The sequence below is a fragment of the Fringilla coelebs genome (assembly GCF_963513975.1).
Source record: "Fringilla coelebs genome assembly, chromosome: 6".
Taxonomy (NCBI): Eukaryota; Metazoa; Chordata; class Aves; order Passeriformes; family Fringillidae; genus Fringilla; species Fringilla coelebs.
Genome location: NC_140034.1, coordinates 43,469,523 through 43,613,701, shown reverse-complemented (window position 1 = coordinate 43,613,701; position 144,179 = coordinate 43,469,523). Strand labels below are relative to the sequence as shown.

At 41.7% G+C, this 144,179-nt stretch overlaps 1 protein-coding gene across 1 annotated transcript; it reads left to right on the top strand.

Annotated features, from left to right (window-relative positions):
• Positions 1–30,356: 30,356 nt before the first annotated feature.
• Positions 30,357–135,141, top strand: LDLRAD3 (low density lipoprotein receptor class A domain containing 3; the record flags this gene model as incomplete). The annotated part of the gene is made up of 6 exons (XM_084207887.1): positions 30,357–30,390; positions 64,689–64,835; positions 84,044–84,169; positions 86,591–86,725; positions 132,952–133,297; positions 134,880–135,141. 6 exons carry the CDS (start codon positions 30,357–30,359, stop codon positions 135,139–135,141), a joined length of 1,050 nt encoding a protein of 349 aa, XP_084064013.1.
• Positions 135,142–144,179: the final 9,038 nt, after the last annotated feature.

Sequence of the window (144,179 nt, the reverse complement as noted above, 5' to 3'; positions counted from 1 at the left end):
TTACATTTCAGCTGGGAGGCTTTTTAAGCAGCAAAGTATTTGCAGATGATATACCCAAACCAGTGAAGTCCTGAGCTCTCCTGTGAGGTCTGTGGTGCATGGGTGGGTCTGCAGCACCTGTGGTGCAGTCGTGCACATGGGGCTGACTGCAAAACACAGGGGCATGTTGTGGTGCTGGCACTTCTCTTTTCTACCTAATGCTTCTCTTAGACCTTTCCTGGGGCATTGAGCTTCCTCTACTGCTTCAGAGGGGCTGGCCTGCTCACCTGTGAGACAAATGCTGCAAGCAGCAAACCAGGGGCATTTCAGTGCAGCTGCTGAGGTTTTGTCCTCTCTTTTGGATGAGACCATGCATTTCTGAAGGTATCAAGATGTTATATTCAGAGCTCCCGCACTTATTCTTTGTGACTGTAGTCCAAAAACTGGCTTGAGGGCTGGTTTTCTTTCTCTGCTTTCTCCTTAAGAAGCTGCCTACAATTCTCTTCCACTGACCCACTGAGAAAGATACCTGGTTTCAGGGAGGGAGTCCAGGTAGATAAGGCGATGTGTTTTGGCTCCAGGACAGGAATTCAGGGTCTTAGCAGCTGGTTAAGTGCCTAAACCAGGCTGAAACATCTGCTGAAGCAGGAGGGAACAGGCTTGGGATCCTGCCTGGGAACACATGTATGCCCATCCCCTGCTGTTCCCAGAGTTGCCAAGTATTTAATCCTCTGTGGGCTGGGACTTGAAAAGGTTATGTTTGACCTCCTCTGAATGGGAAATGCTCTGGACAGAGTAACACGGAAACAAAATCAAGTTCAAAGAAAGACAGGAATGTTGGGATTAGGCTGTGTGGATTTATAAGGATGTATCCCACCCTGCTATTTGGTCATTACTATGTTGCTAAGTGTGGTGAAAAACACCTGGCTATGGTCACCTTTTCCTTCTTCAGCACTGGGGCATCTCCCAGCAGTGTGTTGAGAGGCACTACAGCATATAGGAAAAGAGATCTCGGACTTTTCATCTTGGATCCATCAGGGTTTAAATGCAAATACTGATGTTTAAAACTTGAAATTCCCTTATATTTTGGAAAAGTTCATATTTGAATATTGTGCTTCAAGCCCCTTATGGTGCTGCAGTGGTCTGAGGTTAAACCAGCAAAACAAAAACAAAAACCCAACAAGCCAGCTTTAAAAGAGCAGCAGCACTGAGCAGACCTGTATCTCTGTAGCATACATGAAGGGACCGTGAGGAGTCATGGCATCTCCTTGCTGCTCTCTGTTCAGCAGCACTGGGGAGGGTAAATAGCCTCAGTGTGCAGATGCCCCAACTCAGCCATTGAGAGAGAGCCTCCCCTCAGAATATCATCTCCCACCACAAAGCCCATTGTTAACTAATACCAGCTGAGATGTTTCCATAGGGAAGTAAATAAATAAGGGCCTTCCTCCCTTCCCCAGCTTGTTGCAGGGAAACCACCCACGACGTGTTTGAGGGGAAAGAAAAGAAACAAGCTCCCTGATGTGCAAATCCAAAGAAACTGAAAATGATTGATTCCTCCCTGTTGAGGTATATTGCAAATAAGAGCTTTGTCTCCCAGCTTTACAAAAGAGAGTGTCTTTAGAGCAGGTCCACTTCCTTGTGCCAGAGGGGTTTCAGCAAAGAACAAGGGGGAGAAAGCAAAGCAGCCTAGTTGGGGGTTAGGGAGGAGCAGCCCGTGCTCTTCTGTGGCAGAGGGTGAGGCAGGGGATGCTGATGTGGTTCAGGCAGAGCTGAGGAGCTGCCAGAGCTGCCTGCTCACACACCCAGGGAGTGCCATGGCCAGGAGGGCAAGGATGAACACCCAGGGCTGCCTGCAGCTCTGTCTGCTGTGTGCAGTCTTGCCCTGGTGCTAATGTGAATTTATAGTCTGAACTGGCTCCAAAGCCCTGTTTAATATTAACAGCCAGGTCCTCTGGGGCACCACTGTGTGTGGCCCTGGAGAGACATGCCAGCAGATGGTTCCTATCCCTGAGAGCCATGCAGCAAAGAGGCAAAACATCCCAGAGGAGGCACAAAAATCCTGTGTATTTCTAGTCCTGTGTATGTCTAAGTGGGGAAACTGAGGCAGAAAGCAACAGCCACTGAAAAAATGTGATAAATAAATGCTCTGCCTCCACTGGCAAGGAGATAGAGAGTGCAGCCATATGCAGGGGCAGGCTGTGGGGAAGCAGCAGAATTACCCCATACCCTTAGAACCATAGAATAGTTACAGTTGGGGAAGACCTCCAAGATCATCTGGTCCAACTGTTAACCCAGCACTGCCATGTTCACCAGTAAACTGTGTCCCCATGTGCCACATCCATACATTTTTTGAGCACTTCTGAGTATGGTGAGTCAACCACTTCCCTGGACAGCCTGTTTCAATGCCTGATCACCCTTTACAGTGAAGAAACTTTTCCTAATATCCAATCTAAACCTGCCTTGGTGCAATTTGAGGCCACTTGCTCTTGTGCTATCTCTTGTTACCTGGGAGAAGAGGCCAGCTCTTGCCTGTGTACACCCTCCTTTCAGATCATTGAAGAGAGTGATAAGGTCTCCCCTGAACCTCCTTTTCTCCAGGCTAAACAACCCCACTTCCCTCAGCTGCTCCTCACAAGACTTGTGCTTCAGACCCTTCACCAGCTCCACTGCCCTTCTCTGGACACATTCCAGCACCTCAATGTCTTTCCTGTAGTGAGGGGCCCAGGACTGAACACAGGACCTGAGGTGTGTCCTCATCAGTGGGAAGTAAAGGGGACCATCACTGCTGTTACCGTTTGGTTTTTCATCTCATTGTTTTTTCCAGTAAATTGCTCTTATCTCAGCCTGTGATCTCTTCCTGGTGCCATCCATCTGAGGGCAGTAGGGAGGAGCAGCTCATGGTTTTCTTTTTAATGGGAGCACTAAATTGGGTGCGTCACTCCTAAACCATGACACAGGAGCTTTATTCTACTCCCTATTTCAGTTTTCCAGCTCATAGGATGGGTACTCCAGGGTTCTAAGCTCCCTGCAGGTGCCTGGGGCCATTCTTGATGCTCACTTCTGGGTCTGGCTAGTTTTCCTGCATCAGCCTGGACATGCAGCATCTGGGAAGTGCCGGTGTTTAATCCTCAGGCCTCAATCCTAGACATGGCCTCGGTGGTTTCCCTGAGTCCAACCATGACCTCTTTGCTGGTGACACTGGAGATGCTGGGTCACCACTGCATGCAGGCAGGTGGTGAGGGAGATGAGGAACACCTCATGCTGGAGCTTTGAGAACCTACCCTGGGTAAGCCACAGAGGACATTGTTCCTCACATTGCTCTCCACCACTTTGTTCCTTCCTCATCAGTTTTTCTGGAAAGACCCTGAAAAATGGACAAGGCAGAAAGTGTTACTTACCCTCTCCAAAAAAAACCACCCACAGTCCTATGGACCCCTCTAGGGCTGAAGTAACAACTGACATATGAGGTCTGCTGATGCACTCCGATGGATCTTTGTTGGAAGGTAGGAAAAGTAGCAAAGCCCCTCCCAGGAAGAAGAATCAGCTGCCTGCTTGCCTGAAAGCAGGGAAGCGAAGTGATGGATGCTGCTGTTCCTCCTGAGGGATGTACAGCCACAAAGAGGTGGCAAAAGCACTGGGAGAGCAGGGAGGTGAAAGTGGCAGGGTCAGAACTAGTAGGGTGGCTATACTGACACTCTCAGGGTGCTGCTCTGGTGGACACCAGCTCCCTCTGCTGCAGTGGGACTTCCATTTCTGAAGTTGCAGTCACTAGTCACCAATCTTGATGGCATCTCATCTCTTACACCAATTTCCTGCCCTAGCTGCTGATCCAGGTTATAATCACTTTGTTTTTTCCCAGGGCCAGGCAAGAAGTAGCCTGGAAATTAGATGAGAGCTGAGGTGAAATGAAGAAGTATGATCCCCCAAGGAAAAGCATTTCTCAGTTAATGATGTGTGAACCCAAATAGCAGGGAAGGGCTGAAGAGCAGCAAGCCACCATATTAATTAAACCTCTGCATACTCTGAACATATTGAGGGCCACAGCCATCCTGGTCAGTAGCCACAATGTGGAGCAAAGGCTCAAGCCTGGCACAGTGAGATAGTCAGAGGCATCAGAGTCACATGTCTTGTGCCCATTTCTTGTGTTCCTGTGCTCCTGTTAATGTCTTTTCCACTTTAAAAAGAGATGAGATAGGAGAAAAGATGTCATACAGTCTCTTTTCAGGTGGGAATTGCAATGCCACTCTGGTTAGTTGTAGGTAGTGTTACTGGGCTGAGGGAGGAAATTCCAAAGCCACAAGTCCCAGTGGCAGGCAGCTGAGTGTGTGGGAAGAGGTATGCTGGCAAGCAACTCCTGCCCACTGTCTGTCGGGTTCAGGGTGTCTTTTGTGGCTTTTCTATCAGGGGCCTGGCAGCCACACTTCTCACATGCTGGGGCCTAAAAGAAAAATGTGACACTCATTTTATGGTGAGGAGTAGCCTCTTGATCATGCACTGCACTCAAATATTGTACATATGCACAATACATATGCATACAAAGGTTGTGCCCTGTCTCCTAACAGCAGTAACTGGTCTCTTAGTCTTTTTTGAAATAAAGTAAATCATTATATTAATTTCCTCTTTTCTTTTTTTTTTTTTTTTTGATACCCTTGTCAGCAGTAAAGTATATTAAATACATTGTAAGCAAAAGCCCTCATGCTACCCGAGAAAATATATTCATTTAAGGAGACACCATGCCAGCAGGTTTTCAGCATGTGTCCTTATTGCGTACTGGTTCTTTGTAGGCATACAGATAGCTCATGACCACTGGCAAATCACTTGAGCTCCATGGAAAATCTTTTTTCATATAAACCACATTTTCAGACAGGCAGGATGAATTTACTATCCTTCTTGAAATGTGGAGGGCTCTGGGAGTTGAGCCTGGGGCATTGCTGGAGCAGCAGCAGGATCCCAACACCACATTCAACCTGGGACTCCCCACTCCGAACTCCTGTCCAGGCCAGGGCATCCTGGGGCCACCCTGGAAACCTGCCAATGCCTTCAGTATAAAGACACATCCTGGGGTTTTAATGGCCTGTGTTAGTGTAAAACCCTATCAACCACCACCACCAGAGGGACCAGCCTTGGGGAGGGCAGGGTCTAGGGAGCAGGGTGTATCCAGTACCCTTGGAAGCTCTGTTCCATCATGCTCCAACCCATAAAACCCAAAGCTCCTCAAACTGCTAACAAGCTCTGGCAATGCCGTGGCTCTACCCAGAGTTGGAGTAGAGCAACGTCCCTGATGAATGGGATTTCAAGTGCATGGCCTGAGCTTTCATCCACTGAGGTACCTCCCTGCTCCCACCTCCCACACAGCCTTTGCACTGCTCCCATGTCTTCCACAACCTTTCTGGGATGTCAGGTTCTGCCTGTGGACTTCTGCCTGTGGTGCTGCTCACAGCTTAAAGAGATTATGTCATTCTGAAAGACCAGGGTGAGCAACAGGCAATTATGAGGACCCCAAAGGCAAAACCATGTCTCTGCTGGCTGGCAGTGAAACAGGGGTGAAAGAAGGGTCCTGCCAAGTTAAACCATGCTTCCTGGAGGCCCAAGAGCTGTGTGGTACATCCTGTCACATGGACAGCTGTCAGCTTTCAAGAGGGCAGGAGAGGTCATTGGCAACCCTAAAGAACATAGGCCCTTCCCATGCCTCTCTGTTCTGGATCTTGTGGGAATATCAGCAGAGGGAGAAATAATACATCAGTCAACTGACAGCTTCCACCAAAAAAAAAAAAACCAAAAATAGATTTTCCAGTAAAAAGTGTATTTCTGTGGCTTCTTTCCCATCTGCAGAGCAGACAAGACAAATATGACCTAGTTTTCACAGGTGCTGGGTACCCAAGAATCCCACTAGCTTTAGCAGGTGGTGCAAATGCTTGGGTCCTCTGGAAGAAAGAAACCAGGTCATAAATCTCCCTGCCTCTACCAGTGTCATCTTCAAACTTTTTAATTAAAAAACTCTGCCTTCTATTGTTTCTGGGATCTGGAAATTAATTGTCATTAATACAGTTTAAGGTTCTTTTGCTCAGATCCTTTTGTCCTTCAGGTGAGTGGTGTGATCAGAAATCTGGAACACACTATATCCCTACTGCCTTAAGGGAAAAAATTAGTATGTTTTTGAAATTCATTTCGCAAGAGTTGCGAGCCTCGTGAGCTCTGTGCTGCTGCAGCTCCCCTTTGGTGGCAAGTAATATTTAAGGTGAGCTGGCTGTGTGACTGTATCAGGTCCACATAACTACTGCTGCTAAAAGAAGTTCTGTGAATAAATGTGGAGAGGGGAGAGGGCAAGTGAAATGAGATATATTTTCACTTTGTGAATCTAGATGGAAATTTTCACATCCATAGTCATATTTCTTTTTCTCTCTTTTTCCTCTTTTTCTTTCCCTGTATGTCTGTGTGCAATCTTCTGCACTTTGTGCATTGCTTTGCTCCTTCATCTTTGCCTGTCAACACCTCCCAGACAGAGGCTTTTCTCCTGACTCTCCCCACAGCTAAGTAACCATGAGTAACCATGGCCATGCCTGGTGCACTGTTCCCTGAGCCGTGTGTGGTCTCTTTGGTATGTAGCCCTTACAGCCTCCTGCATTTGCTCAAAAGCAGCTGGTGAGCAAAGAGCACAACAGCACACACTGGGCTGCCAGGGCTGTACCTCCGTTTCTTGCCTGCTCTTCTGTGCATCATGGGAGGATTTCTCATTTGCATGTTCTCTACTTCCAGGCGTGCCACGTGTGCACAGAGACACGCGCTCAAATGAAAGACAGTCATCTTTAATGCCTTTTCTGCATCTTGATCTGAAATTCAGAGAACAAAAATCTCAAGAGTAAATGCTCCCTTGGTGTGTATTGCAGCTTGTCCATATACAGCTTTTCTTCACCAGCTTTTCCTTGTCACTTTGTTCTGCCATCCTATATCAGTACTGCATTGCTCTGTGCCCTTGCAGAAGGGCACCACATTAAGGATGGAGTTATTACTCATTAATAACTAATATCTTTGACTTTGGTAACATCTGCAACATGGCAGTTGACTTTGATATGGAGAAGAGAAAAAGATAATTTCCCCATAACCTTTGTCGCCTTCTTCACTCTCTGGAAAACAGAAAAAAAACTGTCAAGGTTTCTTCTTCTTAGTCAAGGTCTGAACACACAAATGTTGAATGGCCCAGATTAGCAGAGGGTACATTATCATTTTCAGCACCTTGCAGGATCATGTCCACACATCACACTAAAATGTATGGACTCTTGTAACAATCACTCACTTCTTCTACTCCCTCTGTTGAAGTGCAGCCCTACCTGTGCTCACATGGTGAGCATGGCTCAGACCATGGACGTCTCTGTCCACAGGCATGGGGGACAAGGGCAAAAGTGGAACTGATGTTACACAACTCTGTTAGTTTTTGTCTGACATCAAGGATGTTGAAGAAAAATGCCTAATTTGAGCAAGAGCTTGAGGTGTCATCTATTCATGTAAATTTTCTAAAACACTTACAAGAAAGCCATTATCTTACTCCATAGTTTATAGGTAACAGTACATAACTCCCAAGAGAGAATACTGGCAATTTTGAAAACTACACATTAGTAAGTTTACATGGGAAGTATATAAGGGAGGATTAAAAAATATGTTTATCTGTAGTTGCAGGAAGCTGGCCTTCGTGGTCCATTAAGTCCCTTCCTTACACTCCTAGTAATCTTCAAGAAACTTACCTTGTAGACAGTAAGTGTCCCAGCAGCTTGTGAAGGATGGAGAAGCAGAATATTATAGTTGCCCATCTCTGTAGCCAGTGGGTGGGTGGCTCTTCCAGGGCCTTGGCTGTAAGGCTCTGGTTGTGTTTTCTTTTTAGACTTTACAGCAAATGAAATAACCATACACACACAAATCATAAAAAGCAGTCTTCTAAAGCAGACTACTTTTTTCCCCCTTCATAACTAAAGTGACTGAAAATGAACAAAATGCAATCCTTAGTTAGGGATACAGCTCAAATCAAATCAAATCAACCAAGTTGTGAATTGGCAGCATTATGAAATGAAGTCAACAGCTGATCAAATCATCAAATAAGCACATACAAGATTGGACAAATGAAGCCATACAACATAGGGTACATTTTATGAAACAATAAGCACTGCTCCTCCTTACTTCAGTCACTTGTCACTTGCCCACCCATACTTTCTTTCTCTTTGCCTTCCTTAAAATCTTTGTGTTTCTTTCCTCGGAAGTAGCTGAAGAAGGTAACTTTGTTCATTTTAAGTCAGCAAGCATCAGCTGTTGATGATGGATATATTTGGTGTGACGCCAGCGGAAGAAGTACTTAGAGTTTGAAAACTAGGAGTGGTTGGAGTTGCTTCTTGTTATTATATGCAATATGATAATTTTATTAGATAAACTTATTTCACAAGATGGAGGGGTAGAGTTGTTTGGAGAAGGAGAAGAAACCAATGAAAACTCTCTGTCTCTGCTTCCTGAGAGCTTAGAGAAGGTCCTGACCACAACTGGCGGACACAACTTCTGCCTTGGCCTAGCTGCAAGCCCTGAACTGCTCTGGCACACCCAGGGCTGTGTGGGCTGTCCTAGGTGGTGAAGGAGAGATAGCACAAGTCAAGCTGATACCCACAAAAAAGCCAGGAAAAGAGGGCTGAAGCCCTGAAAACATAATTGGCATACATGCTGCAGTTTGACTTGAGGTGTTTGGTGTGGGGATATAATGAGACATCTCATAGTTATTAAGCTAATGAAAGTAGCAATGTTTCTAAAAGCAAAGATAAATTATCTGAATACAACATTCATACAATACATCTTCAGCTAAATTCTTACTGGCCTAACCACATCTTGCTACGATACTACTACTGTCCCACTGAAAATGATATTAGTGATCAACACATAATGTTTCTTTTTCTCATTCGGATGATCAGAACTGCCCTCTGTGTGTGAGAGAACTCGAGCTCAAGGATTTAAGATTTCTCAGGAAATTCAGAAACATGGCATATTAGATGCTGTATATCCACTGTTGTACTGCTATGTAGGCTCTTGCTGTCACAATGAAGAACAGTCTTGCCTTGCCTGAAGAACAGAGGCCCCTCAGCAGTCCTAGTGCCACAGAGGTTTCTTACTCCTCCCAATTTGCATGTCCTATTTGTTCAACGTGACATATTTATTGCTAGCTTCAGTCTTGTATGGTTGACCTATGTTACAGACTGTGCAGTGCAAAGCAGGAGAGAAAACTTAATGAAGGCAAGTCAGATGGCACAAGATATTCCTCCAGGCTTTTTCTGGGCTGAGAGAGAGACATTCAGTGTGATTTTGTTTCCTGTGCAGATAGGCTAAGCCCCCACCTGCCAGTATTGCTTGCTGAAGAGATGGGCTGACAGCACTTTACCAAAAGAGGCTGCTGTTATTTACACTAGGAGAGGATTACCCAGATTCTGAGACTTTGTTGGCTACAAGTGTTTCATGCAGTGGATAAAGGAATGAAATTCAGATGAGAAGATAACTCATGGAAACTTTGTGGGAAAGTAGCATGGCTACATTGAGTTAAACCAGGATTGGCATAGATCGTGGCTCTTGCTCTTACTTCACAACGCTGTCAGTGAGCTCAGGGCTCTGGATTGCTTGTGGTGACCATATGTTGATATGCAGAGAGCATTTCACCACTGTGTTTGCTGTTAATTAGCCGTAGGGATGCTTCAGTGATGCAGAGAAGCCAGGACTAAGTGGCAGCAGTCTTCAGCCTGTAGGCAGTCCCAAGGCAATTGCCACCTACTTCAAGGTTGCTCCCTCCCAGGCTGCTAATGCTGTTTACCGAGGTGACCCTGGCGGTTCTCTCCTGTGTCCAAGGAGTTCAAGTTCCTAGTTGCATGAATTAGAATTTTCCTTTCAAGAAAATTCTTTTTTCTGTTGTATGATTCAAAGGATTTGATTCCTTTCCAACAGATACAAGATTCCTCAACATGTAAATAGACAGTTACTTGGTATACCAAAGAGGTGGAGCTTTGGGGCAGAAAGGGAAACATCTTCCCAATAAAGTCTGCAGCAGCAATATAATGGAGGAGATTTTCCTGTTTTATACCTCACTTGGGAAACAGTTGCTCTCATGGCAAATAGTCGCTGTAAAATTCGACTCTGACTGTGAGGAAGACCCACTGTGGTGGCTTCCCTGTGTAGGCACTGCTGCTGTCCCTGGAGGGGGAAGAAAAGAGTTGGAGCATCGACCTGCCAGTGGTTTACTTGAGCAAAATCACCTTTCTGATTTTCCTGCAGCCTCCCTGGCAGCTTTCTTGGACCCTTGAGTGCTACCCAGGTATCAACAGGTAAGGCCCTGACGTGATGTTAGCAGCACTGCCACCAGATGAATGTCCATGAGGACATTCACCAAAAAGAGGATTTTTTTCTGTTCTGTAGAAAATCAACTAGAAGATATCTCAGAAGAAAATTCAGCTTCCATGAAACACTTGGGACTAACTATTCCCGTTTTGGAGTCTGCTAGGATCTGATCAGGGTTCTTACACTGATGAAAAGTGGCTCAGGAAAAAGCAGAACACCTTTCATCTCTGTCAGCCCAGCACAAACTGTTCTTTGTTTCTCCCCCTCTGCTCTTTTCCTGCTGCACAGGTGTCCTGTTCTTGAGCTGCAAAGGAAAAACTGGTTTTGTTTTCTTCTTGCTTTAATTGTGCTTTCCCAGTGTTTGTGTATAGCTGAAGGGCAACATGCACCTGCTTGTACAAACTTCAAATACACCCATTTGCTCTCATTTTTTAAGCAAGAGATTCAAGGGATGTCAAATGTGGGCATCTGTTTCTCAAAGGAAATAGTGGTGTCAGCTTGTCGTAATTCACTCCTGCTCCTGCATCCTGTGTAGTGAAGCAGCAACCCACGCACAGCTGGAATCCTTGCCAACAAAAGAGCAACAGCAGGTAGGTGAAATCCACACAGTGCCTCATTTGGGTCTTTGAGCTTGGACTCTTAACAAGATTCTGGTGTTCTGTGACCTTTTGCTAGGTTGCCAGACAGAGGTGAATTTTTCTTTTGTAGGAAAACAAACAAAAAAATCACCTGACTTCAATGGATTAGCTGTCAAAATGCTTTCCATGTGTATGGTATTCTGTTTGTTATTTGCTTTTGTCTTCTGTTCCCAAGGGGTTAATTAAGACATGTATCCTTCCTGGGCTATATTTTTACTGTAGAGAGACTGAAAACACAGATTTGTTTTTATCTGTGACAATGTAGTCATATGTCCTGAATTGCCTCTGGCAGAGCCAGAAGCAGCTTAGGAGAGCAGCCGATATATCTTCCTCCTGATGCAAAGTTCCTCCTTGAAGGGCAGTCCTTGTGTTTTAATCAATATGATATATAGGAACTTTGATTACTTCCCTTGCTACTGCCTGTTTCTCTGTTATTCACAAATCCTAGAGTTATCTGGAAACCCTGAAGATTTTGACTGTGTTTATAATTTTGGCACTCCAATGAAGTCTGATTCTAGTTGCAATTAATGCGTATTAAGATTCATACATTCAGATTTATTTAACCATTTTGCTTTAAAATACTGGAAAGGCAGTACTGCTCTGCCACAACATGTCTGCTGGTAAATGAAGCATTATATCCTTTGAGTTTTATCTCACACCATGAAGTTCAATATTTCCTCATTCCATAGAAACCTATATGTTATGTTGCAGCTTATAGAGATGCTGGTGAGCATCTAAATATCCCTGCCTCAAGGCCCTGGATAGCACAAGGGCTTGTGCAATCTGTTGTATGCACTTAGAGCCTTTCTCTTAAAAGAAACAAAACTAAGAACAGCAAAAACAAGAAGCAGGGATAAAAAAGAGAAATAAAAAATTCTCCAGAAGGACTGGTGGGTCACAAAGAGGTAGAAGAGGATAAACCTAGAGCTGCAGTCCAGAAGACCAGAAAACACAGTGGGTTTTGGCTCTAGTGCTGTATGTAGGGCAAACTGTTTGACCTCTGCTCCAGCAAGGAAAGAAGGATTTGCCTCAAGGCTAATTTGGCTGCCCTCATTTGCAACACAAGTACTGATTTTGTGGCAGCAAACCCAAACTATGAGGACCCTTCAGGTGATGCCAAATGGAAGACTGTAGAAGAAACCAGTGCCGTACCCACTGCCAGCCAGCTCCAGCTCTGGAGATCATCTGGTGGGATGCTGTGAGTCTCAAGCTGTTACAGCCCTACTTGCCAATGGCCTCTTCCTTGCTGGGTCAAGAGATATTTTTAATGCCAAGAGAAGGGGCTGTATCATGACTACACATGGGAATGTTTCTTTAAAAAGAGCAAAGGCAGGCTGCCACCAAAGGGAGCCCAGTCCATACTGAAATCTTGAAAAGAGCCAGAGTAAGACAATGTCAGTGTAAGGATTTCTGCAGTTCTATATCCAATCTATAAAGACCATAGGCTCTACTTCCTGTCTCAGTCAGCAACATGGAAGATAAGGGTGTTATATCTCCCTTGAAAAGATTAATGTCAAGCATGAGGATTAGTTCTCTACAGCGCAAGAGATTAAGTTTGGATTTTGCAAGATTTCCCATTATCAGCTTTCTCCCCAGACAGTCTCCACAGGCCTGTACCACCCTCCCTGGACGACGCTGGAATTTTGGGGAGTGTCTCTCATTCAGCTGTATTTCCTTTTGCTCCAACTCCACATTAAAGAAACTGTTTCACTGAAACTGTCCTTCACTGTGCTGATTTACCAGGCCTCTCCCCCATCCCCTCAAGGACAAAACCTGTGTCCTGAATTAGAAAGGGGAAAGGAGCAAGTTTTCCCCTGCCAGGCGCAGGGCTAAGGCCACAAGTCCTGTTGTCAATCCACCTGGGCCAGTCAGAGGTGGTACCTCCTCGTCTGGCTATAGCCACCACTGTTCATCAGCTCACCTGGCAAACTGGCTTGTGTGAGCACTCCTGGTCCTGTTCCAGGCAAAACCAACCAGAATAACTCACAGCAGCCTCTTATATTTTTTAAATTAATCTAGATAATTTTGCCTGAAATGGATTAAGGGGTGCTTTCACTGGGAAGTCAGGGCAGAAATCAATTTTTCACGCTCTCTGAACCAGGTGAAGGAAAGGCTTCTCCTGTATTCAGATATGTGCACTACCAAGAGCCAGGAGCAAGACACAGGTGTATGCCAGATGGAGACCCAAGGGGATGTGACAGCAAAGGATGTGCTGACAGCCTTGAAATGCAAAGTGCCTATGGCCTGACTTCACCCAGGAGCGTATGCTCCAGCAGCTGCAGGTAAGCCTGGCTTCAGGAGGTTCCTCGATTCTTCTGTTGTTAAGATGATTTCCAGCAGTGCTTTTTGCCTCACTGGTTAAACAGCCCTCACTTAAGGCAAGGCTGGGTGCAAACCTGCCTCTTGCTGGCCAGGGTGCAAACACCATGGTGCTGTTATCTCCTGTCATTTCGGCATCATTCTTAGCTTGGCTCTGTTCTTTGTTCTGGGTCTGTGTGCCACTGGCTGAGTAAAGTGCATAGAGGAATACTTCTTCCTGTTTGTGTTAAATACTTTAACTTCTTGAGGCAATGACCCTGAATAGGAGGAGCTCTACCTGTTGGCAAAACAGTACTTGAAGGAAAATCAGGGTTTTGTTTGTGAATCTTTGAGTTGCTTTGATTGCACAGGAAGGCTTCATATCATAATAGGATCAAATACGCTTTACAGACAGTAAAACCAGAGTCACAGAAGAGAAACAGATGTCTAACTTTTCACAGGAACACATGCCAAGGCAGAGAACATGAATCTCAGTGTAGAAAAGGTCAGACTCCTAAAATAATAAACCAATTTAATTATCTTTTCATTAATTATGTATTTCTGTGCAAACTTGGGAACAGTTTTACTCTCCCTTAAATTAACATCTTGGCAAAGGGAAAGTACTTCATGGTGTGAGGTGGGTGGCCAGCTCTGATTCAGTGCCTCTCTATTTTATCTGCCTAAGTAACAGCAAGGGAAGAGCACAGCAGCTGTTCTGACTGCCATCAGGAGGCACCACCATTCCAGGACCCTCCTGCCCACGCTTGCCCTCCTCAGCAAAATCCTCTGATTTATCCTCTAAAAACTGAAGGAAGAGGAAGGAGGAGACTTTGTATCTTTATTAATCACACTGGTTTTAAAAACAGTGGATTTTAAATCTTTGAATTTATTACATTATTATTTCCCCTAGCAACTCTACATCAGGGGCCCAGCATTTAGGCTGATGCCAGGCAGCCAGGGATATTAGCATGACTGACCTGTGTCTCCTTTCAAATTACGTCACTGTCTTTGCATACTTAGTCTGCAGGACCCCACGGATCTGTAACATGACCTGGAGCTGCACTGACACCATACAGTTTATGCTCTGTCCCCACTGAGCTGATGATGTAGCAATGAAATCTGACAGCTAAGAAAAATGCATCCCAAATTGAATAATCAAGGAGGTGTCAAAGGAAAGGTTCTGTTTTATTATGACCTATAAAACAGTAAGAAACAGCCCTGTGCATTTTTCTCAGTTTTTAATAGATTGCTTAATGGGTTGTGCTGAGGTAAATACATGTGTGTATAATGATAGCTTCAAAGTTATTGTGTCCATACAAACGGTCCTTCACAATACAAAAAAAAAGGAGTAATAGATTATGTATGAAAATGCAAATACTTCTATATCTTTCTTGTCAGTTTTTATTTTGCACTTGTGGAAGCCTCATTTAATCTCTAGCAATAACTAATTTCCCCTGGGTACTCAGCCTTGTCCTTCCTGCCTCTAATACCAGATTGGCAGCCCAGTCACAAACAGTTAAAAGCAGTATCATGGGGTGAATATAATCATGGCCAGTAACTGGGCAACTGCCCACTTAATCTGATTACTGGCCTGTGACTCACTGTAGCCCGTTAACCTTGTTTTGACCATCTTCCTGACACTTGTGGCACCAATGAAGTGTGACATGATTAAATGAGACTGATCAGTTTTGCTCACCATGACAATACCTGTCAGCTGCTGAACCAAGGATTTACAAAGCAGCAAAAGCTTTGAAGTCCCATGATTTAGCTGTTATGATTGCTCTTCTCTGGCTGGTGGGACGGCTGTCCTCTCCAAGCACATGCAGTTCAGTGAGGACGTGGCAACTTTTCCATGGTGGCTCCCTGTAGATCTGTGCAGGGCCCAGCTCATCTCCCAGAAGCATGTCTGCAGAGCAGGGGTGGGTTTGGTACATACCTGATGTAACAGGCAGATGAGGAACTTAGCAATTGAGAGAAAAGTGGGATAGTGCAATGGGAGAGAGACAAAAAGCAAACACAGCTCTAGGAATATATTTAGCATTCAAACTATGTTTTAACATGGTTTTGGGGTAGTTTTTGGCCAAATAGTTTAAAACTGAAAATATTAGTAATGTAATAATCCAAGTACCCTGTATTAGGTTGTTTTCTAATGGCTTGAGCTGCATTTAGGGGGTAGTCTTTCTGCTCCAAGAGGATCAATTCCCTTATGTGAAGCCTTGCATATTTTAAGGGCAAAATGATTTTTACAGTCATCCTGGTTGTCTGCATAATGTTTTGTACTGTCTCCCCTGGCACTGGAGGACAGTGTTTTTGCTGAAGAGCATACTGGGTTGCCTGCTGTTGGTGCTGTTGATGCAGTGTTCTGAGCAGCTACAGATGCTACATGTCCAGTAAGTTAATGTGCTGATGTGCCCTTCATATAGCAAAAAACCCAAAAATCTCAGCTAACCTTGCAAGCTCTCTTGTTTACTGGAAAAGCTAATAGGGAAAAAGGAAGGAGATACAAAGAGGAGCATTAAGTTGAAAAGGAAATAATTACCATGGATGAAATATGAAGTCAAGAAAAGTATTTTCCTTCCTGTCATGGCCATTTATTTTTGCTAATCCTTGTGCATGCAGGCACAGGACATCATGAGAGATGACTGAACTCACATGGGAGAGCTCGATGCTGGCAGGCCAGGGGAAATGCTATCTGGGAAGACAGTAACTCACTTTTCAACCTTGGTAATTTTGTGAAAGATTTCGGGGCCAAACACTCACAAGTTCTGGATTACCTAGCAGAAAATTATATGACTGTCAGCCATCTGAATGGTTTTGAGTGAAGATGAACAAGGCATGTAAGCTGAGTCAGAGACTACTGTTAACTTATCACTTGTCTGACCTTAACTGCTCTCTAATTACAGTGTCTAGGTCCCGGGTGCTTTAGATAATGCCTATAATAATATAATGCCTGTTAGAGGAGGACTGGCAGTGCTTTGTATGCAGACACATCAGGTGGAGAAGGGGACTAAGGGCATTAAGTCCTCTGAGACAGAGTGCAGGCAAGTCTGGTGCCTGCTGCCAGCTTCTCCTCCCTGCCCACTACCTGGGATGACACTGCTGTGGGGCCCAACAGGACTTGGGGAGCCACCCCAGCCCTGTTTCCCCTCCTTGCAACCTTCCCCTCTCCCAGCGAATGCTGCCTCAGGAGATAAAGCCTCAGATGGCCCAGGCATGGACAGGGGCACTTTACTGCTCCCATGACACGTTGTTAGTGGGCTGTGGTGGTGCAGGGAGCAGGCAGCAGGCCACGAGGCTGTTTTGCTTGGCAGCAGGCACCCCACATTATGGCTCTCTTAATGTATAAGCACAGTACGGCATCCAGCTGATGTGTGCCAGGCTGCTGTGCACTGCCAACCACAGCATGGATGGGGTGGCCTGGGAGACAGGGATGGAGCCTCTAATCTGTGAAATCCAGTCCCATCTGATGGTCCCTTGGTGGGGCATGAATCCCTGGCAAGCTAACACCAGGCACCAGTCTAAGCTTCTCTCCTGGAAATGCTGTAGGGGAAGAAGCCCTGACAGGTATTTAGCCCAGGCTAGAAAAACCAGAGCCTGGGGGCTTCCCAGAGTTTGTGCCCCATGGTCTCTTTCTTTCCTTAGGGAAGGACGGGTCTCTGCCGCGCTGGTAAGCTTTGGCTGCCCGAAACCACAAGCTGAACACTGCCTGAGTGCAGCAGGACAGCAGCTGCCTGCCTTCCCAAAGACAGGGAGATTGTCTCATCACCAAAGGAAAGTAGCCAGGTGCTGCACCACACTTGCAAGAATGTTTTAGCAGCTTTGTACAGAGGTCACAGTCATGGGTGGTGTCTTCCTTGTGCTGAGCACAGGGGCAGCACCCTGGGAAATTGTCATCCAAAATGGTAAAGAGCAGCAGAGAAACAACCACAACGAAATGTTGCTGTGTCCCAGAAGGGAACATAGATGGAATAGGATATCCTCTTGATCAGCTCATACAACTCACACTGGAAATGGATAACAGCACCCCAGAACTCCACCAAGGCAAAGACTTTCTGGGCTAGTTTTACAGTGTGAAATTATTTTTCCATTCCTCATATAAGTCTCTATTCTCTCTTCTGAATGCAGATTAAATTCAAAGATTTATTGTATATTTTTAATATCCCGCCTTTTTTTCCCCCAGGCGCTTGCTCTTGCATTTCTCAGTGATTCCCTACAGTGACACTCATGAAGACACACTGTTAAATAGGAATCAGAGATGCCATGAAGAATTCCCCAACATCACTGCCAAAAGGGACCTGGAGGAGGTAAGAGTTAAGGGCAAGAAGTTGGTTTTAATCCTACATGCTGCGAGAAAGAATATTTTAAATGTCATTTTGCAATCTTTTGAGAGTATCTCTTTCCTGAAAGGATTTCTTGGAAGCTCTTAAGTGCCTTTGGTAAGTCTTTGCATTGCATTTAGGCCATACATCTCTGACATGGATGATCTGGGAAACTCTATCTCCTGCTTCAGAACAATAGGGCAGACTCTAAACATTAGTTTAACTATTTATCTTCTGTTGGGACAGGATTGATGCAAAATCTGTAATAATATGCCAGACAGAAGTTGTCTTGACCTGAGATGTTAGACTGCTTGATGTTAATAGCCGTTTCTTAGCACTGCTGTTGCCTGGTTTCCTGTTTACTTACCATTTGCTTTAAAGTATCTTAACAGACCTGATGTGGTATCAATTCATTAACTCCTTCTTCCTCTGCACAGAACAGAAAAAAATTGTGTCCTCCTGACAGTGATGAAGACAGGAAATTTGCCATGAGAGGCTTATGCTAATACTATGATCTGTCTCAGTCTTGAAGAAATACAACTTGTATTTCTCTTTTAGAGTCTCAAACTCTCCTTGCCATAGGATTCTCCTGATTAATTTTTCTTTACTTATCTATTTTCTGTGCTTTACAATCTTCACAAACTGTATATAACAAAAACTTATACTCAAATCTTTTTCCAAGCTGAAGCTTTCTTTTTTTTCTTCCATGCAGAAATAAGAGTATGGAAAGCTGTCTTTTAAATGATGCCTCTCAGATTGTTTCAGGTCAGCTTAATCTGACTTGCTAAATTTCAGTGTGAGTCACAAGTCAGCCATTAGAAAGGTCAAACTTGGAAATAACTGATTGGTTCAAAAATAAAGTTTTGAAAAGAGGGTTAATAAAGACAAATCCCACTTTCATGCTATCCCAAATTCCCCTAGCATGCTATTTGATGCAGCTAGTTCAGACACCAGCATTTCAAACAGTTCTGCTCAGGCCTGACTTCTGCTAAAATCTGCAAGCTCAGGGAAGCAATCCCTGTGTGTATCACTAAATTTTTACAAGCTAACCCAAAGGAATGCCTATACAGTGCTGTAGTCAATCCTGAATGGCTTCTAACAATACATGGAATAAACACTTAGCTGCTAGCAAATAAATCCATCAGCCCTCTTGCCATCTAAGTGCAGGACAATCCTATGCTAAGGATTTGTGCAACATCTCATGCAAAACTGTAAGTGTAACACAAAGAGTAATGAAGCCATTTCATGGGCATTACCACCAGCTTCTAAAAAATGAACCTATTGACTTTGGGTCATTTTGTTTTCAGATCCAGATTTGGACTGGTTTTATATGAAATTTCAAACCAGTGAAAGCTTTATTTTGTTTTCAGTTTAAGTCTGATGCACACCTATGAGACACTTGGGTCAGCAGATTCAGATTTACCTGAGTCCAAGCAAGAAGGTTCTCAGATATCTAAGTATATGCTGCTGAGTGGGGAAACCCAAACCTTCTCCCCAACAGTTTCTTTCCTTTCTGCACATTCCCTGTTGTTATGCAGCCACATGTGGAGAAACAGGGATCACTCCTGGATTCTGCTACATCCTCTCCTACAGCTCCTGTTGGACTGGTACCTTTCTTCCAGCTTTTGTGCTGAGGTTTGATGGTAAGCCTACAAGACAGAAACAGTTTCCCTGATAGTGATTCTGTGGTGTTTCCAGGGGACTCTTTCCATGAAGTCTGTCCATTGTCCCATGAAGTCAGCAGGAAAGTCCTTTACTGGATATCTTGCCATCCCCCTGTGTAACATGAGCTTTATGTTAACACATGTGGATGCGTGGCTTTGCATAGTGCTTTGTTAATTCTGGCTGGAGTATGAGGAAAGATGTTGTTTCCAGCCTCTCCTCATCAGTGAGGCTGGAAACAATATTTCATAAACATAACTATCCTTTACTGTAACACAAACCTGCTCTTTCTGCTGGACAGAGAAAAAGAGAAGAGGCTTTTTTGCTGGAGGAGTCCTGCTGGCCAGTGCCAGTGGGAATTGTTGACTGGAGAGTTTTAGGTGAGACTGGAGTCACTAGGGCTTGAATTCCTGTCCGGGCTCACTGTTATTTGTCTCTGCCCAGACAAGGGTGAGATGGGCTCGCTTCCCGGGCTCCAAAAGATAAGGCTGGACTCTCAGGTTTGGTCTTCAAGGTTGTTTATTATTTCTTATCTACAAAAATTTTCTTTCTGCTCAGCCGGGGTCCGACCAGCAAGGCAGCCAAAGGCACTCTGACAGCCCACAGGGCGGTCGTATCTTTTTATAACAAAGACTACATAAACTATATTTATCTTTTGTCTCCAATACTTATCATTTTTATTACCAAGTGTACCTTTACTATGAACCTATCAAAAATACCTACGTCACACAGAAAATGGAAGACAAGAAGAAGGAGGAAGAACCATGTGGCAGGTCTCAACTCCCTCCATCTTGTTTTTCCAACCCCCCTGTACCAAAATCTTAAAAACTGTACTTTGACCTATAAATGTTCTATTTCTATATCCTTTAAACACCAGTGATTCTTATATCCCCACATATAGGTGGTACATCTCTTGCAGGGTCAAAGTTGAGCCACCAGGTACTTTTAGCAACATCTCAAGGCTCCCGAGCTCTCCAAGGGTTCTCTCGGTAGCTCTGGCCCTCAGGAGAGGTGCGCCGAGTTCTCACAAATTCCCATTCTGGTTTGTGGCAAAGTCATTCATTTCATTCTTGGCCCTGCTGATGTTGCAAGTAGCTCCTGGAGCTGAGAAGTCTTTTGTGATTCTGGCAGGTGAAGCAAATACCAATGGATGCATAAGAGAGGTCACTTTGGATTTCCATACAGACAGGTTTTATTTTTTTTTTCTTTCTTTAATGAGATTTTAGGAGAGGGTGAGGGAAGGTGAGTGATAGAACATTATGATGTAGCTTGTAATTGCTATACAGCTTTCTAACCTACCTGTATTAATAAGAGTGTGATGGAGGAGAGGCAAGGGGCTGACTGCTCGCTGTAGAGTTGTGGGGAAGGGCAGGGATGCATGCAGGGGTAGAAAAGGGCCCTTCTGACATTGCATGCATAATCTAATCTGGGCCATAATAATTTCCTACTGGCTCAGCATCAGTCACATTGTTAGCCTGATGCTGAAATTAGATCTTGTCTGTCACTGACATTTGTTTTCCTATCTGCACCATCTCTGTACTGCAGTACTTCCTGGCTCAATTCATGTGGGACCAACAATCCCAGTTATGTCGATCCAGACGTAGCAGAAAGCTTTTACTGAGCACTCCCTGCAGACAAGGCAAACCATCAAAGTGAGTGTTTCAATATGCCATTGCTCTCTTGTGTAAAATAAGAGCAACTCCCCATTACAACTTGGGGTCTTAGTCCCATCCAACACTCTGCACTGGTTGCAAACAAACAATCAATAATAAAATATCATAGAATCATACCCCTTATTGCCCTGGGTTTGGCTGGGATAGAGTTAATTTTCTTCAGAGTAGCTGGCATGGGGCTATGTTTGGATTTGTGGTGGAAACAGTGCTGACAACACAGGGATGTTTTCCTTGCTGATGAGCAGTGTTTACAGGGAGCCCAGGCCTTTTCTGCTCCTCATGCATCCCAGCAGTGAGGAGTCTGGGGAGGGCACGAGAAGCCTTGAGGGGACACATCCGGAACAGCTGACCCCAGCTGACCACAGGGATGTTCCAGACCACAGGACCTCACGCTCAGCATATAAAGCTGGAGAAGCAGAAGGAAGAGAGTACATTCACAGTGATGGTGTTTGTCTTCCCAAGTCACTATTCTGTGTGACAGAGCCCTGCTTTCCTGGGGATAGCTGAACAGCCGCCCATGGAAAGTGGTGAATGAATTCCTTGTTTTGCTTTGCTTGTGTGCATGGCTTTTGCTTTACATACAGAACTTTATCTCAACACAGAAATTTTCTCACTTTTACCCTTCTGATTGTCTCCCCCACCCACCAAGGGAGAGTGAGTGAGTGGCTGCGTGGGGCTGAGCTGCTGGCTGAGGTTAAACCACAACACATGTCTAAATCCATACCATACCTGTGTCTATGCTGTGTGCAGTCAAGCTGAGATGACTGAGCTGGTGGGACACAGTCACTCAGTTGCTGCTTCTCTTCCTCTAAAGGCTCCTCTCTAGGAAATAGAGATGCAGTGTTTCTGGCCCCTGCATCAGACCTTAGGTCATAAAAGTTTGTGCTGTGATCTTATACATTGAACACAATTTAGTCATTACATTTCTCAGTTAGGAAGCATCCAAGTGTTCAGAAGCAGTGGCAAGGAAATGGAAGATGCACTTTTCTCAGATCAGGGCTGCTAGGACCACTACCCTGAGAATGCTGCAGATACTGAACTTTTCCTTTTTCCCAAAAAGGGAATGGACACAAAATTATATTTCATTATATTTCATTAAGGGGTTCTTGCAATAACCAGTGAGTTTTTCATCCTTCAGAAAATTAGAGAAACCTGGACAATTTCCTGTGTGGGTCATAAATTTCTGCTGAGCCTCCCAGGGTGCAAACTTCTTTCTGTACTCACTATTGATGATTGTACCTCAGAGGTGGAAGAAGGAATCTGAGCCCCAGTTTAAGCACCCTCTCTTGCCCCAGGAGGGCTGCAGTTCACAGGGTGTTTGCTCTGCATCTGTATAAGCTCCAGACATTTCCAGTGCAGTTGTTTCCACTGGAGCCAGACATTGTGGGCATTTTTCACATTTAATTGAGAGAACTAGGCATTTCTGGGGATTTAGCTCATCCTAAAGCAGACATTTAAAAAGCCAGATGAACCCTAGAACTGCTTAAGAGGACTTTATTCATGAAGAGCTTGAGGAACAGTAGCCATTGAATATTGGACAAAATCCAAATTTCAGATTGTCATTTAAAAATCAAACCTTTTAGCCACACATTTTAATGTAAAAACCCCATTCAATTTACCCTTGTTAGCAAACACAGAATTACTTAATTCACAGTATTTCAAATACCAGCCATGTTCTCAGTAGGAACTGCAAACACCATGTAGGTTATCTTCTTCTGACATCTTGTTGCCTTGTACTTCAGGAGAGCTTCGGAGAGATAAGATGCGTTCCTTCCTTTACTTCTTACCTTATCACAAAGTAATTTTGTGGTCAAGACCATTTTAAAGGACTGATTTAGAACCTCAGGGTTCAATTCCAAAAGAATTAATTTAAGATCTGGCACTCAGAAAATTCAGTTTTAGCTTAGGGGTTATTTTCCTATGAAGTTTTTAGAATCCTGGCTACTCCACTGCCTCCCACCTTGTGTTTTTAATTACTTGCTTGCTTCTGGTTACTTTCCCTCTGCCCTGTATACAAAGGCAGTAGTGTGAGATAGCACCAAATATTTAGTGAAAATATTTAGAAAAAGATTCCCGCGTATACACTTAAAAGGCAGCTTTCACCATGTGATTCTTTTATGACCTGGACCAAAAGACAGGCACTCTACTTCTAAAATAGACATTAAACCAAAGGTAGGACTTAACCTTTCAGACCTTCGGGTGACACAGACACCATGGGAGGTGTACCATTTTACATTAGCAGGGGATTTACATGCATAATGTAGTTTTAGATAATTTTGCTGCAAATTTTCATTACCTAGACAAATAAATTTGATTTTTATTATTTATTTGTTCAATTCTCTTTAAGGGACAGCTGGAGCTAAACTGCTAGGAGATATGCATTGATCTATTCATTTATTGATTAGCTACTTTACTTCCAAATAATCCCCCCTGTTTATTTGTCTTCATCTACTTTAGATTCTGGAAGCAGCCTGGAAAGTTCACACACTGCCCATTCCCTCAATGAAAAGTATTGATATGCTGATTGTCCAAGAGGTGACTGGAAGACCTGGTAGCAGCATAATCATCTTGCTGTTCTACATGCTCTTTATGAATACTTCCTTCAAAATCATTGGCTGAAAATACTGACATATTAGGTGATGACTGAAACTCACATTTGGAATTAAACTCGCCCATTTTCCCCTCAAATGCAATAGATTTTTAATGAGTCCCTCCAGAAAACACAAGTACTCAGAAGATAAAGTAAAATAAAACTGTGACCTGAATGGGGGAGAGGTGGGAGGTGAGGAGCTTGTAAACAACTTGGTCTGGCTTTGTAGCTAGAGAACTGTAACTACAGAACTTCCTAACTGATCTCCATATTTATAAATAGGTGTCTTGATTTGACTGCAGACACCAGCCAAATCCCACACAGTCACTCACTCCCTTCCCTCCAGTGGGATGGGGGAAAGAATCAGAAGAGTAAACGTGGGAAAACTCATGCGTTGAGATAAAGACAGTTCAATAGAGAAAGCAAAAGCCACACACATGAGCAAAGCAAAACAAGGTTTTTATTCATCCCTTCCCAAGAGCAGGCAGGAGTTCAGCCATCCCCAGGAGAGCAGGGCCCCCTCACATGTAATGGTGACTTGAGAAGACAAATGCCATCACTCTGAATGTCCCCCTTCCATTGTCCCCAGCTTTTTATGCTTAGCATGATGTCATATGGTCTGGGCTACCCTGTGTCAGCTGGGGTCAGCTATTCCAGCTGAGCAACCTTAGCCTACTTGCTGGTGGGGCAATGTACTAAGCAGAAAAGGCCTTGACACCGTGCAAGCACTGCTCAGAAATAATAAAAACATCTCTCTATTATTAATGTTTTCAGTGCAAATCCAAGACATAGACCCATGCTAGCACTGTGAAGAAAATCACCTACACTTCATCCATAACCAGCACAACAGGTAAAATAGAAAGGGTGCAATAGTTTGGAAACTGTTTTTATTTTGCAATTGATTCTGCTAGTGTAGCCCCCCTGACACTCCACAGAATAGGATTAAAAGATAAAACAGGTATCAGAACTTTCCACTAGCATTTCTGATTTTGAATACCATCCTTTGTATCAGACTAGTTGGAACTGGGAATTTACTTGGCCCAAGCAAGCAATGTGGAATAGACAGACTGGTGCTGACAAGTATGGGTGTGTTTGTGGGGGGTGGCTGGAAGAAAGAAAACTGCTCAGAAAATGACCCAGCTGAAATTTAACATAGCTCAGAGTAAAATAAGAATGAGGAGAAACAGCCGTGTGCCACCTGAGTGATAAAAATTAGGAGTGGTATCCTGCACCTTTTTGTGATATCTGGGAACGCTGAGACATCACCCAGTAATACTCCCAAGTTGCCATCACGGTAGGCAGAGTTGTGAGCTAAGCCCCTTGCCCTGCTGTCAGGAAATGCTGTTACTGCCAAGGCATTCCAGCCTCCTACAACGGTGGTGTGGGATAGCTCAAGAACAAAAGCGTTGCACTGTCAGTCCTACACTGCCCAGGTTATGGACAAATTGACCTCACAAGACTTTTCATCTCTGGTTTCTGAGTCCTAAACAGGGAGTATTGTTAGAGCTGCAGCTCAGGCCAAACAGGAGCTGCACAGCAGAGGGCCCTTTGCAGACTGGGTAAAGAAAGAAATGAAAATGAATGGGTCAAAACTTTGGGACCTCCCTCTTTCACAGCACTAGAGCACAAAAGCCAGTGGCTATTGAGAGCTACAAGTCTCTAAGTTGCTGAGCCCAGAACCTGGCAGGAGAGAGGAAGATGGTTCCACACTTAAGATATAGTTGATATAGATGTTCACACTAGCAGAACATCACAGATTTGGTCCATCATAACATACTCTTTCTGGAGGCTCATTAAAACCTTTTGTGTACACAAACTATGGAGTAGCTCACATCTCTAGAGACCAGTCCTAGAATTAACCATTTGCATGCCTGAGGAAGTGGTGAGGAGTGTTCTCCTGAGAGCACAGAGGCAGGCCAAGGAAATTGGGTGGATCCCTGAATCCAAGCTTGGTACTGCTGGAGCTAAAGGCAAGATGCATGAATTTGCCCAGGTGCTTCCTGTCACTGCAGGCTCTGGAGCCCATGGTACGCAGGGGGCAGGAGAGGCGTCTCACTCTTTGAGCTCCATCCTAGTTCAATTTGCTTTCTTTGAGAAGGCTGCCAATGTATTTGCACATGTCTGAGAACTGTCTCTCACTTTTGGTTTGATCCTTACGTTTTAAACTGGCACAGTGATGAGGACCACACCAATGCAAACAGTTACTAGCCCTTCACATGTCAAGATGAGAGAAGCAAATGAGTAATTTCAGGGAATCTGAATCCTGGTATGACTCCACCTTTAAAAACTGATCTCCAACCCTGTTTTGCAGAGAGAATATTGCTTCAACAGCCAAGAGAACTAGAGATCAGAACATTACAAAGCCATAATGAAGATGAATTCTCATGGATAGATGGATATAGGCTGATATGCTAATATAGCTGTTTAACTTGATAGATGTTAATGCTGATGACAAGTTCATAAATATATTTGGAACTTCATTTATCATTTTGCAGCAGTGTGTTAAAATTTTGATTATTATTATATTGAATCCTTCAAAAAGCTGTTGCTAGTCACAGGTCCAAACTCCCAGGCTTGCTAAGTGGCAGTTCTGTCACATACAAAATATTGCAATACATTATAACAAATTTTTATCCTTAATTACAACAGTCCTGACTTTTCATCACTATCAATCCTGTCACTGAGCATGACACATATAAACTACTAGCATTAATTTTGTTCAGAGTTCTATTTACAGATTGAAGTCAGCAAATTTAGATTGTACCTAGAGAGATTATTGCATTTTGCTCTTTTGCCTCAAACCAACGTCAGCTCCCTAAGAAATTAACTTCTACCTTATAAGAATGATTGTGAAAATAAATATGGGTTGTATACTGAGCTGATTAGAAACAAGAAATGAAAAATTTGAGCTTCAGCTTACAACATGCTGAGAATTGGTACTTCCCAGAGAGGTCAGGTTCTCTTGGGGAAGAAGATCCTTGGGGAAGAGGATCCTCTGCAATGTACTTAGGAAAGATCATTTGTCCCTCTAATAAGAGTTGGCAGGTGTACCAATGTGAGTTGTTGCAGACACTCCATGACATGCAAAACCTAAAAAAGAACAATTTTATACTCAGGCTTGCTGCTGCCACATCTGGAACACTGGGTCCAGTCTGGGCTCTTCAGTACAAGAAGGCCATGGAGCTCCTTGAGCAGGTCCAGTGGAGGGCTACAAGGATGTTCTGGGGACTGGAGCATCTCTCTTACAAGCGTTGGAGGAGGGAACTGGGCCTGTTCAGCCTGGAGAAGGCTGAGAGGATATTTCATCATCTGTACTGATGTATCTCAAGGGGGTTGCCAAGAGAATGGAGCCAGGCTCTCCTTGCTGGCTCCAAGCATTGGGATGAGAGACAACAGGCAGAATCAAATGCACTGCAAGTACCACCCGAATATATGGAAGAATTTTACTGTGTGGGTGTCTGAGTACTGGAACAGATTTCCCAGAGAAGCTCTGGAGTCTCTCTCATGAAAGACACTCAAAAGCTGTCTGGACACAACCCCAAGTGATGTGTTCTAGGGAAATCCTACTTGAGCAGAGAATTTGGACCATATGGTCCCACCAGCAGTCCTTTTGAACCTTACCCATTTTGTGATTCTGTAATTCTGTGATCTTGTAGGAATACCAATGAGTCTTCTGTGATAAGCTTGTTTGAAGAAAATTTCCCTTTCTAGCCTTTAACCACAGTGCACACAGCTAAAAGATGAGGCTTTCTAATAATGGATCCTATGACAGCTTGTTATTACTTCATCATTTACTATGAAGCTAATCTCCTTTTTAGAGTATATTCCTTGTTTTTCCTGATTATAGGCTGGTATCCTGCATTACTGGTGGCCACTCAGAATCTAGCCATATTCTGAGCAACCTGAAATTATTTATTTATTCTTTATCTTTGTGGTGTAGATGGCTGGTAGTTTCATCAAAAGTCAAAGCATGGGTTGACAAGAGTGAGTTGTTTGAGGGCACACAAAGTCTGGAGCAGAGCTGGGATCGCATCTTGCTTTGAGGGACAAACCCAGAAATCTCCCCTGGTGAGAGAGGAGAAGGCAGTTCATGTAGGGATAAAGAGAATCAGAGTGTGTATTGTTGACCTGAGGCCTGTGTTCTATTCACTTACACATACTCAGACTGTTTGTTTGTTGGCTAATCTAGCTGGAAGTTCACACATATCCCCTCAGAAGTGATAGTGCATCTACATGTAAGACAGCTAGAAACAGGATTTAATTAGAATATAAGATAGGCTGTGGTGATCAAACACAGGGCTCAGCTAGATCTGGCCAGGCCCTTTCATCCCCTTTTTCCTTTATTTTCCCACATTTTTGCCTCCTCAACCAACCTCATAGATTTCCTTCTCCCTTCCTGTGTCCTTTGCCCTAAACATTGCACAGTAAATCTTGCAGGTCCTCAAAATGCTGTTCCCATTGCATCCCTTCCTGAGTCCTATACCATAGGCAATAGTCCCCTTTAGTTTGCAAGGCATCTGGGAGACAGTTTCTTGGCAGACTTCACACCAGCTACCAAGGTTTAATCAGTTTTCTCTGATGTTCTTGGGAGCAGCCAGTGTTGTCCGGTCCATTTTCCCTGACAAAGTTACTGAGGCTTCTCTGCCTGTCTTTGTTATCCCTGCATCTCTGTGTTAACAGGGAGTACACTTTTAGTCACACAGCCCAACATCCGAAAGGTAATGAGGAATCACACTGGACCTTTTATTATGTACTGGCTGAGAAACTGAGGTCTACAAAATGCTTTTACAGATGAAGAGCTTCCCACTTAATCTCTCAGCAAACTGGAAGATCCTGCTTTTGGGAACTGTTAAGGAGGCTCCCATCCCCCTTGCTTTGCCTCTGAACCCCAGTTGCTGCATGTAGTCAGGGTGAGTTGGCAGGAGCCCACCAGGTGGTGAGATGGTCACACTGGGGTGTCACACTCGGACCCCAGGAAGGAAGAGCAGCAGCTGGAGATCTTTGTCCTGGCAGGCAGAGGAAATTCCCAGAGCCACATCCTTCAGGAGTCAGAAACCACTCCTCCTTCTCAGACCCCCTTCTGGAACTAGTTCCCAAGCTGACTTCTATGTGGGAATTAGCTACCAGTGGTTAAAATACCACTGAAAAACTAACAGAAGCTACATCTAAGTATTCAAATAAAAGCCTTATTTTAAATAAAAAATTAAATTAATCTTTCCAAATGCTGTGAAACCTTTATCAGTAAATCTACACAAGCTACTCTGGGTATGTTAAACACGAATTGTAAGAATGCTGCTTGAAACGTTTTTATTGCGCAGATCAGCTGAGCATGGTTTTAGAAATCATTTGGCAGCTTCTTAGTGCTATAAACTGGCTTTAATTCTTAGCTAAAATGCCTTCTGCACTAAGCCTTCCTCTTCAGTTCTTAAATACATGCTGCAAGCTTTTTAGAGAGTTAAACTTTATTCTATACACATGCAGATCTACTTATGTACTTGACACTCACACAGGGGAATACTTTACAACCAAAAGGTAACACTTAATGAACCACTCATGATTTTTGCATGAAAGCAGAATGGCACACAGTAATGCGGGTTTCTTCCTGGTCATCATTTACTGAAAAAGGTTCTTCCTTAAAACAAGGTCCACTCCTGCTCCCACTGAAACCAAGTAGGGCCAGGATTGGGCCCCTCAATTGAAAATGCAATATAAATTTCCCCAATTCTGTATCTCAGGGCTTTACTAGGATAGTAAACCCCACGGGCTGGCTCTGATTTCCCTTTGTACTTGGCACTTCCCTCTGTACTGGGCACTGGTGAGGCCAAACTTTGAGTACTGTGTGCAGTTCTGGGCCTCTCAGTTCAGGAAGGACATTGAGGTGCTGGAGTATGTCCAGAGAAGGGCAACAGAGGTGGGCAAGGGTCTGGAGCACAAGTCCTGTGAGGAGTGGCTGAGGGAGCTGGGATTGTTTAGCCTGGAGAAAAAGAGCCTCAGGGGTGACCTTAGTGCTCTCTACAACTGCCTGAAAGGAGGCTGAAGCCAGGTGGGGGTTGGCCTCTTCTCCCAGTCAGCCAGTTACAGGATGAGAGGACATAGTCTTAAACTGAGCCGGGGGAGGTTTAGGTTGGATAGTAGGAGGAATTTCTTCACAGAAAGAGTGATTAGATATTGAAATGAACTGCTCAGGGAAGTGCTGGAGTCACTGTCCCTGGAAGTGTTTAAGAAAAGACTGTACATGACACTCAGTGCCAAGGTCTAGTTGACAAGGTGGTGTTTGGTCGTAAGTTGGACTTGATGATTTCAGAAGTCTTTTCCAATGTGATTCTAAATGACTGGCTCTGGAAATACCTCGTCTTCTAGTTAGGGAATAAATTTCAGAGAAGCATGCATCAGAAGATATAAGGGGAGGCTTTTTGAAAGCAATATACCCCTTGGTCGTTGCAGAAGGTGTTGAGCGAGCACGTATGTCCCTGCATGTCCGCAGGGCTGCAGCTCTGTCCCAAACTCTTCCAGGCGTTCCTAAAGGGTTCCTGTCCGCCGCTGCACGGCAAGCGGAGAGTTTATTGTAAGACACGCTAATGCCACCGCAACCCGGCCGTCAAAACCGGCCGGAGGTGTCTGATGGCTAGCAGAGGAGGGGGAGACGAGGCGGCCCTTCAGCCGTGCGGGCCGGGGCGGCGGCAGCCGCGGGTGGGCACGACCGCCCAGCGGGGCGGGGCGGCGGCAGCGGCACCACCCCCGGGCCCTCCCCCGGGCCGGCCCCCGCACCGCCGCTCCCCGCCGCAGGCTCCGTCGGGCCGGACTGGCGGAGCAGCCCCGAAGTTTGCGGGGCGGCCGGCGCGGGGCCATGTGGCTGCTGTGGTTGCTGCTGGGCTCGGCGGGTGAGTGCGGGCGGGGGCGGTGCCCCGGGGCGCAGCCCGGGAGCGAGGGGGCGGCTCCGCTCGGCGGGGGAGGGCGCCGGGGCCTCCTCGCCACCCCCGCCTCCCTGGGCGGCTCGTGGCGGGCCGGGGGGCGCCGCCGGCCGCCCCTCCCCGGGCTGCTCTCGCCGCGCTCTCCTCCCCTCCCCGTGCGGGCCGGGCCGGGATGCCCGCGGCGGGGGTGCGGCGTGTGCGTTTCGGCCCCTCCGCCCCTCGGGGCGTGCTCGGGGTGGTCCCGGCCCCGGCGGGGGTGAGCGGGGCTGGCGTGCGGCGAGGCGCGTGGAGCGGGCAGCGGGGCCGGGCCGGCTTTGGGGTCGGGTGCCCTTGGGCCGAACCGGGCGTCGAAGTCGCCGCCGGGCCGAAGGGCTCCGCTGGCACATCCCGGGGTGGGCCCCCTTCTCCTTTGTGAGGCCGCCTCGGGGCGAGGGAGGCCGTGGCGGGTGCGGGCGACCCTGCGGCGGTGGGCCCGCGGCGGGATATGGCCAAGTGAAGCGCTCGGGTCCTGCCTGGCTTTACTTGTTGTGCGGAAAGGGGATTTCATACTTATTGCTCATATTCGTCTATATAAAAACTCTTTCTCCCAGCCACGGTCGGCATATGCCTGTCAAAATTGGCGAGTTGATGATGTTTTGTGCAGCTTTGCTGCAGGTGTGAATTATTTCTGCAACATGATCTTAGCGGGCACTTTTCCAGCCAGTGTAAGTAGCCTGGCTGCGTGCTGCTGTGTCTGTTTCCGAATCACGCCTTGGCGATGAAGTGATGACACACAGTGTGTAAAACTCAGATTATCAAGCTCAAATTATTTTCTTTTCTTGTCTTTTAAGAGTATTTGTTGTCATAAAGAACTTGTAAGTTTCGCAGCTTCTGTGGGAAAAGTTCGAGTTTGGTGTAGATGGGTAGGAAGGAGGAGAAGAGTTACAAGACTTGCACTGTTTTGAAATTAGACAACTGCAAACTTTAACTGTGACATTCGTAAGTCTTTGCAGGTTTAGGTGTCTTTGCAAAACTATTTCCGCCGTTCCATTTTTGGGAGGCTTCAGATGAAGCTCAGGTTTGTTTACTTGGATTATGTTGCCTTCTTCCTTATTAATTTCCATTCTACTTCTGCCAAAATTTCATCTAATTATTCACAGCCAGTTATATGTTTCCATGTGTTGAATATATTTGCTTGTAATACCACCCTTAGATTAACACAGAGGGATCCCATCTACAAGATACTGATCTTTACATTTGAAGGTTTCCCAGCCACCCACACCCCATATTCCTGCTCCACCTTGGCTTGGGGGCAGTGACAAAGACCTGTTTCTTGTGTGGAAGTTGGTACTTCAACTTTTTGACTACTGGCTGTGGTTCTTGCACAACATTCTTGCAGTTACTTAACCAGAGACTCTGGCTTACTTTGGGGCAGATTCAAAGAAATTTCTGAAACTTCTTTTTTCATGTGTTCTGTTTTTCTTTTGAATAATAAAGTAGGGGGTCTTCAGGGATTTGTTTTTTAGATGTTGCTTCCTCTGTATATTTTGGCACCCCTGCAAGCTGCCCACAGGGAGCATAAGTTTGTCTCTGCCTGGCCTTCACTCTGTTTTGAATTTTACTTCTGGTAACTCCTGCTATAAAATATAAATACTTCTTTTCCTATTGAATCTTTTTTGGGTACAGATGGGAAACCTTGAAACCCTAGGGATGAATTTCAGTTAACAGAAGATAAACAGTGTATAGTGTCCCTGTCTAAACAGTTGTTCTGCTAGCGTGCAGAAGTAACTGTTGGCTTGCATTGGCAGTAAATCTTTGCAAGGCAAAGTTGATCTTTTATTTTTGTCTTTATTCATAATATTGTACTTGTGTCAAATAGTACTTTTCATCCTGAAAGAGCCTATCTTCATGGGAAGGGTTTTACTTTGTTATGATACTCGAGTTTGAACTTACACCAGGCTTGTTAATTTCAGTTGGTGACTAGCTGGTAATTGATCAGAAAGAGACTATGGATCTGAAGTTTCAGCCTCTGTTCCCTGCACAGGAGCTTCCTGGCTACCTTCCTTTCCTCTTCTAGTCCCCATCTCGTTTCAAGTCTCCTCATGCTCTTGGGCAGCTCACGTACCATGCACCCAGTTTCTTTCATCTCTCGTGCTCTTGCCAGTATAAGCAGGTCAGGCTCAGCTCCGATCCCCTCCTGCTGCCCTGTACATGTCATAGTGTGACCCAGTTTCCAGCACTTTACTTTGGCTCAATGTCAGTCCAGGAGTTCCTGGATGTAGGTTAGGTCCTGCAAGGATTCCTGTTTCCAGCTCAGACTGTAACAACATTATCGGGTTAAGTTAATATAGAAGAAGGTCTGTTAGTTAGAAAACAGACATCTATGTTTATCTTCTACTGCTTGTATGGAGTAATGGAAGCTGATCTATGCACAGTTACAGTGAGTTTTGGAAAGGATTGTTTCAGAAAATGCAAGTACGCTACAGCTGAAAAACCAATAAAATGTAAACAATCCCTAACAGAAAAATGAATTTTATAATCCTGACTGCCACTGTACTGTATATTCAAGCCTTTTTTTTTTAATTTAAAGAAAGCTAAATCCTACTGAACATGTTTTGAACATAGATTTATGTATTTTTTTTCTTCAACCTGTATATCATCCATTAAGAAGAGAAGTGGCAGGAATCACAAACATTCAGGTAAATTAACTGCTTTTACAAAGTGAGCTAAAAAGGGACACTTTTTTTCTGACAGTTATAGACCTTTCTGTTTTACAGTGTTAATCTTTGACTGGAGAATCAAAATGCAATGCACAGCTGGGATTTCTAAGTATCATCCCCAGGTGTCACAGTTCAATATAAGGGCCTTTCTCATAAATTAGTCAAATATATAATGTAGATATTATGCCTCTTAAAATATACTCAGCTTGCTCTGTATTAAGGGGAGGCTTCTGTGTCTAATTCCCTCCAGTATTTTGGTTTAAGATTGTTAGAATCAGGACCCATTGCACAGACGGCATAAACATGAAGGGCCACACATGTGCTTTTGTTACATTTTCCCACTTCACCTCAAAATCTTGCAAAAAACCACAACATCCCTAAAATCAAGCAGGGGTAGGAGCTATTTGAAGATTCATGTTACCACTTTAGGCTGCATTGTGTAATATCTGCTAACTTAAAACTTCCACGTGGTGTTAAGGAAATAGCCATTATTTCCTTACATGGGTCTTCATTTGTACTGACATTCAGAAGTATTGCTAATAGTACAATTTTTTTGCTGAAAACCTTAGTACTACATGGCAGGAGTAATCAGCAGTGCTGAGTAGTGGTCTCTGCTGTTAGATAAGCAGAGAGAAAAAAGCCACTCTCTACTTGAATACTCAGGTCTGTATTGTATATTCAGTAGGTCTGTTCTGTGTTTTTCAGGCAGTCTTCTTAAAAACTCTTAAACTGAGTCTAGTGCTTCATAACCAGCACTTGGTACATAAGCCAGCTGTGAGCATGGGTAGCACATCAGTGTGGGAGAGATGGAGAAAGATTCCTGTAGTTGGTAAGTCAAGAAACTTCCAGCTTGGGACAGTAATAAACAACAAGCACTGGATATTTGCTGAGGATGTGAGTCTGCCAGTGGTCATAATGAGAGCAGCCAGGGGTACTCACTCCAATGCAAAGCTCCCCAGCCATGCTGAGGAGAATGTGGGATTTGTCACAGGAGTCTGTGCCCACACACAAGTTGTCTTGAATCAGTTTCTGGTTATTCGACATTTGATGATTGAGGCTGTTGTCAGACTTTACTCTTGCAAGTACATATTTTGTGCAGTGACTGAAATAAGCAGAGGATGATTTGGGGGAGGTGTGTCCTTGGCTAGATTTAAACAGATTTCTCTTACTCATGGAATGTGGGGAGTTGCAGAGCCCAGGAGCTTCCAGCCATCCCATCTTGCCTGGCATAATTGCTGCAAAGGGTCTGTAGTTGCCAAGTTGAGAGGGAGGGAGCATGACTGCAATGTTGCAGTCACATGTTGTGATAGGAAGTGGAGATTGTTATAAAGAAAATAGGTAGTAAAAATGCACCTTTTGTACAAATGTGAAATAAATTGCTACAAGCATGCAGTCTGTAGTGCCTGATACACTGAGACCAGCAAGCTCTATACCTCTTTAGAGAAAAAAAGTTTCCTATAATATTTTTATTGTGACAATAGGAACCTGCATCCTGCTTTCATTCTTATGCTGATTATCTACTGGGTGAGGAATAAAATGGCTCCCTTTGCTGTAAATCTGGTAGACTGTTACAGGGATATGTTGATTTGTTAGGTAGCACTGATGAATTGAGCTGAGATTCAAGCATCTCTGTGTATCAGGGCAATGTGGGATGGCCTAATTAAAAATTAATTTGTCACCCGGAGAAAGAGTTTGTTTTGGGTTTTGTGTTATTTATGTTTTTTAAATTTTAATTTATTTTTCCAAACTGGAATATTTTACCAGAGTAGTGTCTGTCCTATGTCGTGTTCTGTGGTTACTCTCTCTGTCCGTGTGAGCAGAAATGCAATAATGGAGTAGGCCTGAAAAAATCTGTAGTATGAGATCTGCTGTGATGGTAGCAGTGCTCTCCATTTCAGTGTCTTGTCTGTTGTAGAAGGTGATGAGTTTTATGAATTGCTGGAAAGCCTGATAGGCTGTTCAGTTGTCCTGCTTGCTGCAAATTGGAGCTGTGGATATTCTACCTTTGGTACAAGGCACTCTGTGATAATTATTTCAACTGGCATTTTCAGGGTCTGAAAGGATTTGAAAACAGCTTCATTATCAGCTGGCAGGTTTCAAAGATGAGGAAGGAGAAATATCTTGGGTCTCAGTAGCTGGATTTTGGCATTTTTGTCTTTTCAAGTATTAAAACAACTCTTCTGTCCTGGCAGGACCTCATAATGGGCTTATATCGAAGATGCGGAATAGAATATTTCAAGTGAAAACAGTCTTAATTATATATTTTAAGGTAGCTCTCAAGTGAAACATAGAATGACAGATTGTCCTTTGCTTGAAGTATAAATAGATCATGGCTGGAGGTAATTGTATAGTTGGCCATTAGGATAATCAGTTTATCATACGTTTACTGATTGCTATAGAATTTTTGAGGAGGAGCTCATATGTATTAAGAAACAAAAAAAAAAAACCAACAAAATTGAAAATTAAACAAATAGCTTAAGAAAAACAAGCAAACAAAACACCATGGCAGAAAGCATTTGTCTAAATTAGTTACCTCTGATAGTGAAACTTTGGATTTACATGATCAATGGGGTTTTGCATTTGCAAGGACTGTGTGTGTGTCCAGATTATTTGACATGTAGAATCTTGTAAGCTGCAGTAACTTGATCAGATGTTTAGTTTCTTTTATGCAGCCTCTTGTGCTAGTGAAACTGTCAGACTAAAGGACATTTTAGGCCAACCTCACCTTGCATGCAGTGTTGTCTATCAGGACAGAAAAATCCTTTTAGCAGAGAAGATGGTGTAATAGTAGCTGGCTTGGTGTGTGGGTGTGTTTTAACTTGCACATGGGAAGTGCTGAGGCAGTGAAATTTCTAAATGGAACCATTGGTCTCTCCATGTTCTTGTTCTCAGTTGCTTATACAGATCCCCACCTACCCACTTCTTGGTTGCAAAGGAACTTGTGGAATCATATACTTATTTTAGTTGCAGCTTATAGAAATGTATACTCTTTGGAAGTTGGAGAGAAATAATAGGTAGCTCCTGTTGGTGTGAGAAATGTGTTGAAGGATTGGGGAATCATAAGGGTAGATAATCAAAAGACTCCAGATGAACAAAATGAAAATGGAAGCAATTTGGGGGGGTGGGGTGGCCGCTGATAATTTTTTCCTCTGTGTTTCTTAAGCCTTCTTCCAGCCATGGGCTGGACAGCTGTGAACTTGTCACAATTAAAACATTTCTGCTCTTTGTCAATGTGTAAATGGTTGAATAAGTTGCTGTGTCACATGTCAGAGTCAACAGGGAGCTGAGGTAATGAATGGAAGGTGATGTTGCTGTGAAACTGCTAAAATCTGGGATCATTTAGGATTGGGAGATAATGAACTCTGAGGTCCTGATACTATGTCTTCTTAGCCAAAAGATTTCTATTTTAAAATGGCTTTTGTGTCTCTCAAGGAGCCTGTGAGACTTAACGTATTAAAGACTGGGAAGTGTATAAGTTGAATATGGTTGAAGCATGCTGTTGTGTTATGAAATAGCTTGTTTCAATAGGGGCAAAAATACAATTTTTCAGGTTTTAGTGCTATTTTTATTCTTTAGTAGGGAGTCTGATTAGTTTTTTCCTTTTAAATTAAAGGAAAAATCCCTAAGTGCCACACCTTGCTCTGGGTCTCTGGTGTTGTGTTGCTATCTTTCATCTGCTTAGACAGATTCCAGATGGCTCCTACGGAATGTGATTGGGAAGATTCCTGGTTCAGGATTCTCTTATTGAAAATTTTAGATAGAAACCAGTTACATCCCATGAGGTATCCTGTGTTGGTCTATTTTGAAACTGTTGGGTTTGTTGGATGAAAACTTTGATTTTAGGTAACATTTTCCTGTGAGGCTTTATCTCTGTTTTTATAAAATGTAATGATGTTACTGCATCAAGTAGGTTGTGGTTCCATTAAAAATTAAGATGTGAATTCTGGCTATTAAGTATTTGTGTTCAGATTCCATCATTCCTTGGAGTAATTTTTCTTGCTTTATGTATTTTGGATGAATTTATCACTTCAATTGTTAATGAGTCAAATGATGCTTATAGCTCCAGACAGAACACCATTGCCAGCCATGTGTATCTGTGTCAACTGAAGACTTGTATTAATCTGGGCAAAGCTGTTCACCATCTTAATGCTGCAGGATCTACTCCAGGTTGTGTTACTGATCAGCGGTATGACTTTGGGCAAGATTTAATTCTGTCCTCACTGTATTCCCTCCCCTTTTATTTGTTAATTTTTTTTTTTCTTACCATCATTCTCTGATGCTGTTACTGCTACCCTAGTTTTAGTCAAGAGCTATGTGCCACAAATGCCAGGCATATGTTTTTGCAGTTCAAAATAGTGGGTTTTGCGTTTGAGATGTTCTGCCTTGTCTGGTATGGATTTGATGTGAGGTAAGTAGATTTTTTTTGATATGATAATTTTTAGTCAAGTATTCCTGGTTTTTTCTTTATTTTTTTGTTGTTAGCATAAAGGCATTAAGATTCCTCAAACATAGGAGTGTTAGGTGTACAAAGATGTGAAGCATGATAGAGACACACAAACTGATGTACTTATGAAAATCCATGTATTTGTCAAGTTGCACTTTCTCTCCCTTTTGTAAGGCAGGGCAGGAGTTGACAACTTGAAGTACTGTAGCTTGTCTGGGGTGCTCTGCACAGGTAACCCATGGTTCAGGACCGTGTCAAACCGGCTAACAGTGACTGCTTGACAGGGAATGCAGTCATTGCTCACACATGGCTACAGAAGGGAATACTTGACCTTGCACTTCTGAGTTTTGAGGCTGCTAATTCAGGCTCAGGGCTGGTATTCTGCTGCTGTCTCTCAATGCAAGAAGACATTACGTTAAGGGCTGTTAAATGTTTCTGCTTCTCTTTGTATAAGCTTAGCTAAAATTCTACGGCCTGAGATAGCCATTATTTCTCGGATTGTGAATCCTTTTCTTGTCAGATTCAAACTCCTTTCTTTTTCTTTCTTTGCCTGCATCCTTGTTCTCTTGTTGGGAAGCTGCATGCTGATGACCTAGTCTTTACATGCTTCTTTTCATAGATGATTTGTGCCACTTCCTTCCTCCTCTCAGTATCTTTTTCTCTTTTTTTCCTTCATGCCTCATGACCTCACCAAATTGTACCCATTGATGCATAGAGCTAGCTGTGGATTTCCTCATCATGCCTCTGTACTTAAAAAGAAAGATGCTGTTATGCATGCTTACTATATCTATGCCAAACTTGCAGTTAGGAATTGTCATTTTTCCGTTGCCTCTATCTATTGCAGGTGTTCTGCTTCACTCTACCACCAGTGTTGGGCTTGCTTTTCTTCTCCCTGTCCTCCCTATCCATTGCTTAGCTATGCTGTGTGCTAAGGCTCAGCTTTAGGCTCTGTAGGACTTTGCTGCTGAGTTTGGGAGGTGGAGTTTAGTAAGAGCAGACTACTTGGGACTTGGTCTTATTCAGTTTCTGGTACAATTTAAAAGTTAATTGTGCATCTTAAGCAAATGAGCCGTTTCTCAGGGATCATTTTTGAAGGACAGGTAATATTTACTTGATGCAATGCAAGGCATTATTATGAATTGCTAAAAATCATTAGTGAAGGCATTGTTAAATATGTGCAGTCATAGACTAGTTAGAGAGTTAAATATGTAGAGTTGCTTCACCTGCTGAAGCACATCAGTTCTTCATAAACACATAAATTGATAGAGTCAGCAGGTGTGACCTTCAAAGGAAACACACTGCAATCAATGAGTTTCAATGGCCAAATAAGTCCTAACCTGTTAGCCAGCCTCCTGCCAATGGCACAAGTTGCTCTTGTGGCTGGGTCCAAAACTAAGAAGTCTTAAAAGATGGGTGGAACTGCACACTCCTAAACTGAATATATGGTTATATGGAACCTGATGTGCTTGGTTTTTGTCCTGAGGAGAATGGCTGTCCACCAAAAGAGTTTGAGGCTCTGATGGTGATCTTGGATGGGTGATCTTGAAGATGCCAAACTAAATCTTCCATGATCTGATCAACAGTAAGAAGTATGTCTTCTGAAGGCCTTGGCATCATGTAAAATCTGAACATCTTTGCTTGCTTGTGTAACTGGAAAGGCACAGTACAGGTGCTGAGATCAAGATCTACTCAGTCTGGTAGGAAGCAGCATGCACTTGGGAAATCCTGGAGTCTGGAAGAACTTACTACTCAATCACTTTTAAAAGACCAAGTCCTTAAACTAAGTAGGCATAATTCAGAATTGGCTAAGGAAGAACCAGCAGTGTTTGTGGTGATTGCTGTCTTTCAAACTCAAAAAAGGCTTCTTTTTCCTTTCAGCAAGTTTTTGAAAGGTAAAAAGAAGGTGGAGAGGGGGGAAAACAATCCATATGGCTGAAGTTCAGTACCTGGTTGTGAGTGAAATGAAAGCATAAATGGAATTACAGGTAGAATTGTGAAAAAAACCGACCCAAAACATTGTGAACTTTTAAATGAAGAGATCATTCATTTTACTATGTAACCAGGGTTCTAGATGTTAAACTTGACATTAATTGAATTGAGTCCTGTTGGAATTCTGATTTATCTTCTCTAAGAAGTGTTTGGTAGGCCTGTCTTAAAAGTGAGATTGCATACTCATTTTAGGCATTTTCAGTCTTGTGAATATACTGGCTTTGAATATCAGGAAGTGTAAAGGGAAAAGTGAATCCCTGTGATATTTTTCAGCTTAAAAATTCTTAATCCAGCCACAAGCATTTTCCTTTTGCAGTCAGATGGAGGACTTCCCTCTGTTATCTGCAAGCAGTATTTAAATTTCAGGAACCTATTCTTTTTATCTCCTCTGAAAATGGAGCTACCATGTGCAGTATACAAATCAAGAATCTGCTTCTGTCCAAAGATCAAAGTGGTCTGTCTAGAACATTAACAGAGTACTTGGAAGATAAAAAGGATGTTGAGAACTTAGTAGAGTTCCTGAGTATTTCTAAACAATACAAGTTGGCAGTACCAGTAGTACCCCAAAAATCTTCCATGAGGAATGTGGCTTCTAAGTTGCAAGTTTGAAGTAGAGTGTTGTCAGATTTTTCCCCTATAGGGATTACTGTCAGCATCATGTTTTTTGAAATGTTTTTCATTGCAACCTTTCTTTTCAAAAAGAGTTCCAGAACAGTAGTGACCTTATTTTGTACTTGAATTATACGTCCATTAAGGTTAAGAGCACAACAGCCATTTTTCTTCAAGTTTTCATAAAATGAGAGACAAAATATTTTGCAGTGTAATTTCCTATTTGCACTGCAATTTCAAGTGATTGAAATGCCTGCCCTTTTCAACAACTAAGGTATTAGACATTTCATGGAATAATCCTGATTCAGAGGTCCTGCATGTAGGCTTTTTTGAGGCAGCATGTAAGAGTGTCTGTCTCTTAGTTACATCAACAGAGTCCACCCAAAAGTGGTGGGTACTTGGTGACATTGGTTTGCACAGCTGTACCTTTTTATCAGTCTCATGTTTTCCAATATAGTACAGAGAGAGTTTGCCATTCTTATGCGAAATTGTGCATGTTAGTTACTCAGGAAGGGCCCAGTGTCTCTTCCTGCTGTGGCTTTGGTAATGTTCAGGCTTTCAAAGTTAAAGGCTCTTTACTTATTAATGGTTTCTACATGAGATAGACTTCAGTGTCTAATCAGATTGAATATCCTTAAAATTTCTAATGGGATCCTTGAAAATCTGCCAATGGACTATATAGGTTTTCTGATGAATTGTTTTAATTGAGCTCTGCCTTGCTATTTGGTTAACAGTCTTCAGGGTAGCCTCAGGCTGCTTACTTTCCAATTTCCTTGTGTTTTCTGTAGATAAATGTCCACCTCATTGGAGCTTAATGGCCTATTAGCTGAGTCAAATAAAATCTGGAAACACAAGAAACAGTGATGATCATTGGCAGGATATTCATGTCCTCACTGAGGTTGAATCCACAGTAGCTGACCTGCTGACTGCCATTGCTCCTTGTGAGTAGTCTCATGGGGAAACTGTTCAGCCATGGTTTAGCTAATTTTTCCCTGCAGTGTTGGTACTTTGTTTTCTCATCAGTAGTAGGAAGGCAGATTTCTATTGTGAGCAAACTTTCCAGTTGAAGAAGCAATCAGTGTAACTTCTTTGGGCCTGTATTGAAGAGACCTCTGTAAGGCCCATTAGATTCTGTTAAAATTAAGCCCACATAAAACTGTAGACTCACCAAGGTTGGAAAAGCCTTCCAAGACTGACTCCAGCCTTTGACTGAGCACTACCATGTCAACTAAACTGTAGCACTAAGTGTTGTGTCCAGTCGCTTCTTCAATACTTCCAGGGGTGGTGGCTCCACCATCTCCCTGGGCATCCCATTGCAGTGCTCACCCTTTCAGTGAAAAATTCTTCCGAATGTCCAACCTGAACCTGCCCTGATGCAGCTTGAGGCTGTGTCCTCTTGTCCTGTTGCTGGTTGCCTGCGAGAAGAGGCCAAACCCCACCTGGCTACAACCTCTTTTCAGGCATTTGTAGAGAGTGATAAGGTCCCCCGAGCCTCCTTTTCTCCAGGCTAAACAACACCAGCTCCCTCAGGACCCATAGTTCACCTTGTTGAGCCTCACACAGCTGGCTGTGGCACATTGATCCAGCCTGCCCAGCAGATCAGCACTCCTGCCCAACGTAGCACTGTCTGTAAACTGGCTGACAGGACACTTGGTCCTCTCATTCACGTCATTGATAGAGGTATTAAACAGGACTGGACCCAACACTGAGATCTGGGGAACACCACTTGTGACTGGCCACCAGCTGGGTGTACATTCCCCAGTGGACCTGGCTATTCAGCCAGGTTTTAACCCAGAACGAGTGCATGATTTAGATTTCTAATATATCAGGTGATTATCTCCATTTTGTAAAGGAAGCATGTCTGATATGGGATGTCTCAAAGGAGCAGTGTCATTGAGAAAATAGAATGATCTTTGCACCTTTGCCAGTCTGGCCCTTGAAGATGGAATAAGTTGGGTGTTTGCAAACACAAGCCTTCCAAGCTACTTTGCACATTCCTGTGAGAAAACTAACTTGGCACAGATTTAGTTACTGTTCCAGTGTTGCTTGCTTTGGTTTAGAAGGACTGTGTTGGCTGGTTGTGTTGGAAAAAATGTGTTACTGAAATGTTGTAGTAAATGTTTTGGTTAGAGAACAGTTTGAGTGAGCTCAACTGTCAAAATTAAACATTAGGTGTAAGCAGCTATACCAAGGGCTAGTCATTGCATGTTTCCAGGGCAGAGTGATTTTTGGATACTTTGAAACGTACAGATTTATAATCTGTTTTCAAACAAGCTTCCCAAGTTGTTCCCTTTTCCCACTAATCACATCCCAGCATTAAACAAAGTAAAGGGTATGTGCAAAAGGAAACCAGAAATTGAATTGTACCAGGTGTTCTTGTTGGACCTGTAAGTGCAAATAAGAGGGCAGTCAATTTCTGTATCTGAAATGGTTTGAGTTTCTTAGGTCTAGGGGATCGCTTATCTCTAGGGAGTTACTATGTGAACTGAGTCTAGTTGGTAGTTGAAGCTCAAATTCCCAAATTCCTTCCTGCTTATCTGTTACACAGTGGTCCTACCTATTTTAGTCAGAATCTGTGTATCAGCTGCATACCTGCATACCCCAAAGATGTTTGGTTATAAAAATATAAAAATGTCTGTTTACTGTTGAGGAATAAATGGAGTTTGCAGACAACACCAGGCTGGGTGGGAATGTTGATGTGCTGGGGGTAGGAAGGCTATGCAGAGGGATCTGGGCAGGCTGGATCAATGGGACAAAGCCAATTGTGTGAAGTTCAGCAAGGCAAGGTGCTGAGTCCTGAGGCACCTGGGTCACAGCAACCCCATGCAATACCATAGGCTTGGGAGAAAGTGGCTGGAAAGATGTCCTGTGGAAAAGGACCTGGGGGTGCTGGTTGACAGCAGCTGAACACGAGAATGCCAATGGCATCCTGGCCTGAGTGAGCACTAGTGTGGCCTGCAGGACCAGAGCAATGATTGTCCCCTGTACTCTGCCCAGGTGAGGCCACACCTTGAATCCTGTGTTCAGTTTTGGGCCTCTCACTGAAGGAGCTGGGGTTGTTTAACCTGCAGAAAAGGAGGCTTTTCCGGGGGGAAATCTTACTGCTCTCTACAACACCCTGAAAGAACATTGTAGGGAGGTGAGGTAGACAGAGTGACAAGCAATAGGACAAGAGGAAATGGCCTGAAGTTGTGCCAGGGCAGGTTTATATTGGGAGTAAGGAAAAAAATTCTTCACTGAAGGAGTGATCAGGCATTGGAACAGATTGCCCAGCAAATGGTGTAATCACAATCCCTGGAAGTATTCAAAAAACATGTAGATGTGGTCCTTAGAGATATGGTGTAGTAGTGGGTTAATGCTGGGTTAGTGCTTGGACTCAGTGATTATTGAGGCCTTTTCCCTCCTTAGTAATTATATGATGCACAGATGGGCTTTAATATTAATAGTTTGCATTTTTTATGATATTTCTTTAAAAACAGTTTATATTTGGCAAACAACTGATCAGTATATATCTCCAGGTACTCATCTTCTCAGCATCCAAGCAGGGTGGAAACATAAATTATGGATGCTGGCAGTATTCCCATGGGATAGAAGAGCATTAGTAGTCATTAACAGATAAGGAAAACTGAAGCCAAGGAAAGCAGAATAATATAATCATGTGGCAGGGCTGAACCCTATATCCGGTCATCTCAAATTCCACACAGAAAGCAGCCCTTTCCTGAAAGACATCCTGTCTGCAAGGCTGGACTACATGGCAGGTACTGACATTCATCTTCCTTCTCCTGAAGCTTATGTCACCAGCATTCCTGTCAGAGAGCTGACTGCAGGTCAGCACACTCCCATGTGTGTAACCATTGTGGTGTTTGAAGGGACATTGTGGTGTTTGACACCAGCTGGATGACATATGGCCGCTAATTTGTAAAGTTGCATCTGTGTCTGCCTCAGCTCTGGCAGCTGTTGTTGAGGGTGAAAGCTGTACAAGTGTGAGAGACTTACCTTTAAGTGCATGTAGACAATAGCCTGTCTGCTTGCTAAGTCTGATGAAAAATTATGAAGGGGCAGGATAGATAATGTGCAGTGAATGCTCACATCCTCCTTTGTCTGTTTGGTTTTTAATGGTATAAATAGATAATGGCATCAGTTGGAAAGCTCAGTTGTGGTAGGAGTAGAGCGAGTTCTCTTTCCTAGATCACTTCTATGTGTTAGTGATAGGAAATGTTCCTGTATGGCATTACTGACAGCCTCGAGTGGCTGGCAAGAGTGTTTTAAATCTAAGACTGAATTCTTGGCTTTCTTCTGAGTTTCTAGTTGAATATATTTGCATTGGCAAAATAAGTTGGCTGACTTAAACACATGTTAAGCACAGACTTAAAGTATCTTGAAATAGTAGAGCTTGAATACCTTCTTTGCTTTCTCAAGGGCAAATTCTGCCACTGAACATATGTTGTAGATCATATTTTAAAGTGGTTTTTCCCTGGCTTCAATATTGCTGTCCTTTATTTTGAGCAGCCTTTTTCTCCCCACCTCTGAAATGGTAGTAGGATGTGGTTACTGAAATTATTTAATTCTGAACCTGGAGCATTCACCGTGCCTCTCTGAAGCAGGAATATGTTACAAGTCAAGGTGGTGTGTGACTCTATACGAACAGAACTGAGATAACATGCTAGAGATAAGTGATCCTCGGCAAGGCGTAATGTAGTGCAGTTGTTTGCTGTCTGCCTGGCTTTGTGCCGTCTGCAAAATGGGGATAGTACTTACCCACCTCAGTTTCTTTAGTTTCATAAATGCTGGTAAGTGCTCAGTTCCCCAAAGTGAGTGTCATCAATAATTCATTATCACTTAATTGTTGGAGCTGATTTCCGATTGATTTGCTAAGTAAGACACCAGGAAATGGTAGTTGCCACTGTCAATTCCACTTCTCTGCTTTTCCCAATGTTTTACGAGGTTGTTGTGCACATGCTTTTTCCCTTCTCCTCCATGAATGCTTTGCCCTTGAGCCCAAATGAAATTGGAGTAGTTTACAAAAAGAATGGAACAAACAACATCAGATGAGATGGTGGATTTCTTTTTGGATCAGCAAAGCAGCAGGTCCAGGAAGGGCTGAAACTCAGGCTGAACTTGGGGGACTCAGCCCTGCATGTGTGACACACTGTCACTGTTGGTTACTTTCACTTCTCTTCTTTGTTCAAGTAGGCTACTTCTGGACTGTCTTTTCCTCTTGCTGGTGCCCAAAGTGCTTACAAATCTGCTTCTTTTGTCTAGTGCTGTTGTCTCTAAGCTTGTGTGAGAAAGCTGTTTCAGTTGTCCCTTTTATATCCCTACTTTGAATCATATGTGAGTTATTTCTGATAGTTTTTCATTATAATATGTAGGTTGGGAGTGGATAACATTTGTATATGTTTTGCTTTTTTATGTGAGGAGTCATAGATGAGGATTTGGAATTGTGCAGGTTCTCCTTCCAGTGTTTCCTGAGAGCAAGAAGTTAGTGCCTCCAGTCTTCTAGGGTGGAGCAATGGCAGATTTCTTTTTGGATGCTAGAGAGGGGAACTTTAAAATAGATGTCCTGAAAAATATGTGGTGCTTATTTTTATTAGCATAGGGTAGTTTCTGTTCTGTGTAAGATCTGAACTAAAATACAAATGACGAAGCAGGGCAGTATCACTCTCCTGATATGTGGAAAAGAGAGATGGGGAAGAAGTGTTCATTTATCTATATAGCTTTTCCCCTGGGACACTGCAATGGTTTGTCATCTACTTTCCTGGATGAAGGTCCAAAGATAAATAGCTACAACTGGACTTTATTCATGTTTCCTGATCACTTTCTTAAAATTTGGGACATTGCCTCACCTTGCAGAATCTGAACTGTTTAACACTTGTGCGGGGTTTGGCAGTGCCAAATGTTTTCAAACACTGTGTTGCATCCTAAAAACCAGTGCACAGTCTGTTGGAGCGTGTCTTTCATCTGAGTCCGGTTTGCCAAGGAGGCTTTAAAGGCAAATACATAGTTTGTTTTTTGGGGTGGGTTTTTGGGTTTTTTGTATAAACATACATAGCTTCCAGATTGATTCAGTTCTATCTTTAACACACATGAAGAATGATTTTGTTACTATTTTTGTACGTTCTTGGGAATTTGCATCACAATTCTTTAAAAGAACCTCGATAGGTTTGTTTCAGTGCATTAACTTTTTGCCTTCAACTGCTGTGGGAATAAAAATGAATTGACCTCTCAGTTCTCAGAGATGACAGAATATCCTGATTTGGAAGGAACGCACAAGGATCATCAAGTCCCAGTATTGGCCTTGCACAGGACACCCCCAAAGAATCACACCATATGCCTGAGAGCATTGTTCAAATGCTTCTTGAACTCTGTCAGGCTTTGAACTGTGACCGCTTCCCTGGGAAGCCTCTTCCAGTGCCCGAGCACCCTTTGTTGATTTTGTTTTAATGTGTTCTGATGCCTTTAAACTTCATTAAAGGGACTGGGCTGGAAAGAATATCAGTGTCAATCAGCTGCTTTGTGGGATTCCTTAATCGGGAAGCAGTCTTGCTTCAGTTTCCATTTACCAAGCTTCCTTTAAAAAGTGTTGGTTTCAAAATGAAATTTCAAATTATGATATTTCATTAAAATGAAAAAGTTATTCTTTTCAGCCTGCTGCACTTTGTTTGGTCTGTAGTCACTCTTGCCTCTCTTCAGGGAAAGAGGACAGAAATGATGCTGCTACTTGGAGTAAATAGTTTTCCATGGAGCAGTTGTCAAACTGAGAGCTTTGACTTGAATGTGTTGCAGCTAGAATGTTTTGCACAACAATGTACCTGCCTTATGTTCCTAAATCTGTTCTTCCATGTATTAACAGGAATATTTATTGTCAACCTTTCTAGGCAGTAAATTGAGAAAGGGAAAAGAGTATTTTAAAAGTCTGTACAATGGCTTAGAACTTCACTTTCCACAAACAAAAGTAATCCTTGAATCAGTGCTTTTCTCAAATGAGATTTTAACATCTTCAGTGGAGAAGCTCTGATATAAAGGTACAGCAGTGGAGAAGCTCTGATATAAAAGTGCAGCAGAAGGAAGAATTGGGACTTGGGGAAGGAGTAATTAGTTTCTGGTTTCCAGTGGCGCAATGAGTTTTGTGCTTTTGGTTTGGGAATAGATGGGGGGAGGAATCTTCTGCCATACATTTAAAGTTTTTCTGTGGTTTTGATCTTACCACACAGATTTTTTCAGTGCTAAGTGTTTCATCACAAAGCATCTCTGTCAGCGTGTGCTTCTTGTTGCCAAGATGCTTCTGAAACACAGAAGGTATGTAGACATACTGGGAAAGTTGTGTCACCACCCTTCTCTGGCAGTCGCTGTGATTGACAGTCTGTTGTGTCTGAGTGTGATGGAGAATGTCAGCCAGGTAGAGGGTAATCTGCAATACACTGAAAAATTCATAATGGCCACTCAAATGGTGGCAGTGATGATGCTGCAAAGTTACCTTGTGATAGCAGTCTCTGAGAACATCTTCCTGCTTTTATCATCCAGACTGCTGAAGGATACTCTGCACCATTTCTGATCATATGAATGACCTTAGTGATCAGATAAGGTGAAAGGAAGTCAGAACTTATATCCTCATCTTAAAGATGTCTGCATTAGGGGTGTTGCATTATAGACATTTTCACATGACCATCTTTTGAGTTCACACACGGAACGAATGGATGTTGTTGGATGGAGGTAACACTTCAGTTACGTTTGTGTGTGCAGTCATGAGCTGTAATGAAGTCAATACTTAGTGTATTACTTCTTAATTTATTTTGTGGAAAATCTGGAGAGAACACAGCTATAGTGCAAAGAGCTAATAGATAAGCTAATAATAAGTGTTTCTGGTTGAGCCATATAATCGGCTTTGTGTGTGAAACACAACAATCTGATCTAGGACACAGCTTGAACAAAGTTTCTTGGTCCTGGGTGAATCTTAGCACTCCATTACATTTTCTGTGTTAGTTTTCCTTTTATACTTTCAGATTGTTCACAGAATATGGGTCAGTGTTCATGGTCAAAAGGAATGCTATTTTTGTCTTAACCCCCTGAATCAGAAATATCCATACACAAAACTCGTAGTGAAGCAACAAGTGCATAAATATTTCCTTTCTATGTTATAGACTATATTCTGATTGAATATGTGAAAATTAATTGCCTAGGAGATGAGGAGAATGTGAAAGACTATAGTAATCACATTCAGCTTTTCTTGAGTGATTAAAAATGAAGTTAAATTAATTCTATTTATTAGTTGAGCTTCATCCCTTTTTTTTTCCAAAGGGACTAGCCCTTGAAATAAAGTGAAGCCCTGTTGCTTAAGTAGAAAGCAAACACAATTGAAGTGCTTTCAACATAACAGAGAACTATACAGTTAATTTTTCCTGCAGCCACTCCAGTTACATGGCTGTTAACAGTTAAATTATGAATGAGGTAATCTGAAGGAAGCCTCTCCTGACTCTCAGCGTCCTCTTTTGTTTGGGTTGGTCACCAGGGTCACAGGAGTCTCATTCCACATGAAGCAGTATGAGATGCAGACAGGCTTTCTTCCGGACTTGAAGAGAATGCGACTGAGTTGTCAGTGTCATTCACAAAACTCAGTTCTTCTGGGTCTTGAATGTAGGGAGTTTAGGTTCTGGTGCAGTGAATGACGAGCATTCTCATACAGACTGATAAACAAAGGCGTGTCTGGAATGATCTGGGCTGCAAGGCTCTTGCTTGGGGGTCTCTGAAAACAGAGTAGCCTGGTGTCTTGTATAATATATGAGGTCACAGGTTAGCCAGTGACATCACCATTCTCATCATGTTGCTTATCCTGTGTCCTAGACGGTATGGCTTATTGTCTTTTTGTGTTGTGTAATGTCTCCTGCTAAAGGGATGGCACAGCTGACCTGTTAAATTGAGCGTTAGTGATAATAACAATGAAAGCATCCTTTTTTTGGAAGCATCTTAAAAGATAGTGACTTTTTTTGTGTGTAATAAAAAGAATATTGAAAATGGTCCCAAGTTCATGGTCTTTATGATATAAGCACAGGATTTGTCTTCTTGGCCAAATATTTTTTGCTTTTGTGAGAGTGATTTTTTTGCTTAGGTGCTGATCTCCACATACTTCAGTAAATTGCCAGTAATCGGAAGTAAAACTGAAGGGAAAATTTAGGGAAGATAATTGTGTTAAATGAAAGCCCCCTCCTACTTGTCTTGTAGGAAGAAAGTCTTCACTCTCTTTAATATTTTTTTTCCATTTGCTTTACACCTTGTCTGATGCAAAGTATGTGAAACCTTTCTGAAGCGTTTAACTAATTTTCCAGTTATAGCAGAGTGAAGCCTGTTTTTCTGATGCTAATGGAGTAGCTTCAGAGAATAGGCAAAGCCTCAGTGTATGGATGGTTGGAGTTTTCTGGCCTTTCCAGCAGTGAAGGTGGCAGCTGTGACTGTGACCCTTCAACAGGAGATCTGAGCAGAATCTGTCACCTTGACTTTTAAGAAAATTACTGCAGTAACTGGGAGTCAAAATTAGAGAAGTGAGTCTGTGAAGAATCTCAGGTGCCTTTTAAAGAACTTTATTGCTCCCAAGTGTCTTCAGTTCAGGTTTCCCCAGGAGAAAAGTGAGTTTTCAATGTTTGGCAAGATTCCTGTTCTTTTAAATATAGGCCTGTGTTTAAAGAGAGGGTATGTGTGATAGAGGCTCTGGTGCTGAAAATCTCAGTAAATCTGGAGTAAGTCTGCTTAGGTGTTTGGTTAGAAAATTCAACTCCAAATGAGCAGAAGCAAGTCAAGACTGCGAGTGGGTTGAGACATTGTTCTGCCAAGGAAGAATCAGAGTTGTCATAACAGCAGTGATGCACTGCCACGCTGACTCTTGGAAATGCAAAGGCTGGGGGCTGCTTTGCTTTTGTTGCTTCTGTTGCACACTTCTGTTAAGTAGGAGAAACCTCAGCTAGTGTCTGTATGCATTACACTGGTGGTCTCTTTCGATGGCAGTGGGTGTCAGTCTGGCACTGTGTATTACTTAACAAAGTGTCCTTAAAAATACCTATTATGTACAGTTTTCATTGGCTTTTGAACTTCTTGTAATGAGTGAGAAGGACAGGAAGGTGCAAATGTGTATGTGAGTAGTACTGGGAGAGCCAAATTAGAACTAGCCAGTCGCTGATTTCTTGGGGCTGTGAAAGAAAATTGAATATTGTTGTTACAGAGAAAATATGTTCAGGTTGTCCTTGTATTCCAAAGACATATTATCCTGCTGCTTGTTTTTTCTTACCAAGATTTGATAGCTGCTTGGCAGAAGTCTTGGCATTGCTTGGCACTAGCAGTTCTCTGCTCATCAACTTGAAAAAAATGACTGCTGAAACTCAGAAATGCACAGTTTTGAGATGCACTGTTTTCATCATTATCAAGTCAATACAGTTTGATTTTTCTTACTTCTTTCTTTACAGAGATTTGGGGAAAAAACAGAAAAGCTTTCATAAAGTCTGTTATCTTTCTTTTAATTCTCATTAATCAAATACAGTCTCCGGCAGTAAAAGCATGATGTGAGACCCACTATGCTAAATTTACACCCTGCAATTTTCAAACATTAGTTGCCACTAAATTGGCAGAGGGACTGGAACCAAATATACCTGCTTTGCAATTATATCTGCTGGGTTGGTATTTATGGAAATAGCCAACCAGGCCAACAAGAGTCAAAATTAAAATTAACCCTTATGGCAGTGTGCTGAAACTGCTGTTCATTACTGTGTTGAGCAAGGTGCTGAATAACCTCTGTTCTGGCCAGCCTCAGGTGCCACTGCAGCGATAATGCTTACTTTCCAAGAAGCTTGAAGAAAAGACTGGCAAATTTATGAGCTTAGTGCACCCTAAGTTGCAGCTTGGATTTTGTGTGGAAACAAATGTGTCCTGCCTTGGAACCAAGTCCTGTGCACTTCGCGAATCAAAAATTTATTACTGACTATGTAGCTTCCATGTCTTTTGTCTATGCATTTTGAGTTCTCTGGCTTATTGGGATATTAAGATTTTTGTTTTGTTGAAAATTTTCATGAGGTTTCTGAGATCATGTGTGTTTCTTCTGATCCTAGTGTGTGCAGCTCTGTAGGTGATTCCCCAGCTCATGGGTTTGCCCTGCAGCCCTCACAGGGTTTGCCAGTTTGGTGTACTCTGCCTGGACATGTCTTTGTCCCAGCTTCTACAGAATGTACACTTTGCACTTTGTAGCATACAGAAATATGATGGCTGCCAGAAGGAATGTGGACCTTTCAGTTTGTTTAGCCTGGAAAAGGATATATGTGGCATTATAGCATTGGGTTGTAGAGGTCTCCTGAGTTTTGATTTGGCTCAGTGGAGAATACCTGATTGAAAAGAAAGTTGAATGAAGCCATAAAAGGCCAGAATGGTTTTGTAGTTAACCAGAAATGTATTCATTTTTGTTAGCTGAGTTTGTGCCCGAAATTGACTCATCTGAATGAAACACATCCAGGTTTGGAAGCTGCGAGAGGACTCAAGTGAGACACCCAAAATATTTGGATTAGGGGCTGAAATATGTAGTCTTTCTTAACTAGAGCCTCGTGGTAAGCTTTTTTCTAAGACTTTTTGTGTCATAGGCAGTTTGAGTAGGGTAGATAGGATATTATTTTCTTTTGGGACCAGGATACGTAGCTAAAAACCAGATGCCACTTTTTTTTTCTTTTTCTTTTTCAGAGAATTTTAGGAAATAAAGGAAACAGAACTGTCAGGAAGCAAAAAGTGGGAAAAGGAAGAAAGTTAGTACACCACGTGCACTGAATCTTGGTCTTTTTGTTTTGTGGCCCTTTCCAGAGTCACTTGTCTACAGTTGCATCCACGGCTCCTAGGGAAAGTCCATTTTTCTCACACTCTTCTGAAAAGCTTTTCTGCTTTTTGCTAAATCTTCCTCTGTCTACCTTCATTCCAGTATTCTTCACTCTTTGCTGTGCTGTTAAATACAGCAACTGTTGAAAGAGGCAAACTCCCAAGATTACCTATGTTGCAGTGAACCCCTTAATTTTACTGCTAGCTCAAAAGCAGTTTGGGGTACATGGTGTGTGGAATGGTGTCTTGCTGTGGCAGTATTTCCTGGAAAGAATAGGTCACCAGTGCCTTGCAGGAAGATTGCACAGACCCACTGTGCTTCCCATGTTAATGTCCTGTTGTGTGGAGGCACTCTGTACATTCCTCTACAGGGAAACAACATCATTGCTCTTGGCTATGGCTTCTGGCACAGTAAGTGAAAGACATAAGGTAAAACTAAACTCCAGTGAAAAGAGTGAGACCCTCCCTTCAATACAATCCCTGCCATATATCTGCCTAACAGCATATTTCCTATTGACAAAACGCAAATGATACTTATTTTTCTGGTTTTGATTTGCTTACAGAAAGCATCAGCAGTCTAATCCATGCAGCAAACACTGAATAACTTTATGGTCTGGATAAATTTTTATTATTGCTGTATAAAGCACATCAAAGAACTCAGTTTGAATGGGAGAAAATCATACTTTAAGTAAGTGGTTATAAAAGCTGTTATTTCTCACTTGAAATTATTATTTTCTAGGTCTCTGGTAGTGATGATGGGAAATTTCCAACTTCAAATAAATAACCATTACTTGTATACGTCTGTCATTCCTGAGCCCCATCTTCTGCCCCCACTTAACTCTCTTTGAGGCTTACCTAGCGGAGGACATGTGACCAGAGGTAGAGGAAAAGTGCAAATACACAGTCTTCTATAAAAAGAAACCTCTCAACTCTAAAGTAATGGCAAAATCTCTTCAAGTGGACCTGGAGCATGACATTTGAAGAGGCTTGTGTTCTGTGGTTAAATTAGACCAGTATGTTAGCAGGGGTCTCCATAATACTGTGAGAGTGGTGAGAGCTCCTGGACTGTCTGAAGGATGTTGCTCTGATTGCCCCATGGTTTGTCATGGTTTCATGTATATAGGGTAGATGAAAATCAGCTGATTATAACCCAGGCTGGTGATGCTCTGAAATCAAGGCTCTGTTTTGGCTTGTCTTGTTAAAATTGTTTTTTTCTAACAGGGTCTAGTTCTGCATTTTGCAGCTGGTAAGCAATGAGTTGCCTTTCGCCTTAAAGATTCAGGGATGTTCTAAGTTCACTTTGCATCAGTTTTTGTCAACCAGTACACATGGTCTTCATGTATGCCCTCTTTTCAGTCTCGCTCCTACCTCTGTTGGATTTGCATGTATATGAAGAGGTTATCATCTATTTCCAGATGATGCTTCTGTTTAGGAATACTATCCCATCTTCACTGTCTCTGTGCTATCACTACCACCTAGTACAATCTGTCCCTTTTCTTATACTACTGCCTTTCCTTGACTCTGATTTTCTTCTGGTGGTTCTTCTAATTTTAACTGTTGATTCACTGAATTTAGAAAAATGTTCTTGTCCCTCTTCCAGATTTTTTTAGGAGCCTCTGGAGAGAGGTTTCTTGTCTCCTTTTCTTCTCTTAGGGCAAGACTCCAAAGCAGGAGCTGAGTTGCCTTCCTAGGGTGGGGAAGTCTGCAGATCTGTCTCTTGTCTAGATGAAAATCATGGTTATGTGTCATCAGTCTCCTCACACTTGGAAATTAGCTCAGTGTTGTTGAGTGAAGGGTTATGAGTTTTTTCTTTATTGTTAAGGACAGTGTTGATGTTTTGTTTTGTTACTCTGTCCTGCATCCTGGTCTTACTTGGGCTTGGTTACTCTTTGGAGCCTCACACGCATCTGTCTCTTCCAGGCTCTTTTTGAGGTGTGACCTTTTCATGCAGTGTCAGAGCCCAAGTTTTTCCCTCACTACCACCAGTAGCACAGCTTATCTTCCCTTCCTGATGTGCTGTCGCATCCTAAATGCAGACTCTGCAGAGGGAAGGTCCCTCTGCCAATCTCTATCATCAGAAAGATAATCATTACCACAACTTCATCTTGGTTTCCCTTCTCCACCACTATTCGACAGTGAGCTTGCTTTCAGAGTCCTGCACTTTTTGTCTCTAGCACACCTTTGAAATGGTCAGTGACCAGTGCTGAAGGATACACTTGGAGCAGGCACTGAGAGTGCAGCTGCAGTGGGAGCTGCAGGTTGTGCCCTATGTGAGAGAAATGTTGGGAGCACCAGACAAGGAAGGGGCTGTGACCAGGTGCTGACCCTTTCCATAGCAGAGAGCACAGGGACCTGTGGCACTGGCCAAGTGACCGGACATTGGGACACAGCAGGAGCCAAGGACTCAGTAGGAAGACCCCCAGACTATTGGCAGCACAGACTGAGGGTATGAAAGCACAGGAATTCCTTTGCTCAGGCTCCCTCTCCAGAGGCACCAGCTCGAGCTGGTTTTGTGTTATGCACCGTGATTAAATTACTTAAAGGAACCAGAGATTTGAGAGTGCACTATGGGAAACCAGGATTAATGTGGTAAAGAAACCTTGTCTGATGATGTGAGTGTGGAGTGTTCAGAGAGTCAAGTGTACCCATTGGGTCACTGGAGCCACCCACTGTGTAGGGGTTTCAGTCCCAGCAGTGAAAGAGTCTGGTAGTAGGAGTGTGACTGCCAGAGTGACTCCTGGGTAGTTGGACAGGAAAGTTCCTGTGACACCAGTAAATGTCAGTGTGGGAAACCAGCCTTCACCATTTACCTACGTGTATGCTGGGACACACAGTGGCATGTTTGGTTCTGACAGGCAGCTTTCCTTGTTGGAGAAGACTGATACACAGCTATCAAGAAGAAATTAGTGCTCTTGAAAACTTGGCTGCTTAAAGAAGCAGTTGTGGCATAGTTGTTAAAGACAAGCAGCTTTGTAGACTAAGTGGTGTCTGTTGCAGTTGAAAATGGCGGAAGCATTTGCTTTAGGTTACCTGACTTAGCCTGAGGAAAGGCTACAATTCTTGTGTTCTTAATCTGGAGGGGCATGCATGTTCCTTTTCTCTCTGTTTTGTGATGGCATAAGCTCTTGAAACTTTGTGGTGGGTTGATTCAGGCAGCACTGAGAACTACAGGCTCTAGGTTAACTGTTTTTTAAAGCTTGCTGCTCACCTGTGGTGGAGTTTATGCAAGTGGATAGTAAGAGGAAGACAGGAATTTATGACCAGCTTTAAAGAAAGATGGGGCTATTTGCTCTGATTTAAATCAGCTTGAGCTGTTGAGGACATGCACCTTTAGCCAATCAGCTATGTACAGAAAGCAGCACAGAAACGTTTGACATGGGGTTTCTGTCCCCGAGCAGCGGTAGCATTCCATACTGTCATCATTGCATGGACTTGGACTCTGTGGGCTCTCTATAGGTGCAGAGACTGTAATTTTGTATGGTTGGGGTTTTTTTTCCGTGGTGGCTGAAACATTCTTTTGCCTACCAGTTAATGATATCAGTTTGTTTGTTTTTCCTGTAATATGTAGCTCTTTCTTAAACTGCATTCACTTGCAAAGGTTGATTCTGTGTCTGATCTGTGTGCTGAGACATAAGACTACAGAAATACTAAATATTGTTAGAAGTGCTGAGCGACTACTCACTGAAGAAGAGGAAAGATGATACTTTGCTGAAGCATTTTTTCTCCCCTTCTGTGTTTTTGTACTGCTGCATATTTGGGCATTGTTGTTTTTGTATGGTGGGATGTAAAAGAGGGAGGAGTGTGTCCATTGTCAGCTACCAATTCCAAAGGATTTCAGTGGTTTTTATGCGTGTAAGTTAGAGTGTACTTTAACCATTGCCATAGTAAAATGTTCCTAGAGCAACTGACATTATGGAGTTGGGGTTTTTTTCAGAGAAATAACACTTTTACAGCCTCACAGTTGACTTTTGGCAGTCCTTGATTCTCATTGGAGCAGGGCTTTAAGTGATTGCCATGTGGCGTAACAGAAGAGCTTGAAGTACCACTGGCTTGTGGGGAAATAACCTAATAGCGAATTCAGTTGTTTCCTCCAGGCAGAGCAACTGTGGGATTTTTCTTACGTCCCGTGTAAGGCCTAAATGTATTTGCCCAGCTAGTAAGGCTAAACATCCCAGAATTTGCACAGCTAACCATCTTCTCTGAAGGCCCCAAAATGCAGGTAATTCAATACATTTTTTTAAGCAAGAAAATGTGATTAACAGCAGCCATTTATGATCTCTTGCATCTGCACACTGCAAAAAAGTCCTTGCAGAAGCAAGTCTCAAAAGGCAATTAAAAGCTTTTGATCTTTGAAAGCTAATGTTCTAATTCCGACTGGGAAACTTAAACTTAGTTGGTTCTGTATTGGCAGGGAATGTCATGTGAGGAAATTTAAACCTAGTCCCTCCCAGTTGTTAGAAAAACAATAGAATACCCATAGTGCTTCTTGTTAAATGGAAGGGGGTTTTTAATCACTTCTCTTGCTCTTCTGTTACTCGTGTAAATTTGATGGGGAATGAATCAGACTTAGTCTTGCTGCTGTCATATTTCAGGCATAATCTCAGTATTTTCTGGGCAGAATGTTGAGCTTGGCCTGTTTTTTTGGAAATTGGAGTAGTGTGATGGATCACATGAGCTTATTATCTACTTGTTTACCCCTACTCCCTATTTAATTTCTTATAGGCACATCTGTTTGATACAAAAACTGATGCCAAGTAATTGCAAGTGTATTATTAAATGAAAGACAGGAATAATGAAATCAAAATGCTGTCCTAAGATCTGTTGTAGGTTTTTGCATAACTGTGTATAAATCCTTTAGCCTTTTGTTTTTGTGGAGACAAAAATAATGTTTTCCTCAGGGTGTTGTTGTAGCAACATGCCACAGAATCATAGAGCATGCTGAATTGGAAGGGACCCATCAGGATCATCAAGTTCAACTCCTGGCCTAGCCCAGGACACCCCAAGAATCCCACCCTGTGCCTGAGAGCGTTGTCCAAACACTTCTTGAGCTCTGTCAGGTTTGGTGCTGTGGCCCCTTCCCTGAGGAACCTGTTCCAGTGCCCAGCCACCCTCTGGGTGAAAAATCTTTTTCTAATATCCAACCTAAACCTGCTAACACAACTTCAGGCCATTCCCTTGGGTCCTGGCACTGGTCACCAGAGAGAAGAGACTTGTACCTGCCTCTCCCCTTCAGGAGAAAATTACAGACTGCAATGAAATCTCCCCTCAGTCTCCTCCAGGTTGAACAGACCAAGTGACCTCAGCTGCTCCTCACACAGCTTCCCCTCAAGGTCCTTCACCATCCTCATGGCCCTCCTTGGGACACTCTCTAATAGCTTTATGTCATTTTTATATTGTGGCACCCAAAACTGCCCCCAGCAGTCGAGGTGAGGCCGCCCCAGTGCAGAGCAGAGGGACAATCCCCTCCCTTGCCTGGCTGGTGATGCTGTCCCTGATGGCCCCAGGACAGGGTTGGCCCTCCTGGGGGGGAAGGGGGGGTCCCTGCTGACTCAGATCCAGCTTCCCACAGACCAGGACCCCCAGGGCCCTTTCCTGTGGCACTGCTCTACAGCCTCTCATTTCCTAATCTATACACACAACCAGGGTTGCTGCCCTGTCCCAGGTGCAGAATCCGGCACTTGCCCTTGTTAGACTTCACGTAGTTGGTGTCTGTCAAAGGTATTAAAAATAAAATGTCTTTATCTTTGCTGCTTCTTTAAGGAAGCGGTGTGGGTAGCTCTAACTTGGATAAGAGCAGCATAAAATCTCCATTTGACCTTCTTGCTGGGTAATGCTTGTCTTTTGAGGTGCACCAAGTTCAGTAATCCAAACTATTCTTTCCTCCTTATTTATTTCTGCTTCCTTTTTCTATTTAAACATGTACTAGTTTGGAACTGTGTTCACTCTGCACTGTTAATGGCCTACAGCCTATTTCCCTTCCATCATGGTGTGTCGAGAGCCTGCAGACCTGGGGAATGTATTTTTGGTGTATACTCAAGCAGCTGCACTGCTGCTGAGACAAGCAAGTGGGGAAGCTTTAGTGAACTGCCCAGTCCCCCAAATATAGAATCCAGCCATGAAGGGTGCAGGATTAAAGTAAGCCTGTTCACCTCGGCTCACTTCCTGCACGTTGTTGTGAGGAAAAAGCAAATGGTTGTTTAATAGGGAATGGTTTAGAAGATTATATTTAATTAAGGTGCTTCCATGGCTAAGTGCTGAAATGCAGCCACCTACTACAGGGAATGTGTCAGTTGCTTCAACTAACACTGTAAGATATTTAAAAGAAAATACTTTGTTCTATGCGTATTGCGTTATTTATGGTGGGGACCGTCATGGATTAATTGATCTCCAGTTCAACTAAGTCAGGTTTTGCAGTGAGGATATAAGGGGTGAATGATGGACAGTGTTCCTTGCTGCAGTAGTTTTTCTGTCTAAATTCAAAGAAACTATCCATTTTAGTGCTCTGAGAGGGATGGTTTTCCCATTGTCTTTGACTTGCTTCAGTAATATTTAGCATTTAATTTGAAGTTACCATAGGAGTTTCTGGTCTTATGGCTGAGACTGATCCATGGTAAATCTTGAAAATGCCAGATACCAAATATACCTCATCTCATGGAAAACTGAAGGAGGGAAGTCGAACTTGATCAGTGAGCAATTCCTTGAGTAATCACTAATTACCTGCTGCTTCAGTGAAGAAGCATTTTCGAGCACTTGTATTGCAGTGGGACTGTCAATCTGCCTTTACAAATAACCCTCATAACTTCTAATATAGCATGAGCACTGTAATCATCAGGCAGTTTAAATGAGGATAGGGGAGTATAGGGATTAAAACTACTCAGGGGGATTTAAGTTGTCAGATAATTAGTGGCAGGTGTCCTTTCCTTGTGGCAGATGGCTTAAGTGTTGTCAGAGGTTTCACTGCAGAGCAAGAGAGCGCTTGTCTTATTCTTTGCTTCCCAAAGCCAGCCTGAATGTGCACAGGCATGCTTTTCGTCTGTTCTGGCAAGGACCTTTGCAGCAGTGTATAGGAAAGCAGATCAAACTGAAGACTGGCATTTTTGCTGATTTACATGATACACTTATAAACATTGAGCTGCACACAACATTTTGGGTAATACCAAAGGTGTTTATTTGAGAGATGGAAAGTAAACTTCACCCTCATTGATGTATTTTCCTTACCCTTTTGGTGCTGTTAATGAGCAATCTTTTTATACCCTACATGCTTGAATTCAGTATGGGTGCCTTCCTCTTCAAAACTAGTGCCTTGTTTTCATTTAAACAAGGGGTGAAGTGCAGTTAAGAGGTTGAACGTGTTTGTCCCACAGTCTCTCTGGGTGACTGCATGAGTCCTGACTTTCTCTCATAAGCACAAATTGTCCCTGCCTTCTGTTTCAGTGCAGTGAGCATTAATCCAAGTCTGCCTTAATGCCACTGCTGTTATCTTGCTGAGACACTTCTATTGCCAGTGAAGTTTGTGCATGCGCATGTTAAACTGAAGTTTATAGGCAAAGCACTTTCTTCGTGCTCAGCTTTTGAATTCCTCCTCTGAATGCATCACCTGCATTAGATCTCTGTAAAGTAGACATGGAGTGAGTCACATGCTTCACGTGAACATAAAGAGGTATGAAAAGAAATGTCTGTCCTGTGGGGCTGAATTCACAGAAGCAACTGGATGCAAGCATTTGGAAGTAGTTTTGTGTTCTCTTAGGAATCAAATCTTGTAACAGCCTACCAGTCACTTGACTGTGCTTAATTACAGTCTTTTAAGATGACAGAAGAAGATCAAATAATGTTTGTTCAAGTCTGCTAATGTTGCTGGCTTTTCTTTATTTGTGATTTCTTTTGCTGGTGATCAAGTATTGGCAGGTATTGAAGGTATGTCTTTTGGATGCCATCTTGCTGTAAATTCCAGTTACTGACTTGCTGTAGTCTCTCTCCATTTGTTTTCATAACATGTTGCAGATTTCAGTGGAGTTAAAACAGATTTCTGATGTGCTTAAATCAAACTTAGTGAGGATTTATACCTGGGAAAGGTTTAAGCAGAAATTAAAAATTAGTACGGAGTATAATATGTGCATGGTGTGACAGGAAAGTATCGTGAGTAACCCTCAGCCTCACAGCTACACACCAGCCTGATCAAAATACTTCTCTTCACATATGTAAAGCTTTAAGCAGCAATCCATTGAAAGTATCCTATGAAGATCCCATGATTTCCACAAAAGACATGCCAAAGCTTTGGCCGTGAAGAGTTCATGCTTCATCCTTGGCAATGGATCCCTTTTGCCATGAGGCTGACGTTACTGGCATTGTTCTTGAGGGCAATGAACACATATGTGTCCTGTATTTCTTCCTTAAAACCTCCTTGGCCAAGCTGATTGCCTGCTCTTAATGATTATACTTTCTGATACAGAGCTATGTGATCAGTAATGATCTGTTCTGTAATGTGTACAAAATTCTCTGGAGTGCTTTCAGGTAAAGGTGGTTTTGTGAAGGATATCCTTGGCTTGCTTTCTTAATACAGTATGAAGTGCTTGCTCAGTATGACTTTTCCTTTCATTTATTTTCCCCTGATTCTTTTTTGGGGAATATTAAATATTTAGATACCAACATTTTTGCAAGTGGCTGCTGAAACAGATTGATTTTCCTTACTCAGTCCCCTTCAGAGTGAAACATGAGTCCGTTTTTTTATATTCAGCCCAGATGGTATGCTGCTTAAAGTGAGCAATGTGTTGCAGTGAAAATGGACTACTTTCCCCTTCTTTACTTCCTCCTTTACTTAACTGAACACATCCGTGTAGCTCCTATTTGGGTTGAATTCAAAATTAATCAAAGAGGCTGCAGGGTAAATATGTCAACTTTGGAATGCCAGCTCTACCAGATTGAAGGAGCTTCTGCCCCTGCTAACAGGCAGTGCCACAAGTTGGCTACACAAAACCTGACATCTTTATGGTCCTTGTTAAAAAATGGACATGAAGATGTGTTTTGGTCCTTTCCATGTCTGTACTGGGTATCTGTGACACTACTCCTCCTTGTGCATGTGCAATCCTGCACTGGGCCGTGCGCTGAGTGGGCAGGAGCATCACATTCCTCAGGGCTGGGAGCTGAGGACCACACTGAGGATTTCTTTGAGAGTTTTTTTTAAGGTCCATTAGGGGAGACTTGCAAAGTGTGAGGAAAGCAGAAGGGGTAATACCATTTAAAGCAGTTCCACATGTGCCATTGTTTTGACAGTTTTTTAATCCACCAATGGATTTTTTGGGCATGGAGTAATGCACTAAACAAGTTTCTAGACGCATTGGCTGTGACTCTCAAATTGCTGTCTGTAACATGCAACTCTCCTAGGAGCTGATAAAGGTCGTGTTTTAAGAGAAGTATTGGTTGCTTTGAAACTGGATTGAGTCAGAGTTCCCCTGTTCCCATTCCTCAGCAAAGTTTGGGTAGGGCTGTCTGCAATTATCCTGATCTGCTGCTATCTTTTGTTTGTTCGGTGAAAGGGTTAGTAATACATCCTTGCTTTAAAAGAATATTGAGGATAAGGTTATTAAATGACAAAGGAAATCCTGTAAATAACTTACTGGGTAACAGAATTTGATACACGTTCCTGGAATATTGCTTCAGTCTAATAGGGTAGAAATGTGGCATTTATTTAAAGGAGTTGTTGAAAGGAACAGGGACTTGATAATGCTTTTTTAGGGAAGCTGTTTTTTGTTCATGCTTTTTGCTTTTTGAAACTAAAAATATCTAAAATTAGATAGCTTGGTCTAAATTTTTTCATTAAAGGAATGTGGAGATCATGGCTGAAACTTTTCAGCAGGATAACAGTAGTAGATTTGATTGGAGCTGACGTTTGGTTATTCTGCACAGAAGGTGTTACAGTACTTGAGATATATCCAGTTATGTTTTCTCTTGGGAATACCAAGAGAAATGCTTCGTGGAGCAAAAGCAGTTCTGTAGCTGGGACAGATGTCTGTGAGACCTGCTGCTGGTTCTTAGCTAGCAACTTGCCCAAGTCAAGAGGAAGTCTCACTTAAGTGTTCACAGAAGGACTTCTTATTTTAAATAGGTGCTGCTTCCATGTGAAAGGGGAGCAGGTTGGATGAGAGATTTTGCATTGCAAAGAATACTGCGGTATCTCTTTCCTATCTTGATCTGACAATGGCATCCTGTAATTTTGTATTACTGTGGTAGGTTTTCTCCAGTGGCAGGCAGAGGTGGTGTTCATGCTCTGCGAGTGGCTTGCTAATAAAAGGTTGTGCAAATCCTGAGAGCTTCACCCTGCAGCTCTTTGAGTGTGGCAATTTCCATTTGGTCATTACTTAGCAGGTACATGTCAGTGATACAAAGACTGAGCTTGAATGTGTTTGGTTACTGTTGTAACGGGAAAAAAATGCCTTAAACAACATCAAAGTCCTCCCTGGTTGAACACAGAAGTGCAGAACGCAGGTAACAGGGACGCTGTGAGGCTGCCCTAGCCTGGGGGTGTGCTGATTGACAGCGTGGTATCTGTTCAGTGTTGCATGGCATGAGTAGCCAAGGACAAACTGTTGCCATTGCTGATTTAAAATCAGGGACTCAGGCGTGAGGCTAAGTTGGGTGTAGCGTTTCCTCAGGAGCTGCTGGGAACAGTGAGGTCCCTGCCTGACTGGGATGGAGATGAGTGTTCCAGTGTGTTGTAGGCTGTAACAGTGTGGAGAGCAAACCTGCTGTTTCTCCATGGGAAGAGCAGTGATCCAGGGAATGAAACTGAGGTTTGAATGACACTGCTAAAAGATGTCTAATTGCCAGCTGCATGCCTGGGCATGCTTTTTTGGTGGCTGTCACTCTCTTTCTTTAAGGTGCTACATACAACATGAGGGTTACAGGTGGCTCTGGAGACCTTATTTCCACGTTTTTTTTTCTGAATTACATTGTCTTTTAACAGCTCAGGGCAAATTTCCATTATGGCATCTGCTCTGTGCTGTCAGATTCTTGAAACATCCCCAGGAAAATCAGCCATTTGCAAGAAATAACATTTGAAAGGAAGTACATTGTTTGAGACAGGCATAGATTTAAAGAGACTGCCTCCCTGAAGCACTCCTCTGTATCTTTTGAAATAGTGATGTGCAGCTTGGCAGTTTTGCCTGTGTCATGGATGGAGCATTGTGATACGTTGTGGGGGAGGGAGAGAACAATCTACATTTGGCTGATTCAGAAGTTTCCAAAAAGCCTCATGCACTAATCATGCTAAAAAACTTAATTTTTTGGTAGATGTGTTCTCCAAAGGTGCCTGTACAAAGCAGATTCCTCCCTGGGGCTTCAGGAATGAACTAGGAAAAAGGTCTTACCTGAAACTTCTTATGCTGGCAGTTGTGATCTCTGTGCCCTGTGCAGCACTGAAGAATGGGGCACTCACCATGTTGTGTTCATAATAGTTTTCCTTGCCCTGAGTGCTCAGGCCTTCCTGGGAGAGGAAGGAGTTGGACTCCAAGAGCAACAGTAAGCAAGATGGCGTAGGGATGGGCAGTGGAAGGAACCACTTACAACTCTGCCATTCCTCCAGAGTTCCAAAAATAATGTGGTTATCCTCAACATAGATAAATGATAGGTAAGTGGTTAGGCTTAGTGTCAGCTTAGTTTGTTCTTCCTGGTTCTGACTCATGAAGGTATACAGATGGACAGTGGGGACATGCTTTTAGGACATCCTTACCTGGGAAGGTTTATATTTCTAGGGTTTTTACCTACTCAAGTAATTGCCTGGGACTAGTCTGGAATATGAGGGGAAGGATATTATTTTTCTCACTTTCTGCCTTGTCTTGCAGCTTCCTCCCAGCTCTGTGACAGGTCATGCTATTTTGATGCTTATTAAACCATTGGGTGTCATTGTTCTTCCTTCACTGAAGTTCGTTCATGTTTCTGTGATACCTGCGTTCCAAAAGAAAATGCGCAAAATGAGAAAAACGGTAGATTAAAATGGCTGACTAATGCTGTGCCTAACCTTGACAGCAGATCTCTCAGTTTCTGTCTCTCACTGTTCTCTTGATCTCCAGTATCCTGCTACTGTCCCCCCTCTACTTGGCAGACTCAGTGTGCCAGCTGCCTTACTAGCCTGTGCCAGGGGACGGTATTGACACCAAGAAGCTCAATTCTAACTTTGACCAGAAGCACTATATTTAAAACTTAATTGAAAATCTAGTATGAATTAGTGTGTTACCTTGTGCATAGCCCTTGGCTAATAACAGCAACAACAAAATATTCTGCAAGCTAAGTACTAATCTGACAAAAGCATAGGAGGATAGAGCTGAGTTCATGTAGCCTCTTTTTTTTAATTCTGTTTAGACTGACCATGTGAAGAAGAGAGAAGTTTTTAAAAATAAACATTGCTTTGACCAGGATAGAGGTTGCATGTGTGTTCCTAGAAAGAAAATAGCAAGAGGAAATTGGCAAAATAGTGTGTGAGAGAGAATGGAGAACAGATAAAACGAGAATTTAAGAAAAAGAAAGTGCTACCAAGTACCAGGCGCAGGATACTGATGGGGTAATGACAAAATAACTAGGATCAGGGTCCATTTGTTTAATCTTTATTCAACCACTGATAAACAGCTTGCTCAGTGACAGCTTTTGCTGCCTTTGTTAAATCCTCAATGAACTTACCTCTCTTTCATTTCCTGCAGACAGCCAACTGTTGCCTGGGAATAACTTCACGAATGAATGCAACATTCCTGGAAACTTCATGTGTAGCAATGGACGCTGTATCCCAGGGACCTGGCAGTGTGATGGGCTGCCAGACTGCTTTGATGACAGTGATGAGAAGGAATGCCGTAAGTGACCATTGCTGTGACCTTATCATGCTTTTTATCACAGAGCTTGGCTAACTGGTGTTACTGCTGTGTTCTGTGTTAGAGGAGGAACAAAGCTGCTGCCACTTTCCTCATTTGGATCTTGCTGGAAAAAACACTCAGGCTTTAGTGTTTCAGATCTTTAATGTTCTTCAAGGTCCAGTTTTAATACAGCACTTGGGGAGGTACCTGAACTGATGGATAAATTGAGATGGACTTGACTTATAATTCTTCCATGATGCTTTGTGATTTTTAGGTATCTTGTATGTACTGCTTCAGCAAATTGATGTAGGGCTGTAAGTTGACCTTCACTACCATCAAACCTAGTTCCTTCCATTTCAAAATTGTTGACTGTATCCTGTGATTTTTGTTATCTCCAATCAAAATGCAATTCTTAACTCTATAAACTTTAGCAATAACTTTCTAAAAAGTGGGCTAAATTAATTTGCTAATTGGTGTTTTTAAGTTTTAATCCTTCCTAAAGTACTTCTAGTTCTAGAGAGCTAAAAAAGTCTGATCTGGTTCTCATCTGTGATTTCATCTTTTTCTTAGTATTAAGCAAGATTTAGTTGACATTACTGGCCATAACATGAAAATTTCTAGCCTACATGTGCTAACCAGACAGCATAATTATGCTGTAGCATAATGCTGTGATTTGAAATCACTTGAGAGTGAAAAAAATCAAATTTCATGTGATTCTAGAGCATCTGAGAAATTTCTGTGACATTACTGGTTTTCATGTAGCAAATGTGGTTTCTCTATGTGTATACTTTACAGAGGTTTTCATGACACTAAAACTGAATTTATAATAAGCTTACCTTTCCCAGGACATTTCCAAGACAGCATTAGCTTTGCTGATAGAGCAGAAGGAAAAAAAGAATAGCTTCTTTCAAATTACCTGACTAGAAATACTTGAATTGTTAAATACTCTTGCCTTTTAAAATTTGATTCCTCTTCTTTAACCCCAGTAATCCATCCCTTTTAAATAATGGGGCCTTAATACCTGTGCTGTGTAAATCTCCATATATAGTTTTGCTTTAGGCCAGTGAGCTTTGCTCACTTGCTAAAGAATTAAAACTCCCTGTATGAAGTATCTAATGCTTTGCAGTCTTTGTAAGGCATCAGGCTTGTGTTGCAGCATTGAAGACAGGTTAATTTAATTTTTTTTCACACTTAAATGTTGACATTAAAGGATAGGCCTGTTGCACGGATTGATCAATGTCATGCATATCTGTTTAAACCCTAGCAGAAAATTATATCAGTGGGAGCTTTGGCAAGAATAAAAATATCTAAAGTTCAACCTGTACCTTTCAGTGAGATGTTCCTGATGACAACAGCTGTGTGACTCAGGTTCCTCATTACTTGGCTCCTGAATAGACTGCTGGCATTACTTTTGGTGTGCTGCTTCTACTTTTTAAAACAAACTGAATGACAGTACTTCTTTGTATTTATAGGATATACACCAGGAGTTTCTGTGTCTCTAAGAATGTTGTCGTTGTCTGCCTTGCATAAATTTTTTCATTTGATACAATTAGATGATGTTTATGAAGATTTTCTTAATGAAGGCTGGACTGGGTATTTACTCAGGAATCAGTAAAAAGAAAATATGCTTTGTGACTCTCTGTTCAAAAATTTCCTTACCAAAATCAGTTGGGTCTGGTGAATTGCAGACAGTAATAAACATAGTAACTGACAATAAAATATAAATAGCTGTAAAATGGCAGTTCATAAAAGCTGTTCTTGTCACCACAGACTCAAATAAACCTCAGTGATGTAGGCTATGCTGCAGCTTTGAATTTTAAGTTGCTGCAGAACTGTCCTTCCTGGGTTTTTTTCAAATACTTTTATCCGGCTTGATTGGCTGACAGTTTCCTGGATGAGCAATCTTTTGATCCTGCACAAATTGATGGAGATAATTAGACTGTTCTTTCCTCTTGCCATACATCTATCTGCTATTGGATCACCCTCACAAATGTAAAACTAGCATACAAAAGAGGCTTGCAGGGAGAGCAATCGATGTGAATCCTATGCTGGCCTGCTCTTAACAGGTCAGATAAGCCAAAACAGAATGCAGATAGTGCTCATTTGAATCTCCACATTTGTAGTGTTTCCAACCAGTCTTTTACATTATTAAGTAATCAGAGGTTGGATGGGCTTATACAGACCAAATCTGGTGTTAGATTTGTTCCTAGCTCAGAGATAAGGTGTTGAAAAGCAGCCTCATAGGTATATTTTTTTTTTTCATCACTTTAGTCTACAGTTTGTTACTTTCCTTCCATCAGAACAGGGCTCTCCTTCCTAAAACTTACCTTGCAGCAAAATTAGAGTTCTTTGTTTTCTGCTGTGATTTTGCTTTGCAGTAGCTGAGCTGTTGATGGTGAGCACAAAGCCATAGGAGTTGCATTAGCAGCATGAGATGGCTGAGTTCCCAGTGTGTTACTACTCACAGCTGTACTTTAAGCTGCTTTGTCTGTGATTCCTCATCAAGTAACTATTTCACACTGAAAAGTGTTAACCTTGTTTAAAAATGTCTGTGTGTGAGTAGGAGCTTGGTTACAGGGTTCATTTGTAGTGAAGAAGAGTATGCTGTGTTATGTCATGACCATGAGGAAGTAGTCATGCACACATGTGTGGTTATGTGGAAAGTATTTCTCTTCTGATTTGTCTTACAGTTGAATGTGGATGTCCAACAATATTTTATCAATTCCATTGCTCTAGCATCTCATCCTATCTGTCCCCCTTTGAACAGGAAAGCTTTGAACTCTGGGTCTGATTCTGGATTTTTGTGGCCAGCAAGTGTAAAAGTGATGGTCTGTGTGAGGAGGAAATAAGATGCAAAGCAGAATTACCTGCACATTGTCCATTCATGTCTTAACTGTTCCCTCTCTTCCTTTTGTCCCTTTTCTCTCTCTTCTGCAGGACCATCTCTGTTAACCATGTCACTTTGCTTATGGCCTTTCCTTCACCTCCCACACTTAACAGAACCCATGCACCCACATACCATCTGTCATCTTCCGTGCTTTCTTTCTCTGTGCCCTTACCTGTCACCTTAATGCATCCCATGCCAGCTGTCCTTGTGCTGTTTAGTGCGCAGAACAGTTCTCATACTCTTACCTTCTCTAATGGTGATGTGATGACTGAAAAATGTTACCTGGTTTTGTCTGGGGAGGAGGGTTGAGGAAAAGCATGTGAGGGAGGAATAAGCTGAGACAGTGACTTCTTATTGTGGTACATAAGAACTACTTGAAGAACAACCTTGCTTTGTTTCTTCCTCCAAGCAACTAATTGAGCTTGAAAAGGATTAATTTACCATATCAATGTGAATGTTTTGTGAGTACTTCCAGTTCTCTGTAGTTTGAGTAAACTGCTGTCATCAGTGTATCCCCCAGTGGAGAACTGTTTTGTAGTTCATTCCCATCTTCTGGTTCTCATCGACTGGATTGCTCCTCAGCCTGTTGTCCAGTATCTGTCATGCACATTTCTTTGAAGTATTGCTATTATTACTGCTTTTCACCTGTGTGTAGATGATTTATAAAGGAAGCTGAGGCTCCTCTTCACAAATGCAGAATCTTTACCAATAGGACTTTCCTGTGAAGCTTGGAGGGATTGATTGCACAGATCCTAAATCCTCCTCTGGTTGCATACCAGGCTTTATAGATAGCTGGTGTTAGTGCTTGCCCTGGTCAGGGGAGCTGCATGCTGTCAGCACTCAGTTCTTTCTGTTATCAGGAATGGAGGTACAAAAGTTTGCAAAATAAATAGCCTGAATGGAAGAGCCTAGAAATATGTGCTTGCATGTTTTGAAACATTTTGAGGTAAATGGATTATCTCTAGTGCTGACTTTTATTCCTACCTGCTGACCTATTCCTTTGGAGCCAAGACCTGCGTCTTGCTCTTGGAAGGATTCTCATCTTGAGATTTAAGAGTGCATTAGTATTCTTAGTTAAGCTCATAATTTACTCTGTCATCTCTGTTTCCTCTTTCCTTTGCCTCTTTGTACATCTTTGTATTAGATTATTACAGAGAGAACACAGAATGACTTTTGTCACTAACGAGCAGCAGCTAGTGGGGATATGGCATGTGCTGCCTTTGTCATCTAACGAGCAGCAGATGGTGGGGATTCACAGCATGGCACATCATCCACGCTAAGTGCCTGGCATGACAGCAGCCAGAATTAGAGGCATACCAAATACCCAGGAGTCTAGATTTTCCTTTGTGGCTCTTCTGAGAGATGCCCAATTTGTATGTTTAGCTATGAGCAAATAGTGGCACACAGTGAAGCAGTGACTATCTGTGTTAATCCAAGGGCTGAAGAGTGTAGACTGTGGGCCAGAAGAAAACTGTGTGCAAGGATAGCCTCGGGGCAGCGTGTTCTCACGTTCGAAACCTCCGTCTCACTTGTTTGTGTTTCTAGTTGGCCCTGTTGCTCATTCAACACAAACATAAAGGTAAAGCAGGTTTCTGAGTCAATGCTAAAAGCTGTGACTGGGTTGTATAGATGTCTGAACAATGGAGTATCATCCATGCTTGTAAGGATGTGCTGCCAATGCACTCCTGGGCTGGCTAGCAAGAACAGGTCTGTAGGAACATCCGGAACTGTGGTAATAAAAAGCTCATTTCATCACCAGCAATCCATTGTCATCAAACCTTGATCTCTGATTGTCCTTCAGACAGAGCAAGTCTCCTCCATGGGGGAAAATGTCTTTATTAAATGAAGTGCTGCATGAAAATGGTCCATTATAATTAGGATTCCCCAGACAGGTATTGAAGCCACCTGCCAAGCAAGCTTCCGCTAAAGGTCAGTTCTGTCTCTTTGCCTGAGACGCGTGTGCTTGCAGGGAACCCAGTGCAATCAGAACTGAAGGTTTTGTAATACCTGCAGTCCTGGGTTGCACTCAGCATGGTGTGGTGAGCCAAGCTTTTCTGCAGTTTCACAGCAGCAGGCTAACTCTCAAGGTCCTCAACACTGTGACTTGTATTTGGGCAGTCTGAGAAACCAGTTTAATCCAAGTGTCCAGTAGATCTGGTAGGAACATTTCCGTTTGTGTCAGGAAATTAATTTAAGCCCTTGGCACCCCTGCTGAAGCCAGGGTCTGGTGACAAACACTGTAGGAACTTCTACGCCTGGTAGGCTGCATGCCATAGTGCAAGGATGAAGGTGGGAGGTGGGAATGTGTTCTGGTTACGCTTGTGGCCATGCTTCTGTTGCTGGTTTTGCAACAATGCAGAAGCATTTTTAACTGTCTTTGTCAGGTAAGTAGAATAACATTTGAGATAGTCTTGTAATTACTTGTTAATTGCTGGTATGTTAGCATATTAATCTTTGATTTCATCTTCTCTTGTATGTCTCTTAACTATGTTCTTGCTTTTACCCTGTAGAGTTGGAACTGTGTGTTTATGTATAGTAAGTAAACATGACCTATTTTGTCACATTCCATTCTGTGTCTATCTTTTCTATGTTGAGTATGTTTGCATTTCCATTTAATCTATCTAAATGCACACAGGATTTTGCATAAATGCTTGATAGTCTCAGAAGATTTTGTAGATCAGGTGTCGTAGGGGTGTGGAGTGCTGGGCTGGGAGATGTGGCGCAAGTAAGCCTGCTTCATAGTGTTCGTATCTGCACACTTGCTCTAGATCTTCATTGTCTCTGCACTGGTGAGGACTTAAACTGGATTAGCAGTATATTGTAGTTTGAAAGTGCAGCACATAGTAACCATTTTTAAGTTTCCCCGAGGTTTGCTTTACCTTATTTTCCTTGTTTTTTTCCATCTCCAATATGAAGCTTTCTTACCAAACAAGTGTTTACTGCTCCCTCTGGTGTTCACTTGCAACAGGTGTTGGAGCTCCCTACGCTGAGGAGCAGCGAGGACACGGGTTCGTAATCATCAGCTACACACGGCCCTGGGGGAGAGAGAGTCTTTTCACAGGAATGCCAAATGAAACCCACGCTCTGCAATTAGTAGACCGGGTTTCCTAGATCATGTGAAGAATATCTTACTGTGCTCTAAACCCTTTCATTTGGGAAACTGAAACTCTTGGAGAACAAAAGCAGATTAGCTATGTTTTTTTCAGGTGAATTTTAACTGACTTAATTGCATTCAGTTTCTACAAAAGAGGTATTTTTTAACAACTGCATCTGAGGGCTGGAAAGCATTTGAAAAAAAGAATCCCACTGGAACCAAAGTCAAGTCTGAGGAACTTTGTCTGTCATTGAAGAAACTCTTGAGTGCAAGAACTCCTACACTTGCTGGCACAGGCTGCAGTAGGAAGAAGGGGGTTTGAGTGGGGGCTGTAACAGCTTCAAAGCCATGTCATGCTTGGAAGCCTCAAGTAAAGACTGTCAGACTGCCTTGTCCTGCCCTCTTTGATGCAGGGTATATTTCAGGAGGTGGCCTTTAGATTTGTTGCTGTTTGCTGCTTTAAAAAAAAAAACAAAACAACAAAGGTAAATAATGGAGTTTGCCCTCAATCAAGAACACACTTTGAGTCTGCTCTACAGGAAATTCACAAGTTGATAGACTAAGGCAAATTATGTGTGCTTTTCCCTTTGTAAGTCCCAAAATTACAATAGAGGCAAAGGCAAAATTTAGTATTAAATCGTCATTACTAACAACTCAAATCATTCTGGCAACAGTCTGAATTTAGATGTGTGTCCTCACCTTGTTAAGGTTTGTTCTGAGAGCAGTCAAAATCACGACTTCCAAGCTGCTAAGAAAAAATAACCAGCTTTAATAGCTACTTTTAAAGACAGAGAAAAAAATCTTGTAAAGACAATGAGTGCTACAATCTTTATAAGGTATTTAATAAGTGCTTATTATGACAGTGCAGTTATTACAGCTGAAGACATTTTGCTTGGATTTAACCACTTAGCAGGGTCAGTCTAATGAATGGCTTTCATGTACAGGAACAAAGGGCACAAAGTAACTCTGGCTCCTATCCTTTTAAATACTAGGCTTTCAGTTCGACAAGCAGAGCTCGGTGCACTGAAGAATGAGATGTGGTGTTTTGCTAGAAAAGAAAATAGAAATATCTGCCTCATTCAGAAGAGATTGTCTAAACTAGTTGAGATCTAGAAACACAGCAGTGGGCCAGGACTTGGGCAGAACTAATCCTACCCATCAGTAAAGACTACTGACTTTGAATTAATATTCAGTAGCCCCAGAAAATTATACTTAAAGCATCGGTTAAAGCCAGGTGTAGACCAGGAGTAATTCTACAGAAGATGAGGGGCAGGGTGATATTTAGAAGAGATGCTTTTAGATTCCTGGGATTAAGATCAGCATTGCATACCTGCAACAAGTTTTTGGACTGCCCCATCATATATAAAGTTGAAGGCATCTCAGTTGCTGCAGTCTGTAGCTGCTAGCCAGGTGTATCTTTTAGCTTTGAGAATTTACTGTAGCTGATAGGTTGTATTCTGTCCTGCTAGTGAACAGCTTATAGGCAGTGTGAGCTAAATACTGTGAAGTGGTCTTGTATCAAAGCTCACTACATTTTAGAGAAGATAAGCTTTCATTTGTTTCTTATTTGCAAGTTAGTGATTTAGTGACCTGGCACTTAAAAAAAACCTAAGTAAACCCAAAAAATATTCAAAGAGGAACCCCAGCATTGAAATCACTTTTTCATATCCGAGGATTTTATTGCAACCTTTTGATTGTAACACAATCCAAAAGTATTACAGCTGAACTTGTAGTCTTCAGTTCATCGAACCTCTGTCTGCTACTTTGGGAAGTGTGGAGTGTCTGTGATAAGGCTCAAAGTACTTACCAGAGGGTTAGGTGGCTGTGAACTTTGGCCATTGTCTGTGTGTAGTTGGGGAGGTGATGACAAGCCTCTGCTGCAAATGGATGTGCACCAAGACAGACAAATGGTTGATACAAACTAGGCATAACCCAAACTCTAAGAATAAGCCTAACCCTACCTGAGGGAGCACAAGGTTCATGGGGGTGAGGCTGGTGCCAAGCAGAAAGGTGGGGAGGGAGCCATGTCTTGGCAGTTCTGTGTTCCCCTTAGGATACTTTTTGCAGCTGCAGTGTGCGTGGAGCTCTGGGCTTTCTGGTTTAAAAACCCTCACCCTAGGCAGAACCCTAACCCTAGGTAGTAACCCTAACCCTGACACAGCCCTGGGCTAAGGCTGGCTCCGAGGAAGAAGCTGTGGAGGAAGCCATGTTGTGGCAGTTTCATGTTCTTGTTGGCGTGTCTTTTGCAGCTGCAGTGTGCATGGAGCTCTGGGCTTTCTGGTTTAAAAACCCTACCTCTAGGCATACCCCTAAGTAGAGCAGCAAAAGTAGCCTAGCTATCAAATACTGACTGATTTTAAGTGTTCTGTGATCCCCAGTGAGCATAATGGAGGTTGATACTGGCATAACGAACATGGTAAAGTATAAATACATTAATATAAAATCAGTACATTAAAATACTTAGTAGAAGTTCAGGAGATGGAATACACCGTAGGTCTGAGCTGTGCTAGCATGTATGTGAAAGGTTGTAGTGTGAGGCTTGTGGCATTTTTTTTTTCAGAGTGTGATCTGGGAGTTTGACTTTACTTGTAAACAGGACTTAACAGTCTACCTTTGTGGTGCCCTGGTTTACTCTACATCTCCACCTAGTGCGTTTTAAATGCTTCCAAAGGAAACAGGAGGAGTCACAGAATCTCAGTGTCATGAAATGTTTGGAATTGGAAAGGATTTCTGAAGGTCATAGTCAAACTCCTTTGCTAAAGCAGGTTCACCTGCAGCCAATTACACAGGATCATGTTCATGTAGCTTTTTAATATCTCCAGAGGAGGAGACTCTAGAACTTCTCTGAGCAGCCTTAGCTCTGGACAGAATCCTCCCAACTCAGCCTCACCAAGGCAAGGTAGAGCAGCACTGGCTTTTATCCAGTGCTCAGGTACCTCTCTTGTTCTCCATGATCTTTCAGAGGTGATAGAGAATGGCTTAGCAGTAGCATCTTTTGACACATGTCGGTGCATCCCATTGGGGCCCGTGGATTTGTGGGTGTCAGGTTTGCCTGATCTCTTACCTGTTCCTCCTTGGCCAAGGGAAAGCCAGACTTTCTCTCTTCCCTCCATGGTTTAGGATTCCCAAGGGTTGCCCTTAGCAAAGACTGAGGCAAAGAAGGCATTCAGTATCTCAGCCTTCTCTGTATTCTTTGTCACCAGGGCACCCACCTAATTCCCAAATGGGTAGACCCAAATTTTCCGTGGTCTTCCTTTTGCTATTGATGTACTTGAAGAAGCCCTTTCTGGTGTCCTTGACATCCATTGCCCATTAATTCTAAATGGACCTTAGCTCTTCTTATCGCTTTTCCTGTCTACTCTGACAGTATTCCTGTGTTCCTCCCAAGTCACTTGTTCCTTTTTCCACATTTGATACTATTTCTTTTTGTTTGAGGTTTGCCAGAAGCTCCTTGCTTTTTCATGAAGGTCTTTTGTCCTCTTCACTTGATTTCTTACTCATAGGGATGCACCTGCCCCCTTTGGTGCATCCCTGTGAATAAGAAATTAAACAATCTTGAGGTTGGAGGAAGCACTACTTGAGTATTAACCAGTTCTCTTGGATGTTCCTACCTTCTAGGGCCGTAACTCATAGGATTCTCCTCCAGATTCCTTTGGCCTTGAGAATGCCAAAGTTAGCTCTCATGTAGTCCAGGCTGTAATTCCAGTTACAGCCTAGCTTCCTTCACTCAGGATCTTGAATTCCACCATCTCATGGTCACTGCAGTCAAGGCTGCCCCCAGTCTTCACATCCACAGCCAGTCCTTCCTTGTTTGTCAGTACAAGGTCCAGCAGCACACCTCTCCTCAATGGCTCCTCTACCACCTGTGTCAAAACATTACCATCAGTGCTCTGCAGGGGCCTCCTGGGCTCCTCTCTGCCCGAGAGTTGTTTCTCCAGCAGAGATCAGAGTGGCTGAAGTTCCCTATGAGCCCCAGAGCCTGTGACTGTGAGGCTCCTTCCAGCTGACTGGAGAATTCCTCATTGACTTCCCCTTCCTGACAGGGTGGCCTATAACAAACACCCACAGAAGTGTCACCCATGTTGTCCCTTATGTGTTGGCTTCTTACCTGTAAGCTCTTGTCTGGTTCTTCACCCAGCCCGAGGCAGGGCACGGTACATCCCAGTTGCTCTGTCCTATAAAGAGCAGTTCCACCACCTCACACTGCTGGCCTGTCTTTCCTAAAAAGGATGTAGCCATCCATGACAGCATTCCAGTCATGTGAGCTATCCCACCATGTCTCTGTAACTGGAGAGAATGTGCGCACAGATCTCTTAATTCTGCCTGGTTTTTCCCCTTGCTGTGTGCTGGTGTACAGACATTTCAGAGAGGTGATGATTCCTGCAGGTTTTCCTGGAAGAAGGGATGCAGGAGGATCCACCAAAGCCATGGACACCCTTGAGATGGTTTTCCTTCTGGATCTCATCTTGGTAGTCAGATCAGAAAGATTTGTTGTTGCTGTGGTTGGCCGGGCTTATTCCCCAGCTGGATGTGATGTAGTGAATGTTGCCACTTTGGACCTCACACCCTGTGTCCTTCAGTTTAAAGCCTGCTCACTGAGTTGGCTGGTCTTTGGCAAAGATCCCCTTGCCTCTTCTAAACAGGTGGATCCCTTACAGGATGATGAATAGGTGTGGATATTCTCAGTTTGGTCCAAGAAAGAATAGAGATAATTTCTCACAGGCCGAGCTGGGGAAACGTAGAAGAAAGAATGAAAACAATTATTATCTCTCTTTCTGTAACTGTTGTTTAGAGGTATGAGTCTCCAGAGTGTGCTATTCATAGTTCACCAATAGTGTGAGAGAAGGCCAATCAGGTCTCAAGTCCGCCATTGTTTCTATAAGAACTATAGATTTCTAATACTAAAGTGTCTTTTCATGCCTTCTGATGATGGAGTCTCTGTATCACCTTTGTCTGTCCCCGATACCCCTTCAGTGATAAATAGGCATTATTTTTTATATTGACAACTTCTGGTGGGGAGTGTGTTAGTATATGGAAGCAGGGCCTGAACTTAGGAAGAGAGAAGCATTCTACCGGAATTAGCATCCTGAAAGGGTCATAGCAATGAAAAGCTGCTGTCAGTAGATTTTATGTATTAATGTTAATAAGCATTGTCATGTGCTAGGATTCCAGCAAACCAGTCTTTAGATGTCTCATTCTTACTTTGAAGCCAGTAATAATTTATGTAAAAATCTAATGAAATTAACACCTCTTTTTCTAGATAACTAGAATATATGGCAGAAAGCTAGTAATTTCTCAATGAAGGTAGTTGTATGTTTTGGAAGACCTCTGGACTTCTTTTCGCATCTCAAAATCAATGAGCTCTTTTTAGTCTCTTTTTGTGTTTCTTGCTGCTTCCTGTCATCTCCAGATTGACCTGGAATATTTCTTGCAGGTAGGTAAAAAAGTCAGAATTCTTAAGCAAAACGGGATATTAAACAACGCATGAAATGAGCATTAGCATTAATTGGAAAGATGCTGTAAGGCAGCTGCTGATCTTTTTGCCACTTACTCAGATGGCTCTCAAACTTGGAATATCAAACTGGAATTATCTCTTGGTTTTACTCATGATTAAGCAACAAAATACTTAGTAGTTATAATAAGATTTGTAATTAAGTGACCATGATGAATGTTTCATTTGAAGCTCAATTACACATGAGTAGGGGCAAGTGCAATAGCTGCTTATGTTTGATAGCTTTTTATGCAGGGAGATCAAAAGGTTTTGTGGCGCTAATTATTTAATCCTCTTGATGGAGGTCAGTAAATAGGCCAGTTGGAGAGCTTGGAATTGGACAGGTTTAACAGTTGGATGGAATCAGTAGCACAGCTGAAAGAAAAAGAACAGGTAGGTAGTATCCCAGAATAGAATGAGGAATTGTAACCCATCAGGTACACAGTTGTTCCTGAGGAGTACTGCTACTGAAGTGCCTTAAGGGTGGTGTTCTGTCCTGCCTGTTTGCATCCTGAGTAACTTAACAACTCTGAAACTGTGCTTACTTTGTCCTTTAGTGTGATGTTATTGTTCAGGTTGTTTAGTGAGTAGTAACTTCTAAAATACTTCTCTTAGTGAGAAACTGGTTTACTGAATGTCTGAAAACCAAGGTTTTTGTCCATGCTCTCCTCTGACATCTCTGCTTTGTGGTGATTTTGAAGGACTAAAACATAGACTCCTAGACCATGAAAGATTACTTTAGGGCCTTACTGTCTGGCAAGAATTAAAGTCCACCAACTCATAGTAATTCAGCTCTGAACTGCTTTCTTTTTTCACTCTTTTAGAAAGAAGCCATATACTCTTCATGGCAGCAGACTCCCTTGGCTTTTTTTGGTTTAGCATTGTCCTTTCTTACTGCTAACTACAGTGTAAATATTACTCATGTAAGTGGTTGATAGTTTACTATATTGGAGGCAACCTCTGATGCTTCCTACTGGGCTAATTTCACTACTTAAAAACCCATAAAATTGCTTCCTTTAAAATAAAGCACATTTTAGGCTCTTTTTCCTCTATGTTTGCATTAGCAGTTTAAGAATAGCAACTCTTTCACCTGCCTTGTTAAACAGGGAGCAAAAGCAAGAGTGACCCAAGGGCTTTTTGTAGGTGCAGCGAATGCTCTGCAGTTGGATGTGTTTTGTATCATAACTCAGTAACTTAAATAGTTGATAGTTTTGAATTAGAGAAGTTCTAACATAGTGGACTGTTGAGTGCATTTTATACTGGCAATATTACTCAAATGCTAGCTTTTTTATAGATAGGAAAAAGCAAGCAAAGGAAGTGAACCTTCTGTGTTGTTCTGCAAGACAGCCCTGTTCCAGAGCTCTGTGAACCAACAAATGATGCATTTGCCTTCAGTGGCTTTCCCATTGGGAGCAGGTAGCAGTGGCTTTCCCATTGGGAACAGAACTGAAAATACTGTGGGGTCCAAACAGCAGTTAACTGATGCAAAATAACTGTGTTAACAGGGTTAGGGTTTATAGCAGTTCTTGGGGTGAAAGGAATCAGATCCTGGTGCCATCCAGCTTGTGTTACGTGTTGTTGTCAAATCAGTCCTTCTTTGTAAATTAAAGTTGAAACCCTTTTCTACTCCTTGTAAAGCCTATACTGAAATGCTGCATGTCACCACGCATTCATCAAAAGAATCTGGTTTTACAGTGCTGTCTGATGTGGCTGTAACATCCCTTACTGAGATTACCCTCAACAGAGGAGTTTAAGGTGGTTTATTATCAAAGTCAGGAAAATACTGACGGCTGTGCAATAATGCAGCGTCTGCACGCAGTGGTTTCTGTCTGGAGAGTTGCTCTTATCGTATGCAAGTAATCAAGTTTTGATTAGCTGAATAAATCATTATCTGTTGTTGAGATGCGTAGCTGTGAAGCAGCAAAAAGTTACTTTGCTTGATTGCTGCTTTGAGAGGTTCTAAAGCAACAATTTAGTTCAAAGATGCTCAGGTTCTGTGTAGCTTACTTCTGTCTGTACGTTGTATCTGCTGCATCCTGTTTCCTCACTTCAGATTACAAAATAATTGAGAAACATTTTAAACCGGAAATGTTTGTAAAGTTAAAAGAAGGATATAGGCTTGTCTACTGGCCACATGTGTGGGGCTCCTGCTGTGTGCTCTTTGCATGTTGCACGCAGTAATTAGTGCCCAGTTCACTATAACTACCTGTGAAATGCTTGAGGTGTAGATAAGCTGGCTCAACAGTAACAGTCATAGAATCACAGAACGGTTTGGGTTGGAAAGGATCTTAAAGATCTTCTATTCCAGTCCTCCTGTCCATGTGCAGGGATACCTTTCTCTAGACCAGATTGCTCAGAGCCCCATCCAACATGGCCTTGAACATTTCCAGGGGTGAGGCATCTGCTGCTTCTCTGAGCAGCCTGTTCCAGTGCCTCACTGTCCTCACATTAAAGAATTTATTCCTTGTATCAAATCAAAATCTACTACTCCCTTTCAGCTTAAGTCCTGTCACCACATGCTCTTGTAAATAGTCCCTTTCCAGCTTTCTTGTAAATCCCCTTCAGCTACAGAAGGGTCACAGTAAAGTCACCCCAGAGCCTTCTCTTCATCAGGCTGAGCACCCCCAACTCTCTCAGCCTGGTCTCTGAGGAGAGGTGCTCCAGCCCTGTGATCCATTCTCTGGCCTCCCTCTAACAGGTCAATGTCCCTGTGCTGAGAACACCAGAGCTGGATGCAGCACTCCAGGGGTCTCACAAGGACAGAGTAAAGAGGCAGAATGCCCTCCATTGCCCTGCTGGCCACACTGCTTCGGATGCTGTCCAGGATGCATTTGACATTCTGGGCCACAGGTTCACATTGCTGGGTCACGTCCAGTCTCGTCCAGCAGAATCCCCAAGTCCTTCTTGGCAGGGCTGCTCTCAGTCCATTCACCCTCCAGCCTGTTTTCACATCAGGGTTATTCTTGACCCACGTGCAGCACTTTGCACGTGGTCTTGTTAAACTTACAGTTAATACTGTTAATTATAAAATGCATTTGATGTCTTTGATTCTTTATCTATGGAAAGAAAAATTACCTGTCCATTGCAGATCAGTTGTAACCTTCTAATCAGGTTCCAAATCATTGTAGCCATGAGTATCAAAATAGCTTTTATTCAAGAGTGTTGTCTATTTACAGCATAAGGTTTTACACAGTATTGCCAAATCTGATTTCTTTTTCTCTGCTATTGTGCATCTCTGCTGAGAAATAATAAAAAGAATTACACTTTTTCAAAAATACTACAGTTTCACACTTGGGATCCTAAAGATAGCAAAATGTTTTTCTGTTACTGCTGTAGAGCTGTGCCTGCAAACTGTCACATTGTCAGTGGAGTGTACTACTGGTACTGATGGGAAGTTAGTATTTTTTTAGAGCTTTGAAAGTAGAGGATGGGAAGATTAGGTTCTGTGTAGCATAAGGAGCGACTTCACGCACTCACACATACAACTGCCAAAATAGTTTTTTTGAACTTAAGCGAAGCAACCTGCAGGGAACATTTGGCAAACTCGTACTGTGGCCAGCAGCTCTCTGCCACCATCTTCACCATTTGCTTCATGTTTCAGTTTTAAGAGATGAAAAGAATATTTTAGTGAAGAGCAATTTCTTCCCATGGGTAATGGAGACATAGGAGGCTCCTGAAGTTCATGCTAGTTCAGTAGCACTTCTTTTTAAATACACGGCAATTCCCTTTTATGTAATGTAAATACAGATTCACATTAATCTTCCAGTCGTGGGTTGCTTCTGCCATGAGCAGGTAACAAATGAGGAGTGGAACTAGAGTGAATTTATTCTTTCTGACATAGGCTCACAAATTGGTTGAATGGCAGTTTTTTGGGGTGTTTTTTGTACTTGCTCTATTGAATCCAGAGTAATAGTTTTGTAAGTTGCTCTGTGGTTTCTTGCTGTATCTCACCCCTTCCTGTCCAATGTGGGGTCTCTCAGTTTCTTCCTTTCTGGAGGCATGGGTTCAAGGGGACTTGCCTGCAAGTTCCTTTAAAAACAACCAACTTCCTCTCTTCCCTTTCCTTTAGCTGGTTGTAATACCGTGGATAAATAAGGTCAAACAATCCACATGTTCCTCTTCATTTTTTCACTTCTCTTTTGTCATTTCCAGATATCCCTGTAATTCTTGATTGTCCTGAGCCTGTTTCAACCAAGCGTAGCAGAGAAGAATATAGATTGCAAAGACAATGCTGTCCTTGAAAGCTTATTGAGGCTGAAATCACTGAAGTAGCCAAATAGCTATTTCAAAAATAGCTGCTGTTAGATAAATACAAAGCTTCTCACATACAGATTTGCCTTAAAACTCTTAACCTGTGCAGTAGGAGACACAATGATGAGCAAAGGAGATGAAAACTCTTTTTGTAAGTCATGTAATGGGAGTTGGAATTGCAGAGGAATGCTGGGATAGTGTAGCACATGACTTGAATGTGCTATAGGCTGTCATGATCATGTATCTGTTACTTGTTAGGGTGCCAAAGACCTGGAGAAAACGATAGCCCTTCATGTTTAGAGTATTTCCAGAGATCCTGCAGAATGGGAAGGTAGGTTTCTGCTCTGGAAGAAATTATTGTCCTTTCCATAGAAACTTTATGAGCAGTGACTAAAAAACACTTACTTGAAAACCTTGGGAAAACTATGCCAGGGACAAGAAGGATGTCAAATTGAAAATAAAGCTGAAATTCTTCAGTGGAGTTCTCCAGAGTCAGGGGACATGACTTGGACTTAGCCTTTACTGGTTTCTAATTTTTCCTACATTTGTGTACAGCATATGAAAAATACATTTTGTGTCTGGAATTGGAACTTTGAAAACTAAGTTCTGTTTGGGAGCAAGACTTGTGTCTAGTAAGCAACTGACTGACTTGTGAATCACCTTGGTGGTTGAAATGCTCTTTTATATTCCTAGGGTCTCTAATACAAGTATGAGTTTGAATTGGGATTGGTTTATATATCATGTCTGTTGCAAATATAGAGAATTGAATTGAGTTTTGTTTGTTATTTTTTCCTTCTCTCCAGTTAAAAAAAATAAAATCAGTGGGCTATATAAAAAGGAAATTTAGAGATAATTTGAAGGTGTTTAGTTCCTTGTTTGGTTTTCGTCTGTGGTTTGTCTGTAGTATGTGGTTTTTTTTTTGAACAGATATTCTAAAACTGAATTTTCTTGTGCTCTGGCTGCTGTCTCTGGAGGAGGAGGAGAAGATAGAAAGATGTTTGGGGATAAAATGTTTAACTAAACATTATATAACTATCTAAGTAACTTGTATTAGATAATTGTCCTGAATAGTTTCTCCCTCTTTTTTCGTGGGGTATCTGTATGCTTTATACAGAAGAAAGAGTTCTTGGCTTTGTTCCTGGTCGTTCTAACATGCTTTTCTTCCAGGTGTGGCCAAACATTACATATTACTTATGACTTTACTATGGTGGCTCAAGGCAATGTCCCAGATGTGCTTTGTACCCTTTGGGGCCAGAGCAACCAAGGATGTTGTGACCTGTGCCTGTCATCCCTGAAATGGGACTCATGCACAGCTCACCACCACTTCTGGCTGCACCTTCACTCTACTTAGGAATGTACAGCCTCATGACCTCTTCAGAGGGTCTGAGGCTCTGGTTTTGGCAACTCACACTCTGAAATCTGTCAGGAAGAATAGGCTACAAGAGTAAGAGAATAGTCCATACTAGAAATGTTCAAAGTAAATAATTTTGAAGCCTTAATTTGTCAAGATTTTCAGAGAGGACAAAGAGCATCATTGAGTATGATTTGACAGAAAGTTGATAGCCTCTGAATTCAGACCCCAAGTGATGAAAGTAAACCTGCTTGGAGAAATGGGATCCAGTAAATGTTAACAGAGGCAAAAGTACAGTTGTTTCCCTCTTTTCTTATTTCTTGTCCTTCTTGAAACTCTTGGAGCTTCTTCCTTTTGCCCCCTCTGGAACCGTTCTGGCTCAAAAGAGATCTCTAAAATAAATTGTCCAGAAGCACTTGGAGTGTGTTCACTGTAGAGTTTCAGAAAGATGTTAGCTCTTACAGAAAGGAAAGCAGCAACCAAAGCACAACACGTGAAACACTGAGCACCTCTTCACGTGCGTGTGCTATTATCACTCTCTTCCAGCAGCATCTTGGCTGGCTTGTTAGTGCATTAATAAGGACTGCTTGCTTGGGTGACACTGAATCTGCTACTGAGGTTGTTTTGCTGCCTTTGTTTAAGGACTTTTGGGGGTATGATGTTGCCTCACACCTCGTGGTTACTGAATTAATTTAGCTGAGATCTGTCTGTCTCAGAACTCTAACACAGAAGCTGCTCTTTGAAGTTGTGCGAAGAATTGCAGGGGCTTCAAATGTCTCTGCTGATGGTTTTCTATGTCCAGAGGTGTGAGGCACAGTGGCTACTTCAGGGTAATTTATCATCTTTTTCTGCAAAGTAATGGCTCACTTTCTTTTCCCCAAGTCGACCTTGGATACTCTTCAGAAAAAATGGTAGTTGAATATATGAAATTTAGTGATACATCTTATTTTACTTAATCATAATTACTTCATAATTCTAATTGAGAACTACTAATAAAATGAAGAAAAACATGTACGAGAGGAACTGCAAGAATTTGTTTTCAAAGGACACTAAAGCAAGTGAGAATTGTTGTAGTTGTGGTTTAAAACAATTTATGTGCACTTTGTTGAGTGATGGAGGAAAGCTTTGCTACAGCTGTACTTAGTAGCTAATCCTGGCAGAGAGGATTCCTTCCAAATTAATGCTGTTTATCCCTATTAGATATGCTTTTTTTTGGTCTGTACATTGATAGTCCCTGACCTTGTCCTGGCCTTGTAAAACTGTGCAGGTTGGTGTATGGATGTGCCTTAGGGCCACATTAAAAAACTTGCCTCTTGCTGTGGTACCCAGTCTGTTCATAGTTCAAAACCTGTGAGTTGTAAGCGTGTCTTAGATTTGGTGTAGGAGTAGGAAACATTTGCTTAAAAGGCCAGCAAGCTCTGGATCTGTGTTCTTCCTGATGGTCTCCCGTCAGTAGTGTTAACACATTGCACCATAATCTTCCTGCAGAGACTGCCTTTGCTTTAGAGTGGACTGTCCAAAGTCTTCAGTGTCCTGTGGTGTGGTTTGTTAAGTCATGAGATAATTTGAAAAAGCAAAAATGTAACCATTTGTCTTGTAAAATTGCTTTTTTTGTTGAGAGTTGTTTTGTTCTAGGCTGGTGATATGATACCGCAGTACTTAACTGGTGCTTGCCTTGAGCATCATGGTGGAACCATCTGCATTACTATGGCTGAGGGCAGTGTTCTCTTGCTACGAAAAGTGGCTGTGCAGTAAAGTAAAAAATGTGTAGCACTTGAGATCATAATGAGATTCTGTAATCACGTGTTAAACACATTTTGATGCTATTGTTAGTATTTAAGGTTTTATAAATAGCTGTGCTGTGCAGCATGAGATACAGCAGTTGTTTTGCACCCAGTTTTATATAAATCATGTTGAATAAAGGCAATGTTATTTGTGTTTGCAGCCTGAAGAATATTTTTATGAGGGTCTCTTGTGTTTCTTAGTCTCACAAAGACACTAATTTCTTGTAAGGCACCTAACATCAGTGCCAACAGCACTACGTAGAGCACCCTTAACTGTACTGCTACAACAGGATCTCTAACCATTCTAAATTGTTTCCCTCACCTCTGCCCATTTCTGTCTCTTTTCACAGCAAAAGCCAAATCCAAATGTGGTGCCACGTTCTTCCCCTGCGCCAGCGGGATCCACTGCATCATTGGCCGCTTCCGGTGCAATGGCTTCGAGGACTGTCCCGACGGCAGCGATGAGGAGAACTGCAGTAAGTGGGAGCCTGCTTGCAAGTGAGGGAGCTGCTGCTTATTTCAACTAATTGATGCTACTTAGATGCTACTTAGAAAGAAAGCATTTAGTAGCCTTCCATTTCTGAGTCAAATATTCTCCCTGTTATTTACGACCCAGACGATCCTTGGTTTTTCACTCCAGGAAAATTAGTCTGCCTTTTTTTTTTTTTAAGGTCCATCTCAGTCTTGCTTTGTATATAATGCCTGTGTGTTACTCCAAGCCCCTGAAATTAGTTTTAAGCTGCATGTTTGGTTTGAATATGTTCTCTGCACTCAGGTGTAACACAGATTGGACAAATATTAAATACAATTTGAATTGTTCCATTTTTGTTTGCTTGTTTCATGTCACTGAAGAATATGATGTATTTGGTCATCAGTGCATCTGGTTATCTCTGCTTATATGTGTTCTCAAACAACAAAAAAGCAAATAATGGTATATTTAGTGAAACAGGTTCTTGGAAGGAAAGGCAGATTCTTGAAGCCAGACATGCCTGCCAATGCGCAGCAGCAGGGAAGTTGTAGCAGAGAGATGATCTGAAGTACTGCTTGTTTTGGGTTAAACCCTCTGCATGTGGCTACACAGATCCATTTGTATCTGTAAGTCTAGCAGGGATATAGCATAGCAGTAGGGAAACCTTATGTTGAATCCAGCAGCTCTGTTGTTACTATCAAGAGCTGGTAGAAGCATGGGTCTCTAGGTGAAACCTGGCAGCAAAATACTTGCTCATTCTCCTGTCAGAAGCATGCTGAGGTTTTGTTTTCAATGACTTTTAAAGGTCAGGAGGAGGACAACAGACAGCAGCTTTCAAAGATAACAAAAGGGGCAATCTTGAGCATGATCTGTCACTGTCTACTTCGTGGAGGACTTGCCTTTCTTGGTGGTTGGTGAGCTTCCACGGCATGAACCTCTCAAGGAGGCATCTGTTCTTGTCCTGGGGAGACTGGTTTGGGCCCTGCAAGGACTGTGTGGCTGTGGCAGGAAGTTAGCATTTCTGTGGAGAAAGTGAAGCCAGAGAAGCATTGAAGGCTAAGGAAATTGCTCTGGATTACGCTTGAACAAGTGGACTAAAAATAAGATTTGGCAAAAGTGCTTTGAATATCCTTAAGGTGGTGGACTGACAAGTAGCAGGTCTCAACTGAAAGTGCACCAGCTTATGGAGTTCATTAGGAACAACACAATTTCCTGTGAGCTTGTAGTGTGCAGTTCTAATGGGACCTTAAAGCTGATGATAACATGCTACTGATCTCCCCATTATTCTATGCCAGTGAGGCACTTGGTTATTTTTAGCATATCTAAATGTCTAGTTACTGCTTATGAAGAGGAACAACCATTTAGGTTCTGAGGTGACCTCAAAAATCAATCTGGTATGCAAGTGTGCAGGAGTTTCAAACCAAAGGAGTTTTAGCATGTTTGTGCTAAACAAGCTTTTAGGGAGCTGGAGAAATTGGGAGTGTTTGTTATTGTTCCTGCAAGTTATATGCAGGGCAGACTTTAAAGTTTCATTTATTTATTTATTTTTAAAAAACTCTTTAAATGTAGCTTTTACTTTACAGACAAAAAAATGGAAGCCAGTTAGTATTTGGAAACGAATCCCCTTTGTTATTGTGGCAGAGAAGCAGTTTGAAGTAGAGCGTCTAAGCAGCCTTTTAAAAATTTTCAGTTGGAAAGTTGCATTCTGTTTCAGTCACCCCATTACCAAAAGGCATTTGGAGTTCAGAAAAAAGTGCCAAAAAGTATTAAAGGACATAGACTTATTTATGAGTAGATATAAAAAACAGCTAAATTATGCATATCTCAGCTAAGTGATGACTGTGTTGAAGGGTATGGTTATATATGACATATATGAAGGGTGTAAACATTGTTCCTTAAAAAGGAGTTGAAATTCAAACAGTGAGAGGCTGAGAGATTTCAACATTGCTGTTATATCAGTTCAAAATAGTGAGGAGAATGGGGAAGAGAATCCGAGGTAAATAAACCACTGCCTGGCAGTTCTCAGTCAAAATTGCTGTCTTATAAGATGAAACTTCAACTAAAATCAGCCTTCTGTAATGGGAATCAACAGGCAGTGTTTAGGGTAGGCAGTTCTATCCTCCATATGTCTTCAGTGTGAGCAAATGTGGAACAGTGATCATGATTGGGCTCTCATGAAAATGAACAGAAGGCTTATCACAACTGTGGGTGGGCTAAATCTCTGCTAACTGTAATGAATCTTGCATAAATTAGAAGTTTCAGCTCTCCCTGGTTAGAGAGCCAGGGCTGGTTTAATTGCCAAGGTACTCCCACGTACCCATCGAATTGACCAGCTGTTGAGTTGTGACCTGTGGTTGGTGCTTATCAGCTATTTAACTGCCTGAGCAAGAGAATGCCTAATGTAAGGTCTTACTTTCTCTTTTTGCAGCAGCAAATCCCTTGCTTTGCTCTACTGCCCGATTCCACTGTAAAAATGGTCTTTGCATTGATAAAAGCTTTGTGTGCGACAGTCAAAATAACTGCCAAGACAACAGCGATGAAGAAAGCTGTGAAAGCCCTCAAGGTAGGCACAGGGGTTTTATTCTCTTCTGCAATATTATACCACCTCAACACAGAAAAGGCTCAGCAGAAAATATGATTTTATTGGCTTGCTCTGTGTTGGCTAGCACTGCAGATAGTGAGAGCAAAATGTGTAGAGAGTGTGCACATGCATACATTGCATTCTCAGTGCTCAGAAGAGTGGGATCTTTTTCAGGTTAGTAAAAATACACATTGCAGGAAGTGCTTCTAACTTGTGCTCCAGTGCTCACTGAAGTTGCTGGGAATCCATTTAGTATTTCTGGGAGATGGATTGGTCCTGGGGGTATTGAGTAAAACCTGAGTTGGAAGTGAATCTGTTGGTTTACCGCATGAGTAAATCTTGTGTATGCTTAAAGCTTCAGATCTTCATTGCTCAGTTACCTTCTAAAAGATTTGTTTAACTGCAGGACAGGTCTACAATGAAAGCATTTATTCTTACTCTTCTCCTGAAGACAGGGAAGAAAATTTTAATTTGAAAATTTTGGTGTATTGAGTCTTGGGAGAATGTCAAAACACAGTGACATTTTTATTCTTTTTAACCTATCATATAAGTCTACAGGTAGTGTTTCTCAGTTTTGTTTTCTGTAACTTAATACCACAGTATTTTACAAATCAAGAAGTATATATTAATTACTTGAGGTTAACAAATAGTGTGTATTGGGCATCTGTTGCTAAACATTTTAATGTCTGAGTTACTACCAAGAAGCCAGAGTAGAAAAAATATGGGAGATGGTGGATATTTTCAGGGGAGATGTGGTGTGCTTCAGCCTGTAGAAAGCAGGACAGATGAAGAGAGATAAAGCAGCATATGAAGGAAGTTGTAATTAGTGAAATTGAAGGACAATTACTTTACTATCTACTTGCACTGATGAATTAGTCCTTTGTAGAAAATAAAAGAATCCTGAGCTTAAGATGCTGATAAAAAATAATCCTGAGCTGATAAATATTCTTGACAACTCATAGGAAGAGGAAGAACACACAAAAGCAATGCTAACAAAACAGGGGTTTATAGCAGTGGTGTGTGACAGACTCTTCTGTGTCATACCTCTGCTTAACCTATGAGCTCTTTTCTTGGCTCCACATGTAAAGGTTGGAGAGGTCATCTTGCTAACTCTTCTGCGTGCTGAACTACATCACAGCCTGGGAATGTAGCTGTGCTTGGAGCAGAGCCTTGGAGAGGGTCTGGCCTGCCCCTGCTCTGTCAGTACAAAAGGGCTGCCGAGGGCCTAGCACGTGCCTAGGGGTGGGCTGTTCTTCACTACGGCTCTAAGGCAGCCTAATCACATTAATGTGGGTGGGAAGGTTTCTTTTGCTTTCTCTCTTTTTTTTTTTATTTTGGCTTCTGAAGTTAAGGTAGCAGTGCTATTCTCTTAGACTGGGATGACTGCCTCCTCTGCAGATTAATTGGCTGGATTGCCTCCAGGTTGTTTGTTGTCATGACAATCTGCTTTTGGAACTGACTATCAGGCTCAAGAGAAGAAAAGAGCTGTATTTCATGAAGCTGTTACTTTTGTCTTCATATTTGGTGCTTCTGGAAATGTTAGACTAGTAAGAGGGTAAGCAAAGTAATTCTTTCTGATTATATGTGTGATAAAGGCCCAAACAAGGAAGAAGAAACTCTCTCTATTAGGACAAGAACAGCCGTGGTTGTGGGCTAATTTAAAAAACAAATGGTCCAAGTATGGGGTTGGGAATGAGGAGTTCCCAAAGTGAAATGCTGGTTGTGGGGAACCTGTGTAATTGGCTTTTCCCTTTGGCAGCTCAGAGCCTCCCTGAATTGCTGTTTCACCATCTGTAAGTGGACAATGTGTGGGTACCTGTCTTTCAAAGCTAGGATTAAAACAGTGTGATGTGTTCAACTTCCCATCTGAATATCAATGACGGTTCCCTCTGGAGCTTGCAGCTATGGGTATGTCTGTCCTGGCATGCAAACACAGCAGCTACTTTGTGTTAATTGGGAATTAGATGCTGCTGTGGACGGTCTTTAATTTCTCACAATTCTTTCTACAGCAGATCTAATTACTGTAATTACAATGTGTTCGTGTTCACACAGTACCCAAATATCCTGGGCATTAACTAGAACTCAAGTGCTGTGGGTACTTAGGGACAGAGCAAGGCAAATCTGTAGGGTGTTATAAAATGAAGATAGAGGGCTTTCTTCCCACTGGTTGTGTTATGTCAAATGTGGTAGTTTTAGTTCAGTGTAATCTGACATATGAGATTGTCATTGTGTGCTGTATTTGTTAATGTGTTGATTTAGGAGTCACTAAGCTTCTGAACCACTGCGTGATAGTGTCGTTATCACCATTCAACAGATGAGAAAGAGAGGGCATAGATCAGCTAAAGGAAATGCTCCCAGAGTGCCATCCTGGCTGGTAGGAATAGAGCTTCAGCCGTGCTTATCTGCTGCAGGGGCATGCCATTAGACTTAATCAATGTTTGCAAACTGTTTTGAGATACTATGACAACATGGGAAATAGAAGTGTGAATTATTAATTGCTACTTTGCCCTCCTTCTGCTCTTGGGTATACTGACAAGCTTTTTAAATTATCACCTCTTCCTGCTCTTCTGTGAACTTCAAAGGCCTCCTTTTTCCTGCTGTCATTACTGCAAAGCTCCAGTAGTATATCAGTTTGGTTTGTGTCAAATACGTCTCCATGCATAAGGATCCTTTCAGTCAAGAAGGGTCACTCTGCAGACAAGGAAAACAGGAATGTGGCCTCCTAGTGAAAAATGTACTGAGCCAGCTTTGACATGGAACACTTCAAAATGTGCCATCGTCGATGAATAACAGCTTTGCTAGCATGCTGCAATTTGAGATGAACCTGAAGACATGCATTTATGAAGATTAATTTTAGTCACGAATAAGAGCAGATTCATTTGACATGAGGGAGGGCCCCCCATGATTTAGTTGTGAAAATGAGAAGATCAAATTTTGGAGGATGTTCCTGTCCTCCTTTCTCCTTAACACTTATAACTGAATGTTGAGTATTTTACAAAGGTTTGTATGTCATGAGGAAAGTGTCAGATTAAAAAGTGCCAATTTAGCAGCAAGTCAAAGAATTCTTCTCTAATTCCTCACAGAAGTTATCTATAGCTCTTGTCACTGCCATGATGAACTTCAGAGCAGTTCTTTTAATCCCACTCCAGCTATACTTTGGTCACCTCAGTTTTCCAGAAGTGAAGTAGCATGGCAAAATACTTCCCTTTATCTGGAATGTGATGTAGTCATCAAAGTATGTGCTTGAGTTTTGGGATTGGATGGAAGTTATAATTGCTTGGATTATCCACAGCAATCAAACACATGAATTATTTAAGAACTGTTCTTTCTAGGGCTTTACTCCAGGTTTAACAAAACCAGCAGTGATTAGAAATTTCTGCTCCTGTTCTGTGTTTTTTTAATCTCAATTCAGAGGAAAGTTTCTCTCCCACACACACTTTTCTCCTATGCTTCTATTTAGCTGACAGTGTTAATCTTAATCATTCAGAGCATCTACTCTGGGTGTACTCCTCTGGCCTATCTGTTGCTGGGGGGATTTCCTGTTCTGTGACAGGCATCCACTCAATTTGGAAGGAATTACTCCTTTTCAGTATCTTCCAACAACCATATAAATTTGTTCGGCTCTAGGACTGTGTTTAATTTATTCTCTTAATTGGTTTGGGGTTTTTTTAATCTAAATGTGTCCTCACAGTTCTTCTTTTCCTCCATTTTGTATTTTTAGTTTTGAAGACTTCAATGCTAACAAAAGCATACTGGGTAGTTTAATTCAAACCCGTTTTTCTTTCACAGCCCTTCTTTTTTCTCCATCTAAGTTGCTGAATACCTTTACTAGCTTTAACCCTGTTGCCTAGGAAAGGGAGTTTTATTGCTGCTAGTCTGTATTCACTCTGTCTGCTGCTGTAAAGAGAGGCTCTTGACTTCAGTTATATTCCTGAAATTCTAGCTCTGCAGTTGTTTGTAAACAGTACTATTGTGGTCAACTTATAAATCAAATGTTTTGCAAGCGTTCAGAAGTTACTTCTTGTTCTGTCTATTTGATAATGTCTACTGCTGTCCATGTGGATACCTCCTCCTTTTATTTTTTGTGTATCTTTTCCTTGAATTTGCATTATGATTTTTATATACCCCAGTATTCTAAAACAGATTTAGAAGGTTGCATAGTTTTAGAAGTCTATGTTCATTTCTCTGGGGCATTTATAAATTGCTTATATAAAACTTGTCAGCATAGTAAAAAGTAAAAAATCTGACCCTGTGTTGAGTAAGAGGAAAATAATTCAAAATGATGACTTCCTAAAATGAATCTTTAAGTGATAATATGAATTCTGTGATGATAATTTCTGTGGATTAAGTTATAGGCAAAGCTGGAAGTGGGCTGGCTGTAGAAGTAAGCACCATTGCTACTGTTTGCATGATTGAGTTGCAATGCAAAATGCATTTTAGAACTGACAGCTAAGTGGAACACACATACTCTAAATTTCAATGAAATACCACGAAACCTAGTTTATCAAGCACAAATAGCTCCCGGAACATCCCACTCTGTATGGAGCTTGTAACCAGCCCTTTGCACATGATAAATTGAAATTCTGAAATTCCCAAATGCTGTGATATCGCTTAGACATCCCAGGGCTTTGTAGTCTGATCCTGTCTGTATACAGGGTTTTATTGAGTCTCTCTGACTCATTATTGTCTCAGTCTGTAAACTGAAGCTCAACTTGCAATTATTGTGCATAATCTTAGCCCAGATTCAGCCTGCAGCAGGAATTTAATACTCAGGGGCAGACTGAATAGAAGCAGAAACACAAAGAAGGACACAAGTAAAATGTCACTGAATGTGTTATTAAATGAAGGCTTTGCCTGACCATATTTAGCTCTCTAATATCCTTCTTTTGTATTACTTACTAATGGAAATGGTTTTGTTAGCTGTTAATTTTTTCTTTCCTATGTTTCTCCATTCCCTGAATCCATGCTTCCTCTTCTTTCCCTTTTTTCTCCTCAAAAGATTATTTATTTGAGAGTGTTCTTGTCAAGGAAAAAATGCATCCATCTATTTGGGACTAACATGGGGTCTAACAGGTAGGGTGGGCTATGGGAGGCAGGTGGTCATGTGGTTGGTACTGACCTTTCAGGTGACGGGCGAGTTCATCTCTGTGTTTATTTTGACAGCACATGGACTCTGTGGTCTGTGCTGCCTCCCAGGGCAGGCCATCATTTGTAAAATGGATTGTTGATCATTTGATAAGAACAGCTGATAATAACCAGCCATTACTGTAGATGGGCCCAGGCTCATTCAGAAACATGGTATCTTCTGAGGAGGATTGAGAGAGGAACTATTACTTCACTGTGCATGGAGGCTTTGGAATTAAAGCACTTTAAAATAGATGTGGGGATCTCAAGGAGAGGTCCAGACAGCTGGTACAAGTGGATTTGAGTTGCTATGCCTCTCAGCTCCCTAAACTTGTGAGTTTGATGAGGTTTAGTTGCAAATGTAGGACAGGCAAATGTCGATAAGGAATAGTCTCCTTGTAGACCAGCATGTTGCTTCTACATGCCTGTCATTTTGGCAGAGTAATAAAAGACATGCTGCCAAAATGTAATGCTGCTCTTGTTTGGAGCACAGATGTTCTATTAAGAGCAACTTTGATGTGGCAATAGACAAGCAACAACTCCAAGTCTTCAAATGGACAACAAACTTACTTTGAAAGGTGTTTCTAGATCTGGGAGGTGTCCAGACTCTTTACCTAGTCACTTGCTCAGCTCACCTTTGATGACTTCAAGCTCAGAGTTACCAGCAGATAATGACTTGACTACTGTAAAAATGAGTTTTATAATCTAGGTCAAGTCTTGTATGGGATGTTGTGTCACCTGGAGTCACCATGTTTACCAACAGCTTTATCAGACATAATAGGGAAGAAAAATAGGATCTGTCAACAATCCCCTTGACCTGAAAACGATTCCTTGAAGATAGTAAGGATGGAGAGCTACCATTGTGCCTCCACTTGTGTTAATATGTTTTGTAGACAGAGGTACTTCAAAATGCCTTACCTCAAGGCATAGCTTACTCCCATCATGGAAGTGCCGGTCTCACTGGACTTTTATTGTAATACCATGGTTTTTAATTTTGCTTGGTTGGTTTTTTTGTTGCTGGAACTGAAATTGCAGTTCTTAGGCTACTTACAAAAACAGGCGGTGCAGGGATACTTTTTTTCATCAAGTGGCTGATGAGAAGACTTGGGAACTGAGTCTGAAAAGACATGGAGTCTTCTCACCTGCAAGTGATTAAATGTGAGCTCTGAACACTTGTGTCCAGATATTCTTACCTTCACTTTGTGGCATTTACGTCTAATTAAAAGTTCCCGAAAGAGGTGATGACACGGATATCCAGTTTCATTGCCTGTGCTTCAAAACTTCAAAAACAGGCTACAAAACGTTACAGTTGAGGAAGACAAGTGTAAAATAAAGGACATTATTTTTCCCCATTGATCTTGAGGCTCATTAAATTATCTCTCATTAGTAAAAATAAATAAATTCCCGTGAAATACATTTTCCACAAGTTTATAACATTATGTTGGTGTTTGAAATACCCTGTATGTATTGGCATGTCATGCCATGCCCTGGCTGCTGAATTGCATTAACTTTTCATTATGTCAGTGTGGTCTAATTGTGCAAAAGGCTCCTGTTACTGGACTGTAGGTGCCAGACCCAAGTCTTTTTGCTGTCACTGGGGGAAATCCAAATAAAAGGCACAGATGTTAATCTTTGACTTGCTGTGAAACAAAATCAGTTCCAGGTAAGGTGACCAAGTGTATTTTCTATAGTTGCTGTAGAAAATGATTATAGCATTTGTATTTAAAATGAAACCTTCTGTTATTGCAGTTTCAGTACTGGGGCAACCTGTTTTTTGTTGGAAAATGGGAGTTGTAATAGCGAACATTTGTCATGGAAGAGCCTCCACAAAGGTGTCCTGGGTTAAGTACTGAAGAGACACTCTCACTAGCAGAGTGGGAGTTAGCTTGGCTGTGTCTTCTGTTTCATGTTCTAACCCTCATTCATCACTGGCCTGCCCCAGCCTGTAATTCTACTTTCAAGCCCATCTGGGAGCTGGTCTGCATGGCTCTCCCACCAGGTCTGGCCCTATCAACCCTGCACTTTTAGTTAAACCTTGCTGTTTAGTCTGATTACTGGCATTAATCTCTGGTGGTAATAATGCTTTAGCCTAAATCTAGCTTTGAGACCTGTGTGCATTAACCAGGTCAGCAAAAAGTGTGAGGTTAATTTATGCTTCAGTGCCTTTGTTAATCTTGGTCTGGCATTGTTGTGTTTGTAACATTTCCCAAGATGAACTATTGAGGGAGGTGGCTGCACTCAGTAGTTTGCACTGGGACTTGGGGAGAGGGTGCCACTGTCCCTTTCTTTCTTTTTAGGAGTTGGACATTTTTTTTCTGCAGCACTGGAATTGGCAAGAAGAGCAGTTTTATTGCGTATACCTGTGTGTGGGGGAGGGGGGAAACAGATCTCAGCTACTTGAATGTCCAACTTTGGGGTAGTTTTTAAATTTTGTTTTGGTTTTTTTCCACCTGCAGCTGCCAACAATAAAGTTGGAAGATGTGGCTTCTAAAATGTCAGGCTGCAACTCTGTCCCCAGATGTAACTAGTTTTGCATGTGGTTAAAATCTGTATCTTTTCCCTACTTCAGTTATATCTGGGAATAATTTGTGGCATATGAACTCTGTCAGAGCTTGTATGTTTGTTCTTATGCAAAGCTAAAGCCACAAGCAGAGCCAACATGGCCAGATGTAAAAGGGTCTCCATTCAGATTGTGTAGCAGTTTAGTACATAGCCAATTATGTGATTGACCTAAAGCAGTATGTTTTCAGTGTAGACAGTCCCCTAGAGCAGGGTTACCAAGCTCTGCTGAGAAGTTTTACTGACATTTGCTCAGCAGCAACAAGGTCAGTGGCTCCAGGTTAACCAGATGTCCCTTTATCTAGAATCTGTGCTGCTGCAATGCACTTGGTTTGTAGGGAGGAGAGAGGTAGAAATGCAGAATCGTCCCTAGGAGTGATTCCGTGACTGCAGGACCTCAACAGGCCTTGCCAGTTTGTATCTATTACTTTGAGAAATCCTTGTTTAGGGTGGTTCTTGCTTTTCTCTAAGTGGTTTCACTTCACTGTGCTGCATCGCTGCAGTTTTATTCTGCCTTACAGAAAATATGATTTTATATCATCCCATAGGACAAAGGTATGGAAAACTGAATTGTGGGGGATACCAAATCACTGAGGTGATATTAATGTCAAGGTGTATCTACCAGACCTTAGTGATCTTCATGCCCACTCCTTCCATGTGCTGGTCCCACCCAGGTCAATGGAAGCATTAACTTCTGCAGCTGAAGGCATTTGATTCTTTATTGTAGATCACACTTAAGTTGCTATGCCAGTGTGCTGTATTCACTGTGGAGCACACATTGCTTGAGGATGGCTTTCAAGCCCAAGCCAGTTGCCTGCCAGGGTTCCAGAGAAAGGTATTTCATACTGCCTGATCTAAAACTAGCAAATGAAACGTGATGAGTAAGTGGATTATCACGAAAAAGTATGTTTCTTGCCAGGCTTTAGGTTAAGCTGAGATTCATCCTCAGCCAAGCATTTCAGTACCTGTAAATGTGTGAAGGATGAGGCTGTTGAATTCTAGATTTTCCTTCTTTGCTGCTCTTGCATTCAAACTTGTGTCCCAGAGTCTGATCAGGCTTCCTAGCAAAGCCGGGAACTGCAGCGGATTTTCTTCTGCCTGCTGAAAATTGTGAAGTGATGAGAGACATCACACCAGTATTTAGTGTTCATGCTGTTCCCTGAGCTTGGCAAAGGAACTCATGCTCCCATCTCACGTTACCAGATTTTTGGTGCTAATTTGCTGTAAAGCATTGTGTTAAAAAAAATCCATATTTATGAGGGATATTAAAACATAAAGTAATTATATGGTTTTCAATTACATAAACATCAACATGCAATGCGAATTAGAAGCCGAATAATTAATTTTCTGTTTATTTTTAATATAGAGTCTATGCAAACAGTAAAACCTGGAGAATGAGCAGGGGGAGAAGTGTGAAGGGTATGGTCTCATATGGTGCTTTTAGCATCTCTGTTCAGTTCAGATATCAAAACAGGTATGGGCTATTAGGGGTGGTCACAACCTGGTGAGTGGAAGCATTGGGTTCAGAGCTCCTGTTGATTCTATGCCCTATTGTATGGACACAGTTCATGGTAATTGGGGTGGGGCTGCAGCTGAGCCTCGTCCCCAATGGGCACAGCTGTGAGAAGCAGCTGAGCAGCATTGACAGCAATGAGCCACGGAGTGCCCAGGGGCACTGACCAACCACAAAGGGAACAGAGGGCACACAGGTGCAATGCATGAACATGAGGGGTATAAAAGGCTGGGCTAAGGAGCAAGAGGAGCAGATGCTTGCAGCCTTCTGAAGTGAGGGGATGTTAGTCTGTATGGGCAGATGCCTGAAGCCTTCTGACGTGGTAAGTTGTTATTCTGTATGGGTTGAAGCTTTCTGAAACTGTATAGGGATACTCTGTGTACTGTGGCTGTCTCAACTGTGACATATGCTGTGGCACCCTATGATTAAATAGTGCTTCCATTAACGTGGCTGAAAGCAGAGACACTTGAGAGTGCCTGTTCTTGTGTCCTGCCACAGAAGTGGCAGCAGCTGGAGTTGTCTGATGCTCTCTGCTACTGATGTGGTAAATAACCTTGGGCAGTTTGGGTTGTATGCCTCCCCTCTATTTTGCATCAGAAAAATATCAAACTTTTAAATGGTGTGTAAAATATTATATCATTTGAAGAAAATAAATTATTAATAAGTTCTGAGTATTGTCAGTCAGCTGCAGTACACCAGCCAATCATTCTTCAGTCTAGTCATTGGTGCTGAAGTACATCCTCTGCAGCTTCAAAGCAGAAGCTTTCAAAGCTTCTAACAGCATTAATGCACTACAGTAAATGTAATTATTATTGAGTTCTTAAGTGGATGTAATTTTGAGGATCTGGTGTTTTTGTTAAGGGGTAGGAAATATGTTACCCAGGAATTAAAAACTAACTTGTTCCATTTGTTCAAGTGGTTTTTTTGTAGATTGTCTTTTTCCTCTGCCTCCTTCATGCTGAATAGTGAGCAAACACCAGCCTTGATTTAGTGATAGCTGTCAGGAAAACACTTTAAAAGTTTTTGAGCTTTTTTTCCATGGTGAATAGTGTTTATGGTTCTCTACAGAAGACTAAGAACTGTGCTGCAGCACAAGTTCTAGACCTCAGAGGTTTTCTGAACTAAAACTTGAACTGTTCTGTCAGTCAACTTTGAAGTCCATGGTGGCTGGAGCCTGACTGACTGGTTTGTGAGGATGTGGTTTGGAGTTAGTTTGAGGGAAAGGGAACATTATGTGCAATTAAATGGAGGCTCTCTAAGGTATCTTGTGCTGATACTTGAAAGAATCAATAGTTGTGGGAATACTGCAAGGGAATATTGTATGGATCCTTACAGTAAGTCACTATCCAATTTAATTTTTTTATTTCATACTTTAGAATTAGAAAACAATAAGTGTGTGACTTTAGGAATGCAATGCTGTGAGGGAAGTTGTGTCCTTGCTTAAAAACTGGTCAACTGTGATCAACCACAAGAAGGGGAATGAGAAAACCACGTGTACCATTCAAAACTGAACAAATTCCAGGTTGATTTTCTTTGTTGTTTTTACTTGCTATTAAAGCAGAATTTGTCTGACCAGATAGGAACAGGTGTGTTTGGGATTGATTCGATAGAGAGGTTCTGCAGAGATGGGTTCAGACAGCAGGGAGGCTACAACAGGAGTGAGAGGATGGAAGCAGCTGTTGGGATAAAAGATGAGGCCTGGTGGCAGAGAGCAAAGCTTACTGTGAAAATAGTACTGCATAGCTGTACATCACAGATAGCTTAAGCCATGCTCTTCCTTTTTTTTTTTTTCTTAATTGCATTTTGTGAAAGGGTCAGTTGGCCATGGTCTTGTCAATAGCTGTTGTGTGGGAGGCAGCTCCTATAATTACGACTGAAGTGGTAGTAACATGCTGTTCATATGCACACATGATCAGTTTTGTGATGAATTAGCTGCCACGGTTTACAATCCTGAGCCCAAATTCTTGCTTTTTTCATTGAATTCACAGCACGTATGATTGAATCACTGAGTGTTTGTGGAAGCCACTGCTGGCCTCTCCCTTGTTTTCCAGACTACCTTTTGCACCTCTTGATATGTAAATCCCAGTTGATGGTTAGTTGGCAGCCATATGAGATCAGGTTCTAGCCATGACTGATAATTGCAAGAAAATATTCAGGGAGTGCCTTCTTGGCCAAGGTGGATGTAATTCAAGACTCTGTATGTGAAGGAGTGCTGGCTGGAAGTGCCTGAGGAAACGTGCAGACCAGATGTGATGCTGTGAGCCTACATCTTGGAGACAGATCCCAGCAGATGCCTTTGCAAGCTGTATGGCCTGTCTGAGGTGGGAAACCAAGCACCTGGAAAACCACTGTGCAATGAGTTAACCTTTGAATAATGCACTTCCCAGCAAGGTACCTGAATGCTTTTGGTTTCTGTCTCTCTTATCTGTACATCAGCAATATGGTCAATCTTTCCAGAAAGCCTGGTGTAAACACAGAGTAGTGGAAACATACTGAACCTGTTTCTCCTGTTTCTGAGCTCTTTCATTCATCATTTCACCTTCACCATATTCTCTACTTTCCTTTGTTGGAAAAGCTCTTCAAGTAAAGAAATTAAGTCACACTTGTGCTGCTCCCCCCCCCCCCCTTTTTTTTGTTGCCTTCTTTCTTGTAAGACATCAAGGGCTTTTCCTCACTCGTTTCTGATTGTTTGCTTTGGTTTCTTTCCATCTTCAGATTTTGCATCTTGTTTTTTTGTCACATGTTTGTTTTTGCCTTTTCTGAATGTGTTAGACAGGGGGAACTCTGCACTAAGCCGTATCCAGACTTCACTCTACTAGTGCTAGTTAAAACATAAAAAAGTTTTGTTGCCCTAATCAACTACGCAATCATTGTTCTCATTTTTTAGTGTCACCTTGGAGGGGCAGGAGATCATCTAGGCTTAAAACATAAACAAATATAAGAAAACCCTCAAAACACAGGCAGGAGCAAAAATCACACATCTCCCTGAGAAGACTGGGTATAAGTTCTTTTCTCTTCCATCTCTGGACCACATAGCTTCTCCAACGAGATCGCCAGACAGTGGCCCTCTATAAGAACATTGCCAACTGGCAGTATTCATAGCAGTTGTGTGTTTCTTTCAGCAGAGGTTTAATGGTGTCTGCAGTTCACAATCAGGTGAGAAAAGGAGTCAGTTTCTGCTCTGGTTGTGCTATAGCTGTTAGAGCAGGAATTTCCGTTCTGCCTTTTTTACCATATTATTTGTACTGCTTGTATTTTATGGCCATGATTTATAGCATGTGTCACGAGTTTCTCTGATGCTGCTAGCAGTTCCTTGCCTGTGGTTTGCTAGGTGGGGGCAGTGTCCTGATGCTTTTGACATGAGGTGTGTTTGTTGGCTGCAGTACCTTCCTTTTGGACACTGGAACCAAACCCTTGCAGTGGAAGGAGGTGGTGGGGGGAATATCTTGAAAGAAGTTACTGCGTTAAGCATCTGCTAGAGGAGGAAGTTTCCACAAGAACTGGGTTAATCGTCTGCTACTGGAGTGTAGGCTAGGGGTGAGCCTTTGGCCAAACCCAGCCATGTGCAGCACACAGCAGCAAATGTGGCTTTGCAGAAATTGGGGCGCAGAGCAGGAACTGTTGCCTGCTCATACATTAATAGGGAGGAGCAGGAGGAAGCCTTTGCAGCAGGGTTGAGCACAGGCCGCTGCCAGCAGTTGTCCAGAAGCATTCCTCACTGCCATGAGTTCTGTGAGTGATACTTCAGAGAAAAATCTTCCTTGGCTTTTTTCAACCACAAGTCTTTGTCATGCGTAACAGGGTGGAGTTCTCTGCTGTGCTCTTCTCCAAGTTCTTCAGTTGTGGGAGATAGGGGCGGGAAAAAAAATTAATCAGGCTTCTTCAATTTGTTCTTTTCCAGGGGCTGCAGGACTGCCTCTCCAAAACCATTACTTTACTCTTATGGTAGTTGTCTCTGGAATTGCAATCACATCATATTCTGTCTCTTCTCCTGATAATTCAGACAGACTTCTTTAGCTTTTTGCTTTTTTCTTTTCTTTTCCATACCCTTTTCCCTTCTACTTTTACTATGCAATGAGGAAGCCAAGGAAATGAAGAAGGTGCTGCACACTTCTGCCATTTTCACACTGAGAAAGGAATGTGTCTCTTTTATGTGTGCTATGGCTCTGTCCCAACAAGAAAGCCAAAAATTAAGTGGGGTTTTTTTTCCAAAACATTTGTTTAGGTGCACAAATAAGGTCAACTTCTAGTAGGTTCTGTACCCCTAGGCAAACTTGAGAAGATCACCCTTTTATATAATGTCAGTGTTATAGATGTATGGTTAATTCATGCTATAAGTAAATATGTGTATGTATAAAATATTCTATTAATCGACCACTCCGGCCGGGAGCATAGTCCTATTTCTATTCAATCAGTTCCCGGACCACACTAAAGATAATATCAAGTCTTTAGCTTAAGAATGAAGCCTTCCTGGGCCATGAACTGTTGTCTTCCTTGAGATGATTAAGCCTTTCAGGAGAAATGTGATTACATCAGTCATCTCGAAGCACCTGCACCACCCGAGTACATATGAAAGAAAGCTATACAGACATCAGGCTTGCCTTTTGCATCCGTATGGACTCGGTTATTCATGTGAAAAAGAACATCCAGGAAGAACTAGATGGTTGTAGAAGAACCGGGACTGACCTTTGCATCCCTGTGTTCTGACTCTACATATGAAGAAACACAAGGGACATCCTGTTATTCAGGCCTCAGGGAAAATATTGGGGATATAAGCAGGCTGTACCAGATGGTCGGGGTGAACCTCTAGGGAAACGCTGGCACTCTGTCAGTTGGATCCAGGTTCACCCAGCGCCAAATTCCAGAGTTGATGCTGTGGCAGATTTTTGATAGTTTGAATCTGCAGCCAAATTAAAGAAAATCTGACCAAGATTTATTATATTAATCACAATCATATATAACAATTTGGTGACAACCCGACGTGATCTGATAATGGGGTTTGGGAAACCCTTTTCCTGCTCGGGGGCCGCCCCACTGAATTCAGTGGCCCGAGCGGGAATTGAATTCTGAAGCCAATCAGATCCACAAAAGAGCCACCAAAAGCTGTGGATTGTAATTGGAGCCGTGTGCTGCAAACAGAGCCACAGCCAAGGGACATAAAGGGCCTGATTCTCGGCTCGGAAAGATCGAGAGAAATTTCTGAGACTCGAGGTTTTTTTCATCCGTAAAAACTCGATGTGCATGAGGAGATCCATGCAAGAAAAAGAACCGTAAGTACTGCGTGCTTGGGTGGAGTGTGATCAGACACGTGTGTGAGACGTGATATTGTCACGAGGCAAGTGTGGACCCCGAGGCTGCAGTTCCACTATCCCATGAGGGACGTGGTCAGGCGAGGGGGAAGAGGAAGGCTTGGTTCGAAACACACAAGACCAGGGGCTCGGGGAAGAGTCTAGGGGGAAAGTCAGTCACGTTTGGGATCAGGAGGGGAGAGAGGGGCCTGGTGAGTTCCAGGAGCCTGTCCACCTTCTGAAACCAGGAAAGCAGGTAAGAGAAAAACAAAAAACAGCCCATGGGTCAGCAGAGCGGTTCACTGCTCGACCTGGTCAGGCTGGCGCCTGTTCGCAAACAGGAGAATCCAACATTGGAAGGAAAAACAGGACTCGAAACGACAGTCCCAGCAAAGCGAGAAAAGGTAAGAAAAGTCACAGCCTTTCCTGAGAAAATGGGATTGGGGAAGAGCAGACATCAGAGGAAAGTTCAGGAAAAACCCTCCCAAGTCCCCGAGAAAGTCTTACCAGAAATCCCTAGAGGTAGTCCTTTGGGGTGGATGTTGGGGCACTGGGATGAAAATCCACAGAGGGTGGGAAAAGTCCAAGGAGAAAATGATCCATTTTTGCATGGAAAAATGGGGAGGGAGGGAGATTGGAAGGTACGTGGTCTGGCTGATGTTTGGCGCATTCAAGTGCTGGACTTGTGTGTCTTTGTTTGACCGCATCGCCCGCCACAGTCCGCTGGATCCTGGGGAGCTCGAATGCGCGGACGTGTAGAGGCATGTTTGCTCTGGTCTGTACCCGTGCGAGCTCACTGGCGTGTGGCGGAAGCGGGGAGGCAATGAGTGCTGCTGGAGGATCTTCCACCTCCTTGCCTCATGGCCCCATGGCGGCCTGGCCCCTTGCAGGCACGGGCGGCGTCGGGAATGCCTCCCAGGGCGGGGGCTCCGTGGGTCCGGGTGGCTGCGCCGCCACCAGAACGGGCGGTGTCATCTGCCCCCCCCCCAGGAGTGGGGGATTTTTGATAATTTGTAATTAATATAATAAATCTTTGTCAAATTTTTTTTAATTTGGCTGCAGATTCAATCATTTATAGCATCAGTGTGGGTTTTCTTGAGGTAAATAATGAAGCACCAAAGATAACTTAATACAAGTGAGGCTTCTCCCTGCCTAAAAGAATGCTGACTGGAGCAGATATCACAGAGTCCTTATTTCCACTTATCTCCTTGTTAGAGGCTTCAAGAAGGATCACCGTATCTTGACAATTCAGTTTCCCTGTCCTGTACACTCTGCTGTGCTTTGTTCAATCTAAGTTTCAAGGCCTCAGGCTGTGAGGATTTAATTACTGTTTCTGGGGGATTATTGTAACTGCAGCTCTCACATGTTTTTCTGTTCTAACCTCACCTCTGCTCTAAAGCCAAGGAAAACTCAAGTGTTACATAGACTATGTGGTTTCATGGCCTCTACAAGGCTGTAGTGTAGAATGACTCTTAACTTTTACCTTTCCTTTGTGTTTTGCATCCAGAGCAAACTCTTTGATTTATCCTGAATAGGATATTGAATTAATCTCAGTTGTTTTGGATGAAAACTGATGCTAAGTGAGGTTTGCCCTTCACTGGGCTGCTTCCACTCTTTCTGTGAACTATACATTAAATGTGCTTCCTGTTTTTAATGAACACTCAATCCCAGCTGCATTTTTTTTTAATAAGGTCTTGTGGACCAGTTCTTGCTGAGTCTTGCTAAATTACTCTTGCTAGAAGATTCTCATTGTCTAGAGGTAGGATCATGTAGCACTGAGCTTGTCTTTTAGCTTAATACTTTTCCAGTGGTTAGATCAGCTGCGTTTAGGCCCATTTTGTCATTAGGAAGTTACTAAATTGCTGCCCTGTGGCTTCATCTTCAAACATTGACCTTTCTGTTGACATTTTGTGCATGGTTCAACCTGGGCTGATCTCATTCTGTCCTCTGCATTCTATCTGTTAGAAGGTCTTCTTTCCTGCCAGTCTCATGTGTTTGCATAGGTGCTTCATTTCAGAGGAGTACAGGAGGGATACGCATGTTATGACTTCATTTTTTATTATTTATTATACTGTTTGGGATTTTTTGATCTCTGGAACTCAAAACAACGATCAAACAAGGATACTCTTTCATTTTTCTTGGCGCTAGTTTCTCTCTCCATGGATGGAAGTAACTGAGGTAGGTTTTCAGAGTCAGTGACTCTGAAAATCACATGAATTCATCCTCAGTCCAGCTGAATTTATTACCTATTTGTGTTTTTTTGCTGGATCTCAATTTCTGAACCTTACTTTCACTCTACATAGTTTACATTTAGTGTTCCAGACTGAAAGTGTATCTTGTGATCCTGGGGGGATAAATGCTTGGCGTTTCCTCTCCCTATTTAGCTGGTTCCTTGGGCAAGATCCAGTTCCAGGCCCTTGTCCCCTGCCTGGCCCAGGGAATGGCCAGGGTTTGTTGCAGGGAGGGAGCTTTGCCTGGTGTCCAGCTGCTGTGGGTAAAGGTAGCTCTGCTGTAGCCTCAGCAAGTGCCCAACAGCATCTGTTTTCTTAGGCACTCTCAGGCTGCATGAAAATTATTTCAAGCAGCAGAAAAGCATTTGTACTAGCCAAGTATTGCATGAAAGATCCAGAAAACATCTGGTTAGGAGCCCTTCCATAGGAGGCTGGAAGGAGAAGAAGAAGAAAATAATAGAAACTTTCAGAGGGAATTCAGTGAGGTAGAAAGGGACATCTCTTTGGCCATAATAGTGAAGTCTGTGAGTCCTACTTTTTCTTTCTTCTGCCCCACCAGTATCTCTTAAAACTTCCAGTTGTTGCTGCTGCTTGTTAAAAGGTGTTTTCCTTCTGTCATTCTTTACTCCATCTCATTCATTCACTGGCAATGCTGTACCAGCCCCTGCTGGTGAAAATTCTTTCCTTTGCCCTTTGGGCAGAACATCTGGAAGTGCAGGTAGATGTTCAGTGATCTTCATTTGCTGAGACAGGGGTGCTTGCTGAAATGAGGGAGTATGTCACCCAGTGCAGAACACAAAAAGGAGTGTTTATTGCTTGTGATGGTTATTCTGAGGGCTTGACTCTCTTCTCTGTCTAACTGGGAAGAATTCTCTGGTATCCTCTACACCAGCTTATTTGTAATTTTCTGATGAATCTGAAGGGGATGCTGACTGTTGCACAGTGTCCCTTAGTGACATGAGAAGCTCTAGGTTTTTCTGCTAGGCCTTGTGGGCTTGGCAGTTTGGTGTCACCCTTCCCCTGGGTAGTTTTCCCCCCTCTGGTGATAAATGGTATGTGGTACAGCTGTGGTTTGGCTGATGTGGTTTTCGTTCTGTTGGTGGAGAAGTAGTGGGAAAGGTGCAAAAGTAGATGTAAGTGGGAGACAAGGTCCTTTACCACTATGCAGTCTAAGAAAAGAGAGGGAGAAGTCTGTTCTCTGGCAGTAATGTGTGAGTGGGAGCATTTTCAGAAGATATTATCAACCTGTCTTTTCCCTCTTGATTTCATGCTGCACCTTAGCCATCTGTTCTGTCAGCCCTGGAGAAAGCTGCTGCTTTCTCTAGTTCCACTTGCTTACCCAAGGTTGTGAAGGTTCATTCCTTGCAAGGACAAAACTCCTGTCTGTTGTCATTTAAAAACATTTACTATTATGAATTATGATGCCACCTATGTTCTGCCCAAGTGGGCTTTAAATGAAGCACAGGTTTGGTTCATCGAGGTACAGCTGTCACTGCAGCAGGAGTCCTTAGCATTGGTGTAGTTCTCATTCCTACAGAAGAGGGAGAACTTCCCGCTCTACAGATTCACCATCATTTCTTACAGCTTACTACTACATCTTTAAAATACTTCCAAATGGGCTTCCAAAGTTCAAGTTTTTCAGTCTGTCTTCTCTTAGGTACATCCTAATGTCAGTTTTCCCTTGCAAACTACCTGTAGCTAAGTTCATTACACGAGCTTACTCGGAAGATACATGTTCATAGAAGTCCAGAAGGCAAAGTGGGAGTCCTGAGAGCTCACACAGAAGAACTGCTTTGCTCTCTGTGAACAATTGGTTCTGTGGTAGTGCCAGCTCTGGGGTTTTTCTTGCTTTCCAGAAAAATTGCATTGAGGGTGATGGGGCACAGCCTAAGGGAAGTTGTAATCTGGGTCCTGTGAAAAGTGCCAGTAAACTGCAAATCAGATACTGATTTGCAGTTTACTAACACTTTTTAAATACAGGACTATATTTCAATGAGGATCTTGTGCTTTCATCTGAGACAAAGCCTTGAATGTTGTGACTCTTTTAGCATGGTGGTGTGGCAGTGTTCCTGATGAAAGTGAGCATTTAACTTGCCGAATTCCTATTTCTACTATTGGCAGTAGCTTTTTGATTCCCTTTTTTCCTGTCTTACACTGTCACAAGCATCTCAGGAAAGTCATTTACCCTAATCCTGTGTTTGACTCATGAGACCCAATGAGCTAATAGCTTGAGAATAAATTGCTGTGGCAATTGCATTCATAAATATCATGAACAGCCTCCTTAAACTGGTGTTTGATTACTTGAGACAAAGCTTTCAAAACATTAAAACAGTTTAAAATAATCACTTGGCTAAAGCCATAACGTTCTGTGGATGCATTTCATTTTTCACAATCCTTTATTTATTTCCCTTTTCAGAAAATGGACAAGAAGCCTGTATTAAAAAGTAATTAAATCTGCAACCCAAGCAAGACACAGAAAATTCAAAATTTAATGCTAATGCAGTTTTTTCATTTTGCAGATGATTGTTGCCCACTCACATGCACACAAGTATGCACATCATTAACATTGACAAAGAGCCGACTGTTAACTTTGAGATTCGGTTTCCAAGAGTTTATTACACAATCCTATTATGTAAATGTGGTTTTGTTAACTTGTGCAGTTGCCAGGAGAATTAGTGTCTATAGAACTGCATGAGATGCATCTGCAAAAGCTGGGTAGGACTCTCTGTTCTGTTGAAAAAGAGTCATGTTGCTTTGATTTATAACTAATCTTTAAAAGTGTAAAGTACCCTGACAATATAAACCAAACAAATCTAACTGTGTGATGGCAGTGTTTGCCAAATGAGACAGTGTCCTGCATGGTATTGTGTGCATCCCACTAAAGCTTGGGGGTTACTGCTGCATATTTACTGGCTTTCTTTTAGGAAGGGGATGTGTTGTGAGGCTGTGTGAAAATACATAGAACAAAGCCTTCTGGCTATTTGGCTAAAAAAAATAAAAATTAGTGTTGGGTCCCTATTTTTTTCTAGTACAGTACAGGAAGTGCTTGTCAGGGGAGTGAGGTTTGACAAAGCCTTATTCCTGTTACACCCGGAGGCCTGAAGTATTTGTTCTTGATTGTATGTCTGATCCAACATGAGGGGAATGAAACATCCTGTTGCTTGGAACTTTCCTGGCTGGAGGGCAGCTCTCATGTCAGGTAGTTCACCTACTAGAAAAGTAGAATTAGAAGGCTCATTAGAGTCCAGTTGTGGGTGTTAGTTATGTACAGGCAGGAGCTGGTAGGGATAGGTGATGTGCATGGGAGGATTTATTTAAACTGGGAGAATAGTGTTCTTCTGTGAAGGCACAGTATGTGGTACATGGTACCAAAACTACTTTTTGTGAGTGCTGTCAAGTGCTATTGGAAATAGCATTCACAAATTGTCCCATCCTTCTCTGAAAATAAATTCCTTCTAGCTCTCACGTTTGGGAGGGGGGATTCAATAGGCAGATTGTTCAAGATCATACTTCAAGGCACATTAGTTAACGTGTCTTTAACCTTAAAAGTTTGTCAGTCCATAAATTATGGCTTGGAAGCTTGCAATGGATGAAGTTGGGATTGCTGTTCAGGATGGAAGGGAATTTTACCTGTTAAATTGAGAGGTTTGTGTTGGCAAAGAACTTTCCTCCACAGGTCTGTGTTACGCTGAGAACATGGACAATGCAGCTTCTTAGCACTACTAAACTTGTAGTTTGATTGTTGCTCAATATTTAACATGTATATAGCTAGAGGTGAGGGTCAGTTTTTTAAAATATTAAATCTGATCACTTCCATGTGGTTTTAAGCTTAGAGTGAAAAGCAGTAACTCGATAATTAGTCAATATAACCTCTGTGATGTCTTTACAGCACTGTCTGGTTTGAACATTGCTCTTCCTTCTCACACCCAAGATGAATCAGTTGCATTTTTTGTTGTCTTGGCATCTGCAGCCCGATAGGGATGAAGATAAGGCTTCATTGTGAAGCAGTGAAACATCACAGGTTCATCACATCCCAAGTGCTGTCTCGCTGTCAGGGGAGGCTCGTGAGCTGCAGTGTAAGTGTTCAGTGGTGGAACCTGCCAGCTTCTGCAGTGTGGTCTTGGCTTCCAGAGAGCAGCAGATCCAGAGAATCTCTGCTTCTGGTGGGCTCATTTTCCATGATCTGGTTCATGCATGTTCAACTCATCACTGTGGGCATTAAAAGTCAAAGCTTTTGGTTTGCTCCTTGTCCAATACAGAGATTGATTTGAAAGCTGAAATAATGTTGGCGTGCTTCCTATATTTTACCCCAGATATTTTGCTGTGGATATTCCTGTTTCATCACATTTTTGTGCCTTGAAAATAGGCCACTTCAGACACTTTGCTGTGTAAAAATTGAGCTAGACCTTTTTCAAGATGAACCTTTAAAATTAGAAACTTCACACTTGAATGTCAGAGTTGTGTATAATTTCCTGTGTTGACAACTACATTGCCTCTGTCAAGGATGAGTGAAATGTCTTGAGCTGTTGCTAAGTAAGTTTGTGCCTGTTTCAAGATCTGTTGTGCCTCTGTGGCACAGATAAAGAAGTCAGCTCTAGATTGTGTTGTGGCTGAGCTTTTATGGTGTGTTACAGTCACTCTAGAGGGATTTCAAATAATTGTGCCATGCCAGGGTTATGCTAGTTATATTTTAGTTTGTTTTGCTGTTAATGGTATCATGTAAGTGCTGAGTTTTTGTGTTTAAAATTGTTAGAGCAAAGGGCTACACATAGAAAACTCTGGAATAACATTTGATTTTCTATCAGAATAGCTTGCCATAGTCTCTGTCACTCCAGTGGGTAATGTTTTCCCTTCTGGTTCCCATTACTATAATTAAATGCATTCAGAGCATTCTGTTTCTGTCTATTAACATGTAATCATGTGATTGATCCTTGTATGCCAAGTAGATATTTCTTCCAAAGGAAATATTTATTTACATGAGTTTTCAGATCAGCTATGTAAATCAAGTGCTTATGAGTGGCATTTTGATGTGCAGCTTGAACACTGGTATTTCTGACTTCTGTCCTCTGCACTTCTCCCTCATGTGCCTCCACAGCTTTCTGCTGCTTTAATTGTTAGTTCACTCACTACCATGTTTAGATTTTCAAAGCACTGGTTATTTAACTTGCCAAGAGAAGATGTTACTGTATCCTGTGGATTTTTTTATTGATCAGGATTTAGTGGGAGGCTGACTTGCTTTTTTAAACAGATCGTCTGTGTCAAGGAAAGCTGCTGACCAAGGATATTTTTAGACATTGTTAATGATCCAGAGAATGTACTGTCAAATATTTTCTTTTCAATCTGTTTTATTTCTTTGGCATCACGTCAGGTTAACATTAAGCTTTTTGTATTTGCATCCTTTCATACTATAAATTCTTTGCCTTCTCTGTTATAACTGTCTATGCAAACCTTGTGACTCTGTTTCTCTGCTCTCTATTACTTTTGTTCCCTGATCCATGAGAATAATATTGCCCCTGAACTATAGTAGAATTCCTATAAGTGACTAGTAACTGTAAAAATGAACAAAGCTAAAGCATTCATACAAACAACCACCCTATTTTTCTACCCAAAAGAATGAAAATGCATGCCTATGGATAAGGCATTGATGATCAGTACTGTCTTCCTTCAAACTGCCTTGTACCAGAGCATAGGATCGGTACAAGACCATGGCTCCAGAATTGTTAATCCTGGGAATGTTTGCTCTTCTGTCAGTCAGAGGTACAGATGTAGCCAATATTTTTGTTGTTAACTGCAGCACTGAGTTTAGGTTAGCTGAAGAAAGACTGGTGATGATGTCTATCCAGCACAATGTTTTCTGATGCAGGTACTTGTTTCTAAGAAATTTCTTAACCCAAAGTAGCACTTTGCATTATGGCCCAGGTATTTTTGATTTCAGACTGCAGACTTGTGCTGGGGATGCAGTTGCTCAGCAGAATGCCGCTAATCTAGGAAAGGTATTGAAGCCCCATATGTGAGCAGATACTCCCTGCATGCTTCATACTGCCATCCTATGCTGAATAGATTTCACCTAAAAACAGGAGCTATCTTAATCTTCAGAAATGTAAAGAAGGATGTTTTAATGTCATTTGTTTTTCCTGAATTTTCCAGTCCACTATGGTGCCACAATTTATTGTTGTTTGTACTCCAGACCAATTGCAGAGTAAATGGGAACATCCCAGCTGCTTGTGCTGGTGTAGCCATGGCTGTATTGACAGACTTGGGAGCAGGATATTGCTGATAAGTCTTGTGGTCTTAATCTGCTGTTTTATTGATATTGTAATGATTCTAATGATTCCTCTATACAGAGCATTTTCCTAGGGAAGCAGGATTTTCTAGGTATATTTGTGGAGCTTAGCTTCTTGAATGCATCCTCCAGAGAAGGAAGAGAGCTGCTGGAGGGAGTCTGACATTTGGTCAAGCATTTGACAGTGTGATTCAGAGTGCTTACTTGCTGAATATGTGAAGGTATTCCTTGCTCTTGATCCTTCTCAGTGTTACTAAGAGGATCTACATTGTTGGCAACTGGTTTTGCAAATCAAGATATAGTTTTTTATTTATAAAAATATTTTCTTTCTATTTTTACTCGGCTTTTAACTAGAGGAGAAATATAGGAGTGATCTGTCTAAAGGCTTCCTGACACACTGTAATCATCGCCAGAGATCATAAAGATGAAACAAAGCATCCTTGACACTTGGGCCATCTAATCAAAGATTTGAGAGAATGAATTTAGTTCCTTGATCATCTGTGATCCTACTATGTGACTTACAGCAAGTTTCTGTTGCAATAATTTTTCCCCCAGATTTTTAAGATAGCAGTAGCATTTCCTTTATCTTCAAAGGGTATAGTTAGAGATTTATGTAAACTATTTGTTGATTGCTTACTTAATCATAGAATCATTAACACCAGTTTGGGTTGGGACTTCAAAGATCATCTAGTGCCAAGCTCTCTGCCAGGGGCAGGGATACTTCCTACTGCATCAGTTTGCCCAGAGACTCACCCAGCCTAACCTTGAATGAGATGGTGCATCCATGACTTCTCTGGACAGCTTCTTCCAGTGCCTCACCTCCCTCACTGTAAAGAATTTCTACCTAATACATAATCTGAATCTGCTTTCAGTTTAGAGCCACCCCCTTTGTTCTGTCACTACATGCCCTCATAAAAAGATATTAAAAAGACAGTAAGCATTAGTATCTTTTTTTTTTATATCCAGCAGGACAGAAACATACTGTCACAAGTTCACTTGAAAACATTGCTCAGGAAGAAGTTGGGAATCCATTTCTCCTTTGGACATGACCTTGGAAAGGTTAGGAGTTAATTCATGCAGTTCCCAGAGCACCTCCAACAAGGTGTTTTGGAGTAGGGTTGGATTGATTGGATTCTGCTGTATGTTTGCAGTTCAGTTCAAATCATGTTCTTCCCAGGAGATTATTTCATTTCTAGCAATGTGGAGCTCCTCTATGTTGAGTTTCCAAAAAAAGCTTTTAATACTTCATTATTCTGACTGCCAGCAGAACCACTGTGTGACCTGTGCATGGCTGAAATGGGCATTTTTCAGTTTGGGGAAAATGCTTGTATCAATCAGCAATTTGAATTGCAATAGGAAAAATGTAGTTCCCCTTCTAATTACAGAAGAGATACAGTCTGATTGTAGACATTAGTCGTTGTTTTTTAGCATGACTCTTTTATGCCTTGTTAATCCTCTTGAGCAGCAAGAAGAGTTTAATACTGAAGATTCATTTCAACTAGGAATTCCTATAAGAACACTTTTGAGTTGTATAAAAAATTATGTGGTAAGAAGAGGATATTTGCAAAATAAGTATTTACATTGTGATCTCAAAATACTTACTCTGGCCTCTAAATCTCTGTCAAATGTTTTTATGCCTTTTCATATTTTTATATTTCCATTTGAAATTAGTCCAGTGATTAAATGGAAGTATCAGAACATCAGAATATGATTAAATCACTGTTTTGCTTTGTCTAAGTAAATAATGATGAATCAAAGTTTATAATGTGTCTCTTATTATCGATTTTGTTTTGGGGGTTTTTGTTGGGGTTATTTTTGCTTACACAGATAATTTTTGTCTCCTGAGAAGATAAAGGACTTGGATAGCCTTTTTGTAGTCTTGACATATAATTTTAATGACTCTAGGTATGCTATCCCTGCTTCTGATTTTATGTAGGTTTTTTTCCATTAAGCTTGTTGTGCATTAGAAAGTCAGATTTTAGTTCTTTGAAAGACTGTCCTTATTAATTAAATCCACTAATTACCAGGAAGAAGTTAATACCTTCTCACTAAAACAGTGCAATTAAAAGTGTTTCTAGAGTGTGCTTCCTCAAAATATCAGTTTCTGCTCATTTAGATCTGCTTTTCTTGGAAATAGAGGAATTTTTGTTGCAAATCAGTGATGAAAGCCAAACATGAGAACTGGGAAGGCACTGAGGCCTTTTTTTCTATTACAGAGGTGGGGGAGAATTTTTGCTGTTACTAATTAACTGCAGGAAGAAGCATCTGGTGTTCTATTGAGGCTTTTTATTTGGAAAGTAATTTCTTTGTTGGCATCTTCATAAGGATCATGCTCACACAGTCTGTGTATATGGTGGCCTCCATTCCCCTGAAGTTACAACATACAAGCCCTGTGTGTGGAGTTTGGAGGATGACACAAGTGCTGTGGAGTTGCTAGGGAGAGGAGACTCATTGCTTCTTGATTTATTGGCAATCCAAACCTGGCACGCTCCCATGCCCCCTCACCTCAGCAAAGAACAGTTTTTGTCTGTGAATTGCTTGTAATCGGTGTGTGAGAAGACACTGTTTTGTTTCAGCATCTTCAGAAGTGGAGTCTGAAAGGAAACTTCTAAGCCATTGAAATTTAAAGCCATTTACCATTCTGAATTTTATATAATTCTGTACATACTGAAAAGAATTAATATAAACCCTGCATCATGTAAAATATTGTGTGTTTTACAGTTCATTGATGTGAATTCTGTGTTCAGTGCTGCTCATTCAGGTGCTTCTGCTCAGTTTCTCTGCATAGCTAAGTGCAGCAGTCCTCAGGTTACCCAAATTTAAAATATATCATTAATTCTTTCACAAATAAATGGTAGAAATACAGTGTCTACCACTTTAAGTCATCAGTTCAAAGAAATGACCAGTCAAGCTGAAAATCCAGCGAATGGGGTCAGTTTGTTGTGTGAGGCAAAAACATTGTTCCCTTAAAGAGTATGAAAGCAGCAAGAAGAATAGAGGCTGTGGAACAGTTATTAACATTTATAGTAGTCAATGAGCAATAAAACAGTTTTCTGTTTTCCTAAGAAGTATGATGCATGTATCATGTGCACAGCTGTATAATACTGAGCTGAGCAAAAATTAGAGCAATGCAATAATCAACTTCAAGGAGGAGATCGGTCGCTGGTGGTGACAGTGGTTTTTCACTTACCTAGTTGGGTGCTGAGGGATGCCATCCGTTCCTCTGGGTTTTGTGGTGTCAGAATTGCCCTTTTGCTTGAAAAAGAGTATATTATACAAGTTTTGTACCAAGATAAATGTTGGGACTTGTAAAAATAAGATTTGGATTTTTTCACTTCTGTAGAGGTATGGGGGAAGGGAAGGAGAAAAAACAGTGCAAGAAAAAAAATTATTTAAAGCTTCCTGAATGCTAGATTTTGAGTAACTTTCTTTCTAAGTAGATCTGCAGTGTATATCATTATCCACCCATTTCCTTTTAACACAATTAAAAGAAATGCATACCTTGTGCTTTAAGGGGAAATACGCTAAGAGAAAGATTATTGGTGTTACTCCTTTTGCAGTTACTCCTCTCACAGGCCAGTGAATTTTATAATAGTGTAGACAAGTTGACCATTTTCCTTATCTTTCAAAATGAAGTATTAATCATTTAAAGATAGAAACAGCTGTTGGCCATAAATGAAGGCCAGCGATGAAGGAAGATGAAGCTGCGCAGGTTTATGTGTATGAAGACCTGCCCAGCAATGCATTGCTACTGACATGGAAATTTAAACTCAGCCATACATTTATTTACACCTCAAATATTCACCTGACAGCTCTGGGATCACTTGGGCTCAGCAGGAGGGGAGGAGGCTGTGTCCCTGCCATTGTCTAGGTAGATTTCTACCAAGGATACTTCTTCACATGTCCTACCTAGAAGCTGTTGGCTAACTTGTAGTCCCCATGACTGGTTTCTCACTCAGATGAAGGCTGTCTAACTTTAGCAGCACAGCACGTTAAAAAATTTACATTTGCGTCAGTGCGAAAAATGAAGTGTCTCTGTTGTTTCAAGCCTCAGCAAGTGCTTGGAAGTACCATACTAATATTGTAGCATGAAAATGTTAGCAAGTACTGATCAAATTTGTTGTGAGTGCTTGACAGCCAGTATTGAAATTTTGTTGGTGGTGTTGTTTAAAAAAAAAAAAAAAAAAAAAAGGCTTTGTAGATGTCCTGAGAGGAATTCTGCAAGACTAGATGCCGTGGGGGAATCAATATTAAGATTGTCAAAATATTAAGGACCTAATCTGAGTATAACATACTCCATTTTAAATGAGTAGTAAGTCATCTGGTATTGTAGCAATTAATCTGGTGTAAATGAGATTAAAATCAATATCAGATTAGTGGCTAATGGGACGCTACTGATTGGTGTGGGTGTCATTTTAGGGACTGGGGAGAAATTCCTATACACTATTCTGCTGTGCAAACTTTTCTTTGTTCTTTCCCCTGTTTTCTATTGTGCTTTTTTTCTGTGTCTGAATTTGCAAATTCTCATAATTTATAATTACAATTGAAGAGCTCTCCTTAGGAGGGAGCATTTCAAAATTGCCTTGTAATCTCTGCTAAGAAAGGTAAAGCTGGAATCAGAACAGATGGTGAAATTTTATATTTATTCAATAGATGTTACAAACTCAAATCTTTCTGCCTGATATTGATGCAGTTGGCTTATAGTCTTACCAGTTTTTGTTGAGCCCCAATTCTGTCTGATTTTCTCACACTCTTGCTTTATTGTTCCGTGTTCCTTGCATTCAGGTTGCAGTGCAGCTGGCTGACAGATGAGGGGGAATTGCATTTGTTTTTCTTTGAACAAACTGTATTAATTATAATGCCTCCCACTGGGCTTGCAGTTTGCTTTAAGTAGCACATATCATTAGGTTTTAAAAACAGACAGGATCATAAACTTCATATTATTTTATTTTAAATGGTGTATGATTTAAATGTGCGGCATAACCATGAGGCAAAACAGCAAACCTGCATTTACAGTTCTGGATACTACAGAAAAATGTGTTTTTCTTCCTGAGGAGAAAGCGTCTGTATTAACTAGAAGGGGTAGAAAGTTAATTTTTTTTTTTTTTTTTTTTTAGTCCACAGTGCAGTTTGATTGTTAGCTGTCTGTCCCTAGCAATCAAAAATGAACATTAATGCAGTCTTAATAGACGTGTTCTTTTTTCACATACATGTACATATATTACTGGAGAACAGGTTCCTGGAGTGTTTTCTTCCTGCCAAAAAGCTTTTGGTAATGAACAACAGACTTCATCCATGGACATGTTGTGGCTTGGATAGTAGAGGTCTGTATCTTCTGTTTCTTGATTTTCAGCCTAGTTCAAAATATACTTCAAAACAGATGAAAGCACTTGTTTGTATCTTTTTCTGATATTTTAATGATGAGGAGTTTGTCAGAGTGGAGGGGTGAAAGGAAAATTCCAGGATACCTGGTTTTCTCTAGGGCATCAAGAAAAACAGTTAAGAGCATGTACTATGTGTTTTATAAGGGTGTCATTAGTTACAGGAGAAAGTCAGAGCCTTGGGCTATTTCCATACAGTTCAGTCTGAGTTAGGGTTTATTTAAGTCACCCCTTGAAGTGTTAAAAATTCATGGTATAGGATGGATAGGAGCTTTCCTGTGCTGGAAAAGAAGGAATTTGCATAACGAACTTAAGATGTTTATCACCCACCCTGTATTGCCATGCAAATGCTTATGCTTTGTGGCATGCATTCACCAAGTATAAGTAAATAGAGCCAATGAAGTTGGTCTGTAGGCTTCAGAAGAAAGCCAATTTTCCTTATGTAAGAAAGGATTAGTCTTGTATGATGTAATGCAGCAGATCTTTCACTTGGTTCCTTATTTAAAAACAGTGCAGTATAAAGGATTGTTAGATAAGGATATACAGTTCATTAAGTGAAATGCTGTATATCATGTTAGCAGTGGAACAACAAGCAACTAGTAAGCAAATGAATAATTACATTAGAGTTTCAATAAAGAAACTATGCCAAAGACATAGATCAACAAACTTTCTTTCTGACTATCTACAATACGCTGATGGTTATGGTGGAGACAACAGAATGAGAAGGATGTGGTTTTGAAAGATCTGTGCCTCTGTATAGCAAGTAGTTAGTCCAGAGAGGGACCTAGATTAGTGCAGCTGAAGTGTTCTGTGTCTGCTCCCATTTGGGTGGAGCAAAGCAGTTTGGCTTTGGTTTCACACATGTATCTGAGTGAGATGCTCTCAGCTGGAGTTCATTTATCGGACTCCCAAGGTGGAGGGCTCACATGCACAAACAGTATTAATTTCCACCAGAAATGTAACATTTGCATTCGCTTACCTCAGAAATACCCAGGATAAGCTGATTTTCCCTTTAATCTTCTATCAGGGTTAGTTAAATCTTTGTTGGAGATTGGAACACCTTGCTGCCCTCATCATAAAATGCTTATGAGCAAAACACCTTAAGAGAGAGCCTTGAACTCTACAGCTTTAGGGTATATGGGTGGAAACACTCTTTTTATGACATTTTATTGCTTTGTAGGAGAGAATTGGAGAGTCCTTAGGTGGGTAAGGGAGGGAAAGAGGGAGGATGATCCAAAGGAGGCGTGGGAGGAGGCAGCTCTGTGTTCCATTCTCCACACTAGGGTTCTCCATAATGTATTTATATGTTGCACTGTATAGAAAAGTGTAAGCAGTCCTTGCAGAAGAGATGGGACTTGGCATCCCCTGTTTCCTGGGTGAACTCTGTAATTGCTAGGCCACAACCTAAAGGGTAGGCTCAGTAACTTGGGGAAATGAAAGAATCACACAGCCCCAGTTGCCTTTGTTATCAGATGCTAGTGAAGAAGGAGAATAGAAGAATACTGATTTTGTGTTGAATGTCATAATGCTGCAGTTCTGTTACAGAATTAGCATGCAATGAAGAACATGCATAATATTTGTTCTGTACAATGAGTGTCAAGTTTGGAGTGTTTGTGTAAGATGCAGCATTAAAAAGAGGGTGTGCAGCATAGAATGTCATTGTTTTTTCCTTGATCTCTACAGGTCCTATTACTTCAAAACTGGCTCAATTATTTTCCTGGATACGATCTCTTGGTACTCATCCTTAAATTATCATGGGTTTATTCCCAAGGGCAGAAAACCTTTCCTTTACTGCAATTTGGCAAGTCACTTTCAAAAGAATGCAATTTTTCTGAGTCTGAAAACCTGATTTATTGCTTAATCCCCACAGAGGATATAGAAAGTGTCATGTGTTATACATTCTATGGTGTTTTTGTCTAGACAGAGTATTAGAGTAAGGTTGCAAAGATACTCAGGAACATCTGCAATTTTTAAATGCAAGTGGACTCTATTACTAAGTACCTTCTCAGCTGCCAGTTGCTTTTTGCTGCATGCTTTGCTTTTTTTTAGTAAATACAAAGTCTGTAGTTGCTTCCTACTAAACAGCTTTGCCCTGTTTTCAACTACTCAAATCTATCACTAGGCAAATAATTGCTCTCATTGCTTGGGTTTTGTCCAGAACCAGAATCACTGTCTGCATCTGACATAGAGCCTTTGAGATTCTTGGACAAAAATCTTAGTGCAGAAAAAGGATGAAGACGTACAAAAATTTTCCTTCACAGAAGTCTGGAAATCTGTGGGGGGGTTTCAGATTGTTGACAGCTATCCCAGAAGTCCATGTAGGACATAACTCAGGAAAGAACAGAATTTCTTGCTGTCATCGTGGGGGGTGTGTTCTTGGTCTTTTTCAAACCCCTGGTGTGAACAGGAAGAGATTCTGCTCAAGGTGACAATCCTCAGGCTCATGTGTGATGGGAAATGATTTGAACTGGTACCATGTGGCCTGAAAGACTCCTCTTTTCTTCCCCTTTGCTTGTACCCCATTGTCCCCAATGAGAGCTCTGACCCTTTCATTTGAAGTGACCTGACCCTGATTCCCTCACCGAGGGGGCTGAAATGGTCACAGTGATGAGTCAGAGGAGAAAAGTATCAATCAGACATGAGGATGTGTGGGGACTTCTGCATCAGGTCCACTCTGACTGAGCTGACAAAGTTAATGCTGAATAGGCTGTTTCCCTAAAACAGGTTGATTTATTTCCATCAAATACTCAATTTCCATAGACCTCAGGTATGTTTGGATTAAACTTGTAAAACCAGTACTTCTTTGTGAGCATTGTATTACTGAGAATGATATTTAAACTGTGCCATAAGGGACAAATTCATGTCCAGCATCCTGCCAGACTGAGGATTTTCCATTATACTGAGGTCATCCTGCTAACCTTCACTGGCTTCAAGGGAAAATAAGCTCATTTTAAACCACAGCAGTAATTAAATCTGCATGCCTACTTGACTGATTTAATGTTTAATTAAAGCAGAAGTATTGTGGTGGGGCAGTTGAAATAAATGACTGTCAACGTTTGTAACGCTGACAGAATCCTTTTTCCCCTTGTTCTTTTTAGGTTTTAAAAACACTTCTTAGTGTAGTATGTGGGTATGTACTGAGAAATCCTTAGAACATCTGAACTAGCATGAAATATTTGAACTGTTTTCTGAGGTTTGAATAACAGCATAGAAGACTTTCATTAGATAAAGGTTCAGAGTATGAAAATATAATGAATTTCACACCAAATAATTCATTGTACTTTTGTGTATACATCTATGTAACACTTAACTACCAGAATGAAGTTTCTTTGGTTAAGAAAATGTGAGACTGGTTTACAAAGAGCTTTGCAATTTTATGTGGGTAGAAGTATTTAACTGTAGTCAGTCTATGAAAATGCATGAGTAAATTTGTGTTTTGCTTCAGCTTTTAAACTGGATATAATAAACAAGTAAGGATTTTTCCTCATTGAATTGCAAATTATCTGTAAAACAGAAATCATTGCTTTCTGACACTGTACCAGTCTAGTTTGTTCAGACCCTCCTAGCTAATAATACACATGGCTCACAGGTTCACAGATACTCACTGGCAGCTCTACTGAGACAGAGCAAATACTGTATTTGTTTACTGATAAGGGATCACTTGTCATAGGTCTTTGACACTTCCTGAAAGAGCTTTCTTGGCATTCTTGGGCTCTTCACTTTCAATGCTTTTTCTTATTAATTACCTTTTTAATTACTCACCAACCACCCTGATTTTTGTTGCAACAAGATACTCAAATAATCTACAGAAGTTGAAATATTTCTACAGAGCTGAAAGATTCTACAGAAATCGAAAATAAAAGATTGTAAGAGAAAAATTACTCATTGAGTCATTGGCTTATGGAGACTTGTAGTGGAGTGAGGAACAAGTGGTCTCCTCGCAAAATTCTCTTGTGCTTTTGAAAGTCTTCTAACTGATTAGAAATTAGCAAGATTTCTTGACAGATGGAAAAAAAACCACAGCAAGATTGAAGCTTTGAAGTTAAGATTGAAAAGGTGTTTGAAATAAAGACTTTGTTTAGTCTAAAACAATAACGAATTATTTGAGTGGGCAAAGCCCACTAATATTGCCACTGTTATAAGATCCTAAGGACATAGGTTTAAATGAAAATAATGAAATAATAGAAATAGTGGATTGAGTTACATGGGGCTGTATGTGGGTCCCTGAAATGTCCTCTAGTTTGCTGAGATGTGTCACTGGTCCTCTTTGAGTGCCAGTTGTGTTTTGGAAATTGCTTGGATCCCCATCCAGGGATTCTGCATCTTCTGTCTGTGATCACAGCATGGCATTTAGATACTTCCCTAGTTGATAGGAAGATTTTGTGTTGTCCTTCATTAAAGGCACTCCCAAATCAATAAATCACAATGGACTGCAGAGACTACCCTAGAAAGTGAGGACACTGTGTGCTTCCTGGGCTAAGTCAAAATTTTTTGGGCAATTATTTTTCTAGACCAAGTCAAATCTTGGCTCTTCCCCTCTTCCCCTACCTCTTTAAGGGAGGAAATGTTCATTACTTTTTCAAAATCAGTTGTAGAACTGGACATCCAAAATCATTAGTCGCCCTTAAAATATTAGTGCTATGCTTAAACCATAGTCAAATGAGATTCCAGGTTCGAGCTTGATCTAAGCTGACTGTGCTGATAGCAGTCTCAGTCTCAAAGGATGACATGCTAATGCTCTGCACGAGAGGCCAAGTGGCACTGGGCAGGCTGAATATTCTATGGAAATTGTAGCACTACCAAGCATATGGTACATATGCATTAGAGCAGCGCTCTCTTATTTTAAATGATAACATTTACACTACCCTCCTATGCTGTATTACTAAAAGCCATTAAAATTGCATTTTGGTTATGGCACCATCTGAGGTAAAAGCACCATGCTTTCAAGAATGACTGGTTTGAAAAATTTTAATTTTCAATTAAGCTTGAAAGGACAAAGTGCAAAATTAACTAACTTGCAATTAATTTCAGTAGTAATTATGTAAAAAATTCCAGGCATACAGAAGATGAGAAGCATGGCATAATTAGTTGTGGAGGTTTTTACTGCTGTAATTACAGTGATAAATATGTATGAGGCTGTTTGGGGAAGGGAAGCACAGCAAGCAATTGTATTTAATTAAACTTTTAGCTGGCTTAGTTATGGAGACTGCTCTTTGTTTTAATCCCTTCAAAACTGCAGTGACACTCCCAAGGCAGGGTAGTTACACTCCAGTGTGTGAAAATTGCATTTTAGGTTTTATTTTTCCTAGGTAGAGGTCTCCCAGGTCATCTGTCACTTTATGAATCACAGGTAACCACTATGTTCCAATTTTACGGCTCTTGAAACTTTTGTGAAAAGCTCGATGAAAGTAAATTGCACAATTTGTTTGTGTATTTAAAATGTTCAAAGAGAAGGATGTAGAATTGCACAGGTGAGCCTGATGCAGAGGAACCATCAAGCACAAGGTAAGAGTGACTGCTAAACAGTTATGTTAGGATAAGTCATGCCTTCAGCATCCAGTGGTCTTTGTTTATGGGGTGCTTGTCTACAGCAACAAAATCAGCTGAAAAATTAAAGCTGTTTGTAAAGGGAGCAAGGAGTCATGCAGACCAGTGTGTGTCTGTGGTTTGTTATGCATTTTTATTCAGTATTTTTTAGATACTTGAAGTGTTCCACTTAGACTAGAATCCAGTGTGATTTGGTCTTTTTTTTTTTCCTTTTAATTTTCTTCCCTAATTTGTGTTTAGACAAGTTTTTAAGCTGAGACATAGGCATATTAAATCAGCCTCCATCTTTAATGTGTGAACGCTGTATATAGACAGCTCGTTAAAATACCACAGAGTGCTGGGGAGGACAGGACTGGGTTGCTCAAGGATAATTAAGTGCACCTTAAGAGTAAAGCAATAAAGCTGCCTATCCTTAGATAGTAAAGAAAAAGTAAATAATTCATTCAGGTCTCTGTGTGTGTGGAGAGCAGGGTATGGCTGATAGAAGCTGAGAACTCCCAATTTCTGATCCTGGCTGACAATCTCTAGCTCTGCAACTTGAAGTGAATTGTTTTATTAATTTAAGTCTTGCTTTTTAGGTAAGGAATAGGTTTACCGATCTTGTTGGATTACTGTGACATTTATGTGATTTGTCTTTAAATACTTAAAGGAATAGTACTTAAAAAAAACTATAGTTGGCCATTTGCATCTGTACTACAAAGGAGGAGTAGTAAATGGTTTTGTTTCTTCCCCTTACAAATTAGATAAGCTCTTAACCTTTGTTAAGAATGATTTTCAAAATTGCAGCAGATGCTTGTGTGTGTGTGTAAATGGAAACATATCTCAGCTATTACAAATTATGCTCCCTAGAAGCTTTTACCCAGCCCACACAGTCCCCCAGCTTTTGTTTAAATTTAGTCATGAAGTATCATTTTACCTCTTTTCTCTTCTTCCTGAGAAGTGTTTCATTAAATTTGTTGTGCATCTTTTCCCTTTTACCCTCGTTCACCTTTAGTTCTGATCTGTCCAATAATCTAAGAATTAGTCACTGAACTTATTTTTTATAACCAGTGGCTATTATAAATACTTCAGTCATATCTCCTCTTAATAATATTTTTTCAATACTAAATAAAGCATGCTTTTTTCTCTCTTGATATTTAAGCCCTGTTTCCCCCATTCATTGTCTTTGTTTCTCATGCTGCACTCTCCATCAACCTAATTCTGTCTTCAAGTAAGCTGGCCAAAATAGGCTGCCAGTGTTCAAACATGGTTTCATTGGGGTTTTGCAGAATCATGCCATAATACAGTTAATATCCTTTCCTTGTGATAAGCCAGTTTTCTATTAACCTTCTTTACCACTGCTATGCATTAGCTGAAGTTTCTGTCAATAATGGTTCGTTCTCATGTGACACATTAGCTAATTCAGTGCCTTTTAAACTATGCTAAGCTGTACTAATCATTATTATTTGCCTCCAGTCTTTTCAGGCAGAATGAGAACTATAAGTATGCCACCAAAAATCTCTTCATTTGCCCTTGCATACAGTAATTATCTTGACATAGTGATTAATAATTATGATTCCTGCCTCTTAATACAAATTTTAAAATACGTTTTTCTTTCTTGCATTGTACACATGCTTTTCATATCAAGAATTGCACAATTCAGTATGACTAGTTTAGTCAGTCAGCCAGGGTCAAAGGGAAAATAAATATTTCTACAATCTCTCTGGAAACAAAAAGCAAGACTACATCTTCAGCAAGAAGAAAATCTGGCACTCTCACATTCATTAGGCTGCATTTGTCAGTGCTGAATAAACAGCCTTTCATCAAGTGCAGCAATTTTCTCCGTTCTGTAATTAAAGATATTTTTTGTTTAATTTATTTATATGAAAACTTGCTGAAGTGAGACCAAAATTTTTATAATGCCTGATTCAAAAAAAAAGGTTCTGGATAAAGTCCCAGGTACTATAATATCTTGATTTACTGTCTGAAATGTTACACTAAGTCCATTCACAGGGTAAAGGTGTCCAAGTGTCCTCTGCACTCTAAAGGAGGAGATGAGCTCCTCCTTCCATTCTAAATGCATGGTTAGCTTCTAAGGCTTACAGAATTTATTGATTTGTCAATGAAGGATGAACGCCTACTGAACTTGGGAGAATAATGGGATCATGTAACAAGTGATATAAAATTCTTTACAAGAGGACCTCCGTCCTCATTGTTAGAAGGTGGTTTTTGTCTTTTTTCTGTGTATTTGAAGACAGGTTTGGTGAAACAAACACAGGTTTGTCAGCTCACCAGAAGAAATAACCCAAATTTAGGTTCTCTGAGGTGTTTTGGGTTATTTGATTGTCAGGGTGAAAGTGTTGTTATTTCTGACTGCAGGCCAGTGTATACATTCAGGACTATCAGAGGTCTCAGGGTATTCCCAAAGCACAGCTGGACCATGGCTAGCTCAAGGGGATTTGTTCCAGGTCTGCGGTCTCCTTGCCACTTTGCAAATTGCACCTCGCACCAGAGCTACCAGTGTAGGTAGTAAGTTACTGTGGTGCTTTCCCTTTGGAGGTGAGTAGTTCAAATTCAACCTGCCTTGCCCATACTTAAAATCGATAGGATTTTTTAATATACGTCAGGAAAACTTTGAGAAACTCTCCTGAGGAAATACAGGAATGATCATCCCTATGGTAAAACCATCAGAGAGTGGTCACTGTAACTGGAAATCTAAAGGCATGGAGGCATGTGGTGCTACTAGCATTTATTCACTGACAGAGGTGACAGCTTCTATTCAATTAGATGTGTGAAATAAAGCTGTGATTTTTTTACTTTAGTAATTTGGGACACTTCCCTGCAGTGTTTGAAAGTCCTGCACTTATGTTGTTAGAGTAGGCATGGTTTTGATTCTCATTCATTTCAAACTGCTGTATTTAAAAATATTTAAAGCTTCCCTGCAGTGTTTTCTTCAGCCTAAACAATCCCTTCTTGGTAGTTAGTGTCTGTGTGGGCATCTGATAATTCATGTTGTTCTCCATCAAGCTCTGATTCATCTTTGCCTTTTTTTTTTTTAAGTGTGATGTCCTGAGCTGGATATATTCTCGAGCACACACCTTGCTAGAGCTACATTCTGTTGGGGTTGTATTTTTCACTGCCAGTGAACATGCTCTTCCCTGCTGACACCTGACTACATGAGATCCTGACAATTTCTGCTATTTTAAAATAATTTTTAATTTTGATCTCACCTAGCAGGGTTGATGTTGCCTAACAATAAGCTGAATAAGCATTCTCTGTCATTCAGGTAATTACTGAATAGTTTCAGGTTCAGAGCAGAGCCTTTTGGACCCCCCTGAAAAGCTTTCCGTTTTCTAATGAGCTGCAGCAGTCACAGCTTTGAATGTTTCCCTCCCACTCCCTATTTTCAGTGTCATCTCTTCTGATCAAGTGAGATTTTTATCAGAGGGTGAAAAGCACATGTTTATCTTCTTTCTGGTGTTAATGCCTTCCAGATGCTTGTTAGTGACCCATTTGTGTACACTAGCTTTCAAATGCAGCCTTTTTCGTTATCTTCTCTTTGCCTCATTTGCTTCTCTGTTCTTTCTTCCCTCTCTCTTTCTCTGGCATTTGTCAGTCTGGGTCTTGTGATCAGGAAGGCCAAAAAGGGCAGTGCAATAGCTACTTTCACAGCAAATTGCTGTCTTCTCTGTTGTTGTATTTTGCTCTTTTTTTTTCCCCTGTTGTATGTATGTGCATATAATATTTAAGGAAATATTTGAAATTTGGTTTACAGCCAGGTACAGTGTTTGTTAAGACCTTCCTGAAGGTGGAACCTGAACACAGTGAAGCTACTGAGGCCACTGTTGGGCAGGAGTTTCTTGAGTTTACAAAGCTTGTGCCTGAAAGGAAACATTAGTTTGTATGTCAAACAAATGTAAAGGAAAGTCAGGATAATTTTAAGAGGGAAAGCATCTCAGAATGTAACTTCACACAGGTGTGTTGTCTGTTGGGACCAAACACTGAGCTTATCTTGGTTTGGACTTGGTGTCTGCCCTCATTGCTCAGTTGTTGTAGTCCTTCCTTTCCTCTCCCATCTCCTTTTGATTCCTAGAGCCAGAGGGTGGCCTGCAGGCTCTTGCTGGAGTGGATTTGCTGCTGGTTTCTTCTGTGGCATCCTGGAGGCAGTCATTGAAGGGGCATTGAGTAGGTATGAATGAATGGCTGATGGAAAGGGATTAGGTGACCTGGAAAGTATTGCTTTCTCTGGGATTTTGTTTCTTACTCAGGATCACAACCTGCTCATGGTTTCTAGATTGTTAGTAGCTTCTTGAACAAGTGAAACTATGTGTACTGTGTATCTGGCAACATCTCTTTTTCACAATTCTAGAAAATAAGTAGGATTGACAATATTAAAATGTAAAGCAGGATGTGGACATTGTACTAATGCTTTTTCAAAAATAAGTCGTTAAAATACAGTTCTTGCACGATTAGACTAAATTTATAAACTGATTATAAACTTGCTCTACAATAGATTTAAATCACATTTAAGCAGTATTTCTTGCTATGTATACCTGACCGCTGCCACCATAAAACCTGCACTGCATTTCTTCAAGCCTTATTATCCTTCTTATGCTCCAGCTGTTCATAGCACTAATCAGCACCTTAGAAAAATTTAATGTGCACTTTCTAACTGAGCACTGTGTGTCTCTTCTTGCCAGCCTCCAGAATAAACACTATAAAAATGCAATTCAGCTGTCCTGCACAGCATCCCACATTCAGCTTTTTCCAGACATTCTGTTGAAATAACATGCATTTTTTTCAGGCATATAGATCACTCAAGATAAATTGGTAGCAGTTTTGCAATGGGTATAATTTCTTTTCACAGTTGATAGATGATAAAAACACAAGCAGTTAATACACATATTTTCATTTTAATTAGTTTACTTTTTGTTTTCATTTTAATTAGTTTACTTTTTGTTTTTATTTGTTGGGTTTTTCTGCCTCCTAGATATTCACATGATTCCAAGTAATATTAGTGGAGTATGTGGAAACTTGGATTCTAAACACTTAGCAAATAGGAAAGGCAAAGGCACTCATGGCCTTTGCCATACCTGTTTTCCATCATACTTTTGACTTGGAATGGTACTGATGACCTTTTAAAATTAATCAAGGTAGGGCCTGCCTTTGCACTGGCAGGGAGCTGATACCATGTCCAGGCTCTTACCTGGCTCAGAGCTCCAATTAACCTTTGCAGAAGACAGGGCAGTGCACTTGCACTTACATTTGCCAGTGATGCCAAGGTCTTTGGGTAGAAAATAGTATGCTTTAGTTAAAGAAGTGAAGATGAAGCTGATGGTACAGAATCAAAGAATCACTAGGGTTGGAAGGGACCTCTTGAATGTGTCCAGAGAGGGAGATGCCATTGGGATGATTTCCTTGGACACCCTGTTCCAGTGTTCTGTCACCCTCAATGTAAAGGAATTCTTTTTCATGATGAGGTGGAACTTCTTGTATTTTAGTGTCTGTCCATTACTCCTTAAATATTGGAGACTGAGTACGCTTGGGCCTTGCTGGTTGAATTTCACAGTTCTGTTAACTTCTCCATTAAAACATTATATTGTTTTGACTTTCAAGACTGTCCTATACTACTCACTAATAGTACACAAGAGGTTCTGCAGCAGCCAAACACCCCAAACCTGGACTTTTTATTCAGTTGGAGAATACTGTGTGAGACTGGAATATCTCTTGGGAGATTGGAGGAAGGAGTAGGCTTTAGGATCAGTGGCTGTTATCTTCAATTTAGCACCTTGTTTGAAATGGCACTAGAGTCTGGGAGGTGTGTAGTTGTCATGTGTCTCAGCAAGAGCATCAGAGCATGTTTATGCTGTGAAGATAATACTGTTTTTCTTTCTTTGAAGCAGATTCTTGATTTATTTTATAAATTTGGTCTAAAAAAGAGCCTTCTGGTGGGTGCAGTTAGAGATTTTCCTTCTGCAGAGCAGGTTTAATTTAGTGCTTGGGAGGACCCAATAGTAGCACAAGCCCTTAAAGCTTTCAGTGCCCCAGACTCTTCCTGAGTGGCATCTTCCTGTCCTAAAATGTTACAAGAACTCTATAGTAACTAATTTCATGGTAGCCTCGTTGATGGTGACCCTACATTTACAAACCAGGAAGAGGAGGCTAACAGGGCTGAGTTCTTCCTTTTTATGTTTTGCCCCTGCTTATGGGCCGGGTTTTTGTAGTGGCTATGATTTAATCAAAGTACACCACTGTCCTATCATGTGTCCAGGAACTGCTGCATAGATCAATGCTGGAGTAATCCTAAATTACTTTTGAGTAACACTTTAATTTCCTCCTTGGGCTCCCTCCAGCTGCCAAGTCTGGACCTTTTGTATGGCAGGTTTTGGCTTTGCTGGTTTTTACATTGCTGCCAAGTTAATTTTAGAACTTTGGTTGCTATGACTACTGCTAAGTATTTCTTAGTTCTCCACTTATTTGCTCAGTTTTCTGCTTTTCTTTGTGTGTGTGTGTGGAGTGCATGGAGTAATTATCCTGCCCTGCAGAAGATAAAAAAGGATGGCATGTGAGAGGTGAGGCTCTTGATCTTCAGGCTGACTCAGCTGCTCATTTAGAGCAGCTGCAAAGACTTGAAAGCACAGTTCTTGCAGCGCGTGGTCAGGATAAGGATTTAAGTCTGGGGAGGAAGGCACTGGTAATGCACCCATTCTGGTGCACTGAATGAGACATGCTGGCACTGCTTCTAATTCTGCTGACTGCTACTGTCCTTAGGTTTATCTGTGTCTTGCTAGCTACTTTTATAACTATATATAGTTCCAAGTCTTACACTTAGCTTTACATTCTTGGGAGCAATAACCATTGTTTTGCTCAGAGCTCCAAAGTGAAATTCTGTTTCTGCCTCTAAAGTGAAATACAGAGAAATTCTGTTTTATTGCTCTGAGCTCAAGTTGTTACACTAATACCAACAGTGATGTAAATAGATAGATAGATAGATAGATAGATGTACAGCTAACAAGTTCTTCATATCAAGAGGTCCTGCTGTGTTTGTGCAGGCAAGGTCATGACTGTCTTTCCAGTCATCTGAAAGAATAGGTAAAGACAGAGCATCCAGTGGTATTTAAGACTTCTGATTGATATTTGAAACGCTTAGACTTTTCAGGAAAATGTAGTTGTTGTCAGGATGAAAGAGCTCTGGAGAATGTCCTGAGAATGTGGAAACATCACTATCTAGTTTTCATATGGGGCTAGCCAGGCAAGGAGCCAGGCAGAGGTGGAGAAAATTACCTGATGGGCAACTTCAAGAGCTGGGAATAGATCTACCCTTTGCTCCAGCTTCTTGGATGAAGGGCTGTTCTGTTTGCTGTGGTTCTGGGCTGTGGACATTTGGGACACTTGTGATGAGCAGGGAGTTAAATGCAGGTTAACCTTGGTGCCATTTGTAGCCACGACATCTGTGCAGATGCCTGTTGTCTAAGCTATAACTTAGCCAGAAGAAGCTTCATCCTGGTGCCTTCCCAGAAGTCTTACCATTTACCAAGTATCTGTTAAGCAAAAATGTAATCATATTGTATTCCTTTGGCCAATTCCCATAGATAAGACCTGTTTAGTATGTGTAACACTTCCATTAGTGAATCTCTATTCTGTGCCTGAAATAGAGAAAGCCATGGCAGGGCAAAAACATGCTTTGAATGCCGTTGAAAACAAATCCTTGTCTCTGGTGTCTGTAGGAACTGTGAAGCTGTTCAGGAGGGGAACACTGGTAACCTAGCAGGAGGCTTCATGAGGTCAAGGTGCTGTGTTGTCTGAGAGAGATCTTGTTTGTAACACTGAGAAGGGCAATAGGGAAGGAAGATAAGTCAGTTAGAAAAACATCACTAGAATAAAGAACATTCTGAGAGTTCAGTGCACAAAAATCTATGAAAGACTTGTTTTAGTGGCACATAAAATCATCAAGGATGAAAAATTTAATAAGAGTTTTGAGAGACTTAGCTGGATGCCGTAAGAACTCCAAACACAGAAAGTAAATAATGTGCAGAGGCTCTGCCTGTCTGCATTTGATTTTTGTTCTTTAACCTTCCAAGCTGCAGCTCTGCACTTTAACCAGTTGGAATTTAAATGTGTTGTTACAGTAGCATCTTTGTTGGAGATGGACCGTGACTCGTGCTCATTAAGACTACAGATGTCTGCTCAGATTATGTATTTTAAAAGCTTTTTTCTCCAATGAACTGTGAAAAGCCAGGCTTGAGCAGAGGATTGTGAAAGATAAAATAATAGCCTCTCATCCCTATGTCTGGCAGACTTAATGCAGTTACTCTCAGATCTTTTTTTAAACTTTGAGACAGCAAATTTGTTCAGAGTCAATAAAATAGACCTCTAAGCACAACCTGCTGTGTTTCCTTTATCAGTATTTTCCTAAATTATTCACAAGGCTTTTTACACTCCAAAAATCTCTAATCTGTGAATTAGGCATTTTCCAGATACTGGGGTTTAATAGGCATAAGTGGCATTGATAAACTGTTTATATGTAGCATGATAGAAAATGGATCTTCTTAAGGGAGGGTGGGGGGGAAGGCACAAAATAGTAAATACTCCATGAATTTAAATTAAATTTGTTTGCCCACTCACTCTTTTTCATGCATTTGTGCTTAGTAGCAGAGCAGACAACTTTTAAACCTACCTGGATAATGCCTGCTTCTCCTGGGAGATGATAACTGAATTACCAAGAAATTCAGTTAAATGGCTTCTGTGATGTGTAAACATTTGCTGAAAGTTATTAGAGCAGAGCTAAAGAGTCATGGATTTTGTTTCCTCAAGTAGTCATGCATGTCCTACAGACATTTTTCAGGTGTTCTCTTTATCTCACCTTCTCCCTTTTACATTGAGTGCCACATGGATAGAGGTTCATCAGGCAGTCTCAGCTCAGTACCCCTCATTCCCTTTCAAACCTCTGAATATTCACCAGGCACTACAAAAAAACCAGAATGTTATCAAGGATTCTAAAAAGTTACTTGTTTGAACGTGATCAGGTACACAGGAAGACAAAGCAAAAACTTGATGCAGAAGTCTCCTGTTTGCAAAACTGTCTCATAGTTCCCTACTGTGTTTTGTTTTAGCTGTGCCATAGAGCAATTTTCTTGTCAAAGCGTTACTTTGGAAGACCATTAAGGGCAGTTCACCTCTCTAGGACTGCAAGCCAAGCAGTGTTGATAGGCTCAGGTAATGTTATTTTCATCTTTTGCAGGCTTGGATTTACTGGCCTTGCTAGAAAAGAGAGATTAGGTATAGGTTGGTCTTTTGTGGAATAAATTATATCACAGCCAAAGTGAAAGTGCCACTGGACTTCACTTGTGAGTGTGGATTGCTAAGATACCTTAAAGTTATGTCTTCTTGGCCCAGAAAACCCACCAATAAGGCAAGAATAATGTTGGTTTTGTGGTGAAAAAAGACTTAGTTTCAATGGTGGCTGGAGCTTCCTGGTTAGAACTCCATCTCAGGTACAGTCTGTTCCTGGACAGATATAATGACTATGCATGTTTAGGGAGCTGGATTCTTTGTGTGGGGAGGGTGTCTCTGTGCAAATCCTCAACTCTGCCTGGGATGCAAGAAAGAACACTTGACAAATGAGCCAGATTCTTTCCTCTTCACAGGATATATCTGTACTCCTCTGTGCTGCTTCATGTTAGACACACATGGGCTAGAATTAGTTGAACTGATGGAGATGCTAATTCCAATCCCGAATGCAGTATTGCTGTGTTGGCTGGTTCAAAGGTTGCACCAGACAGCACTGTTCAAAACAGCACCCTAATAGCTCTGCTTCTGGTTCAGAGACCTCTACACAGATCTGTAGGCGTGCCCTTAGATTGCTCTGGGTTTCAGAAAGACAGTGAACTAAATGGGAATATGTGAAACAGATCCAAACACCCAAAAAGGAATAGAGTTACTGGTAAATAAATAATGTTTCATTAGCCACAGTAATCCCGAATCTCCAAAACAGCATGTTAGCTGCAAAATTATCCCAAATCTCTGCAAAATATGTCTATGGTTGTTGTATGAAAAGGACTGTAAAACCAGATAAGAGATGTTTTGTTTCACACTCTTCTGAAGCTGGTCATCAGATCCCATCTGACCTTTGACAAAGGAGTTTTTCTTCAGCAGTCTAGTTAACTTGTTTGGATTTATAGAATTGGTTCTTGTAGGACCTAGAAGATGTTATCCTAAACAGGTGGATAACTATAAAAGTTTGGGAAAAAAAGTTGATGGGTAATTCACTTCTCATTTTTCTCCCCTTTTAGTAAAATGGAGATTATACAGAGAAGAGACTGTGCTGCTGCAGAATGACCTCATGGTAACCAATTAGATCTCATCAGGTCTGCAAAGGCATCCTGTTTTCAGCCTTATGCCAATGTACTGTAACCAGTGAGCCAAGTTGAATGAGAGTCTTATGGTATTTTACTGGGATGTCATAATAGATTTACCTTCCTTGCACTTGCTGCAGGTAGTAGTATTCATCCACGGGTCAGTCCTTGCAAATAAACTTCTTGATGCTTGCATAAAAATGATCTGCTCGTCATTATATTCCCTGCACTGGTCCTTGTCTGTGATGTGTGACATGAATTCATTTCTCAGCTGTTGAATTTAGGGAGTGTATTAAAGGAGCCAGAGTAATATGTGATGAGCTGTAATTAAAATTATTAATGCATGTCAATTCCTTTCCTTCCTTCTGTTCTCATTTACATTCCTCATGCAGACTTGATTCACTTTGCGGAGTGAGCCAGAGACCAAATGTTGACTGGAAACAGTGATTTCTGTTTTCTCTAGCACAGTTGCACAGGGAAATAAAGTTAGCAAAGATCCTCCCTGAGGTGTTACACTAAGTATCAGGAAAAGTCTGGCTTGCATCTGGCCTGCAAAGCTCTGGTCTGTGGTTGTAGTGGCGTCATCAGTGGAACAGCTCTATCTGAGTGGTAGTTTTCATAGCAGCAGGACCAACAATCACAGAATGGCTTGGAATGGACCCTAAAGACCATCTCGTTCCAACCCCTCCTGCTGTGAGCAGGGAAACCTTTTACTAGACCAGGTTGCTCAAAGCCCCATCCAGCCTGGCCTCGAGCACTTCTAGGGATAGGGCATCCACAGCCTCTCTGAGCAATCTATTCCAGTGCCTCACTACTCTCATAATGAAGAAATCACATCTTCTTTGTTCTGTTACAGTCTTTTTTTCCCATCCCATCTCTTCTTATGAAAGTATCTATGCTTTAAAATGGAGATGTTTAAAGGATTAGCCATTTTATGTTGTATTGTCTTACTGACAAATGCAAAAGCTGGTTTTAGTGATGCTGGAAATTGTGGTTTGGTGTTTAACCATGGAAGTGGAACTACCAAACTCAAATATTGAGATACCTAAAGCATCTTGGATGAAAACAATGGGTGCTTGAGTAAAGATCTTCCATTATGCTGGGCACAGTCAGTATATATTTCATTATCTGTTGTTAGAGAAACATGCTAGTGGCTCTGTTGCAATTCTTAATGACTGAAAAGCAGTTTTGCTTGATAAGGAAAAGAAAGGAAAATCACATGCCAAGACTTACTGTGCCAGTCTTCTACAGTAGGAAATTAAGAATTTGGATGGATCATGCTCTTGCAATTGTGTGGATTTGAGGTTCTGTTTGTTTAGTTTGGTTTGGTTTTTACTCAGCCTCAAATTTTCTTGAGGTAGATGAATGTGAGAATAGCCTATTTGAGGCTATAAGGAATTACAGGCTGCACAGAAGGAGAAATTCCTACCCAAAAATATATTGCTCAATGGCTGCATGACCTTGTGGATATGGGGCTTAAATGTATCAGGGGAATGTAAAGTTAAAAAAAAAAAGCGTTGTGCCTTCTACATGGCTGGTTCCAGTGAACTTTGCCAGGTGCAGCTGAAGTATTTTGGTTATGGCTTGGATATGGGTATGTCACCTCTGGAAACCATAGCTGTGATTGTTAGGTAGGGGTGGGCGAGATACTCTCACGATAATGCTCATGCTTCCTACTACAGTATGATAGTGTGCATTTTCCTCTTTCTCAGCTTGTCTCTCCCTAGTAGTTTACGTGTTGGCACTACTGTGGGTGAGAATGGACTGAGGGATACTTTGCCATCTCCAATTTGCATGCATGTACTTTTAACGAGCTCATTTTTCACAATCTGAAGGAAAAAGGAAAACTTTGTTTGTCACGCAGCGCGTTAGCAGAAAACACAGCATAGGCCAAAAGCAGTTTTATATTGAAACCAATCTCAGGCTTCCTTTTCCTTTTGTCTTGCAGAGGCAGGGAGCGGCCAAGATTACGTGACATCTGAAAATCAGCTGCTTTACTACCCAAGCATTACCTACGCCATCATTGGCAGCTCTGTCATTTTTGTGCTCGTGGTGGCCTTCCTGGCCTTGGTGCTGCACCACCAGCGCAAGCGCAACAATCTGATGACGCTGCCGGTGCATCGCCTGCAGCACCCCGTGCTGCTGTCCCGCCTGGTGGTCCTCGACCACCCGCACCACTGCAGCGTCACCTACAACGTCAACAACGGCATCCAGTACGTGGCCAGCCAGCCCTACCACAGGCCAGTGGAGCTGGACTCCCCGCCATCCTACTCAGAGGCCGTGCTCGACCAAAGGTATGTACAGGAGCTGATTCTGGCCTCCCCAAAGCATCCCTCTGCTTGTTGCAGCTCTGGTAATTTGTGCTGCTCTTCCCCACTTACTGCTGCTCTTGACAGAAGTCCACTGGTGCGCTTCTGTTGCCCGCACAGGGTCAAATTTCAGTAAATCTGATCTCCTTCTGTGTATGAAAATTCATGGTCCTCAAGTCTGTTTACTGTTAGTAGTATTAGGGTTTTGAGGCAAGCTTAAGTCTCTTATAGCACATATTGCTAGTAAGATTTTAAGAATGGCAGGAGAATATCACTACTAGACAAGTGATACAACCTGTGCCAGTCTGGAATCAAAATGTGGAGTTCACCCAAAAAACCCAGGTAAGTTGTAGGTCATAGCACTGAAAAAATACAGCCCTGTTCATTTATGATAAGTATATAAAGGTGAGAGCATTCTTCAATTCTTGTATAAAGACCTGTATCATTCTTCTGCTCTGCACTGCTTTACCTTTTACCAAGAGAAGAAAAGAACACAACTCTGGAATGGAAAGGACTCTTCCTAATTTAAATAGCTGAAAGTGCTTTGAAGTTTGGTGTGGGTGTGGCTTGTATGTGATGCTTTTGTAGTTATGTAGTTATGACACTGCTTTTATTTGTAGATAATTAACCTTCACTTTAACCTCTGTCTGTAAAGTCTTTCCAAACAAAACTTGTAAGCAGATATCCCCTGTACTTAGAAAGGATATGGTACAAACAATTCAGATTGTTCGCTATCACCCTGTTGGTATTTACGGTACAAACTGTGGGATTTAAGAACAATTGTAAATTCCTATTCTCTACCGCTTTTGGCTGCAAGTCCCTTGTCTTAATGTTGACTTTCATAATAATGATGTATTTTCATTATTAAGGACAACTAAATAAGCAGGTGTCCAGATTGTAATCACTTCTCACCTGAGCTGATAAAACCATCAGTTTGGAGCTAATTGCTCCCAGTGCCTGTTATCAGTCTGCTCAACCCTTGCTTGCTTGCTATCAGAACAGTTTTCCTGAACATAGTGCTCATCTTGCCTGTGCCTACTTAACAGTTGTTCTGCGTGTGATCTCATGACAGCCAAAGTGATTTGTCAGTGTGGAGAATTCGGTTTGTTATTTATTTGTAGACTGTAAGCCATTAATCTCTGTCACTTAGTGGAGGTTTCCTTGGAGCTTTCTTCTGCTCATGTCATCATCTATAGGTGTAAATCCACCACTTAATGTTACTTCTTTTAGTGTTTTCTCTGGAGTAAATGTTAAACAGGAAAGTTTTTTACCTCTCACACAGCTGTCTTTGAACAAGCTTTGTTGGGAGTCCATAGCCATCTAACTCAGCATGTGGATTGTTAAACAGGTTGTAATTACTATACTGCACCTTGCCCAGAAACCTTGCTTCCCAGTGGTGGTGTGGATATTTTGAAATTACCTGAATGTGAGCAGGTCTGAGATCTCTTGAAATGTGTCATAATTTAAAAGCTAAGAAATACTGATTGTTTTTTATCATTGGAATACCATGTACTATCTTGTGACCCACTGTTTTCAGTAACTTCTTACTCTGTTGTGTGTCTTACAGCAGACCACCTTGGTTTGACCTTCCTCCACCACCTTATTGTTCTGAATCTGAATCCCCTAATCAGCCAGACCTTCCTCCTTACCGCTCTCGGTCGGGAAGCTTGGCCAGCACAGACACCCCCGTGGCAGAAAGTCCTGTGGGCACATCCGACAGCTGGACGAGAGACGTCCATGGCAGCGTGGATGGGCACAGAACTCTGCTGGAGAGGACAGTAGATCAGAGTGATCCTCTGGTCAGCCACACTGCTGAAAGAGAAGTGTAACTGCTCTGGCATTTGGGATGGCCAGAAGGCATTTACTGTGTCTGTGTGGGTTAATCTGCTGTGGCTAATAGGTTTCAGGGGGACATGTGCCTGAATGATGACTTGCTTTGAATTCACACTGAGTTAATATTTGAATTCAGTATTTTGGGCTCATTGAAGGCAGAGCAAGGAGAGCTAAGCCTAGAGTCACATCAGCTCTCTACAGTATTTCTTTGAGCAGGTTCTGGTTCAGATGAGTAAGAGAAACATCAGTGCTTTGTCAAAAGAACTGATGTGGTGTATTTATTGTATATGAATGTATATATGTGTGTGTATAATATTTACAGAAGTTGCACAGGAGAACTCTGCCAGAAGGACTCTTGTTTTCAGATTGCCTTCCATCCTCTCAACGTGGGAGCTGTTTCTTCTTACTGTCTGGTGCCAACTGGTGGTCACTGAAGCACATGAGAAGCACTCATGCTGCTTGGAGGTCTGGTGCCCAATGCCAGTCCCCTGGCAGTGCCCAAATTACAGAAAATCTGCTATTGACTCATCTCTGCATGGCCTGGAATGTTCTCACTGTCAAGGAGGTGTAAGCTTGTGAGGATGCAACAACTCTAAGTCAGTTTTTTTTTTTCCCCAGATGCCAGCATCTAGGCCAAATTTGCCTGGGTTGTCCCAGCAACACCACAAAGGTTGGCTTATCTGTCAAATGTCAAGGCTGAGTTGAGTACACAGGCTGAAGCTTCTCAAAACAACAGAGCAGGGCTTCTTTTCCTGTGTGGCATAACATTACTCAATGTATTCCCTTTTAAAAAAACCCCACAACTGAACAACGAAACAAACCCCCAAATTGTTCCAGCAAAATCTTCAACACCAAAAGTGCTGTGAGACAAATACCCAGCACAGAAAGCTTTAATGTCAGTAAGTAGTTTTATATTTGTAAAATACCTGAAAGCGGGTCATGCAGTGAAAGGTGTGGGCTTGGTATCCCATCTACAACATGAGTGTGAACAGGCATGGATACCTACCTGTGTGTAGGTATGAACATAGTGTATCACTTGGGTTTAATTCTGCTACACCATGAGAACTCTAGTGTCAAAGTTTTGGCTTTGGTTTTCACAGGGTTTGCATTATTCACATTCATTTGGTTGAAATTGTAACTTCTGCAGCAGAACTGTTTACGTCTGTTCTGTCATAAGTCTTGTAATGGTCTCCTGTCAAATGTGTTTCACTGCACCTTGTTGAATCACCATATGAAAGTACCTCTGAGGTTAAAGGTATTTTGAGAGGCAAGAAGCTGTGAATTTAAATGCCACTGCAGTGCTGTACTTGTGCTCAGAAAACAGTGCAGTGCCTTCCTCCTTCCCTGGAGGGAAATTTGCCTTGAAAAATTATTTGTATTTGTCTATCCCACATTTCTCACTCTTTCTATGTCAAAAAGAACAGTGTCTTTAAACAGACCTTGCTGTTTAAAGGAAGTGAAGGAAGCTGACTGCCCACACCTTCTGCGTTCTTCCTCCCCATCTTTGTAAGGTAGATTCTTTTGCCCAAAGGTTACATGCTCAGAACCCAAGGATTTGGAGTGTAGGTAAGGCAGCAACTCAAGTTCAGTCTCAGTTCTCATAAATACAACTGAGTTTTTAGGGAGGGGGTTAGGGTGTTGTTGTTTTTTGGGTTGGGTTTTTTTTGTTGTTGTTGTTTTTTTGTTTGGTTTTTTTTTTCCCATTTCCAGCTTTGGAGTCTGTTGCCACGATATGCAAGAGGCAGGGACCAGATAGATTTACAAGCACAGGTCATTCCAGGACTGAGGACATGGTGGGGAGTTCTGGAGAATTCTAATGCTGATGGGCTAGGCTGACTTTGGAAGCAGATTAAGGGCAGCTTTCATTACAAGCTTAGGCAGCCTGTGGTGAAGTGCATTGGTGAAGATGCTCCTAGGTCCTTGCAAAGTAATGTACAAGACTGACTCAGATTTCATCCTTGCTGAGAACTCATGCAATGTAATTATGCTGTCCTGCACAAAGCAGGATTTAGCTTTATTACTGACTGACCAAGGTCGTAGGCAGACTATTGTCATTGCACAGAGTAGACAGCTATTCTTTATTTTACAGGTAGATCAGACTCAGGTATGTGAATGAGTTAATAGTACAGATGGGTGCAGGGACATCTCCTGTGATCACTGAACCCTGCTGTCCCACATGCCTTTCAATAAGGTTCTGCTTGGCCTCTGTAAGAGCTGTGTTATGCTGTATCCGAATTAACCTTAATGGCTTTCTGTTACAGTTTTATAAACTTTATATTCGCCTTGAAAACACACCATTGAAGAGTTTGCAGTAGTTTCATTGTAATTAGGTATCTTTTTTATTTTAAAGTTGCCTAAAGCTGTATTAGTGAAACTAAATCTTTGTGTCCACTACCCCTCAAACAAACCTTCCACAGGGGATTGCATTTCACCATGTATATTCTAAGACACCAGAGGGTGTGCAGCCCAAATACTGTGTGCTATGGCATCTGAAAACCACTGCTAAGAAGTAGGAAAAGAGTGAATATAGCCTGTTTCTTCTGTCTTGTGTCAATCACTGTCATATATGTACATATATATATTTAAAAAAAAGATACTCTTTCAGGTTGTATATATTCATGTAGCTTTTGCATTAAGATAATCCATTTGGACTTTACCAAAAAAAAAAAAAAAAGAAAAACATTCTTAATGGTGTGATGTTTTCCCTTCCAGCTAAGGGTGTATTTATCTTTGTATAGGAGTTGTCTGGTTTTTGAGAACACAACTTAAAAGGAGATTGTGCCTTTCTGTTTGAATGTTGATTGGAAAAGCTGTTTCCTGCATTTCTGGGTGTTATGTATAATTGTCTAGAGATCCAGAAAGAGCAACAAGTCTTGTCTTCCTCTTCCTTGTTACTTATGGGGACCACTGAACTTAAAGGACTACAGCAATTCAGTATCTTGTTCCAAAAAGATGTGCTAAAGACTTGGGGTGGCTCATCTTACTCCAGTTTTCTGGTTTGGAGACAGGTTTGCTAGGCTATTTTCTTTGGAAATTGCTGTAGTATCACACAGAAATTGTTTATGGTGTATCACTTCTAGTATGTTAATACAGCATTGCACTGCATTATTCAGTGGAATCTTTAGGAAACGTGCTGATGAAATGAAATATTTCATTGAAAATCCTGCAGCTTGTAGGGCTGAAGTTTAATGTTCATCCAACACCATGTGGTAGGGTTTCTTTTCGGTAGCAGGTAAAATTGGAATTGATCATCCTATTGTTTGCAATTGTTCTTAACCTTTTAGTTTGATGTTGGTCATCCAAGAGTTTTCCTTTCTACTTAATATTTAAACAAATGGATGTTATTTCAAAGACTTATTCTTACAAAAGTAAATCCAATTAAAGTTCTCTTCAAGAGCCAAATTCTGTTTCCACATCTGTACTCAATGGTGACCACTGTGTTGAGTAGTTCTCAGTGCAGATATTAATATATTTGAACAAAAGAGTTTGCAGAAATGATTACTTGACATAAATGAAGGTATGTCAGAAAGGTCATTTAAATACAAACAAATAAATAAAATTCAGGAGCTTCATCTGTAACCTCTGCTGAAATCATTGTGCTTTGTATTTAAAATGAAGCCATTAGTGATTCTGCTTGATAGTAATCTGAAGTTCCTTGTAAGGCAAATTGCCATTTACCTCTCTGGTATTGGAAATGGAAAGCTGGCTGTGATGCTTTTAAAAGACAGCCTATGAATAATTTTCTTGGCTCTTGTGTGCAATGACATACACAAAAACACTGACTGCATTGCACTTTTTAAATAACTGCATTCCTTCTTCCTCTACTTTTAAGCCACATCATTTTTATTTACACCACTTCACTTTGATACAGCTAATAGGGCCCTTGTGATAGATTTAGAAACTGAGTGGAGTAAAGAGATGACTCTCACTTTAATTAATGCTGCAGCTTGTTAATCTTGTGCTCTTTCCTTTTAGACATTGTAGCAAAGACAAATGGTTTTAGTAGATAAGGAAAACTATTAACGATGAAAAGGATGGAGGGACACTGATTCTGATTTTTAATGAATATTTAAAATTGTATAAATGAAGAAAAAAATTAATGCTGTGTTTTTAATGTGGTGATCAAATTACAAGTACTGTTTTTAACTGTTGCTTATTGGAAGCTACTTTGCATATAATGCCTGGAACTAAAATTGTAAGACAAGGGCTTTTCTTGCAGTTCTTACTAGATCTGCAGTATTTTTTTATTAACACAAGGTTGTATTACACCCACGGACTAAAAATATGGACTGCAGGAAGAATTTCAATACTGTGCTGGATTCTCCCTGAATGTATCCCAGTACAGGACTGTGGCCTTCATTTGTCTTTTTTTTCTTTCTGATTTGAGGAGTTTTGTCAACTTGAAATGGGGACATAACTTAAATGCTTTAAAAGAGGTGGTATGTTGAAAGCCAGCCTTGTCTTAATCTTTTGTAAACTGGAAATCTTCAAAAATGTATTCTGTATTCCTGAATAAAATTGGTGTTTTAATACTGTTCACAAGTGGGCATGTCCCCTGTCTCATAAAGTCTCAGTTGTTCTAGTTTCATAGCCTTCTACATGAGGCTTCTTACAATTTCTTTTACATTCCATGTTGTTCTGTTAACTCTTTCTGGGTTTTAAATATGTTTTTTTAAACAAAGTAATATTGGAAATTACATGTACCTGTGTGTATAAAAATCTACTGATCCATATTTATACAAATGAAAATTGCTTAATATTATAATTTCTCATTTTGCAATCCTATTTATGTTATCAAAGGCAAGGTGTCAGAACCAGTTTTGTCTGCTTTGTTGCAAAGCTCTAGAGGCTGCAGCAGAGGTTGGTGCTCTGTGCTGGCTTCTGTGAATGGATTTACCAGCAGAGCTCAGGGGCTGTGTCAGCATTAGCCTCTACCTTCCCCTTTCTGCCTGCCACTTCCTCACAACTCGTGTGCCCAGCACAATGTCCCTGTGTATCTCCAGGTCCGTGATCCACGTGCCAGGTGCGTGAGCCAGGTTCCAGTGCAGATGCTCCGTGGAGGCAGCGTGTCTGCCTGTGGTCCTGAGTCAGGACTCTGCCCCTGACAGATGCCCCATGCAAGCACCACCACTGTCAGGGGAACCCTGCAGACCCACAAAGTCCTGTCACTCAAAGGATTACTGTAAGAAGTACCCCAATGTTATAACCTTATTTTCCCAGACTAAGGAGAACTAATTCAAATGTTACATCTAAATGGTTGAATCTCTGTAAGTATACAGAAGTTGACATATTCCACTTTCATGATTCTTTTCCTCTTGCTAACTTCACAAAGGCATGCCAGTTTTATTGTTATCCTCATTAATTAAATCACATGCCCTGACTCAGATTCTCAGATGGAAATCTTTGTTTGGTTCTGGCAAACTGCCCCAAAATAGCTGTGGATCCAGAATTCACACCAGCAGCACAAGGGAAATGGAGCTGCTGAGGCTGCCACAATGGGCTCTCTGCAGGAGAGGGAATACTGGGCTCTCATGGCTGACTCATTCAGTCACACCCAGCAAAAGCTGTGCTTGAGAAATGTTGATAATAAGTACCATAGTCTCCAGCTAAGCTCCCTAATTAATCTTTTTTTATTATCTCTGCTTTGATTTGTTTAAAGATCCTAATTTTTACACCTTAAAAGTTAAATAGGCAGCGGTTTCTGAGTGCAACATCTTTTCTTGCTGGTTTGCAAGCAGTTTTGTTAATCAGTCAGCCTCAGTTATCTGTTGGAGAGAGAACTAAGCAGCTTTTCACTGTTTTGGGAGCTGTAGTCCAAAATGATGTGCTGTTATTAATTGAAGCAAAGACATCTTCATGTGGAAATTCACAGCTCTGCTTTTCAAAGCAAAGTTGAGGGTATGCATATTGCATAAAGCACTTTGGAAAAGTACTGGATGCATCTCACTAGGGAATTGACTTTTCTGTTTATCTGTCAAACATATGTGAATAGATAAACTGAAACATGATTCTCTGCTCCCCAAAATCATGGGGAACATCAAAAATTTGATGCTGGATACCATGCAGAAGACGCCCATTCACTGAGAATTGATTTGGGACCATCCCATCACTTCCTACATGCTTCCTGTACAGGTGGCTTTTCTTTTTTTTTTTTTTTTCCCCTAGTCTCTTCTTACCTAAGGTTGATTTCTATCAGTTAGCCTGAGGTTAAAACCTTTCATCTTTCATTATTTGATACCACAGCCTGTAATGCCTTCAGTTTTAAACCACTGTCATTTTCTAGCACACAAAAGTACAATAACCTTCACCTGTGCAGGAACAATGGGAGTAACAGCTCAGCTTCTCCCAAACCTCTCACTTCTCCAGGATTGCCCAGGCAGCATCACTTTGACTAAATGAATCTGAGTCTCTTACATTTATTTGCAACACGTGCTATTTCCTTGACAGATGCAGGTCCTGTAGTAGCACAGTGATGAAGAAGTATGATGTTGTGTTTGACAGAGTAGATTTTTCTTCTCATTTGTTGGTGACAGAGTTATTTCAGAAAATGCTCCAAATGCTTCTTGCCCAACGCTGCATCCAAAGTAGCACTATCTCACAGAGGTGTGGGGCAAGGGGAGGACAGTAAGGTTGGCTGTTTAATGTATAGGTATATATATAAACTGCTTTGGAGATTTCTTATGTGTTCCAGCTCTTTTACCCGACTAAGAAATATTTAAGTGCTGCACAATAAGTGAATTTGCAGATTAAGGAAGTATGGTTGATACTTGGCTGCTCTTTTGCTAATTTCTGTTTACTCAAATATGATGCATAGTCAAGAGCAAAAATTCTCCATGCATCTGTTGCTGTATTTATTGTTCTCCCTTGGCAATCTGTGCAGAGCAGAGGAGTTAGCAGAACCAATGAATTACCTGAAGTGGATTTGGAGAGTGCTTTGCTTCAGAAATAAAGGAGGTGGCTTACATATCCACTTGCAAGGTGTCATGTTAGATATGCTGGTTAAGACATGAATTACGTAAAATAAAATCGTACCTGAGCTTCTACAGGGGAAAAAAAAAGGCAGCAAACCTGGGAGTCTGAGAGATGCAGCAGATCTTCATCAGCAAGGCCAGTCTAGGAGCTGGCTGCAGGTCAGGGTTAGAAATTCCTGCACTGTGAGCCTTTGTGAAGCTGCAAGTGCAGCACTCGGAGGAAAAACAAATAGTTGTTTCAGGTTTGGTAGCATGAGTTAGTCTCTCTAGTATCTGATACGTGAAATATGTGAAAATCATTCTAGACAAATTGTCAGCTTCCTTCAGGAAGCTACATGGAAATTGTTTAGCTGCTTTGTTTGCCTCATGTTTCTCAAGCAACTACCCTCTCTCTCCCCCTTTTTATCCATTGCAGGGATGGGAGGAAGATTTGCCCTGTTTAAGTAGGGACAGCTGAGACAGGGAGGGACATCAAAATGAGTTTCAGGAATAACAGAACCTGCATCTTCCAAGATCCAGCTTCCTGACCACTGGATAGTGCTGTTTTATCCATGTGTTTGAAATCTTCTAAATCTATTCCATTTAACAGAAGATTTTTTGCAGATTTATGGAGGAAAAAAAAAGAGGTAAGTCTGAAGGTGCAGGTAACTGTTTTAAGTTCTTTTTCTTTTTGTGAAAATTCATGTAGTGATCAAAAAAATAAGAACAAATGTTTGAATTCCTTGTTTTCTTCTATCTTCTAGGTATTTGTTAGCCCTGTTATTTCTGCAGACTCATTGAAACAGTTATTCTGTATAGCTTTTCACATGGAGGAGGATTTTGCTGTAGAATAAGATTCCCAGCTAGGTCTTAACCTAGAGTAGGTATTTCTGTAGGTTTCCACAAAGGAAGGTTTTAGCTTAACGAATATTTGGACTCCAGAAGGGAGATGGGGGAGTGTACTGGAAATGGGTTGCTGTAAATAATGCTGGTTTAAAGATGCACACTGGAATTACAGTGTGTGGAGGGAGGGCCACAGGTGCTACAGGCCCTGAAGGAATGCTTTGTCAGGTGGCTGGCACCAACATTTTCTGCTTTATGGAACAGGGGAAAGGAGGGGGAGGAGGTGGGAGGGAGAAATGTCATTTTGACCCTGAGTTTATAGGTAGCCCAAAGAGATACAAGGAACTACAGAGAGCAGAGTGTGACCTGGCTGCCTTTCATGCTGGCATTTGAAAAATTAGCTCAAGATAGTGCTTTGAAGGGTAATATTATTAAAAAAATAAAAGAAGTCCCCACTTTCTTTTCTTGATACTGATATCAAGAATGAAATGGCTAACGTGGGCGAGAGTGATTCAAAATGATTTTTGGATGGCTTTTTTTTCCTTCCTTTGAAAATTTAGGTGAAGTTAATTATGGAATGGCAGCAGCATCCTAACTAAAGTGAGTGCTTTCATCTCACCTCCTGCTTTTAAAATAGCTGCACTCTTATCTCTGCTTTGAGGAAGGGGGTGTGGGGGGAGTGCACCCTGGTGATCTTGCAGCCTGACAGTCACTAGATGAATGAAATGCTTTAGAAGACCTGAGGCCATTAAAACCTGCCAGCAAAGATATTAAGAGGCTGCCAATGTGCTGATAGCATGTTTTGTGTTAATCTGATGAAGTAAGCAGAGGAGCTGTTCCCAGCACAGGCCAGGTGCAGCATAGGGGAGCACTTGCTGTGCTCAGCGGGATGGGCTTTGAGCTGCTCTGGGCTATAAAGGGAAGGTGTGATGTGACACCAAGACAGAGGACCAAATGCAAAACCCTGAGAGGATGAGGCTGTGGCTGGGGAGGGAAAGGCAGACAGGGAGTTGGAGTGCTAATAGCATTGCTGCCTGCTAATCCCATCAGGGCAGCCCCTGCTCTGGCTTTTTCCCTGGGGATGTGTGTAAATGCCACGTGCCTGGTGAAATCCCAGGTCAGGTGAGAGCTGAGGACAATACAACTGTGTCAGGGTGAGCCTCCCTTCAGCTGCTGGCTAATGAGTCTTATAACCCCCTTGTAAGCAGAGGTTAATCCTGCTGCATAGTGGGCTGGTAGCA